This window comes from Alnus glutinosa, chromosome 7 (genome assembly GCF_958979055.1).
Source record: "Alnus glutinosa chromosome 7, dhAlnGlut1.1, whole genome shotgun sequence".
Classification (NCBI taxonomy): domain Eukaryota; kingdom Viridiplantae; phylum Streptophyta; class Magnoliopsida; order Fagales; family Betulaceae; genus Alnus; species Alnus glutinosa.
The window spans coordinates 19263364-19407542 of record NC_084892.1 but is presented as its reverse complement, the minus strand read 5'-3'; the positions used below and the strand labels follow the sequence as shown (position 1 = coordinate 19407542).

The 144179-nt window shown below is 37.8% G+C and overlaps 1 protein-coding gene across 1 annotated transcript; it reads left to right on the top strand.

Moving 5' to 3' along the window:
* The first annotated feature begins 79518 nt into the window (after positions 1 to 79518).
* Positions 79519 to 141540, top strand: LOC133872924 (TATA-binding protein-associated factor BTAF1). Its single transcript, XM_062310586.1, has 29 exons — positions 79519 to 79837; positions 86425 to 86609; positions 86761 to 86855; positions 87963 to 88177; positions 88324 to 88378; positions 89953 to 90034; positions 106165 to 106502; positions 116361 to 116469; positions 116669 to 117275; positions 117532 to 117664; positions 117790 to 117858; positions 120579 to 120790; positions 125277 to 125514; positions 125893 to 126066; positions 130334 to 130759; positions 130858 to 131301; positions 131713 to 131832; positions 131916 to 132398; positions 133879 to 134417; positions 136319 to 136811; positions 136885 to 136953; positions 137834 to 137938; positions 138015 to 138242; positions 138770 to 139033; positions 139122 to 139171; positions 140075 to 140184; positions 140260 to 140342; positions 140578 to 140790; positions 141052 to 141540. Exons 2-29 carry the CDS (start codon positions 86561 to 86563, stop codon positions 141220 to 141222), a joined length of 6174 nt encoding a protein of 2057 aa, XP_062166570.1. The 5' UTR covers positions 79519 to 79837; positions 86425 to 86560; the 3' UTR covers positions 141223 to 141540.
* The last annotated feature ends 2639 nt before the right edge of the window (positions 141541 to 144179 follow it).

Here is a 144179-nt window from a genome sequence, read left to right as displayed (position 1 = left end):
AACCTCATCAAATCATTAATCCACCGTTAAACTAGTATCAAGGTCAAAACAAAGAAAGATGTAAAACTAGCTAGAGATATTGCCTAAACAGTAGGTAAGTGACATAATAACTCTACCAAAAACAAACTAGGCAAAGAAGGTTACCTCCTTAGGGTGAAAAGGGCTCCTTCCTTCTTCAAGAAATCACACACATGCCACACACACACACACACAAGGAATACTCTGAGCAAGAGAGGGTGGAAATAGGCTGAAAGGACGTAGAGGTGGAGTATTTATACGCATGGAGGTATGAAGATAAGGATGAGCTGTTCTTATACAATTCAACCAAATGTCAAACTGATGTGGTCGTTTTGTGTACAAAAATATCAATAATAAAATTATCACTTGCAATAGTACGAATCCTTGTAAGATAGGGCTATAGTTAGGGTGTCTGTTAGTTTTTGATTGGCTGCATTCTATTGACAAAATCACTATTATGTAATGTTGTTGCTTTCACAGGGATGCCGTTTATTTCAAAGTCTTTAGATATTCAAAGTTTATTTCTCTAATATGGAAAGAGCCTCATTATGACAAGTTACAAGTGTCACAAATTTCAAGAAGGCTATTTCAGTGTTCAATGAAGATTATGTGCATATTCCAACTCAGAAAAGTTGGATCCCAAGCATCCATCCGGACGTCCCTGTAAACCGTTTGGACGCTTGTCAGTTAGCAACATCCGTCCCGACAATGAGAACTTTTCTTCTGGACCCCCATCAGTGTTTAGAAGCTTCGAATTGTTCAAGGTTGCATCCATCCGGGCGTAATGGCAAATCGTCCGGCTGCTATTTAGAGTTCTAAAAGATATTAGAGTTCCAGTGCATTCGTCTGGAAGACGTAGTTATTCCGTCCGAGCGCTAGTCAGAGCTCGAGGAGAATTAGGTTTTCCTTCGCAGACACATATATGGGAAGACAACTGCAACCGTCCGGAAGATGTGTGTTCCTGTCCAGATGCTCTCCTTCATAAGGCAAGTCTTGCATTCAATGTTCAACCGTCCAAACTTCAGTCTTCATGGTCTGGACGCTCAAGCTTCATTTCTAGAAATTGCGTGCAGCTAAAGTTCAACCGTTCGGACGCTAGGGCAACACCGTTCGAACGCGGCTCTATTCGGGATAGAATTTCAAGCAAATTTGGAAAGCCGATCGCACAGTTGTCTGCCCGGACGCCCTCAGCTACCGTCTAGACGCCGCCTAGCAAAATCGCATCAGACACGATTTAGGTTTTTGTGGCCTATAAATAGAGACCCCTAGGCATGTATTTTGTATGAATTCGGTAGTGAATTCTTTGTAAGCTTAGAGATGGTGTTTAGGGAGATATTGAAGATCTGCTAGCTCTCTAGCTGTTGCCAGTGTGTGATTTTATCAGCTGTGAAGTCTATCTTAGTGGTTGGCCCTAAGGCAAAGGATTCCATTGAAGACCCCTTCAGGTAGGAGACTTGGTTGGAAGGCGTTCGTGTTGAATTACATGTCAGAGTTCAAGGTACGACCATTGCATCAGGGGTATGTGAGTGCTACTGCTTTGTAACTAGTTTTGTCTTCTGAATAGTAGATATCCTAGGTTTGGCTGCCCTGGAGTGGTTTTTTCTCTTAATTGAGTTTCCACTTCGTCAACAAAATATTTGTCTCCTTTAAATTCTGCATTTAATATTTTGTTGTACACTATTGCTCACACTTGGTAAATTAGAAGTCCAATAATTTTCAATTGGTATCAGAGCAGGTACACTCCGTTTAAAGGATTTAATTCCTGAATGTGATCCATATCTTTTGTGACTTCTATTTTTTTGATTATACCTTTTATCATGAATTCTTCTCAGTTGTCTAATGAGAATTCTGATATTAAGCTCTTTAAGGTTTTTGATAAATTGAAGAATGCTAAAAATTCTAAAGTTTCTCATAAAGAACTTAAAAAGGTGAAGCAAGAAAAATAGTCTTTGATTGTTCAATTATCTGAATCACATGCTTTGATTGACTCTTTGAAATCTGAGAATACCATGCTATTTGACATTATTAATTCACTTGAGAATAAATTGGAAAAATTCTCTAGTGATAACTTGAAAAGAATGCTTTGTATTCATTTAGATATTTCTAACAAGCCTGGTTTAATTGTTAATGATATGAGTACTTCTACTTCACATGCTTTTGATTATGAATTAGATTCTATTGATACTAAGCATGTGATAGTAGATACAGCTTGCTTAGAAAATTCTTGCTTAAATAATCATGTGAAGCCAAAGTCCAAGGAATCAGGAACACGGAGTAAGTTTGTTCATACTATTCATAATTGTGGAAAAATTGGTCATATTAGACCAAATTGTTATTTGTTGAAATCCCACAGGCGTTGGATTAAGCAGGATGCTCTGAGGAAAGGTAAAGTTGAAGATTCTTCCTCATCTAAATATGTCCTTCCTCATAGGAGACATATAAAAGGTAAGGACAATGTTATTTGTAAGAATGCTAACCATATTTTTGTAGAGAAAGTCAAAAAGCATTTCAACAAAAGAAGTCTGCCCACCTGTCATCATTGCAGCATCACCGGTCACATCCGACCCAAATGTCCACATCTCCAGGCTCAAAAGTCGAAGGTTCAGAGGGAGCTGCCAACAAGAGCTACATCAGGCACTCTACTCCTACGGCACTTCAGGCTCCACAGGATCAGCAGCACTTTGTTCCTGCCAATCAGAGTGGCAAATCAAAGAAGAACAGATCAAGGCGCTACAAGAGAAAGCCGCAAAAGCCCACTAGCAACCATGGCTATGAAGGGTTGCTGAGCCTGATGCAAGGTATGCTAAGAAGAATGGCCAACATGGACATGACCTGCACCATCTCTACGGGTCAAGTAGGTATGGGTTAAGAATGATGAGGCCATTCACCCCTTGAGGGGGAGTGGACTCACCTAGTAAATGTGAAGTCTCACCATGCCTAGGATTTTGGTTCCTAAATCTTAGTGCATGTCAGGTATGTTTACATTGCATTGTTTATCATGCCATATCTTATTCATGCCTTGCATTCTATTTGAGGAACCATTTATTCTATCCCCTTATTTTCTCTTGTTATCTTGAGAAACTTTTGCAGATACTTTTTTTTTTTTGGGGATGACGGTTAAAAGCATGTTAGGCAGCTGCTTTTCTGTATTGGTATTTCTAAACCTCTCTCCCTGAGGACATGTTTGATTTTACCTTACAAGTTTGGACTAGACGTTATTTCCTTTTCCATAAGCATGCCCTTGTTGTTTTTCTGTTTTATTGTTTTCAATATAAAAAAAAAAAAAAAATTAGGGAGAAGATGTAGAATTTTATTTTCTTTTGATAGCATTTCAGATATTGTATGTGTTTTTGCCTAATATCTTAGTTCATTGTGCATTAATTGAATATGCTTATATATGATTGAGAGTTTATGACTGATATCTGCTAAGTTTTCCTGTGCATCTAAATGCTAGATAGTTACTTTCCTCATGCGATGAAAATATGCACTATCCAAGGCTCCCCTAAGGTACATCTTTTTCCTCTCTGGCTTATTGCTTCTGGAAATTCTTATGAGAGATATGTTTTTGATAAGAACAACATGCTAGTTGAACCTAGAACCTAAAAATTATGGCATTCTTTCTAGGTTGCAGCACCAAGTGATAAAAATCATTCAAAAATGAATAAATATGGATAAATAAAAAGATCCATTGCTTTCGTGCTATAAATCTGTTCTTGAACTTGTCCCTATAGAAACAGTCAGTAACGAAATCATTGTGAAAATAGATGGTCACTAAAGGACTAAGTAAAAGAAAAGTGCTGCATCTTAAGGGGGGTGTATCATATGAGGGTGGCTAGGCCCTAGTAATAAATAAGGTTTGACTTTTGATTGATCTTTCATTGATTTTCTCTCTTGTTTAGAAAATCTGGTTGCTTTAAGTCATATAAGTGAACTTCATACCTTATTGAGAAAGCTTTCACACACACACACACACACACACACACACACACACACACACACACACACACACACACACACACACACGCATTGCATGAGTTGAGTAATCTATTTAAAATTTCTATTGTAGGGAAATTTGTGCTTATTGAATACTTAACTCTCATTTGTATCTTTGCATATTTTTGCAATGCTATTTGACTGCTTTATCAGTTGATTATATATGTGTGTTTCGAAGCTAACTTTAGGGAAAAATATTTTTTAGCAAATTTTTCTTCAGTTTCAGATTTTCAGTGTGAAGCGTCCGAACGAACCTTTTCTTACGCCCGGATAAGAGCAGTCTTGCCATATGCTGACCTAGCAGTAGCCGTTTGGACGGTTAAGTGACACGTCTGGACGGGATCTCTTCAGGTTTAAGACTTATGTCTCATTTTCTGCCATAAACACACCTCTGTTTTTTTTTTTTTTTATTGATTTATTATGTCATGATGTGTGTTTTTCTCGTGAATTTTTCCTGAGATTTTGACATTCTTTACACATCTCTTCTCATTCCATTATATTTGTTGTATCTTCCTTTGTTCTTTTAAAGTTTTTGTGCTTTTTAGAATATTGGAATATTTGGTGATTGAAATATTTTCTTGAGATATTGTGCATGAAAAACCTATTTTGTCTGTGTGTTGGGTTGATATTGATATATCTGGGTCATTTGGATTGCGATATTTGCTTTTGTGATACTTGAGCATCCTATTGACAGGTGTCATAATACTACATTCTTTTTGGAACTAATATGATCTAATAATTCCTTGTGGTGTTATTTTTGGAAATATTTCTGTTTAAATCTTTTCAAGAATATGTTATCTAGTGGCTCCCAGCACAGTGTTTGATAGATGGATCTTTTGGAAAACAGACTTTTGTTGAAGTCATATGTTCATATTTCCAAAGGTCTCAGGTTTTTAGAAGAGCTCATTCCCCCAGCTCATGCATAGCCTTCTGTAGCATCTCCCTCAGATCTGCATCAGTTAAAGGTTCAGTGGTGAATCATCTCATTTATCTTGCAGACCAGTTGCTTAGAGGATGTCAATTTGTGGATAATTAGTTTTAGGCTATGCAAAATCAAGCGACTAAAGGTTTTTCAGTCCATGGTTCCCGGCTTCTAGAGCTAAAAGCCGAAGTAACACAAATCCAGCTTTTTATACGGATTTCTCTCCGTTACTTGATTTTAGTGGTTTAGCAGGATTTGTTACTTGGAGGATTTTTGTTCCTCTCTTTTGAGCCACTTGCAGACTCTTCTCTATTTTCCTATTGTTTTGGATTTTAGAACGTTTTTGTCTGTGGATTTTGTATACTCTGTTTACCCTTTGTCATTTTGAGACAACAAAGGGGAGTATATGTTAGTTTTTGGATCGGGAATGCATTTTTCACCCGGTTAAGTGGTTTTTGTCCCAGAATGGCCAAATGTGGAGTTTGTTAGTTTTTGATTGGCTGCATTATGTTGACAAAATCACTATTATGTAATGTTGCTGCTTTCACAGGGATGCCGTTTATTTCAGAGTCTTCAGACATTCAGAATTTATTTCTCTGATATGGAAAGAGCCTCATTATGACAAGTTGCAAGTGTCACAAGCTTCAAGAAGGCTATTTCAGTGTTCAAGGAAGATTCTGTGTAGATTCCAACTTAGAGAAGTTGGATCCCAAGCATCCGTCCGAACGTCCCTGTAAACCGTCTAGACTCTCATCAATCAGCAACATCCATTCGGACGACGAGAACTTTCTGTCCGGAACCCCATCAGTGTCTAGAAGCTTCGAATTGTTCAAGGTTGCATTTTTCCGGATGTAATGGCAAATCGTCTGGTTGCTATTTAGAGTTTGAGAAGATATCAGCGTTCCAATGCATTTGTCCGGACGACGTAGTTATTCCGTCCGGATGCTAGTCAGAGCTCGAGGAGAATTAGGTTTTCCTTCGCAGACACAGATATGGGAAGATAGCTGCAACCGTTCGGACGATGTATGTTCCTGTCCGGACGCTTTCCTTCATAAGGCAAGTCGTGCATTCAACGTTCAACCGTCTGGACCCTCAAGCTTCATTTATGATAATTGTGGCTTTATTCGGGAAAGAATTCCGGACGCGGCTTTATTCGGGAAAGAATTTCAAGCAAATTTAAAAAGCCGATCGCACAGTTGTCCGTCCGGACGCCGCCTAGCAAAATCGCACCAGACGCGATTTAGGTTTCTATGGCCTATAAATAGAGACCCCTAGGCATGTATTTTGTATGAATTCGGTAGTGAATTCTTTGTAAGCTTAGAGAGGGTGTTTAGGGAGATATTACAGATCTGCTAGCTCTCTAGCTGTTGCCAATGTGTGATTTGATCAGTTGTGAAGTCTATCTTAGGAGTTGGCCCTAAGGTAAAGGATTCCATTGAAGACCCCTTCAGGTAGGAGACCTGGTTGGAAGGCGTTCGTGTTGGGTTACACATCAGAGTTCAATGTACGACCATTGCATCAGGGGTATGTGAGTGCTACTGCTTTGTAACTAGCTTTGTCTTCTGAATAATGGATATCCTGGGTTTAGCTGCCCCGGAGTGGTTTTTCTCTTAATTAAGTTTTCACTTCGTCAACAAAATATTTGTCTCCTTTAAATTTCGCATTTAATATTTTGCTGCACACTATTGCACACACTTGGTAAATTAGAAGTCCAATAATTTTTAGTGTTGAACCTCAAGGACTGCGTATGTGTTGTTATCAAGCTTTTAGAGATTAAATATAATTTAATTTAAAATATGTTTGATTTTGTGATTAACTAAAGTGCATAAAATAAACGTAAAAGATATAAGATAGAGAGAGAGTCGTGATGAGAGAAAGAATAGGGGCTTGATTTCACCACTCACCGCATAATAATGGTCAATCATAAATTAACAAGGGAAATTCATACTATGCATGATACAGGGCTCGTCTCACTCAAGTAGTCAAGAAATTACCTATAAAGAATAAGTATAATCCATCTTCTGTTGGCACGAACCATCCACCTAACTACTAAGATGCGGTACGACCCGTCTTCCCTTGGTATGGATTAGCTATGTCTTTAATAGGATACACACAATCAATAGAAAAGTATAACCCATCTTCGGTTGGTACGAATTTTTTACCTAAATTACACTAAACTAGGGTTTAGTACAATTCGTCTTCCCTAGGCATGGCCTATCTAACCCTCTTGATCATATATCAATTAAAAATGTTGTATAACAATCATTCACATAATCACAGAAAATATGAAGGACTGAATTCAATCAGTATAAAAGACTTTCTAAGACAAGATAAGAAATTCATAATGATTGAATATAAACATTAAGGTCTCTCACAGTTATACAACCATCATGCATATAGAAAATCTCAAATTAAAATAATATTAAATCATTGTTACTTGGAAAGAGCTACATCAACACCCTATTACCAGTTTAGCTGCTCATCGTGGTTCTGGGATGGCCTCCTGCCATGTTTTCTTCTCTTCAACTTGTCAAGCCTCCATGAAGAATTTTCTGTCTAAAGCTAAGCACACCTTCTCTTGAAGCTTAGGGTTCTATTTATAGAGACTAGGAGAGGCCTAAAAGCCATAGGAATCTAAGAAAAATTGGAACTTATTCTCTTAGTCCAAGTAGGAGATTGAAAATTCAATCCAAGTAGGAAAATGATTCTAAATTCGTCCAGATTTGCGGTCTTTTATTGCGGGGTAATTGTGGCATAGTAAACATCCGAATTAGGAAAAAGCTATTTCTAAGATATTTGTTTCATTTTGTATTCTCTTTCCAACGCTATCAATTTCATTGTAATATGAGATTCTAAAAGAAAGTTATGATCAAACTACTGAGACATGTGCAGAATCCAAATTTGAATCCAATCCGATTTTGACTCTTATTGGAGAAATTCTTATTTCATCCTTCCCTTGATTTGATTAAACTTAACCACATCTTTTAGGTCTTCTCAAAGTGTGCTTTAAGCCCAAAATCAATGGAATTAATTGCATGTTTATTTAAAACCTGAAAATAATAAAACAACACAAAATCAAACAAATAACAATGCTAAGGAATTAACATATTCAAGTTATGGAGCTTGAATGTGCAACATTCAACGCTTATCACAAACATTTGGTCACTTTTGTCAAACGTTCGATGTACTGTTTTATCAAATGGTTTTTGGTTTTGTTGAACATTCGGCTCTCTGTGGTCGAACGTTCAGTGTACCTTCTGACACAAACCCTACTGCCTAAACAATGACATACGTCATAACATTGAATGTTCATGACGTAAGCTTCGAATGAATGTTCAATGTACTATTTTATTGAATGTTCGGTGTCCCTTGTCCAATGTTCGGTCAGGAAAAAAAATTTAAAAAAATATCACTTCCTTAACCAACCATAATACCTTATCAACATTAATTAAGGCTTATTTACCTTAATTAATGGTTGGGGTGTTACAATAATACTTTGATTGATCTAGATTGATATGGTTTTCTTGGCCTTAAAATTTTCTCCAAAACCTTTTAGGTGTTTTGCTAAAAGACTATGACACCTTTGAAAATATTTTTGAAAATTTTGTTTTGCTAACCACGATTTTCCAAAATAAATAAGCCTCGTTTGGTAATGTCTTTGAAAACACTTTATTTTCGAAACCAAAAACACACACCCTTCTCAAAATCATTAAGAAACAACTCAAAATCCCAAATACAAAATACTTTTGAGAAAAAAAATTTACACCTTGTAGAAATAATTTGACAAAACAATTGCTTTTTAAGATTTGGAGACTAACTTATTACTTTAAAAAAAAAGAAAAAAGAAAAAAAGAAAAAACAAAAAAGAGTGATCATTTGGCCACCAACATTGGAGGAAAGGGGTCACCACGCGACCACCTCTGTCCTCTAGGTGGCACATGAGCCTAACTATGTTAACACTAAGGGTGGTACACAACCATGACAGTACTAACACCATGGGCGGTGCACCCAAGTATGGAATCCCAGGTGATAGCCACACCCTCACATCGTTGCCTCATGCTGTCGGGTTTCTACTCAATTTCACTTGGTACCTGTAGTTTTTGTGACTGTGCAACCACGCTTGAGTGGTGGTCACAATAGACATACGTCATTAGTGGTGTGAGCCACTCGAGGTCAAACTTGGTCAGGCTGCTAATGATGGATTGTAGCCTACAATATACAGGGCACTAATATTGTATTACCGGTCTCTCGGAACAGCGCCAACCCTGCCGAGAAGGGGTTAATATCCTGGGTACACCATATGGTGTTGAGCTATGGCATGTTTAAGTTATTACAACATAAATTATATCTATATTGTATCCATGATGACATTGTCAAATGATAAACTATGCTATGTGTGATTTATAAATAACTGAGTTCACATCATGATAACCTGTCACCATGTGTATTATTACTCACTAAGTCGTGGACTAACGCTTGTATCTTTTTCACCTATGAAACATATGTTGTTTTATATTTGAACCACCTTTAGATGTTGGATTCGAGATGGACCTCGAAGCAGATGCGGCCATTTGGCATAAGATATCGATCCAGTTATGCTTGAGGACTGATTGCAGGATTTTCAAGATTACTCATGATAATTAGTACTTTTGGGTGATGTTGTAGGCTTATCTTTTGAGGCTTATTTGTGTTTTAGGGTTTAGTATCGATCTTATATCGATGATTTGAATAGTAATTTCAATTAATGTCATGACTCTTGGTAGATGCTCTGGTTGTAATTAATGTTGATAGAATATTTTATATTTTTCGTTGTGTAGTTTTTTTTTTTTTTAGGAGTAGAGATCACTCAGTCTTTTTCCTTGTGGAATGGGACTAGAAGGCGAACGGTGAAGTTAACTACTAATTAATTAATTTCTTGGGGCGTTACATATAGTAAAAATACTACTAATGCTTTCGTACGAGTTATGAACATGTGGCTTTTTCCTATATTTCCATACTAATAACTTTTCCTAAAACCTTACATAATTTTTTTTTTCGTAAAACCTTTCATTTCTAACAATTCATAAACATCTACTCATAATTCATATCATGCGTAAACTACATAAAACTGGGGTGCATACCACGTTGAAATCATGATACCACTTTCTTTGTTAGAAAAATTTCTACATAACATTTTGTCTATTTTAGTAAGAGGTTTACTTATATTGTTTGCTTAAATTTCTTGTTTACTATTTCCACAAAATTTTCCACTATCTTGTTTGAAAATCTATCGAACTGTTAGTCAGGGTTCGATTTACTAAACCCTAAATTATACTCTACGACTACCATCTCCTAATTCCTATGTAACTCTCCTATCCTTCTTACACTTCCACCTTCCCTTTCTTTCTCTTTCTCTTTATGACAAGTTCGTTGATCAAACTACAGTTGAATGTTTGATCCAATCTCTATGTCCCTCGTTCAATCGATTGAACTCCCACTTCAATCAAACGAACCCCAATTGCATATTTTTTCTTGCAATTGTGACACACTTCATCTTTGCAATTGATTCGATCAATCGAACTATTGATCAAACCATTCTTTGCTAGATTTGATTGAACAAAACCCAATTTCTTTTGATCGAAATACATTGTGAGGTTTTTTTCACGTTTAAGAAACGCTCAAACCCTAACCCTTTTTCTCAACCATCTTACCACTTCTATACTACAACAACCCAAAACATCATTTACATTATCAAAATCCATTCTCTTTCACAACTTCAACATAACCATCACAAAACCAAAATCTCAAAACATCAAGAAAATAAAACTAAAAAGCCTAACACATACTTACAACAATCACAACACCTTCAACATCAATAACCAATATAACTTCAATACAATCTACAAACTATCACACAACTGATATCATTGAAACATAACATTCACATCATTAACATCATCAAAACAACAATTATAACACCAAGCAAAAATTAACAAAAATATTAACACTTAAACCCTCATTATCATACAACCCAACACAACCAACACCAACTTAAAACAAAGTTGTTGCTCTTTTTACGTTATCTTCCTTAATGCCTCTTCATCTTCTTCTTCTCTCACTCTCTTTATGTCTTTCTCTTCTCTCTCTCTCTCTCTCTCTCTCTCTGTGTCTCTCTAGCTTGGTGTGTTCGAATGAAGGGGGAAAAATGAACTCCCCCCTCTTCGCTTTTATGTTTGATGAAGCCTCTAGCACATTAAAATTTGAGTTTGATCAAACAAACCTAATTTCATTTGATCGAGACGTGGCAGCTTGCCTTAAATGTATGTTGAATCTCACCTACTCACATGTGTGAAACCTTGTTCGATCGAACCAACCTGACAAGTCTGCTCTCCACGATTTGGTCACCCACCACACACATGGAACTGCCACATGGATTCCATTTCAATCAAACAAACACCAAGATTGATTGAACAAAACATGGCATATTGCATTAAATTTCCCATCGAATCTCACCTACTCACTTAGATAGGACTACCACGTGGAGATGCCATTTTGATCGAACAAACTTGACAAGTCAGCTTTTCACGATTTGGTCACCTACCACGTGCATGGCATTGCCACATGGAGATTCTATTTCTATCAAACAAACACCAAGATCGATTTAACAAAACATGGCATATTGCATTAAATTGCCCATCAAATCTCACCTACTCACTTGGATGGGACTGTCACGTGGAGATGCCATTTTGATCGAACGAACTCACCCAAATTCGAATTATCTAAAATGAACACCCAACTTTTAACACCATAAAGATCAAATGCCTATGAGCCCAATTGCTTTATATTTGTTTACACCATGAACTCCCCTTATTTAATTATATTTCTATATTTTATTTTTGGTCTTTTTCTCAAGTGGGGTGTTATAGTTTCCCTCTGTTTTCTTGCTTGACGTTGAAATCTTGAAGTGCTAGGCACATTTCGTCTTTGACTTTTCAATTCAAAGGCCAAAAGAACAATTTATTTATTAATTTATTTTTTACTCAAGGATGTGGGTCTTCATGGGTTTCAGCTCCGATTAACCTCTTAGCTTTAAGGGTATATGAACTTTCTTTTGGTTTTTCTATTTTTTCCCTTTGTTCAAAATTGGTTCTTAAAATCTATTTTTTTTTTTAAATAAATACTATGTCCATGGCCGCAAGTTCAATGTAAGGATATACAATTTTTCTTACACGTATGTGTGTGTATGTACGTGTTAAGGGTTTTCCTTATATGGTTGAGGAGTGATTTTGGTGAAATGATTGGGAAAGAGATTGATTTAACAATGAAAGTTTGGTTTTCCATAGCATGACATGTTGTAATTTTGACAAGTCCACAAGTCTATAAAGGTGCATTTTTCTTCAAACTTCAGGATTTTGCCAAGTGTCAACAAGTTTCAGAAGATTTTTTCCACTCCCACGTATTAGTTTTCTTCATTTTAAGAGTTATTCTTATTGAGTTATTATTATTTTTTTCCTTTTATTGATTGATTATATTAATAATTATTAGTTATGAAAGTTGTTACAACAAGACTTTGCAACAAAATGAAAGATGGGTTTCTTAAAAATAATTTAATTTGTATATTGAAATGGAAATTGGTGAGAACTTCAATTTAGATTCTATACTCAATGATTTTATTTTTCTATAAGAGCATAAGCTATAATTTTAGACACTTTTTTATTTTTTATTTATTTATTTATTTTTTATATTTTTGTTTCTTTTTACATTATTACCTACATGTTACTTTACTCCTATATCAATCTTGACCGTAATGCCCCGACTTAAAAGACAAGTTGTAAGTAGAAAATATTATAATTTTTCTTTTTGACATCATAAACTTACTAATAAAACATACCAAAGCTTCTATTTCATAATAGAAAGTCATTACAAAACTTAAACTTTACTGTTTATACATAATCATTAAAATATGCCAAAAGCGAAATTTATACAAATCAAACCAAACTGACTTAGCTCAAGTCAGCATCGAAAAAGCTAGAGATCTCTGAGTGCCTCAATAGTAGACACCTCCGCAAACATACAAATCAACATCACTCTCATTTCCTGCAATATCTATGAAATGGGGGATTACCCCAATTGAATCCACGATTTCACAAGCGGATATATGAGTCCACAGTTTCAGTAAGTATAATGAAAATTGACATTTTTAAAATATGTGAAGTAAACTCATTCTTCTTTTGAAAATCACTCTAACTAGTATTTACTTATGCAGGATTTTCACAAAATGGTTTATCAAATGTCATATTTGTTTGGCAAATCACATAGAACAGAAAGGGTTTATACACACTTTATATCACATTCTGTAAAGCAGTAAAAATAGTTAAATATCATGTCATGTAAAGCATCAATATATACAATTTCATGTCATACTATGAAGCACTAAAACATTTAAACCTCTTGTAATGTAAGTAGCATTTATCAAAACCCAATCACATATCAATGAAAATAGTAGAACGAGAGTTTAACTCCCCTTATTTAATAGATATCAGCATGATAAGTTACCTCATTGGAATATAAGGTTGGTAAGAGTAATCTCAATTACCGAGCAACAACGTGAGAGTTTCCTCAATCACAATAAAATAACACCATTAGAGTTTCCTCATCACATATAAGAATTTAACTCACTCTTTTCAATAAATTAAAGCAATTGATATCTTATAGTAAAACTAAATATCCACTTTCCATTAACTTCTTTTCCAAACACCATTTCTTTCTAAAACCATAAATTCCTTTTTCTTTTACAGATCATTTCCTTTTAAAAACATGTCAAGCACAATTATAAAATGTCAGGATTCATTATCACAAATATACATTTATAAAATATTTGTAGTTCAAGCTCAGTAAGTTTTATACTTACAGTATTTTCTTATACTACTAGGTGAACTCTTCGACTCTAGTTTTTCATATTGCATTTATAGTGTGTCTAAATGTTAGTCTTTATTCCTATTTTAAACCCCCAAAAACTTAAGCCTTATTCATATTTTTAGAACCTTTAACTGATCCAAAGATTATTAATCCTTTGCCGAGTTTTTATCCAAAGAAAACTTGGATAGCAAAATGACATGTTTTGGTGTGTAATCATATCGCATGCATGCCTTTTCCTGCGTGGTTTGCAGGAAATTATACTAGATATTAATTTACCATCCTAGGTATATTAATATAACCTCCTAATAATTTTGGTATTACTAGAGTATATTAAAAGTATTATGCTAGCATTATAAAGCCTATGTAGCTTTTTCACATATTTTTATTCGACCATTTCCTTTCAAAGTATTTTTTCATTACAACGGCGCTATTATAATAATATATAAATATGTTTAAACACTATTCTAATATAATTTAATATTGTTAGTTTTTGATTGACTGCATTCTGTTGACAAAATTACTATAATGTAATGTTGCTGTTTTCACAGGGATGCCGTATATTTCAGAGTCTTCAGATATTCAGAGTTTATTTCTCTGATATGGAAATAGCCTTATTATGACAAGTTACTCTATCACAAGCTTCAAGAAGGCTACCTCAGAAATTCCAGGAAGATTCTGTGCAGACTCCAAATTAGAAAAGTCGGATCCTTTGTTTCCGTCCGGACGACCAAGTAAAGCGTCCGGACGCTCATCAGTTAACAACATCCGTACGGACGACATGACAATTCTGTATGGATTCCAATTTGTGTCTAGAAGCTTCGAACTGCTCTCGGTTGCATCCGTTCGGACGTCTCAGCAACACGTCCGGACACCTTTCAGTGTTTGACAAGTAAAATGATTTCTTTCCAAAACACAAATATGGGAAGACAACTGCAACTGTCCGGACGACGTGGTATTCCGTCTGGACACTATTCTTGATAAGGCAAGTCGTGCAGAAGACGTTCATCCGTCCAGACGTCAGTCTCCACTGTTCGGATGGTCAGACATTGTTATGGAGATTGCATGTAGCAAAAGTACAACCATTCAGACGCTAGGGCAACATCGTCCAGACGCAGCTCTATTTAAGAAAGAATTTCAGCGCTTTTGGAAAGCCGGTTGCACAGTTGTTCGTCCGGACAACCTCAGCTACTGTCCGGACGTGGCCTAGAAGAAATCGTCTTAGACCCGATTTAGGTCTTCTGTAGCCTATAATTAGAGGTCCCTAGGCATGTAAGTTGTAAGAATTCGGTAGTAAATTCCATAGTGCTTAGAGAGAATATTTTAGGAGTCGTTGTGCTAATCCGTTTACTCTCTAGCCATTGCCAAGTGCCGTTGCTGTGTTCGTGTGAAGTGTAACTTAGGGAGGAGCCCTAAGGTAAAGGATTCCATTAAAGACCCCTTCAAGTAGGTGACTTGGTTGGGAGGCTTTCGTGTTGGGTTACACGTCAGAGTTCAAGGTAAGACCACTGCATAAGGGTATGTGAGTGCTACTGCTTTGTAACTAGCTTTGTCTTCTAAATAGTGGATATCCTCGATTTGGTTGCCTCGGAGTAGTTTTTCTCTTAATTGAGTTTCCACTTCATTAACAAAATATCTTTCTCTTTTAATTCCGCATTTTGATATTTTGTTACATGATATACACACGCACGGCTAAATTGGAAGTCATTTATTATTTTCAATTGGTATCAGAGCAGGTACACTCTGTTTAAAGGATTTATTTCCTGAGTGTGATCCTTATCTTCTTGCGACTTCCATTTTTTTGTTAACACCTTTTATAATGAATTTTTCTCAGTTATCTGAAGAGAATTCTGATATTGAGCTCTCTAAGGTTTTTAATAAATTGAGTAAAACTTCTAAAAACTCCAATAAAGAGCTCAAAAAGGTGAAGCAAGAAAAGAGTCTTTGATTGTTCAGTTATTTGAATCACATGTTTTGATTGACTCTTTGAAATCTGAGAATACCATGTTGCTTAATACCATTGATGGACTTGAGAATAAATTGGAAAAATTCTCTAATGATAATTTGAAAAGCATGCTTCGTATTCATTCATATATTGATAACAAGCCTGCTTTAATTGTTGATGATTTGAGTACTTCTACTTCACATGCTTCTGATTCTAAATCAGATTCTATTGTTATTAAGCCTGTGATAGTAGATACAGCTTGTTTAGAAAATTCTTGCTTAAATAATCATGTGATGCCAAAGTCCAAGGAATCAGGAACACAAGGTAAGTTTGTTCCTACTTGTCATAATTGTAGGAAGATTGGTCATGTTAGACCAAATTGTTATTTGTTGAAATCCCACAGGCCTTGGATTAAGCAGGATGCTCCGAGGAAAGCTAAAGTTAAAAATTCTTCCTCATCTAAATATGTCCCTCCGCATAGGAGACATATAAAAGGTGAAAATAATTTATTGACTTCTAATTTAAACCAAGTGTGTGTTTGTGTGCAAACAAATATCTTAAATGCGGAATTTAAATGAGACAAGATATTTGTTACGAAGTGGAAACTCTATGAAGAGAAAAAACCACTCCGGGGCAGCCAAACCCAGGAAATCCACTATCCAAAAACAAAGCTAGTTACAAGACACTCGTACTCACATAACCCTATGCAGTAGTCATACATTTAACTCTGACGTGTAGCCCAACACGAACGCTTCCCAACCAGATCTTCCACCTGAAGGGGTTTTTGATGGATTCCTTTACTTTAGGGTCGACCCCTAAGATAGACTTCACACAAACACTTGAGCACACACTGGCACCGGCTTGAGAGCTAGCGGATCTTCGATTCTCCCTAAACACCCTCTCAAAGCACTATGAAATTCACCACTGAATTCTGTACAAAACACTAGCCTAGAGCCCCCTATTTATAGACTTCAAGAGACCTCAAATACTGCTGAGATTCAGACTCTGGCTGGCGAGCGTCTGGATGGAAGTTAGCCTCGTCCTGACGGTTTTTTACGATATCCTTTCAGAAACAGCGTAATTTTATCTTTATGGGGTTCACGTCCAGACTGCTTGACCGAGCGTCCGGACGGTCTTCGCTAAAATCCCTTTCGCGCTCGAACGGAACTACTGGACATCGTCCGGACATGTTGCCACGTCGTCCGGACGGTTTGCAGAGACTTCCCAAACAGTGTCGATTTCTGAAAACGGACTCCTTGTTGAATACTGATTGACCGAGCGTCCGGACGGTGTTGCTCTGACGTCCAGACGTTTTGCAATGTTTATCTGTAAGACACTGCTGGGCGTCCGGACGCATTCAAAGGCCTGTTCAGACGGTTGCACAGGAATTGATTGTTTTTGTCTTGGATTTTGCAAGGACTCTTCATGGACATCTTTAAGCAGCTTGTGATCAGTTATTGTCTGAATAACATGAAGATTCTGATTTGAAAACCGACTGTCCTATTAACGAAACCATTACATAAAGTGTTTTTGTTTTATTTAGAATGTAGCCAATAAAATACTAACAAACTCCCCCTTCGGCTATTCTGGGACAAAAACACTTGATTGGTTTGGAAATACATTTCCGGTCTAAACACCAAATACAATCAACAAATACTCCCCTTTGTCACACAATGACAAAGGGTAAATAGAGTATAGAAAGACCACAGTATTAAAATACTCCCCCTTGATGTCTCAACAGAACAAGGGTAGACAAAGTATATAAAATCCACAGACAAAAACGTTCTAAAATCCAAAACAATAGGAAACTAGAGAAGAGTCTGCAAATGGCCCAAAAGAGAGGAACAAAAATCCTCCAAGTACCAAATCCTGCTGATCCACTGAAATCAAGTAATGGAGAAAAAACCGTATAAAAAGCTGGATTTGAACTACTTCGACTTCTAGCTCCTGAAGCCGGGAAACCATAGACTGAAAAGTTTCAGTCACTTGAGTCTTCTTGCCCGAAACTGATAATCCGTAGAAAGAAATCCTCTAGACAAGTGGTCTGCAAGATGATAAAGAAGATTCACCCCTAAATCTCTAGCTGGTGCAGATCTAGAGGAAAAGGTTACGGAAGACTCTATATGAGTAGGGGGAATGAGCTCGTCTAAAATTTGAGATCTCTAGAACATATGATTTCAACACTATGCTGGAAGCCACCGAACAACATATTCCTGAAAATATTAACACATAAGTCTATCCAAAAATAACACCACAAGGAAATATTAGATCCTGTTAGTTTCAAAAAGAATGTGGTATTATGATGGCTATCAATTGGATGCATAAAGAAATATAAAAGTAGATATAGCAATCCAAAAGACACAGATTAGTAATATCCATCCAGCATAAAGACAGAAAAAGATATTCATGCACAATCTCTCAAATTATAATCAATTAAAGATTCCAATATTCTAAAAAGACCCAAAGCTTAAGAGAATAAGGAAAGTCAAAGGAAATACCTGGGAATGAGAAAAGATGTGCAGAGAATGCCAAAATCTCAAGATCAGACGGAGAGAAAATACACATAACACAACATGATAGAACAGGCAAAAAGTAGTGTGTGTGTTTGGCAGAGAAAGCAAAAAGCTCACGTCCAAACATGGTACATACTCGTCCTGACGGCATCCTAAATCCTAGTGCATGTCAGGTATGTTTGCATTGCATTGTTTATCATGTCATATCTTATTCATGCCTTGCATTCTATTTAAGGAATCATTTATTCTATCCCCTTATTTTCTCTTGTTATCTTTAGAAACTTCTGCAGATATTTTTTTGGGAATGACAGTTAAAAGCACGTTAGGCGGCTGCCTTTCTGTCTTGGTATTTCTAAACCTTTCTCCTTAAGAACATGTTTGATTTTATCTTACATGTTGGGACTAGATGTTATTTCCTTTTCCATAAGCATGTCCATGTTGTTTTTTTACTTTATTGTTTTCAACATAAAAAAATAAAAAAAATAAAAATTGGGGGAGAAGATGCAGAATTTTATTTTTTCTTTTGATAGCTTTTCAGATATTGTATATGTTTTTGCTTGATATCTCAGTTCATTGTGCATTAATTGAATATGCTTATATATGATTGGGAGTTTATGCCTAATATCTGCTAAGTTTTCCTGTGTATCTTAATGATAGATAGTTGATTTTCTCATGCGATGAAAAATTGTGCACTATCCAAAGCTCCCCTAAGGTACATTTATTTTTACTCTCTGTTTTTTAGCTTTTGAAAATTCTGATAAGAGAGAGATTTTTTGCTAAGATGGTCAAATTGACCAACTCGCTAGTTGAACCTAGAACCTAAAAATTCTTGCATTCTCTCTAGGTTGCAGCACCAAGTGATAAAAAGCATTCAAATGAATAAATATGGCTAAAAATAAAAAGATCCATTGCTTTTGTGCTATAAATGTGTTCTTCCACTTGTCCCTAAAGAAATAGTCAGTGACCAAATCATTGCGGAAATAGACGGTCACTAAAGGACTAAGTAAAAGTAAAGTGCTGCATCTTAGGGGGAGTGTATCAGATGAGGGTGGCTAGGCCCTAGTAAAATAAGGTTTGACTTTTGACTGATCTAACATTGATTTTCTCTCTTTTTTTAAAAATCCAGTTGTTTTAAATCATATCAGCAAACATCATACCTTATTGAGAAAGCTTTCACACAAACACACACACACACACTCATTGCATGAGTTCAGTAATCTATTTAAAAATTTCTATCTGCAGGAATATTTGTGCTTATTGAATACTTAACTCTCAATTATATATTTGTATTTTTTTGAAATGCTATTTGATTGCTTTATCAGTTGATTATACATGCGTGTTCTGAAGTTATTTTTAGGAAAAATATTTTAGATTTTCTGTGTGAAGCGTCCAGACAGACCTAGTCTTGTGTCTAGACTCGTGCAGCTCAGACGTCCAGACGGTTAAGTAACACGTTCGGACAGGCACGGTCCTACCGATTGCTAATCTGGCAGTGGACCGTCCGGACGAGTGTGTACCACGTCCAGACGTGTACTTTTTGGGTATTCTTTTTGCCGCTTGCTTTCTTTGCCATTCACACTGCACTGCCTTGTTCTTATTTTGTAATGTTGTGAGTTTTTCTCACGAATTTCTCTCGAGATTTTGGCATTCTTTGCACAATTCTTCTCATTCCATGATTTTTGTTGTGTCTTCCTTTGTTCTTTTAAAGTTCTTGTGCTTTTTAGAATATTAGAATATTTTGTTGATTGGAATATTTACTTGAGATATTGTGCTGAAAATCCTTTTCTGTCTATGTGTTGGGTGGATATTGATATATTCGTGCTATTTGGATTGCTATATTTGCTTTTGTAATTATTGCGAATCCAATTGACAGTTGTTATAATACCACATTCTTTATGAAACTAACAGGAACTGATATTTCTTTGTGGTGTTATTTTTGGATAGGTTTATGTTAAAACATTTGAGGAATATGTTGTCCAGCAGCTTCCAGCACAATATCTGACAGATGGATCCTTTGGAAAATGATTTTTGAGGTCATATGTTCAAAATTTCCAAAGGTTCAGGATTTTGATGAGTTTGTTCCCTCCAGCTCATGCAGAGCCTTTCGTACCATCCTTCTTTGAATCTACACCAGTTAGAGGATCAGTGGCGAATCTTCTCATTTATCTTGCAGACCAGTTGACTAGAGGATTTTTAATCTGTGGATAATCAGGTTTAGGCTTTAAAAACTCAAGTGACTGAAGTTTTTCAGTCTATGGTTCCCGGCTTCAAGAGCTAGTAGCTAAAGTAGCACAAATCCAGCTTATTGTACGGATCTCTCTCCATCACTTGTTTTTAGTGGATCAGCAGGATTTGGTACTTGGAGGATTCTTGTTCCTTCCTCTATCAGTTATTCTACAAATTTCTAATTATTTATGGCTACTTGCAGACACTTCTCTTTATCCCTGTTATTTTTAATTATTAGAACTTTCTATCTGGGATTTTATATACTCTGTTTACCCTTGTCCTGTTGAGACATCAAGGGGGAGTATTTTATAGCTATGGTTTTCATACTCTATTTTACCTTTTGTCCTTTTGAGACAAAAAGGGGGAGTATGTTAGTTTTTAGACCGGGATTGTATTTTTAAACTGGTCAAGTGATTTTTGTCCCAGAATGGCCAAATGGGGAGTTTATTAGTTTTTGATTGGCTGTATTCTGTTGACAAAATCACTATCATGTTGTTAGTTTGTGATTGGCTGCATTCTGTCGGCAAAATCACTTTTATGTAATGATGCTTTTTAAACAGGAATTCAGTTATTCAGATTTCTTCTAGAAGATTCTGAACAGTTTACAAGTCAGAGAAATCGGATCCCTTGTAGCCGTTCGGACTACATGATATTCCATCCGGATGACGAGAACTTTTCATCCGGACCTTCCTTTGTGTCGAGAAGCTTCGAACTGCTCTAGCTTGCATCCATTCGAACGTCTCAGTAGCACGTCCAGATGCCGTCCAGTGTTCGATCAGCTATGGGATCTCTTTCCAAAACACAGATATGGGAAGACAGCTGCAACCGTCCAAACGATGTTTGTTCTCGTCCGGATGCGCTCATTCATAAGGCAAGTCGTACATTCAAAATCCATACGTCCGGACATTGGTCTTCATGGTCCGAACGCTCAAGCTTTATATATGGAAATAGCGTGCATTAGATCAACCATCCGGACGACAGCTGTTATGGTCTGGACGTGCCAAGCCTTGATATGGAAATTGCGTGTAGCTAAAGTGCGACCGTCTGAACACGGCTTAATTCAGGAAAGAATTTCTGCGAAATTTGGAAAGCCGATCGTACTATTGTCCATCCGGATGCCTTATGTCTACCGTCTGAATGACGCCTAGGTATTTCAAGTCAGATGCTCATTTGAACCTGTAGCCTATAAATAGAGGCCCCTAGGCTTTAGAATTGTAAGTATTCGGTATTGAATTCCGTTGTGCTTAGAAAGTTATATTCTAGAGTTATTGTGTTGAGTTAGTCTCTCTCAAAGCCGTTGCCAAGTGCTATTGTTGTGCTGAACTGATGTCTATCTTAGGGGTTGGCCCTAAGGTAAATGATTCCATTGAAGACCCTTTCAAGTAGGAGACTTGGTTGGGAAGCGTTCGTGTTGGGTTACACATCAAAGTTCAAGGTACGACCACTGCATAAGGGTATGTGAGTGCTACTGCTTTGTAACTAGCTTTGTCTTCTGAATAGTGGATATCTGGGTTTGGCTGCCTCGGAGTGGTTTTTCTCTTAGTTGAGTTTCCACTTCGTCAACAAAATATCTGTCTCTTTATTTTCCGCATTTTGATATTTTGTTGCACACTATTGCACACACTTGTTAAATTAGAAGTCCTTTAATTTTAATTGGTATCAGAGCTTGGTACACTCTAAGAAGATTAAGTTCTTGAGTGTTATTTTGTGTGACTTCTATTGCTTATATCATGTCTGTCAATTTTGATTTGATGGAGAAAGATGAACTCCAAAGGTTGTGTGTTGAATTGTTTAAACAATTTGAGGATTTAAAAATTTCTGTCATTGATCACTTACAAAGACTTAAAAGATTTTGAAATTGAAAAGGATGTGATTATTGAAAAAAAATTAAGTCTTTAGAAGATGATCTATTGAATTCTGGATTACCTTTGGACATATCTTTTAACTCTGATTTGAGTATTGATAAGATTGCTTCTGTTTCTCATGCTATGTCTGTTCACAAAACTATGTTTGTTAAACCTAACATGTCTCAAAATCATAGTTAGGTTACTTGTGGGGATAAAGGAGCTAGTGATAAAAACTGTGATTCTATCCCTACTTGTCATCATTGTGGCATTAGTGGTCATATCCACCCTAATTGCTTCCAGATCCCTTCTCAAAGACCTTGGGATAGATCACATGTACCTAGGGAAGGTGAACAAGGTTTTGAGACAAGAACTTAAGTGATCAAGTTAAGCTTATTAGTGAGAAGTTAGAAAGCCTCACTCCTAATGAAAGAAGATCTGTCTAGGCTAATAATAAGAAGAAAACTTCCAAACAAGTTTGGGTTAAAAAAGAGGATAATCTGTGTCTGGTTGCTCATGCTGCGTTAAAAATTCTTGATACTTGTTTGTGGTATTTGGATAGTGGCTGCTCTAAACACATGACAGGTGATAAGACTCTACTAAAAGAAGTTCAGATGGGCAAAGGAGGAAGAATCACCTATGGAGATGGAAGCCAATCCTAGTTTATTGGAAAATGGATCATCGACATTCCAGGACTTGGAGCATCTCAAGAAGCCTTGTACATGGAAGGGCTCAAGGCAAATCTTCTTAGCATCAGCCAATTCTGTGACAATGATTTGATGGTTCAATTCTCCAAAAAGGAATGTAATATCTTTGACAGCAGTGGCAAGTGGATTATGAGGGGAGACAGAACTGTTGACAATTGTTATGGTCTTCCTGGTCTCACTTCTGATCCTCAGATTATTTCCAATAAGGCAACCATAGATGTTAGTGAACTGTGGCATCAAAGATTGGGGATATGTTGAAGATTGCTAGCAAAGACATTGTCAAAGATCTGCCTAAAATGGAGAAGAATGGAAAATGAGTATGTGGTCCCTGCCAGCTAGGGAAGCAGACTCGAGCAGCCTATAAGAAGACCTCAGGTATTCTTACTTCTAGAAATTTAGAATTGCTGCATATGGATCTCATAGGTCCCACTAGAACTGCTAGTCTAGGTGGGAGAAAGTATATATTAGTGGTAATCGATGATTTTTCTCAATATACATGGGCTATTCCCCTTCGGGAAAAAATCTGACGATTTTAATGCAGCCCAACATTTATTCAAGAAAATTAAAATTGAGCAAAACTGCCAGATTATGATGATCCCCAGTGATCATGGAAGGGAATTTGAGAATGCCAAATTTGAAGAATTCTGCCTTTCGTATGGAATTAAGCAGGAATTTTCTTCTCCTATCACCCCTCAGCAGAATGGCTTGTGTAATGATCCACTCAAAAAATTTGGCTCAACATTTTTGTGGTGAAGTTGTCAATATTGCCTGCCATATTATCAACAGAGTCTACTTGAGGCCTGAAACAAACAAGACTCCCTATGAAATTTGGCGAGGTAAGAAGTCAATAGTTAAGTACTTCAGAACTTTTGGAAGTAGATGTTATATTCTTCATGATAGGGAGAACCTTGAGAAATTTTATCCCAAAAGTGATGAAGGCATATTCTTGGGGTACTCCACAAACAGTCATGCTTATAGAGTTTTCAATAAAAGAACAGAGACTGTATTGGAATCAATCAATATTATAATTGATGATGAAGAAGTTGAGGCACCGAGTGAGAGGGAGGAAAATCAACCCATTTCTGCTGAAATGCCTATTCCTTCAGCTGACGTTATGAAGACTTCTCCAATATGTCTCCAGCTGAATCTCTTCCTATTTCTGAAGCTTCTGATACTACTGCCGGTGCTTCTAAAGATGAGGATAATCCCACAAATCCTCCGAAGTGATCATGGGTGAAGCTCAATCACCCCCCCAGCAGCTCATCGGGTCTATTGAAGATGTGCGTCTGCTAAGAAACAGAGTTATCCAGCCATCAAATGAAGTAGCTAATCAAGTTTCCTACAGCTGCTACCTTACACAGACAGAGCCCAAGAAAATTGATGAAGCCCTGCAGGATGAAAGATGGGTCTCGGCAATGCATGATGAGCTCCATCAGTTTACCTGAAATGATGTATGGACTCTAGTTCCACAACCTGTTGATCATAATATCATTGGCACCAAGCGGATTTTCAAGAATAAATCAGATGAGCACAGTATAGTGGTCAGGAATAAAGCTCGACTTGTTGCCCAGGGGTACACTCAAATTGAGGGAATAGACTTTGATGAAACCTTTGCTCCGGTTGCTAGTTTAGAATCCATCAGAATTCTTCTCTCCATCGCTTGCCATCTTGGATTCAAGCTTTATCAGATGGATGTAAAGAGTGCCTTTTTGAATGGCATCCTACAAGAAGAAGTTTATGTAGAACATCCAAAAGGATTATAAGATCCGTATCATCCCCATCATGTCTACAAGCTAAATAAAGCCCTATATGGGCTTAAGCAGGCCTAGTGCTTGGTATGAACGTCTCACTACATACCTTTTGGCCAAGGGGTTTACAAGGGGACAGGCTGATCGGACCTTATTCATTGGAAATCAAGGTACACACATGCTCATTGCTCAAATCTATGTTGATGACATTATATTTGGAGCTACTCTAGATTCCTTAGCCCATGAATTTTCTGAAGAGATGAAGCAGGAATTTGAGATGAGCATGATTGGCGAGTTGAACTACTTTCTTGGTCTTCAAGTCAAACAAACTTCTGAAGGTATTTTCATCTCTCAATCCAAGTATGCTAAGGATCTGGTTAAACGTTTCGGTCTAGATGGGAAGAGTCATGCCCGGACTCCCATGAGCACCAGTGTCAAGATAAGCAGTGACCTTGCAGGGAAACCAGTGATCCAACTCTATACAGGAGTATGATAGGGAATCTCCTATATCTCACTGCCAGCCAACCAGATATTGCATTCAGTGTGGAAGTCTATGCTCAGTTTCGGGCAAATCCTAAAGAATCTCACCTCACTGCGGTCAAGCATATCATCAGGTATGTAAATGATACTCTTCTCTATGGCATATCGTATTCCAGGGAAATAAATCTTGTTGTTGCAGGATACTTTGATGCAGACTGGGTTGGAAATGCTGATGATAGGAAAAGCACCTCGGGAGGATGCTTCTATGTGGGAAACAATCTTATAGGTTGGATGAGTAGGAAACAAGCCTCGATTTCTCTCTCCACTGCTGAGGCTGAGTATATTGTTGCGGGAAGCTGTTGTACCCAATTGCTGTGGATGAAGAAGCTGCTATGTGACTATGGATTCACTCATGATACCATGATTATCAACTATGATAATACTAGTGCTATAAATATTTCCAAGAATCCTGTTCAGCACTCTCGGACCAAGCACATTGACATCAAACATCACTTCTTGCGCGATCTTGTGGAATCCGAAGTAGTTTCTCTCTCCTTCATTCCCACTGAGAACCAATTGGCTGACATTCTTACCAAACCTCTGGATGGTAGCAGGTTTGAGTCCCTTCGAAAAGCCATTGGTGTGTGTGACATTTTATAGACATTGGAGTAGACTTCTTTTTGGTTCTTAAGTCTTATCCTCTGATAGCATGATGTTTATATATATAAAAAAATCTGGGGGAGCTCTGTAGCATGGACGTTCTTTTTAAAGCTTGCCAGCTATCTCATGTCCCTTATTCTTTCTATTGGTTCATTATGCTTTGATAAATTATGCTTACATGTGGTTGAGAACATCAGTCTAACATATGCAAAGTTTCCTGCTCACGTTTTATGATTGATAGTTGCTTTTCTCATGTGATGATTTCGTGCACTATCCAAGGCTCCTCTAAGCTACATTCTTTCCTCTCTGACTTCTTGATTCTAGAAATTCTAATGAGAGAGATGTCTTTGATAAGATGGTTAAATTAACCAACATGCTAGTTGAACCTAGAGACTAAAAATTCTAGCATTCTCTTTAGGTTGTAGCACCAAGAACCAAGCAGTTATTCTTTTCAATTTTGTGGTATATGCTTATATTCACTGCTTCTGTGCTGAATTAGCTTTATATCTTGTCCTTCATGGTGCAAGTAAAATTTTTACCTTGTCCTTCATGGTACAAGTAAAAACAATTAGGTGCTGCATCTTAGGGGGAGTGTATCAGATGAGGGTTGCTAGGCCCTAATAAATAATAAGGTTTGACTTTTGACTGATCTTTCATTGATTTTCTCTCTTGTCTAGAAAATCTGGTTGCTTTAAGTCATGTCAGTGAATTTCAAAACCTTTTTGAGAAAGCCTTCACACACACACGCATTACATGAGTTAAGCAAGCTATTTTAATTATTACGTTTGCAGGGAAATTTTTGCCTATCCAATGCTTGTATATCGACTCTATGTCTGTGTAATTCTAACTTATAGTTTGGCTGATTTCTCAGAATTGGATGCATGTGTCTGCTGATCTACTTGTGAAGGAACTAACCTTGTAGTTTTTCTCTCCCTTTTTCAACAAGTTGCCTACTTTTTTAACAAGTTATTTGTTTTTTAGAATTGTTGTTGGATATTTTATTACTCTGTTTACCCTTGTCCTTCCGAGACATTTAGGGGGAGTAATCGTTGTGTGGCATTTATTATTACTCTGTTTTACCCTTTGTCCTTTTGTGATAAAAATGGGGGGTAATTTTTTATTTGGACCGGGATTGTATTTTTAACCGGTCAAGTGATTTTTAGAATGGCCAAAGGGGGAGTTTGTTAGTTTGTGATTGGCTGCATTCTATTGGACAAAATCACTTCTATGTAATGATGCTTTTTAAACAGGGATTCAGTTATTCAGAGTTCTTCTAGAAGATTCTGCACAGTTTACAAGTCAGAGAAATCAGATCCCTTGCAGCCCTCCGGACGATAAGAACTTTCCATCCGAACCTTCCCCTGTGTCGAGACGCTTTGAACTGCTCCAGCTTGCATCCGTCCGGACGTCTCAGCATCACGTCCGGACGCCGTCCAGTGTTCGATCAGCTATGGGATTTCTCAGCTGCAATCGTTCGGACGAAGTGTGTTCCCGTTCGAACGCGATCATTCATAAGGTAAGTCGTGCATTCAAAATCTAGACGTCCGGACGTTGGTCTTCATGGTCCGGACGCTCAAGCTTCATATATGAAAATTGCGTGCATCAGATCAACCTTTCGGACGAAAGCTGTTATGGTCTGGATGCCCCAAGCCTTGATATGGAAATTGCGTGCAGCTAAAGTACGACCGTCCGGACGACAGGGCAACACCGTCCAGATGCGGCTCAATTCAAGAAAGAATTTCTGCAAAATTTGGAAAGCCGATCACACAGTTTTCCGTCCGGATGCCTTATGTCTACCGTCTGGACGACGCCTAGGTATTTCAAGTCAGATGCTAATTTGAACTTGTAGCCTATAAATAGAGGCCCCTAGGCTTGAGAATTGTAAGTATTCAGTATTGAATTTCATAGTGCTTAGAGAGTTATATTCTAGAGTTATTGTGCTGAGTTAGTCCCTCTCAAAGCCGTTGCAAAGTGCTGTTGCTGTGCTGAACTAAAGTCTATCTTAGGGGTTGGCCCTAAGGTAAAGGATTCCATTAAAGACCCCATCAAGTAGGAGACTTGGTTGGGAAGCGTTCGTGTTGGGTTACACGTCAAAGTTCAAGGTACGACCACTGCATAAGGGTATGTGAGTGCTACTGCTTTGTAACTAGCTTTGTCTTCTGAATAGTGGATATCCTAGGTTTGGCTACCCCGAAGTGGTTTTTGTCTTAGTTGATCTTAGTTGAGTTTCCACTTCGTCAACAAAATATTTGTCTCTTTATTTTTCGCATTTTGATATTTTGTTACACACTATTGCACACACTTGTTAAATTAGAAGTCCTTTAATTTTCACATGTAATGTTGCTGTTTTCACAGGGATGTCGTATATTTCAGAGTCTTCAAATATTCAGAGTTTATTTCTCTGATATGGAAAGAGCCTTATTATGACAAGTTGCAGTGTCACAAGCTTCAAGAAGGCTACTTCAGAAATTCCAGGAAGATTCTATGCAAACTCCAAATCAGAAAAGTCGGATCCTTTGTTTCCGTCCGGACGGCCAAGTAAAGTGTCCGGACGCTCATTAGTCAGCAACATTCGTTTGGACGACATGGCAATATCGTCCGGACTCCAATCTGTGTCTAGAAGCTTCAAACTGCTCTCGGTTGCTTCCATTCGGATGTCTCAACAACCGTCTGGACACCTTTTAGTGTTCGACAAGTAGAAGGAATTCTTTCCAAAACACAGATATGGGAAGACAGTTGCAACTATTCGGACGACGTGGTATTTCGTTCGGACGTTATCCTTGATAAAGCAAGTCGTGCAGAAGACGTTCATCCTTTCGGACGTTAGTCTCCATTGTTCAGACGCTCAGACCTTGTTATGAAAATTGTGTGCAGCAGAAGTGCAACCGTTTAGACACTAGGGCAACATTTTCTGGACGTGGCTCCATTCAAGAAAGAATTTCAGTGCTTTTGGAAAGCCGGTTGCACAGTTGTCTGTCTGGACGCCCTCAGCTACCGTTCGGATGCCACCTAGAGGAAATCGTCTCAGACCCCATTTAGGTCTTTTATAGCCTATAAATAGAGGTCCCTAGGCATGTAAGTTGTAAGAATTCGGAAGTGAATTCCATAGTGCTTAGAGAGAATATTTTCGGAGTCGATGTGTTAATCCGTTTACTCTCTAGCCGTTGCCAAGTGTCGTTACTGTGTTCGTGTGAAGTCTATCTTAGAGAGGAGTCCTAAGGTAAAGGATTCCATTAAAGACACCTTCAAGTAGGTGACTAGTTTGGGAGACGTTCATGTTGGGTTACACGTCAGAGTTCAAGGTACGACCACTATATAAGGGTATGTGAGTGCTACTGCTTTGTAACTAGCTTTGTCTTTTGAATAGTGGATATCCTGGGTTTGGCTGCCCAAGAGTGGTTTTTCTCTTAATTGAGTTTCCATTTCGTTAACAAAATATCTGTCTCTTTTAATTCCGCATTTTGATATTTTGTTACACACTATTGCACACACGCACGACTAAATTAGAAGTCATTTATTATTTTCAAATATTATGGCCACGTTATGAAAAATTCAACTAATTTATTTAGGGCTATTTGGACATCATAACGACATATTTAAGTTCTAAGACTATTAAATAATTAAAGTTGGAGTTTTAATGATTATATCGAGCAATTTCTAAAAAACGCTCCCGAACTTATAAAAATGTGCTTTCCGGGCTTCCCAACCACTCAATTACCAACAACTTTCTCACCTAAAACTCCTTAGAACTCAAGAACTTGTTGAACTACTAAGTGAAGTGAAGTTAAATATTGGTGAGTATGAAGGTGGGGTGTGGGGTGGCCGACCTTATATAGAGATAGGTGGGCCATGGGATTGAAAACTATTGGCAAGGAAAACTTGGAGCACAAGTTGCTTATGTTAGCAACCGGACGCCTTGTTGCCACGTGGCATGATGACGTCATCATGTCTTGCACTCCAAACAATGGTGATGTCATCCAATGACGTCACCCTATGATGTCACTTACTTGTTGGGCACTCCCAACCACTAGCATGCCTATCTGATGACGTCAACTAGCCCTCATTTGCACACATGCTACTATGTGGCAGCCTCTCATTGGCTATCAGCCTAGTTTGCCTTGTCGTTCCATTTTCTATGCCTAAACAAACTCTGATCGGCCAAAAATTTTAAGGGTAACTAGATGCCTCGTAGACGAACGTTTTCATATATTACTCAAAGCGTTTTGAGATCATTTGCTCATTATTTTGTGTGATCGAAGTTTCCAAGAACATATTAACTTTAGTTTATTTACGACCCTAGCTCGAACGTACCCCAATCGATCTCATATTTCTAGGATATTTATATAACTTATAGGAAAACCTAATAATACTTTTTTTTTTGCAGCATTTTGATAATATTTTTCTATTATTTTATGTGATCGAAATTCTTGGGCGTTACATTGACACATTTATGAAGTTTGATAGATATGATTTTTGTAATACACATATTTGCTATAAAATATTTTATCTATATTTTGAATTGTGTTTATCATATTTTTTCTATATAAAAATTATGTGGTCATTACATTTTATTATTTTAGTTTTGTCCCCCAAAGATAAATTCTTGGCTCCGTCATTGCTCACAAATTGGCTCAATGATCACGTGACTCATGTTCTACCAATCACCCTTGATCACCCATAAAATAATGAGTTCTATATCTTATATACATTTTTCAATTTTAAACTATTATTTATTTCATGCTTAGCTCAAAACTTGAATTTTGTGTTAGATTTTTTTAATATAAATAAAAAAAATTATTTATTCTTGGTATCTCAAACAATTATGAAATCTATTTTATTTCTAAAAGCTTTATGTGCATTTAATTGAAAGATTTACCTCTTTCAAGTCAATCCAAAATTTTGAAGGGAAAAAAAAAAAAATTTGAAGTGTAGGAAGAAAAATTTGTCGCACATTGGCTAGATACAAAAATGTCAACTAGTTTATAAAGAAACCTCCTCACTTGAAAAATAAATTGAAGTGAAGGAGAAGAGAGCTAGCTCCCTGCGTCACGTGCAAGGGTAATGAACTTTGGGCACTATGAAGTGCACTTTGTACGTACGCATAAGAGCGAAGAGCATTTGAGGAGCTCTAATTTATTTTGAAAAAAATAAAATAAAACTTGACTATATACGAGTCTCGGTTGATCGAGGACCAATGCTTAGTCAACCGAGATGTTACATCACGACCCCCGTACAAAAATATGAGAGCCTCGGTAGAAGGCTCGAGAGATTCTCGGTCAACCAGGAGAGCTTAGTTGGCGGAGCTAGCCATTTTAGATGCGTATTCAATGAAAAGTTTGAACGTTTCTAGCTGTTGGGAAGGGTTAATATGCGAATTATGATGTCAATTAAAGTAGATTTGGTGGTTACATTTCGTGGCCATTGGGACAAATGATCTTGAATAGTAAATGTGTTCGAAATCACTATAAATATGACCATTTGGTCATTGACTAAAATAAAATCTCACAAACTCTCTTCTTCCTCTTACAAACTCTCTTTGTGCAATTCTCCAGAATGGTGATTTCTTGTTATTCTAGAAATTGCTATTCTATAGTAAAATTAGGCTTTTATTTTATCTTGGTAAATATTTGTCAAATTCCTTAACACTTAGAAATGGGACAAAATACGTTCTAAAGATATTGTCATTGTGATCAAACCTTGAAGTCCTAATTATTTTATTTCCTCCATATTTCCCTATTTTCATTATATTTTTCATAATAGTTTAGAATGTATGATGAATATGGAGGCATTGTCATCAATCAAAATGATGAACCAAGACTTTGTTCGTCTTGATCGTTTTGATGACAAAACTTCATTCGTTGGCTACAAAAGATGTTCTTCTTCCTCTCCACTTTGAACCTTGCTTACATCCTTGAGGATGACTTGGAGGATATTCTAGAGCCCACTCCAAAAGACAATGACGAATTAAGGGAGAAGTGGAGGAAGAGAAATGAAGATGATTTCATTAGCAAGGGACATGATGAGCATTGAATATTGCATATTCAAGCCCCTTAGCTCACATATATTAGCCTCTTAGTCTTATTGTGATATGATGTTTTGCATTGCTTTTATGTTAACATTACTCTCAAGAGCCAAGGAAAAAACACAAGCAATTCTCCGGACTTAAAGGCTAAAATCCATCACAAGACTCAATCCAGCATTCTGCACAGCCAAACATGCTAAAGCGCACCTTACAGGGCTCAATCGCAAGACCATTCCACTCGAGCGCATATCAACTAGGCTTGAGTGCATCCGAAGCAACAAGGCTTAGGCGCAGAAGGAACTAGGCTCGAGCGCAACACTGAGCTCGAGCACACCAACTACCTGGGCTTGAGCGCACATGCGCGGCAGAACTGCTAGCAAGAAATCAAATTCACTTAGGAGTTGTTTTATGATTCCTATTTTGATTATATGTTCTAATATGCACAAATCCGTCTAGGATTGCTATTGTACTCTATAAATAGACATCTAATTCGTGCTTTAAGGGTATGCCACAATAGAGAATAGAAACCAATAGGATTAGAAGTTAGTTTTAGGGAGAAAACTACTACAAAGTTCTAGTAGCGAATTGGGATGGATTTCTCTTCAACAAAGATAATTTCCATCATCTCCATGAGCGGCTAATTCTTCCATATGGTATTGATGTAGCCCTTTCCAAGTGGTAATGGTGTAATTATGTTTTCTCTTGGTGAAAAATTTACTTCTCATATAAACAAATGTGTGTGTGTGCACAAAGTGTTAACAAAACAATATTAATGCGGAATTTAAAACACACAAGTATTTTGTTAACGAAGTGGAAACTCAATATGAGAAAAACCACTCCGGGGCAGCCAAGCCTAGGATATCCACTATTCAGAAGACGAGACTAGTTACAAAGTAGTAGCACTCACATACCCCTGATGCAGTGGTCGTACCTTGCACTATAACGTGTAACCTAACACGAACGCCTCCCAACCAGGTCTCCTACTTGAAGGGGTCTTCAATGGAATCCTTTACCTTATGGCCAACCCCTAAGATAGACTTCAGATCAGCGTAGCAACATGACACATAGCAACGGCTTCAGAGAGACTTACTCAGCACAATAATCTTACAATATAACTCTCTAAGCACTAAGGAATTCAATACCGAATTCTTTTTGTTCTTAAGCCTAGGGACCTCTATTTATAGGCTGCAGGTTCAAATGAGCGTCTAGCTTGATAAAACCTAGGCGTCGTCCAGACGGTAGTCATAGGGCGTCCGGACGGACAACTGTGCGATCGGCTTTCCAAAATTTTGTTGAAATTCTTTCCTGATTTGAGCCGCGTCCAAACGGTGTTACCCTGTCGTCCAGACGGTCGCACCTTCGCTGCACGCAATTTCCATATTAAGGCTTCGCGCGTCTGGACCAAAGGAATGGTCATCTGGACGGTTGATCTGATGCATGCAATTTCCATATCTGATGATCGCGCGTCCGGACCATGAAGACTGGCATCCGGACATCTGGATTTTGAATGTGATACTTGCCTTATGGATGAGGGCGTCCGGACTGGAATCCACGTCATCCGAACGATTGCAGCGATCTTCTCATATTTGTGTTTTGGAAGGAAATCCCATAGCTGGTCGAACACTGAGTGGCGTCCGAACGTACTGCTGAAACGTCTGGACGAATGCAAGTTGGAGTAGTTCGAAGCTTCTTGACATAGAGGAAGGTTCGAAAGGAAAGTTCTCGTCATCTGGACAGATGATGTTTTGGACAGTTGGGCGTTCAGACGGTATATCACATCGTCCGGACGGCTGCAAGGGATCCGATTTTTCTGACTTGTAAACTGTGCAGAATCTTCTGGAAGCACTCAGAATAGCGGAATCCCTGTTAAACAGCATCATTACAAAGAAGTGATTTTGTCCAACAAAATGTGGCCAATTACAAACTAACAAACTCCCCTTTTGGCCATTCTGGGACAAAAATCACTTGATCGGTTAAAAATACAATCCCAATCCAAATAAAAAATTACTCCCCCTTTTTTGTCACAAAAGGACAAAGGGTATAATAGAGCAAGAAGAAAAACCAAACAAAAATTACTCCCCGTAAGTGTCTCAGAAGGACAAGGGTAAACAGGGTAATAATATCCCCAGACAAAAACATTCTAAAATCTAAAACAATAGGAAAATAGAGAAGAGTTTGCAAGTGGCCCAAAAGAGAGGAACAAAAATCCTCCAAGTACCAAATCCTACTGATCCACTGAAATCAAGTGACAGAGAGAAATCCGTATAAAAAGTTGGATTTGTACAACTTCGACTTCTAGCTCAGGAAGCCGGGAACCATGGACTGAAAACCTTCAATCTCTTGATTTTGTAAAGCTGGAAACTGGTTATCCGCAGATTGACATCCTCTAAGCAACTGGTCTGTAAGATAAATGAGGAGATTCACCACTGAACCTCTAACTGATAAAGATCCGAGGGAATGCTACGGAAGGCTCTGCATGAGCTAGGGGAAAAAGCTCATCTTAATCCTAAGACCTTTGGAATTTGAATATCCGACTTCAACAACGGTCAGTTTTCCAAAGGATCCATCTGTCAGATATTGTGCTGGGAGCTGCTAGACGACATAAATATTTCCAAAAATAACACCACAAAGAAATATTAGATCCTGTTAGTCCCAAAAAGAAAGTGGTATTATGACAGCTGTCAATTGGATGCCCAAGTATTATAAAAGCAAAGATCGCAATCCAAATGACCCAAATATATCAATATCAACCCAACACACAGTCAGAATAGGATTTTCATGCACACTATCTCAAGAAAATATCCTAATCAACAAATATTCCAATATTCTAAAAGCACAAAAACTTAAAAGAATAGCGGAAGATACAATGAAGATCATGGAATGAGAAGAGATGTGCAAAGAATGCCAAAAACTCGGGAAAATCAGCGAGAAAAACACACAACATGACATGATAAAAAATGCAAAGATGTGTGTATGGCAGAGAAAGAGACACAAGTCTTACACCTGTAGAGATCCCGTCCAGACATAAGAATAGTATCTTATAACGCAGTTACGCTACCCAAAATATTTTAAAGTATTTTTAGCATTAATGGCACTAATGCTTTTATTCTACCGAATTTTATAAAAATATAAAATAGAAATTATTTATATTTGTGCCGTTGTACCGTCCGTCTATTTTGAAAAAGCTATGCTCATTATTTATATTAATGAGGTCACCATATCTATTTTATAAATAACTATTATAGCAGTTATGATATCCGCCTTGTTTGATAACAATATATATATATATATAGCTATTGTAATTTTATATTGTATATAAAATATACACATAGCTCTTATGATGTCTATTTACTTAAAGGGTATTTTGGGCATTAATTAATAAATGCCATAATAATGCCCCATAAAAATATGTGGACATAAAATTGACCTATTTTATATGTCGTTATATTATTAAGAAATTCTGTTAAATGGTTTAGAAGTTAGAAATGTAAAAGTGCTAAAATAGGTCTCTTAGCAATTTGTAATAATACATTAATACATGAACAAAAATGTATTACAGTGTGTGGAAACCCTTTTTGGAAGTAAAGAACTGTAAGTATAAAATACTTACTGAGGATGATACTGATTTCTTTAATATCATGCTTATGGGTTTATTTAATTATATGCATTTATTTAATTATATGTGTAAGTATTAACATATTTACTGGGCGTGATACTGTTTTCCATAATATGGTGATTTATGTTTTATTTAATTATATGCATATTTATTGTAAAGTATGCAAGTAAGTATTTCTAAAATACTTATTGAGCGTGATATTGGTTTCTATGATGTTGTGATCTCTGCTTTATTTAAATTATATGCGGTTTGTTTGGGACCTTGCATATTTTACTGTTATGAATCATGAGCCTACTAATAAATTGGCAATGCACATTTTGCTGTTGTGAGTTATGAAATTGTCAATAAGAAAGACCAAAGGTTTAAGTCCCAAGGCACTAATCAATTTGAAGACCGAAGGTTAAAGTCCCATGGCAAAGATTAAAGGTTTAAGTCCCAAGGCACCAATCAATCATGTAGACCGACGGTTAACGTCCCAAGGCAAGGACCAAAGGTTTAAGTCCCAAGGCACCAATCACCAATGATAGGATAAGATCGGAAAAGGTAAGAGGCCCATGACACCAATGAAAGGAAGACTGGTGGTTAAAGTCCACGACACCAATAAAATGACGAGACGGTATTATGAGTTAGCGTCTCATGGCATCTATATATGTTAAGACCGGAGATGATAAGAGACCCACAGCAATGATAAGACCATATTATGAGTTAGAGTCTCACGACATCTATATATGTTAAGACCGAAGATGGTAAGAGACCCACGACAATGATAAGACCATATTATGAGTTAGCATCTCATGGCATTTATCAAATGATAAGACCGTATTATGAGTTAGTGTTTCACGGCATCTAGAAATGATAAGACCGTATTATGAGTTAGTGTCTCACGGTATCTATAAATTAGACAGTGCATATAAATTTGTCATTACATCATACTGTTGCATTGTGTATTGTTAAATAAATCAGTATTTCATTATATTATTGAAGGCAGTTGAGTCACTTGATTACAGTATGAGATTGTGGTGATAACCACAATTACATATATGTTTATGCAGGACAGGAGAAAGGTTAGGACTATTAGGATCTTTATGCTGAACCTGTTATTTATGAATAAGACTTTTAAGTATTTCTTTTATATGTAACATGTTATATATTGGTTAGTACGAGGCTAAAACCATGGTTACATATTATTAGTGCCGCATGTGACACTTATGTTAATGGTTGTGTGTATTTATTATGTGAGAACACCAAATTATATTATTTATATATTGAGGTAATTTTATCAACTCTGACATGTTATATTCCTAAGTTATTAAGAAAAAAATATATTCCGCTGCCAAATCTTAACTCTTATGATGTCGTAATGTCACGTCGAAATCAGAAATTTTCAATTTTCACTTACGCCTTTTTATAAAAAGCATGGCGTCACAATTGCCTTGTATGTGGCAAGCATGTGCATTGCCCCTATCATTGTCTGTATAGGAAAGAAGAAACGAATGCTATGAATGAAGGCCTAAAACCAAAGTCATTGGACAAGGATTTGTGGTGCTTAAGTTCACATTTGGAAAAGAATTTACTATTGTTAATGTACTCCATGTTCTTGACATGGCAAAGAATTTAATTTCCGATAATGTTTTGAATAAGAGAGTTTTCAAACTTGTGTATGAATTTGATAAATTTATTTTATCCAAGAATGGGGTATTTGTGGGAAAGGGTTATTCTTGTAGTAGCATGTTTAAGATGAATGTAATGGAGTAAATTCAATTTATAATGTCTTCTTTAAATTTATGACATGTGAATTATAATTATTGAACTGATACATAGTGATGTGTGTTATATATATTGATGTGTGTGATTTTAATTTATTGAATCATGTGATCTTGATAAGTACCTTCTTAGTTTTATATATTATTGCTCAAGATGCACATATGTTTGTTTACTTAACAGTAAAGATGAAATTTTTATCAAAAATTTTGGTTTACCAAATTGAAATAGAAATAAATTGGATAAAAGATTAAGGTGTTATGATCAGATCATGAAAATGAATATTTGTAAAAATGAGTTCATTAATTTTATAAAACTCATGAGATAAATCCTTATTACACCTCAACAAAATGGCTTGGACATCCTAAATCTTTGAAGATTTTGAAAGTGTGGGGGTGTCTAACTTATGTTAGAAAACCGGTTATGAAAGAACAAGATTTAATTCTAAAATATATAGATGTGTTTCTATTAGTTATTCTCGTAGTAACATGATAAATTGTTTGATATTAGAAAAATTGATGATATCATTTGTTCTCGTATTTTGATAATAAAGTTGGCATTATTATTTGTTTGTATGTTAGTGTTTTGAAGTAACATTAAATGTGAAGAATAAACTAAAAAGTTTATTTCTTCTAATTTTGACATGAATTATATGTGAGAGTTTGATAAGATCCTAGAGATTATGATTTTAAGAATAATCAATGGTTTACCCTTAACAAAATCTCATTATATTGATAAAGTGATCAAGAAGTATGGCTATGAAGATAAAAAAAAAGTCAATCTCAATACCATATGGTTCTAGTTTAAACACAAGAAGATGTAAATCACAACTAGAGTATGCAAATGTGATTGAAAGTCCAATGTATGTTAAAGCATTACATTAGATATGATATAACATTTGGTATTTGAATGCTTACTAGATTTACTAGCAATTCAAATAAAGAATACTGGAATGCATGTAAAGAAGTGGAATGGATTAGAAATTCATTGGTAGACGTACCACTTTATTGTAATGATTCATTATGACAATGAGGCAACCTTTCAAGTAGAAACAAGCAAGACTTATAATAATAAATCAAGGCATATTAGCTAAAGCACAATTATGTGCATGAATTACTCGAAAATGGAGTAATCAAATTTGAATATGTGAAATCAATCCAAAATTTGGCAGATCTGTTAACAAAATGCCTTAAAGGGATATGATTTATAAAGCATCAAATGGAATGGGGTTAAGTTCTATAAAGTGAAATCACCAAAGATGAGAACCCAACCTCAATTTTGAAATATAGGCGAGGTTCAGTGGGTATTAATAAGTCGATATAGTATTATGATTAAAAATACTGGAAAATTTTAAAATGACTTGTATCCTTTTAAAACCTCAATTCCAAGGAGATGTATTCTATTGATATAATGTTCCTGGATATTAAAAGGATAAGAAACTCTTAATAAGTTCATAGAAAAAATTGTCGAAGTGAAACATGATCACTTTAGAAAAACTTACTTATGTGAGAGTGAAAGCAATACCGCATCCTATAGTATTGACTATACCAATAGCTCTCATGAAACTATGATATTGCACAAGGCCATAAAAGTGCAGGCTAAGAGAAACGCCTAGAGAATCAAAAAGTAAATGTGTGTAATATATCCAACTAGTCTAATATGGTCATCAATTCAAGATTCGTTCATTGATCACCTTGATACAGTCTTGATATATTTATATTACATGAAGGTTCAAGTCCAAAAGACATCTTCATTAAAGTGAATTATTTTTGCAAAAATGCACCTTTTTTTTTTAATTCCAAAATTATTTGAAATAGTGGGAGTCCGTTAGATTTATTTAATATAAATAAATAAAATTATTTTTTTTGGGTGTTTCAAATAATTATGAAATCTATTTTATCTCTAAAAGTCTTATCTACATTCAATTGAAAGATTTACCTCTCTGGCTAGATATGAAGATGTCAACTAGTTTAGAAGGAATCCTCCTCACTTGAAGTGAAGGAGAAGAGAGCTAGCTACCCGCATCATGCGATACTTGCAAGGGCAATGGGGTTTGGGTGCTATGAGGCGCAGTTTGTGCTTCATACATGCGCATTAGAGATATGAGCAATTGAAGAGAACTAATTTATTTTGAAAAATAATAATAAAAGTTTACTAGAGACTAACAAGTCTTGGTTGACAGACATGTTGTGTCACGGTTGTAACGACCCCTTTTTTTTTATATATATATACAACATACACAAAATGAGTCATTACAATGGCATGACTATATGTTACAAAGCCAACATATGGTACACATCTCATAATATGTACCTGATATTTAGAGTAATATATCTACGCAGCGGAACACATGTAATCAACGAAAATTACATCAATAAAACATCAACTGTTAATTACAACAAAAAAGCCATTACAACGTCTATCTATTTAAGTCTGTAAACATAACATTAATTACATACTCAAAAGAATGGCTATCAATATATATGTCACAACCAACACAAACCATAAACAAAATCTACAAAAGAATGGACTACCCATGATCCAATAATTACAACCGTCACAACGAGCTTCAGTCGTAATAGCCTAAATACAAGGCAACTGGGTCATCATCTACATCCGCTGTACCTGCAACCAAAGCATTAACATCTATATGGTCGTGGTGTTAGCCACATCCGTATAGGTGAAGGTATGAGTTCACCACCTCAACAGTGTACTACTCACTAAGTTTTCGCATAGAACTGACATTTCATTTTATCATTCGTTTACAATAACAGCTACCCTTTATAGTTATGAAAATCCGTCCCTTGAAAACATATCATAGCTAATAACGTAAACACCGATATTTCATAAACATGTTAACATTATACTACGTAACTGTGAATATAAATACAAGTACGTCTAAGTAGAAAACATATGGCATCAAACATAACTATACAGAGATACAAGCATTTCCAAACCTTGGAAACACAAGTATCTAAGCACAATCAAACTTAGTGCCTTTAAAACACCTTATGCAGTCTAGCCGTAAACATATACATATATGCTGTTCCATTCAACCTCATAGGCATATAGATATGTCTCGCATGAAAACTCATCAATGCATTCAGCTGTAACTGTATACATATGTGTTGTTCCATTCAACCTCATAGGCATACGAATACATCTAGCCATGGAAACAACTTAAAACATCACATAAAACCTCATGCATGCTCATGTACAGAACACAGTGCCAATGGGGGACGCAAGTCCAATTATCTTTCACAACACAGTGCCAAAGGGGAACGCAAGCCCATTGGTCTTTCACAAGACAATGCCAAAAGGGAACGCCAGCCCAGTGGTCTTTTACAATGCAGTGCCAAAGGGGAATGCAAGCCCAATAGTCGTTTACAACACATGCTATCATGTTGAAATCAACATACATTTACTTTCATGATCATGATTTTCACGCATATCTTTCTCATGATACATAAATATTTCAACAGGTCATTTTGACAACATAAATCACATAGATCACATAGATCACATTTCATTCTCATCATACTTTAAAACTCAATCAAAACACACTTCAATCCATACTTTCATACTTGACATTAAAACACATAAAACTTCAACAAAACACAATTCAAATCATACTTTCATATTCATATCTCAAATCACTTAAACATCATCATCATATTTCAACATAATTGAAAGTATTAAAAACACTCAAACACATATAGTTAACATATTGTCGGTTCGAATCAAAACAAGCATATCATTTTGCATTACTATATAGTATATAAAACATAGTATCTTTTTATCAGTGAGTAGATTACTAACTTTGGTTGTGCGGATACTGGGCTCAACTACGAATTCCTAGGCAACGGCTTTCAATGTACTACTAAAATCAACACATTATACAACATTTAACATTTCTAACTTTAAACGTCCCAAAAGCTTTTGAATTGTTCATGGGCTTAACCCGTTGAAAACCCATAGAATTTTTAGGGTTCCATTTAACAACCCATTAACATTTAACAATAACTCATAAGATAATCTTAGGGTTAGACACTTAAAATCACAATTTAGACAATAACCCAAAAATTAGGGTTTTGGAAAACTTATCAAAATTTCACCCAAACACAATCCAGATCTTGGAGATCGTTTAGGAAACTCTAAAACACTCAAAACCTAAAGAATATTAGAAGATCAAGCTTAATCTCTCAAGAATCTACTCAAAATCTAGAGAGATTAGAGATTTCGAAACCTCAAATTAATCGGTGAAAACGTAGATCAGGCTTTGTATATCACATTTCCAAAGTTAAATTTGAGTTAAGAAGCTTGACTCTTCAAGAAATATGGGTTTTGGTGAAAACCCAAGAGAAAATGGAAAGGAGGGGCGAGTGGGGTGCGGAAATGAGCTGAAAAAGAGCTCATTTCGTGTTTTTATCGCGTGCTGTCCGGACGGATTAAGTGGCTGTCCGGACACGCGACTCATCAGCCGCATAATTTAGTTTCTGCCACTTTTGTCCGGACAGGGGTATTGGCATTCCGGACAGCACCCCCAGGGAATGATATTTCTTTCCCTGCAACTTCTGTTCGAACCCGATTCTAGGCCCGTGCAGACCCAACTTCTCGAAACTCGTTTTCTAAGCGTTTTCTTGGTGTTTTCATCATACTTTAGCTAATTAATCATTTAGTTATCCTAATTCCATTTTATATACTCAAATAAAGTCTTGGACATTACAACGACCCCCATACAAAAATCATAGATTCTTGGGAGATTCACAGTCAACCAAGAGAGTTTGGTCAATCGAGACTGTAAAACCTAAGAAATAATTAGGGCACTTAGTAATTTAGTAATTAAATTTAAACACTTACAAAGTTGAAAAAAGCCTTAAAAATTGAGAAAATTGCCTTACACTAGTTTGGTTTGAACAGTGAAAAAAATAATGGGACAGATGTCTCATCATTAGGGGTGTTTGAATGGCGTGCAAATGGGTATGGGACAGAGCGTCCCGTTCGTTGCCAGCGTTCGAATGAGAGAACCTTTGAGTGGGTCTCTGTTCGTATAATGAAAGGCCCGTTTTAATGGTAACTTAGATGATTAAAACGTATGTGGCATCTTATGCGAGAATTAGGCTTTAAAACACTTTTTTTACCCATTTCTCTCACATTTTTCCCCCCACTTCCGATTTTTCTCTCCTCTCTCACTTAGGGTTTGAGCTCAAACCTTGGGTAATGATTCAAGAGAGTTTCTAAAGCCAAATGTAACCCTAGGAACATGATTCTTGGTGTTAGAACATTATTTTCTCCATTCAATTTAAGATAAATCATTAAACCCAGGTTTTTCCAAATGTTGGGTTGATTTTTGGAGGTTAATGTTTAATTTCTTAAATTTCTTTAGGACTTTTACTTATAAAATAGTCCTTAGCTTGGGTCAAGCTTTGGATTGAAGTTTCATGGGTTGAAACTTCAAATTTCTCCACTAGCAAGGTAATGCTCTAACCTTAACTTTTGTAAAGTTGTGTAGATTTGGGGTTTTTGAGTGTCTAACCTTAGAGTTTTCTCTATGTGTAATTTAAAATAGTTAATTGGTACAAAAAGGAAAGCACTAGATTCCTATGGGTGTCATGGAAAATTAATACTTGGGGTATTCAAGTATAATGAGTTGTTTAGGATCAGAGTAAGTTGTGGATTGTGTTTAACCATTACAAGCAATGTGATATTGCAGTGTCAAGCTCAAGTGGGAGTCGTTCCTTAAACGTCAAGCTGATATTTGTAAGTATATTACTTACTGATGACGATATTACGTTTTTAATGCTTTTTAAAGGCTTTAATGTTTTAATGTTTAGTAATTATTTTATTTTCAAAACAAAAGAACCGATTTTTAAAGTATTTTCAAAATTATGATATATGAATTGAAATCGAGCCGATTGTATGTTCTGTTGATAAATGTATGATGATCACTTTCGATACTTTCAAGTATGTTAAAGATATGTTTTGATGAATTATGAGTGATGAACTACTATTCAAAGATACATGAACATGAAAGCAAAATATAATAATTTTATGGCATAAAGCATAATCACGAACATCAATAAATAAATGTTCATAAGAGATTAATGTATTGGGACAAGTATCTGAGGGCAAGCTTTCAATGCTATTAACTTAATGATGTTATAGGGGATAAGTCCTTGAAAGAAGTGAGTAGCAATCTCTCATTGCTTAGGGACAAGTCTCTCATGATGATTGACTATGGATTTTTGAGTATGTGTATATATCAATAATAAAATTATCACTCACAATAGTACGAATCTTTGTAGGATAGGTCTATGTGAGGGTTTCGAACCTCAAGAACTGTAGGTTTTGGTTGTTAAGTTATCAAGATTAATTCTAATGTAATTCAGAAAAAAATGTTTGATTTTGATTTTCTTTTGTATTTAAACTAAATAAAAACGTAAAAGTAAAAGTAAGATAAGATGGAGAAGATATATGGGATTGACTTCACTATTAACCTCATAACCATGGTAAACCGTAGTTAACATGGGAACTTTACTTACATGAATGATATGACTCGTGTGTGTTTATTAAGCACCCAATAATGTCGTCAAGAAAATACTTTTAATAAGAAATAAGAATAACCAATCTTCGGTAGGCACGGATCATCCACCTAACAAATAAGATGTGGTACAATCTGTCTTCTCTTGGTATGAAATATAAAATTGCTTACTTAGCATACACGCAATCAATGGATAAGTATAACTTATCTTTTGGCAAGGCATAAATTGTTTACCTAAACTAAACTAGGATGTAGAACAATTCATCATTATTAGGCACTACATATCAAACCTTGTTGATTTGTGTCCATTAAAACCGTTATAAAACCATCACCCATTTAATCATAGAAAGTACGAATGTTGAGTTCAATAAAGATGAATAACTTCTTAAGACAAGAATAGAGGTTTATCAAAATTGAATATAAACATTAAAACATTATCTCAAGGTTAAACAACCATCATTCATATGCATAAAATTACCAAAGAAAAACATGCTTACTTGAAAAATGTTACATCAATACCCTATGGATGAGTTAGCCGCTCATGGAATTGCTGGAAATCATGTTTGTCGAAGAGAAATCCATCCCAAGAAGCTTCTGAAACTTTTCTGCACTATTCTCTAAAACCTAAGCCCTAATTTGCTATTTAATTCTACTATGAAATGCCGTCCCCTTTATTTGGACAAGTATGTGCTGTATTTATAGAGTACAAGTGAAGTCCTATACGGATTTGTGCCTTTCAGAACATCTAATCCTAGAAGAAGTCGTAAAACTAACTATTTTTCTAGTTTATGCCATACTGTCTGTTCTGCCACCATGAATATGCTCAAGCCCTTTTGAGCTCGAGCCCTTTAGCTTATAGAACACAAAATTTGCTATTGAAGCTTAAAACCAAAGGATTTACTTGTGTTTTTCCTTTGATACCTGAGAATGCTTGAAACATAAAAGCAACACAAAACATTATATTACTATGAAACTAAGGTGCTAACATGTGTGAGTTAAGAGGCTTGAATGTGCGACATTTAACGCTTATCAATGATATGTATGTTATGCAGAAGGATATCCTAAAAGCCATCGGGAACAAGTTCCTAGAGTGATAAGCAAGAAAGAATATAAAAGATTGAATGGAATAAATGAAAGCATGCATTGCATAATATATGATGATGGATATGTTGTGAATTGTTAGGGTTTTCATGCTAGATGTATAAGTATGTATATGTGTCTGAATGTGATAAAGCATATGTATACCGTTATAACTGGTTGCAAATGATGTTTTGATATGTGTTATGTTTAGATATGTTTATATGATTGTGTTACACTACTCAATAGGGTGGGACACATGTATATAGGTGTAACTGAGTTCTGACGCTTTACGATTCTAGGCTTAGATATGCTTATATGCCTGTTGTAACAACCCAAGGTGTTAGTTTTTGAGTTGGCTGCATTCTGTTGGACAAAATCACTATCATGACTGTTATTGATTTCACAGGGATGCCGTATCAGTTTAGAGTCTTCAAATATTCAGAGTTTATATCTCTGATATGGAAAAGGTCTTATTATGACAAGATCAGTGTCACAAGCGTCAAGAAGGAATTTTCAGACTCTAAGAAGACTTTGCAAAGTCTACAGCTCAGCAAAAGTCGGATCCCGAGTTTATCATCCGAACGGCCTAGTGAAATGCCTGGACACTCATCAGTCAGTAACATAAACAATGATGCTTTCAAACATGGGTTCAGTCAGTTTTCAGAAATCTTCTAGAAGATTCTGCACAGTATACAACTCAGTGAAATCGGATCCCTTGCAGCTGCCTGGACGACGTGATATACGTCCGGATGCCCAACTGTTCAAGCATCATCAGCCGTCCGGGCGACGTGATATACCGTCCGGACGCTCAATTATCCAAAGCATCATCTGTCCGGATGATGAAAACTTTTCTTCTGGACCTTCCTCTGTGTCAAGAAGCTTCGATTTGTTCCAACCCATCCGTCTAGACGTTTCAGCAGCACATCTGGACAACACTCAGTGTTCGACCAGCTATGGGATTTCCTTCCAAAACACAGATATGGGAAGATCGCTGCAACCGTCCGGACGATGTGGATTCCCGTTCGGACGCGCTCATCCATAAGGCAAGTTGCGCATTCAAAATTCAAACGTCCGGACGACAGCCTTCATGGTCCGGACGCGCAAGCTACTTCTATGGAAATTGCGTGCATCTGATCAACCGTCCGGACGACCATTCCATTGGGCCAAACGCGCAAAGCCTTGATATGGAAATTGCGTGCAGCTAAAGTACGACCATCCGGACGATAGGGAAACACCGTCCGGACGCAGCTCACATCAGGAAAGAATTTCAGCTAAATTTTGGAAAGTTGATAGCACAGTTGTCAGTCCAGACGCCTTATTTCCACCGTCCGGACGATGCCTAGGTTTTTCAAGCCAGACACTCATTTCAACTTGCAGCCTATAAATAGAGGTCCCTAGGCTTGAGAACTGCAAGAATTTGGTGGCGAATTCCATAGTGCTTCGAGAGTTATATTTTAGAGTTACTGTGCTAATCTACTCACTCTCAAGCCATTGCCAAGTGTTGTTGCTATGCTGAAACTGACGTCTATCTTAGGGGTTGGCCCTAAGGTAAATGATTCCATTGAAAACCCCATCAAGTAGGTGAATTGGTTGGGAGGCGTTCGTGTTGGGTTACACGTTAAAGTTCAAGGTACAACCACTGCATAAGGGTATGTGAGTGCTACTGCTTTGTAACTAGCTTTGTCTTCTGAATAGTGGATATCCTAGGTTTGACTACCCCGGAGTGGTTTTTCTCTTAGTTGAGTTTCCACTTCGTCAACAAAATATCTGTCTCTTTATTTTTCGCATTGTGATATTTTGTTGGACACTATTGCACACACTTGATAAATTAGAAGTCCATTTAATTTTTCAATTGGTATCAAAGCGGGTACACTCCGTTTAAAGGATTTAATTCCTGAGTGTAATCCTTATCTCTTTGTGACTTCTATTTTTTTTATTACACCTTTTATCATGGATTTCTCTCAATTATCTGAAGAAAATTATGATATTAAGCTCTCTAAAGTTTTTGTTAAATTGGATAAAATTGTTTCTCCAAAAGATCTCAAAAAGGTGAAGCAAGAAAAAGAGTCTTTGATTGTTCAGTTATCTAAATCACATGTTTTGATTAACTCTTTGAGATCTGAGAATACCATACTATTTGACATTATTGATACACTTGAGAATAAATTAAAAGAATCTGAAGATCTCTTGAAAAAATTCTCAAGTGATAATTTGAAAAGCATGCTTTGTATTCATTCAGATATTAAGCCTGTGATAGTAGATACAGCTTGCTTAGAAAATTCTTACTTAAATAAACATGTGATGCCAAAGTCCAAGGAATTAGGAACATGAGGTAAGTTTGTTCCAACTTGTCATAATTGTGAAAAAATTGGTCATATTGGGCCAAATTGTTATTTGTTGAAATCCCACAGGCCTTGGATTAAGCAGGATGCTCTGAGGAAAAGTGAAGTTGAAGATTCTTCCTCATCAAAATATGTCCCTCCGCATATGAGACATATAAAAGGTAAGGGCAATGTTATTTGTAAGAATGCTTACTATAATTCTGCAGAGAATGTCAAGAAGCATTCAAACAAAAGAAGCTTGCCCACCTGTCATCATTGCGGCATCACCTGGAACAATGGACAGATGGCCGTTCGGACGGGATGACACTTCGTCCGGACGGCTGACAGGGAACTGAAACCTTCGCAGTTCGCCACTCTGATTGGCAGGAACAAACTTCTGCTGATGCCGTGGAGCCTGAAGAGCCATCGGAGGTAAAGTGCCTGATGTAGCTCTTGTTAGCAACTTCCTCTGAACCTTCAATTTCTGAAGCTGTGGACATTTGGATCGGATGTGACCGGTGATGCCGCAATGATGGTAGGTGGGCAAGCTTCTTTTGTTTGAATGCTTCTTGACATTCTCTGCAGAATTAAGGTTAGCATTCTTACAAACAACATTGCCCTTACCTTTTATATGTCTCCTATGCAGAGGGACATATTTTGCTGAGGAAGAATCTTCAACTTCACTTTTCCTCAAAGCATCTTGCTTAATCCAAGGCCTGTGGGATTTCAACAAATAACAATTTGGCCTAATATGACCAATCTTCTCACAATTATGACAAGTAGGGACAAACTTACCATGAGCTTGTCTACCTGTATCTCTGGATTCGGGCATCACACAATTATTCAAGCAAGAATTATCCAAACAAGCAGTGTTTACTATCACAGGCTTAATAATACTGGAATCTAATTCATAATCAGAAGCATGTGAAGTAGAAGCACTCAAATCATCAATAATTAAACCAGGCTTGTTCGAAATATCTGAATGAATACACAGCATGCTTTTCAAATTATCACTTGAGAATTTTTTCAAGAGATTTTCAGATTCCTTTAATTTATCCTCAAGTGTATCAATAATATCAAATAGCATGGTATTCTCAGATCTCAAAGAGTCAATCAAAGCATGTGATTCAGAAAATTGAACAATCAAAGACTCTTTTTCTTGCTTCACCTTTTTAAGCTCTTTATGAGAAACTTTAGAATGTTGAGCATTCTTCAATTTATTAAAAACCTTAAAGAGCTTAATATCAGAATCCTCATTAGAAAACTGAGAAGAATTCATGATAAAAGGTATAATAAAAAAAAATAGAAGTCACAAGAGATGGAGATCACACTCAGGAAATAAATCCTAAACAGAATGTACCCGCTCTGATACCAATTGAAAAATTATTGGACTTCTAAATTTAATAAGTGTGTGTGAACAGTGTGCAACAAAATATTAAATGCGGAATTAAAAGAGACAAATATTTTGTTGACGAAGTGGAAACTCAAGATGAGAAAAACCACTCCGGGGCAGCCAAACCCAGGATATCCACTATTTATAAGACAAGACTAGATGCAAGATAGTAACACTCACATACCCCTGATGCAGTGATCGTACCTTGCTCTCTAACGTGTAACCCAACACGAACGCCTCCCAACCAGGTCTCCTACTTGAAGGGGTATTCAATGGAATCATTTACCTTAGGGCCAACCCCTAAGATAGACTTCATAGCTGATCAAATCACACACTGGCAAAGCTAGAGAGCTAGCAGATTTTAAATATCTCCCTAAACACCCTCTCTAAGCTGTAGAGAAATTCACCACCGAATTCTGTGTTGAAAGCATGCCTCAAGCCTCTTATTTATAGGCTTTGGAAACCCAAAATTGAGTAAAAAACGGAGTCTGACGCACACGCGTCCGGACGGGAGCCTTGGCCGTCCGAACTGGCAACTTTTTCCTTGGCGGAAAAGCAATTCTGGAATTTTCTGCATGGCCGTACGGATGGGAAAATGTTTCCGTCCGGACGGGGTCTGTCCGGACGCTTTTACTGGTCGTCCGGATGCTCAATTTTCAGCACATTTTCTTAGCTCTCCAACGACGCCGATTTCGTCCCAATCCGATATTTGAGTAAAACGTTATGACCAAAATACTGGAGAGTGTCGGGACGGCTTAACCGAGCGTCCGAACGGTCAAATGCAACCGCCTTTCCAAAATAGCACTGAAAGCTTTCCATAACAAGGCCGTGTTCGGACGGTGTTGCCCTAGCGTCCGGACGGTTGCACTTCGGTTGTACGTAATTGCCATAATAAGGCTTGGAGCGTCCGGACCCTGAAGGCTGATGTCTGGACGGTTGAACTGGTGCACGCAATTTCCATATTTGAACTTGATCGTCCGGACCATGAAGACTGACATCCGGACGATTGAACTTTGTATGCACGTCTTGCCTTATAGAGGACATCGTCCGGACGGGATCACACATCGTCCAGACGGTAGCAGCTGCCTTCCCATAACTGTGTCTTGAGGTAGAAACCCTAATACTTGTCAAACACTGAATGGCATCCGGACGGTATAACCACGTCGTTCGGACGGATGCGCTGGAACATTGGGATCTTCTCGAACTCTGAAGAGCGTTTAGACGATTTGCCATTACGTCCGAACGAATGCAAGCTTGAACTGTTCGAGGCTTCTAGACACTGATGGGCGTCCGGAAGGAAAGTTCTTGTCGTCCGGACGGATGTTGCTGACTGATGAGTGTCCGGAAGGAATACCACGTCGTCCGGACGACTGACAGGGAACTGAAATAAACTTCCTTGAAAACTTAACAAAATCTTCTTGAAGACCATAGCTGAAGAGTAGACTCTGGATAAAGCAGCATCCCTGTGAAAGCAGCAACATTACATAGAAGTGATTTTGTCCAACAGAATGTAGCCAACACAAAAACTAACAGTTTTATAGACTCATAGGAGCCAGGGCATTAGGTTAGACTTAGTGGGTAATGGGAAGTCACATTCCGGCCTAGTAGAGTTACTCCTTTATGTATTATGTGCAGTACAAGGGAAATATTTCCTAGATTGGTTCTAACATGTATAACATCATTTGTAGAGACGGCACTTCAAACCCGCAACCAAGGGAACCACCATGAGAACGAGAATGGTTGAGCTAAGGGAAACCCGGCGTCGAACAAAAACCTCGAGACTTTGACCGCATTGGCTGCCCAAATGGTGGACCTGTTGAAGATGGGCACTAACGCTAATCGAGGTGTGAGACAGAATGGAGAAGATCAATGGGGTTGCACCCTCGAGCAATTCAACAAGCAATACCCCCTATCTTTGAAGGATTGCTAGATGCGGTTGCTACAAAAAATTGGGTTTACAGATGGAGAAGCTAATGGAAGTCATGTGCTGTATGGACAACAAATGGTTCGCTATGCTACTTTCAAGATGACTGCTAAGGCAGAACGTTGGTGGGTATCCAAGAAGGACCACCTGCAATAGCAACTAGGCAAAAGGGTACCCATCACTTAGAAGAATTTCAAGGATGCATTTCTAGAGTGCTTCTTTCCCCAGTCAATTCAACAAGCTAAGGCACAGGAGTTTGTTGACCTGGTGCAGGGACCATTGCCAGTAGAACAATACGTTGTAAAGTTTATAGAACTCTCATGGTTCACTCCATACCTAATACCCAGAGAAGACCTGAAGGCAAGGAAGTTTGAAATGGGTTTGCAACCAAGAATCATGAATCAAGTGGTTGGCTTCGAGATTGGAAACCTGACGGACCTAGTCAGCAAAGTAACAGTGATTGAGTAGACGTTGAAGATCAGTGCGGTGTACATCAACCAAAAGAAAAGAAATGCCCAACAAGGAAGTCGATTTGGGGGACACTCTCACAACCCCAACAAGAAAATATTCAACCCAACCGCTGGAAGAAACACACCTCTTTAACAACCCAATCAGCAGGGAGGGGGCGGTCAATGTCCCACATGTCAAACTTGTGGAAAGATGCATTTTGGGAGATGTCGTGTCGGACAACCTGTTTGTTACCAATGTGGTGGACCAAGGCATTTCGCTAAGGATTGAAGAGCCTCTGTCAACAACCCAACAAGTTAGAATTGCCCAGGGGGACAACGGAATACTGCGCCAACACGTGTGTATGCTTTGACGCTAGGACATACTACAGCATCGAACGAAGTGGTGACAGGTACACTTTTGATTGCATCTTGCGAGGCTACTGTGCTTTTTGACTCAGGGGCAACACATTCGTTTGTGTCATACTCTTTTACTAGAAATTGTGGTTTGATGTCTGAATGGTTGGATATAGACCTAGTAGTAGCTACTCTTGTAGGGAGGACAATAGTATGTACCTCTGTAGTGAGGAATTGCCCTATATTTGTGCAGGGTTATGTCATGCCAGCTAATCTTGTTATTTTTTAGATGAGTGGGTTTGACGTGATCCTGGGTATGGATTGGTTATCCATGTACCATGCTTGTGTTGACTGTTTCTGCAAGGAAATGGTGTTTAGACCACCGGGAGCAGCAAAATTCAAAGTTCAAGGGAATCAGTGTACCAGTCTACCCAAGTTGGTATCAATAATGCAGGTGACTCGGCTATTGAAGCAAGGATGTTTAGGGTTTTTGGCTTGTGTGACGAAAGAAGCAACGAAAGCAAAAATTGAAGAGGTACCTATAGTGCGAGATTTTGTAGATGTATATCCCAAGAAGCTACCTGGATTACCTCCTGACAGAGAGATCGAATTTACCATAGACCTATTACCAAGCACAGGACCTATATCCAAAGCACCCTACTGGATGGCACCATTTGAACTCAGAGAACTGGATGAGCAATTGCAAGAACTCCTAGACAGAGGATTTATCCGATCGAGTGTATCCTATTGGGGTAGTGCCAGTTTTATTTGTGAAGAAAAAGGATGGATCGATGAGGTTATGTATTGACTATAAAGAACTGAATCAGATAACCATCAAGAATAAGTACCCGCTACCAAGAGTCAATGACCTTTTTGATCAACTACATGGCTCTTAAGTATTTTCCAAGATTGATCTACGGTCCGGTTACCACCAACTCAAAATTAAGGAGGAAGATATCCAGAAAACGGCATTTAGGATGCGTTACAAGCACTACTAGTTCTTAGTAATACCATTCGGATTAACCAATGCCCCGGCCACATTCATGGACATGATGAATCGAACCTTTCAAGAATTCATCGATCAGTGTGTGGTGGTATTTAATGATGACATGCTGATCTATTCGAAGAGTCTGGAAGAGCATGAGGAGCATTTGTCTACAATACTGAGTATCTTGAGGGAGCAGAAGCTTTTTGCGAAATTCAAGAAGTGTAAGTTCTGGTTGGAAGAGGTGGCATTTTTGGGACACGTCATATCAAAGGAAGGAATTTTGGTGGATCCCAGTAAGGTAGAGGCTGTGGTAAATTGGGCAAGGCCTATAAGTGTCCAAGAGATAAGAAATTTCTTGGGTCTTGCTAGTTATTACAGAAGATTCGTTGAAGGGTTAGGTTTATCCATTTTCTTACACAAAATCGCAAAGATTCATAAGGTCTGCCAGATAACCTAACTAATATGCTGAATTAAATAAATTTCTAGAAAAATAATTTTTTAAACTTAGAGCTTCAATAAATGCAAAAACAAGTATTTCGAAAAGAGTCATTATGTTCTATACAATAAATGAAAATCCAAAGAAAACTAATTTTATTGTGCAACTGCACTTATTAAGATAATTGAAATGCAACGTCCTAATGTAAGCCTAGATCCCATCCGGGCCGGCTAGGTCTCTCTGCTCACAACCTGAAAACAAAACAAAGTAAGGGTGAGCGAGAAATGCAATGTAAGCCTAGATCCCATCCTGGCCGGCTAGGTCTCTCTGCTCGTAACCTGAAAACAAAACAAAGTATGGGTGAGCGAGAAATGCTCAGCAACATAACCCTCAACCATAAAACGGTTGGGTTAAATTCATTTTTTTCAAAACGATTATTAAACACACTTGAGATCACAAATTTCCATAATACAAAGTATAAGTTCGGCATTTTTTTTTCGTAAAGCATAAAATTACCGGTTGATAAATAAGCTTCTCCTATTAAAGGCCCATGTACACTATTTCGCACTGTGTACTTAGGGTTGCGTGGTCTTTGCTGTGACCATGGTAGGTAACTGTGGTCGCAGACCTGCCCCGTCAGCTAATTAATCAAAGTGCATTTAGCATGACCTAGAGACGGATTTCTGCCTTCTCAATGTTCTTCAGCGGTTGTGCTTCCATCTCAAGCAACAGTATCGAGCTTAATCATCTGTGAATCTCTGTCAATATCTCTGGGGTCCAAATAATAGTCTCCTCCACACACGTGCCTCATTTATAAAAATCTTTCTCTTTCTCATAAATTATTCTTATCCCTTTCACTATGCTTGGTAACTCTTGAGGCAACGTGTGGGAGGGTTTTTACACTCCTCTTTTCATTAATTTCAAAAAAGTAGTAACATCCCATTTCAGGAACCAAATAAGCAATTTAATATAACTGGAAAGTCCTTTATAACTAAAGCTTTTCTTAAAACCATTGATTTCAAGAATATCATTTCTACCAACAACTTTCATCTCAAAAATATTTTAAAAAATCCTCCATGCATCAATATAAATTTGAAATACATAACGAGAACAATTATTCATAAATATGCTAAAATCAATGGATAAAATAATATGACATAAAATAATTTTAGAAGTGGTAGAGGATCCCTTACATCTCTGGACACAGTACGTTGTTGAAATAATTCGACGGCTAGCTAATCACTTGGTACAGGTTAAAATAAATTAATACAATACTCCTGTCATTAGACGACACTCTGATCTCACTATGGTTCATCTTACTAGCCTACTAAGAATGGATTCCCGAGGTATATCTTTAGGACATTAACCGAATAACATTCAAATCATTAAATAAGCAATAACACATTTTCTTGTATTGATATTAGAAATACGACTCAATAAAAGCAATTGTCATAAGAAACATTTTCTTTTATAATCATAGAATTTAGTAAATTCCGATATCACAAACTATACCTCTAATCAAAATAATATATAAAATGATTCGTGATTTTTAAGCACTTTATAGGAGTGTCAAAAACACTTGACTTAAAAACTGTTTTGTTTCTCTATGAAAAAGATTTAAGACAACCAGAAAAAGAAAAGAAAAAAATAAACAATAATGCTAACACACAAATCGGCCACGGTGCCTTGGATTAGGAAAAGAAAAGAAACACAAGGCATCTGCTGTGACCTCCTACAATTTTTGAGCTTAGAGTGAAGAAGGAAAATATATATATATACATATATACATACAAAAGGAGAGGACCTGAAAGGACAAGCCAAAACTAAGAAAGGCTAGAAGTTGATAATGAAAATTAAATATTGACTTCTAATAACCAAGTGTGTGTGTTTGTGTGCAACAAAATATCTTAAAATGCGGAATTAAAAAGACAAGATATTTGTTGACGAAGTGAAAACTCTATGAAGAAAAAAAACCACTCCGAGGCAATCAAACCCAGGAACTCCACTATCCAAAAACAAAGCCAGTTACAAGACACTTGAACTCACATACCCATATGCAGTAGTCATACCTTTAACTCTGACACGAAACCTATCGTGAACGCTTCCCAACCAGATCTCCTATCTGAATGGGTTTTTGATGGATTCCTTTACCTTAGGACCGACACCTAAGATAGAATTCATACGAACGGTTAAGCACACACCAGCAATGGCTTGAGAGCTAGTGAATCTTCGATTCTCCCTAAACACCCTCTCAAAGCACTATGGAATTCACTGTCGAATTTTCTGTACAAAATACAAGCCTAGGGCCCTCTATTTATAGGCTTCTAGGAAACCTAAAACTACTGAGATTCGAGCTCTAGTTGTCGAGCGTCCGGACGGAAGTTAGCCACGTCCGTACAGTTTTCTGCGATATCCTTTTAGAAACAACGTAATTCTATCTTTATCAGGTTCACGTCCGGACAGCTTGACAGAGCGTCCGGACGGTCTTCGCTAAAATCCTTTCCGCGTTCGAACGGTACTCTGGAATATTTTGAAATACTGGACATCGTCCGAACGTGATGCCACGTCATCCAGACGGCTTGCAGAGACTTACCAAACAATGTCGACTTTTGAAATCCAACTCCGTGTTGAACCATGATTGACCTAGCGTCCGGACGGTGTTGCTCTGACGTCCGGACGTCTTCATCATTATCTGTAAGATACTGCAGGGCGTCCGGACGCCTTCAAAGGATCATCCAGACAGTTGCACAGGAACCGGCTGTTTTGTCTTGGATTTTGCATGAACTCTTCATGGACATCTTCTAGAAGCTTGTGATCAGTTGCTTTCTTTGATTTGAGCATTGTTTGAATACATGAACATTTTGGATTGAAAACCGACCATCCTGTTAATTTGAAACCATTACATAAAGTGTTTTTGTCATCCAGAATATAGCCAACATAAAATACTAACAAACTCCCCATTTGACCATTATGGGACAAAAAATGTAACGCCCCGAATTTGAGCCTGCAAATTTGTAAGCAAAAACCTCCGGTTTCCACGTGACATTACTACATCAGAGATAAACTCTTGCAGTGGAAAATATATATTTTTTCTATAGTCTTAGGAATTGATAGCATAACACATTAGAGCTGACTGAAATACCTCGGTAATTTATTAAAAGTTACTTAGGTTTATCTTTACATGCCATATGCACACTAGGTGCATCAAAATTAGTGCCACAGACGGCACATAAGCATATACCATAAAACATGCCAAACATGACATTGTTATAAATATTTACTTGCCATAAGACAAAACACATATAAGCACAACTAGCAATTTCTAAGCTAGTACATAATAGTTCGTTGATGGTTTCAAAAACCATCAAAACTGGCATATGGGTCCATGCCTTCATTCTCCAGATCTGCATCAGTAACTATGCAAATATGACATCATCATAGTTACATAGACAAACAAGTGAGTCATCCATTTTCATAACTAAGTTACCATCAGATTAATAATAGTCCATAAATAATATAAATGCAAGAGTTGTATGAATATGCATCGTAGTAACCATTTAGTTTGTGTTTTATGATCATCTTACTTCAGACCTCTCGTTCTTAGGTATCCAAACCTGTTCATGTCCTTTACCTCACACTTAAAGTCTTACCTGTTTGCACTGGAATCCTACCGGTCCCAGCATTAGTTATATATTAGGACTTTGGACTCACCCTGGGTCACTATGAACCCCCTCGATCCACTGACTAGCCTTCCTTCCACTTACTACTACATCAGCTTGTTGATGGCTATCTCATCAGCCGTTATATTAATTGGACACAACATGCAATGCATGAACAACCACATGCAATAAACACACACCACACAGTCCTAATGAAACATAGAATCATTCCTCAGTAAGTACATCCATACTTACTCTCCTTGGTGTAGTTTCTTAGCTCCTTTTCTGTAACAAATATATACAAAGAAGATGATATATACATCAGTCCTTTTTCCAATATTAAAAATGTATATATTTTTACATCACTTTACTCATCGTTTTTAGTTATCAATTAAAAGGTAATTACTTCAACATGAATCCTACAACAATTCATGAGAAAATATTACAACGTTTCATGTTTAAGCACCGAAACACAGCATAATGCTCTTGGTAACATAACACTTAAACTTGAATCCTAACAGGATAATATTTTTATGTAAAGGGATAGGGAAATTAGCGGCATAGCCACTTTGTAGGAATACAATAAATGATAAAATAAATATGCAAAGGGATAGAGAAATTAGCGGCATAGCCACTTTGTAGGAATACAATAAATGATAAAATAAATATACGAAGGAATAGGGAAATTAGAGGCATAGCCACTTTGTAGGAATACAATAAATTATAAAATAAATACGGGGGATTAAACCAACTCCGTAGTAATGATAAAATAAATAAAGGAAATCAAACCAATTCCGTAGTAATGATAAAATAAATACGGGGGATTAAACCAACTCCGTAGTAATGATACACAAGTAATGAAATCAAATAGTAAGGAAGAGGTGTCAAGATTTACTTACCAATTTGATTTGGAGAGAAAAATAACTTCAAGAAAACCAAAGTAGTTGTGTGGTAGAAGGAGAAAAAAAGGGAGAGAAAACCAAAGCAAAAGCTTTCTTGAAAGTTGTCTATGATTTGTGTGGAAAGACTAAGACCCTTGCATGCCTATTTATAGGAGGAAAGTAGAGGTATTAAGGTGCAAAATGTAATAAAATAATTAGCTTATTGGATAATGTCTTGCAAATTTGGATTTTAGAATTTTCGTCCAACTAGAGGGCAGCCTACTCCGAAAATTATTTCGATGGTCAAACCTACTCCGATTGATGTGAAATTTTGAGGGTAGATAGAGGACTTTAAGACAAACACTTTCTCTTTTGGTTCAACTCATTTCGAGTTCATTTTCACTTAGTTTCGGTCAAGTCAAAGTTTCGGTCTATAAAGCCAAAATATCTTTTATCCACTTTCTATGTTCACACTTGTTTTATTGATTTTTCTTTCTTGTCATGATTACTCTTGAGATATTCTATCATTTTATCATTACTCTTGTTTTTTATACATAAATGTTTCTAGAAGCATGGAGATATTTTTCTTTGACAGTTTTTCGTTTAATATCGACAGTTGGGTTATTTTGGCACCGGTTTTGGATAAAAAGTCAATTGTTACTAAATTGAATTCTGACTTCACAGGATTCAAGTATAAACTATATATATACTATATCAAGTAATTTATAAGCCATAAAAACATTTTTATCAAGCCTAAATTTAAAGGTAAAAGTTTAACCACAAGTGCCACTTGGCACCTAATTAGTCAACCACAATTCCAAAAAGTCAACATGTGAACTTTTCACAAAATTTTACCATGTGATAGATATTTCTATTGTGAGCACCACGGTTTTTGAATTAACTAAATCTGAGTCTGTTTGACCTGTTTTCGGTTCAATTAAAGTTTAAAGCTTAAATGTTACTTTTAGGTTTTTAAGAGTTTTTAGGTTTTGATCTTTTAAGTTTTCAAAACAACTTTAGGTTTGCTTATAAAAACATGTGGATATTTTCTTCTCGACAATATCAATGATTTCTTAAGAGCTTGAAATTACTGGGCGTTACAAAAAACACTTGACCGGTTTGAAAATACAGTCCTGGTCTAAACACCAAAATGAACAAAAAATACTCCCCCTTTTTGTCACACAATGACAAAGGGTAAACAGAGTATTAATTAAAACCATGAGTGGTTTAAGAACTACACAAAATGTCAGCATAAATGTAAAATTGTTCGAAAAACCAGAAACAAGACAGAACATATAGATAAAGAAAAACACTCAATCATCATCATCATTCGGCTTTGGATGATGATATTTCAGGCACTCCCTGATGTCGATCTGGCTCTGCTCGACACGCTCTCCTATAAGATTGACTTCCCGCTGGAGAGCTGACATTAAAGTCATAAGCTGTCCAAAAGCAGCTTCAATGTCAAAGGTGGGAGGCACAACCTGTGATGATGATGCAACTGCTGTGGGGAGATCTGGTGGAGGCTGAGGAACAGCGCCTTGAGCCTCATGCCACAACTGAGCATTAGAGTTCATGAGAGCCCGTATACCAAGGGAATCTGGGATCCGTGAGCGGGGCTCAGAGTTTGAAATATCTATCACGACCTGAAGACAGATTTGTGTGATCAAACACCCAAAAGATAGACTCGTGTTCTTCTCATCGCAAACCTCGAGCATAATGTGCAAGATGTGCTTGCACAGGAAAAAAGGAGTCTGCATCACGATGGCATAGAGAAGGGTGGCCTTCTTGAGAGTAAGCTCACTCCGACGAGCTTGAGGCCAAAGCTTGGTCACAACAACTTTTGCTAAAAATCGGTGCATAGGAGCAAAAGCACAGATGTTGATCTGGGAGTGGGACTTGTCTTCTCCCTGGGGTCTCGTCCCAAAGAAATCATGCAGGAAATCAATTCTGGGAGCCTCATCAGGAAAAGGAACTCCGGAGACTGGTAACACAGGAACTCCAATCACAGCACTAATAAGCTGTGGATCAATCTGAATCGGCTGTCCTCTGACTATGGTCTGCATAATGAGTCCTATGTCCTCCTCCTGGATGATGATCATGTTGCCATAGAACTCCCGTACTAGTCTGGGAAAGGCGGGGCAGGCACAGTCATACAGATACTCCTAGTGGTTTTCCAGAAGCATCTGAGCAATGGAGAGTAAGACGGGATCCCTCAGATTTACGCGGAGAAGATTCCACTCTGATAAGACCTACCGCGATTGCCTGCTGTGCAGCCTATCAGTAACTAACTCTTCAGTTCTTTGCCTAACTTGGGGAGGAGAGTCATCTGAAGACATATTTCCTGGACTAAAAAAAATCACAGAAACAAATCCATGAAAGCATTAAATCCTGTTAGTCCAAAAAAATTGGGCATTATAACGGCTGTAAAATGGACTATTCAAAAATTACAACTACATAAACACAAACCAAACAGGAACAAGATACCAAAATATGTCAAAATCTCAACCCAAACAATAATAAAAAGAGCAATGAATCATATTAATCTCTAAAAAAATGAAAACCAAAAACAAACTATTTTAAGCATGAAAACTTAAAATAAATTAGTAAAAGAGTATAAAAACATACCTGAGATGGAGATAAATTGCAAAGATGACACATGCACGAGGGAAATACGCATAAAAATCACAAGGAAAAAGCACAAGACAACAAACAAAACAAAAAGAGAGGAGAAAGTGACATTCGGCGCCAGGGAGAATGCGATTTAACCCTACAGGGTTCACAGTCCGGACGGAACTTAAGTGACGTCTGAACATAGGGTCACGTAAGAGATCGCACAAACACGCTCGTCCGGACAAGAAGAATGGACGTCCGGACGAATCAACCGAATCGTCCTGACAACCAAAATAACCATCCGGACAACCATGAGAACCTTCCGGACAACCCGTAACATCGTCCAGATGCTTCACATTAAAAAAAAAATCTGAAAAAAGAGAGGAAAAATAGCAGAAAATATTTCCCAAATAATTTTCAGAACACGCATGTATATGAAGCTGATATCCCAGTTCAATTAGCATTTCAAAAATATACCAATATATAATTGAGAGTTAAAATTCAATAAGCATAAAAATTTCCCTGCAGAAAGACATTTTTCAATAGAAAACTTAACTCAAGCAATGTGTGTGTGTGTGTGTGTGTGTGTGTGTGTGTGTGTGTTTGTGTGTGTGAAAGCTTTCTCAATAAGGTATGAAGTTCACTGATATGACTTAAAATTCCTAGATTTTCTAAACAAGAGAGAAAATCAATATTAAATCAGTCAAAAGTCAAACCTTATTTTACTAGGGCCTGGCCACCCTCATCTGATACACTCCCCCTAAGTTGCAGCACATTTTCTTTTACATTGTCCTTTAGTAACCGTCTATTTCCGCAATGATTTGGTTACTGACTGTTTCTATAGGGACAGATTTAGCATATAAGCAGTGGATATTTTTATTTATCCATTTTTATTCGATTGAATCCTTTTTCTCACTTGGTGTTGCAACCTAGAAAGAATGCCTGAATTTATGGGTTCTAGGTTCAACTAGCGAGTTGGTCAATTTGACCATCTGAGCAAAACAAATCTCTCTCATTTAAAAAATTCAAGAAGCTAAAAGTCAAAGGAGAAAAAAAAATACCTTAGGGGAGCCTTTGGAAAGTGCACATTTTTCATCGCATGAGAAAAGCAACTATCTATTATGGATGCCACTGGGAAACTTTGCAGATATCAAGAGAAACTCTCAGTTATATAAAGACAAAAGAATAAATGCATCAAAAACTGAGACATCAGTTAAACATACATAAGATATCTGGAAGCTATATAATAGAACAATAAAGCTCGACATCCTTTAACCCCCATTTTTTTATTTTTTTATTATTATTTTCTTTTCTTTTTAATAAATAAGAAAATAAACAACAAACATGCTTTCATAATAAAGAGGATAGTATTGACCAAGCATGTAAGGTAGAGACAAACCTGAGCTCAGGGAGAGAGGTTTGAAAGTAACAAGATAGAAAAGCAGCCGCTCGACGTGCTTTTACTATCATCCCTATTTAACACCTGCAGAATTTCCTCAAGACAAACAAGAGGGAATATAGGGATAGAAAAGATGGTTCCATAACAACATGCAAAGTTTTTATAAGATGATAAAAAAAAAATATGCAAGTGTACCTTTCAAGCTCTAAGATTTAGGAACCAAAATCCTAGGCATGTGTGACCTTACCTACTAGGTATGTCTACTCCCCCTAGGGGAGTAGGTGTCCTCATCTTTGTCCTGTCCTTCCTTCTTTAGCTGTAGTGTTAGAAATCTAACTAGATCTTGTATGAAAGAACTGGCAGGAGAATTTCCTTCATAACAAATTTTGCTTTCTACAGTTTTCTGTTTTTCCAAATACAGCTTTCTGGAAACCCAAGTCTTTTTTGCTTGAATAGGCTTCTGCAGCTGCTGATGACATGGAGCATGATTTCTGGGCGGAGATCTATGCTGCCTAGGTGGCTTAGGTGGAAGACACTTAGATCTCATATGACTGCTAACTCCACATTGGTGATACATAGGAGTTTTATGAGCCTGCCACTTTTTCTTCCTCTGAACTTGCTGATGTGGGCAGTTAGGTGTGATGTGCTCTGGCTCGCCACAGTGATGGCATATGAGAGGCTTTCTTCTGATAGGAAGCTTGGCCGGAGGCTTTCTTCTGATAGGAAGCTTGGCCGGAGGCTGAGGGATGACAAGTACTTCCCCATCCATAACAGTTTTTCCCTTATCTATGATTGAGGGTGGAGATTTGGGAATAACTGGCTTTATGAAAATAGTCTTGGAGGTAGAAGGAGTATCAAAAATAGAAGGAGGAACATACCCAAGTCCGGTCCTGTCAGTTGGGCACTTCTGAATGGAGAGCATGTGAGTGAGCTTCTCGTCTGAGATTCTCTCTAGTTGCAACTGTGTCTCCAGAAGTCTCTCTTCTAAATCATTGATCTTTATGAGCATAGAGGTCTTCTCAGACCTGAGGCTGTTAAGCTCTAGTACCTGCTGTTTGTATTTCTCCCTCAGCTTTAGGAATTCAACATATTGAAGTTGATAGGCTGACTGCATATCTTCTTCTTCACTATTCTCAGAATAGTAGGACTGAGAATCATCCTTATCTTCATGTGGGGCCACGAAGGCCAGGAATTTTTCTTCTTCAAGAGTTTCTTCTTCCTTCTCAGACTCATCGCTGAGAGTTGCATTAAAGGCTTTCCCTTTTTGTTTCTTCAGATTTGCACATTCAGTCCTGATGTGCCCAAAGCCTAAACATTCGAAGCACTGGGGACCCCTCCGATCTTTCTTCTCTACTTCTTCTGTATCAGCTGTGTAGGGAGCCTTTCTTATTCTGTCAGAAAACTTCTTCTTGAATTTATTACTTTTCATGAATCGCTCGAAGTTCTTGGCTAACATTGCCACTGCATCTTCATCAATATCAGAGTCTTCGTCAGATGAGACTCTGGATTTCTTCTTAGATGCCTTAGATGCCTTGAGGGCAATTGTCTTTGCCTTTCTGACTGGACGTAAGGAATATTCGTATGTCTGAAGAGATCCTACCAGCTCTTCAATCTTCATCTCCTCCAAATCTTTGCTTTCTTCTATAGTTGTCACCTTAATCCTGAAACGCTCAGGAAAAGATCTTAATATCTTTCAGATAAGTTTTACATCCGAGATTTGCTTCCCAAGACTGACCATCGAGTTTCTTAGAACTCTCTGAATGTCTCTTCCTCTAACATCTTAATTTCTTCAAATTTAGAAATCAACATTTGAAGTTTGGCAGATTTTACCAGTTTTGTGCCTTCATATGATGTTTCTAGAATTTGCCATGCATCTTTAGCAATTTCACAATTTGAAATTCTTGCGAATTCAGATGGTGAAAGTGATTGACATATGCATGGAGGGCTTTATCATTGGAAAGTCGTGCTCTTGTTTGAGTAATAGTAATTTCGTCTGCTTCTTCTGGTTTAATCCAACAAGTTTCAACAATTTTTTAGACGTCAATAGATTTTAAAAAGAAGCTCATCGGGCTTTCCAATAGCCATAGTTCGTCCCATCAAAGGGCGGAACTGAATTAAGATTTTGAGATATAATAATCAGAAACAAAAGTCAAAAGGATACACTCAAGAAATAAATCTAAAACAGAGTGTACCAAGCAATGATACCAATTGAAAATTAAATATTGACTTCTAACAACCAAGTGTGTGTATGTTTTTGTGCAACAAAATATCTTAAAATGCGGAATTAAAAAGACAAGATATTTGTTGATGAAGTGAAAACTCTATGAAAAGAAAAAACCACTCCGGGGCAGCCAAACCCAGGAACTCCACTATCCAAAAACAAAGCTAGTTACAAGACACTCGTACTCACATACCCTTATTCAGTAGTCATACCTTTAACTCTGACACGAAGCCTATCGTGAACGCTTCCTAACCAGATCTCTTATCTGAATGGGTTTTTTATGGATTCCTTTACCTTTGGGCCGACCCCTAAGATATACTTCATACGAACGGTTGAGCACACACCGGCAACGGCTTTAGAGCTAGCGGATCTTCTATTCTCTATAAACACCCTCTCAAAGCACTATGGAATTCACTGTCGAATTCTGTACAAAATACAAGCCTAGGGCCCTCTATTTATAGGCTTACAGGAAACCTAAAACTGCTGAGATTCGGGCTCTGGCTGTCAAGCGTTCGGACGGAAGTTAGCCACGTCCGGACGGTTTTCTGCGATATCCATTTAGAAACAACGTAATTCTATCTTTATCAGGTTCACGTCGGGACAGCTTGACCGAGTGTCCGGACGATCTTCGCTAAAATCCTTTCCGCGTTCGAACGGAACACTGGAATATTCTGAAATACTGGACATCGTCCGGACGTGTTGCCACGTCATCCAGACGGCTTGCAGAGACTTCCCAAACAGTGTCGACTTCTGAAATCCAACTCCGTGTTGAACCATGATTGACCTAGCATCCGGACGGTGTTGCTCTGACATCCGGACGTCTTCATCGTTATCTGTAAGACACTGCTGGGCATCCGGAAGCCTTCAAAGGCTCGTTCGGACGGTTGCAGAGGAACCGACTCTTTTGTCTTGGATTTTGCAAGGACTCTTCATGGACATCTTCTAGAAGCTTGTGATCAGTTACTTTCTTTGATTTGAACAGTATCTAAATACATGAAGATTCTGAATTGAAAACCGACCATCCTGTTAATTTGCAACCATTACATAAAGTATTTTTGTCATCCAGAATATAGCCAACATAAAATACTAACGAATAATACTAGGCTATATCTTACGGTGGTCAACATAAAAAGAGAAAAAGAATTTGGGAAAAGGACAAGTGATGTTACGGCACAAGGCTAGAAAAAAGAAGGAAGAAAAATATAAACAACAAGAATCAATCAGGCGTGGAGACCATGCTGTCCGAAAAGAAGGAAATAAAATAAAAATGATAAAAGCTATACTTCCTTCGTTTTAGTATTATACTGCTAGGAAAGAAAAAAAAAGAACTAAGAAATAAAAGAGAGGAATGACAAGAGCCACGTCCATAGGAAAGAAAAGAGGAGAAGAAAATAATAAACAATTAGAAGGAATAAAGACTACCTACTTTTGTGATAATGAACTAAAAGTCAAAGTTCATGATTGTTCTACAAACATGAATGACTATAGAACCAGAAAAAAAAATAAAAAAAAAAAAATTTAAGTAGATATTTGATGGACAACAAGACAAAATAAACTAAATAAATTAGCATGTCAGTATATGAATGCTACGGTTCTACAGAAAGAAAAAACTAAAGAAGAGAAATAAGAGACAAGATGGTACCTTGTCTAAGGGGCTGAAAACTGCGCAAGTAAAAAGGGTGTGCGGCTAGAAAACAGTGAGGGGGAAAAATGAGGCGACTGCTAGTTTATTTATATAAGTAGGGCTTGTTCTTTTTGAAAGGGAGAACAGCTGCTAGGGTTTGACAACTAGGGTTTTTAAATATACATAAAATATTAACTCTAAAAGTGAAATTTAAATTGATATAAAATTCTTAAATTTAAAAACAGATATTTAAAAAAGTGTAGCAACGGGTATTAAATAAAACGTAACATAATAAACGTAACATAATATGTATATATAAAAATCAGGTGTTTTACTATATATATATATATATATATATATATATATATATATATATATATATATATATATATATTTGTCATCCATTCCCATAGGTAGTAAAAGACCATTTTACCCTCGAAAGGGAGTCGGGGTTATTACACCTCTGGTCGAAGGATTGTAAAAGAAGTTTTCAAGAATTGAAGCATCGTTTGTTCACAGCACCTGTCCTCACGCTCCCATCCAGGATTGGTGGATTTGTAATTTACAGCGACGCTTCCTACAAGGGACTAGGCTGTGTTTTGATGCAACACGGGAAAGTGATCGCCTACGCCTCTAGACAACTGAAAGTGAACGCTGCAGTGGTCTTTGCTTTGAAAATCTGGTGACACTATCTTTATAGGGAGCATTGCGAAATTTACACATATCACAAGAGCCTAAAGTACTTCTTAACTCAACATGCACCAGAGACAATGGTTAGAGCTTCTTAATGATTATGACTATTCAATTAATTATCACCTAGGGAAAGAAAATGTGGTGGCCGACGCCCTCAGCCGAAAGGTGGCAACAAGAGGAGTGGCAACGATGTTCACCACTCAGAAAGAATTACTCCTTGGCATGGATTGAGCGGGCATCGAATTGGCAATAGAAGGAGTGTAGTCCTACCTTGGTAAGTTAACTTTGGAACCAACTCTACTAAAGCATATTAGAGTTGCCCAACTAGCAGACGATGAATTAATTAAAATCCAGGAGGAAGTTGATAAAGGTGGACATGAGGAATTTAGTATTTCCAAAGATGGAACGTTGAAGTACTGAATCATTTATGTGTACCTAAGGAGGACAACCTGAAAAGGGTGATCTTGGCATCATCTCACCAATCATTGTATACCATACACCTAGGTAGTACCAAGATGTATCGGGACTTACGGGAGCGCTACTGGTGGAACGGTATAAAGAAAAAGGTAGCCTAGTTTGTGGAACGCTGTCTTACCTGCCAGCAGATCAAAGGAGAACATAAGAAACCAACAGGGATGCTCAAGTCGTTAACTATTCCGGAATGGAAGTGGGAACACATAGCTTTGGATTTTGTCACAGGTTTACCAAAGACAGTGACAGGGCTGGATGCAGTTTGGGTGGTAGTGGATAGTCTAAAGAAGTCGGCACACTTTTTACCCTTTAAAGCAACTTATGATATGAGTCGTTTAGTATAGGAGTACGTGGATGAGATTGTATGGTTACACAGGGTACCAGTGCCGATCATCTTGGATCATGACCCATGCTTTACCTTTCGATTTTGGCAGAGTCTGCAGATCGCAACGGAGACGAAGTTAAACTTTAGTACAACATTCCACCCTCAGACAGACGGACGGACAACTGAAAAGAACAATCCAGACATTAGAAGACATTAGAAGACATGATGAGAGCATGTGTCTTGGATTTTAAGGGTAGCTAGATTCAATATATTCCTTTGATAGAATTTGCCTACAACAATAGTTACCAAGCAAGCATCAAGATGGCACCATACAAAGTCATGTATGCCAGAAAGTGTCGATCACCACTCTATTGGGATGAGGTTGGGAAGCGACAACTGACAGGGCCATTATTAATTCAAGAAACTTTGGAGAAGATCACGCTAATCTGGCAAAGACTCGCTGAGGCTCAGAATAGACAGAAGGGCTACGCAGATCACAAGTGCGGAGACTTGGAGTTTGCAAAGGGAGATAAAGTATTTATGAAAGTTGCACCGATGAAGGGAGTGACCCGTTTTGGGAAAAGAGGTAAATTGAACCCTTGATACATTGGGCCTTACGAAATCTTGGAATGAGACGGTTCATTAGCAAATCACCCGGCACTACCTCCATATCTATTCGGAGTTCACAATGTCTTCCATGTGTCAGCATTACGAAAGTTTGTCGCGGACCCATCACACGTATTGGAAGTTGAATCAATCCCATTGCCTGAGAATTTGTCATACAAGGAGATACCCATAAGAATCATTGACAGGAAGGAGAACAAATTACACTGGAGGTGAATTTCAATGGTTAAAGTAATGTGGACTAATCATCAGTCACCAGAAGAAGCTTCGTGAGAATTAGAAGAGATCATGCGTGACAAATACCCACATTTGTTTGCTTAATAATCGAATAATGAATTTGAGGTAATTAAAAATTTGTCTCGAATACACTAAATTTCGTTGAGTTGTGAATTATATAATTTTTGTGCTTGTTGGAATTAAACATACCTCTTACATGACTATTTTGGTTAACACATGCAATGACGGCTCCAGGATGCATGTAAGACGAACCAACGCTTGCGGCCCTAGTTCTCAGACGTGTCAAGCATGAGAAAGATTTATTAAGAAGTTTAAGGATATAATAAAAAGGAAGCATCGAACTCAAGAGATAGTTCCCTACGCCCCGCTTACTTGTAGGAGTGAAGCCCAAATCTCGCCCTGGAGGAGACAAATAGAAATCTTAGGCAACAAAGAAAGTATGTGCTACTCTAACTATAGCTTGGAAGAAGGCCCAGTATGGGTATCAAAAGAGGAACCCGATCCGGAGGAGGACCTAAACGTCTATTATGACTCGGGGGAATATAGAGTTGTTTACAAACCAGCAGATGTGCTGAGAGTTGTGGACGGGCCTGAGTACGACTCAGACACCTCAGATACCTTCCTTAGTTGCTAGTATAGTTGTTTACTGAATTCCGAGGACAGAATTCTTATAAGGAGGGAAGATTGTAATATCCTGGATCTTCTTTTGAGGATAGAATGGTAAATTGCTAGTAATTAAAAACCTAGGTAAAAGTAGGTTGACCTAGCAATGAGAATGGATTACTGAAAAGAATTATGAAATAAAAAATAAAAAACTCGACTTAATTTTTTTTTTAAAATCGCTTTTGCATTTAATAATGTTATGTTACTAATAAAATAACTTTTTTTTTCATTTAAAAACCCTAATAGTTGTTTTCGTCTATAAACCCTAAGTTTCTCAAAATTTCAGTTGCTAGCTTGTATTACTACTTCCTTTTAATATATGTTAACACATGTACACAAATCGTAAAAGGACTGGTATTGATAAATTAATGAATGTCGACTCAATCTAAATATATATCTCGGAATTCATTCTCAATAGACTAGCAAACCGAACAGTAGTTATGCCAGTATGTTGTCTAGTGACAAGTATGTTGTAATAATTTATGTAAACCTATATTCAGGTGACTAGCTAGCTGCCAAGAAATTTAATTAGCAGCGTTCAGAGAGGTAAGGAGATCCTCTACCCTTTCTAAGATTGTTTCATGTCATATTATTTCATCCATTATCTTTAGCGTATTTGTGAATAATTGTTTTATTTATATATTGCAAATTTACCTTATCTTCATGAAAGATTTCTAAAGAGTTTTCTCTAAAGTTTCCAAAATGGGAAAGTCGCTACTTTAGAAAGTGATGAAAAGAAAACTGTATAAATGTAAAACCTTCCTACACGTTGCCTCAAGATGTACTAAGAGAAGTGAAAAGAATGATAAAAGTTTTATGAGATGAGGGCCTGTGCCTGGAGGAGATTATTTTGGCCCCTAAGATATTTACAGATGTTTAAGCTCGGTACCGTTATTTGAGATGGAAGCGCACCCGCTGAAGAACGTTGAGATGGGGGTAACTCATCTCTAGGTCATGCTAAGTGCACTTTGATTAATTACCTGACGAGGCAGGTTTGCGGCCACAATTCACTATCATGGTCACAAGGACCACGCAACCTTAGTATACAAGGCGTAATAGTGTACATGGGTCATAAAATAAGGAATGTTATTTAGAAGCAAGTATCTATATGATTTAAGAAAACACTAGATCTATATTTTATGCCTTTCTAAGATTTACAGTGTAAGAATGTTTCAAGTACAGTTTTAAAGAAAATGAATTTAACTCAACCGTTTTATGGTTGGGGATTATCTTACTGAGTATTTATTGCTCACCCTTACTTTGTTTTGTTTTCAGGACGTGAGCAGGAAAACTTAGGTGGCCGGAATGGACTTTTAGGCTAGCAATAGGAGTATTGCATGACATTTTCCATGAATAGTGCGCCAGCACGAAACTAATGTTTTGTTGGGATTTTATTTATGCTTTCAAACATAAATTTATTTAGGGATAATCGTTTCCGCAATTATTGAAGTTTTGAATTAAAACTATTTCCTGCTTTTTTTTTTATTTATAATTTAGCATGTTAAATTCTCTGGCAGATTTTATGATTCTTTGCGTCTCTAAATAAGTATATGGACGAACCTAGCCCTAGCGGTCTGGGGGCGTTACAACGAATCTTTATCCATATCCTAGCAAATTCTATTCCAACTAAATTTTGCATTTGTCTTAACTAAAAATTGAATCTAAGTTACGTATGGGACAAAACTCGCTAGAAAATATCATTAAGGAATCAGTCCAACTATTGTTGGATGTGGGTGCTATCATAGCAGTCCAAGAGTCCCTTAGACTGCATGTGACATTTTTGTCCAGCGCTATGGCAGGGTGCCTTGGGTGTGTTTTGGCATCGTGCCTTGGGTGTGTTTTGGCATCTTTACCAAAGTCTAAAAAACATGAAACTTGGAGGGTAAATAGAGGACTCCGATACGAGTATTTTGGCTTTTGAATTGATTAAATCAGAGTTTGTTTGTCTCTACTTTCATCCTTCCTTATTTTAAGTGTTAGTTTGAGATTGGCTAAATTCTGTTTGACAAAATCACTTTTATATAATGTTGCTACATATTCAAGGATGCTATTTATATTCAGAGTCTTCAATTCAGATATGTGCTTCAAGAAGATTTTGTGCAGATTTCAAGACAAAGAAGTTGGATCCCAAGCATCCGTTCGGATGGCCCAGTATAGCGTCCAAACATTCATCAGTCATCAACATCCGTTCGGACGACGTGGCAATGCCGTCTAGATGCTATTCAGTGTTCGACAAGTAAAAGGATTTCCTTCGCAGACACGTATATGGGAAAACAGCTGCAACCGTCCGGACGACAGGACTACACCGTTCGGACGCTATCCTTAATAAGCCAAGACGTTGTGAAGATTTGCAACCATCCGGAGGTTAGGTCTGCACTGTCTGGATTCCAATCCTTAATATGGAAATTACGTGTAGCAAAAGTGCAACCATCCGGACGCTAGGGCAACATCTTCCAGACACGGTCTTATTTAGGAAAGATTTTCAGTGTTTTTTGGAAAGCCAGTTGCACAGTTGTCCGTCTGGACGACCTTAGCTTGTGTTTGGACGCCGCCTAAAGAAAATCGTATCAGACTCGATTTAGGTCTTCTGTAGCCTATAAATAGAAGCCTCTAGGCATGTACAATTTATAGAATTCAGTATTGAATTCTTTAGACCTTAGAGAGTATTTTAGGAGATATTGTGCTGATCCGCTTGCTCTCAAGCCGTTGCCGTTGTGTGTTGTTGCTGTGCTCGTCAATTGAAGTCTGTCTTATAGAGAAGCCCTAAGGTAAAGGAATCCATAGAAGACCCCTTCAACTAGGAGACTAGGTTGGGAGGCGTTCACGTTCGGTTATGTGTCAGAGTGCTAGATACGATCGCTGAATCGGGTATGTGAGTGTTACTGTCTATGTATTAGCTTTATCTTCTGATAGAGGATTTCTTGGGTTTGGCTACCCTAGAGTGGTTTTTCCCTTAATTGAGTTTCCACTTCTGTAATAACCCCGACCCCCTTTCGAGGGTAGAATAGTCTTTACCACCTATGAGAATGGATAACTAGACAGGATTAATAAACACCTGATTTTACATATGAATTTTATTTCTTGATATTAATTCATATTTCTTGATATTAAATAACCACTACTATATTTTATTAAAACACCTACTTTTAAATTTAATAAATTTATATCAATTTAAGTTCCACTTTTATATTTTATATTTATAAAAAAAATATGAGGACCAGATTTTATATTTTTATGCAATTTTATTCTTATTAAAATACCTGTTTTATTATATAAAACCCTAGCAGTCAAAGAATAAAACCCTAACCCTTATATATATACCCATTAGCCGTCATACTTTTCCCCTCACCGCAAAAATTGTCCACAAGCTGCCTCTTCCTTTCACAGTGCGTACGAAGGTCTGCAGGTATATTACCTTGTCTATTTTCTTGTTTTCGTTTTGTATCAGCCGTAGCATCCTCCCCATGTTTCTTTCTTTTTCTTTTTTTGCCAACCATAGCAGGCCTAGAGACTAGAGGCATGACTTCATTGACTTATCCTTTTCCTTGTTGCTTTCTTTTCCTATTTTTTTTTTCTACAGCAGTACGTGATGCCAACCTTTGTTTTTTTTAATTTATTTTTTTTTCCTGCCCTTTTCTTTCTACTACCTGCTACAACAAGACCATTCCCTCTTCATTGTTTTATTTTGATGTTTTTGAATCCTAGCCATAGCATACACTATCACGTGATTTTCTCTTTAAGAAACTATTGGTTATTTTCATAAGCATGACGTCGTTGCCGGGACATAACTCTTTCCCCGGAATTCCCATACCGTTTGATTTGTACATCTCATCTATAAATTCTTTTATATATATATATATATATATATATATATATATATATATATATATATATATATATATATATATATATATATATATATATATATATATATATTTGAAACTCTCTTTTCAGCTAGAAGTCTTGTTTAGGATAATATACATGCGCAGATTATAAGACTATGTTTTACTTGTCATGTATGCCGAGACATATTTATAATAGTGTAGTATATGTGCTACTTTGATCACAAATTTTAATATGTGGTTTCATGATTTCATCCAAGAGTTTTGAAAAATATTAATATTAATAATAATAATTTTAAGTCCAGAAATTATGAATTTATAAGTCTTATTGTACATTTTTATTGTGCTACTTTAAAAACCAATGATATTTTAGTATCTTAATTGTAATACCTCTTCTTGATTTTAACTTGAACAAATAATATTTTTAAGAATATTTTTTTATAGTGAGCTAATATCCTATTTTATGAATATGACCTAAGAGGTTACATGCACACTCAAATGCGATTTAATAATAGCAATAAAACACTTAAAATCGTAATGTCAATAGAGATCAGAAAGCCGGGATGCGTTGGATTCGATTCTAGTTAGGATTTGCATTCTAGCCTAAAGCTGATATAGTTAAGTTTTATCAATTCAGGTATATGTTATTTCAAAGCAGTCTTTTTAGTAGTAGTATCGAGGTAAGAGATCCTCTACCCCTTTTCAAATTGTTTTATGTCATATTACTTTATCCTTTTTTTAAACATATTTGCAATTAATTGTTCTTGTTCTATATTTCAAATTATATTGATGCATGAAGGACTGTTTTAAAAATAGTTTTGAGATGAAAATTGTCGGTATAAATGCTAATCTTGAAATCACTGTTTTAAAAGAAGCTTTGGTTATAAAGGATTTTCTAATTATTCGTAAATAGTGTCGTTGGTTCCCGAGACGAGAAGTTACAGCTTTTTGAAATTAATAAGAAAATGAAAGTAAAAACCCTCATACACGTTGCCTCAAGAGTTATCAAAGGAATAAGAATAATTTGTGAGAATGAGATTTTTATAAATGAGGCACGTGTGTGGAGGAGACTATTATTTTGGCCCCAGATATATTCACAGAGATTTACAGAGTTTAAGCTCGGTACCGTTGCTTGGATGGAAGCGCAACCGCTGAAGGACTTAGAGAATGCGGTAATCCATCCCTATGTCATGCTAAGTGCACTTCAATTAATTAGCTGACGGGGCAGGCCTGTGGCCACAATTTACCTGCCTGAGGTCGCAGTAGACCGCGCAACCCTAGTACACAGGGCGTAATAGTGTACATGGGCCATATATATGAGAAGTCTTAATCGTTAACGGGTATTTTATATGTTAAGTAAAATGCCAAATTTTGAATTGTGTCCTAGAAATTTAGATTTCAAGTGTATTTTAATAATTGTTTTAAAGAAAATGAAGTTAACTCAACCGTTTTATAGTTGAGGGTTGTTTTACTGAGCATTTCTCGCTCACCCCTTATTTTTGTTTTGTTTTCGGGTTATGAACAGAGAGACCTAGGCGGCCGGGATGGGACCTAGGCTAGCAGTAGGATATTATTTTTCTGTTACCTTAATAAGTGCTCGCACAATAAATCCAGTTTTCCTTTGCATTTTCATTTATGGTATCAAACAGTATTACTTTTTTCGACATAAACGTTTCCGCATTTATTAAAGCTCTGAGTTTTAAAATTATTATTATTCTCTTTAATTAAATTATGTAATTCAACATATTAGCTAGGTTGTTGGCAGACCTTACGAATCTTTGCAGTTTGGTGTATAAAAATGGACGAACCTAGCCCTTAGCGGTTTGGGGGCGTTACAACTTCGTTAACAAAATAATTGTGTCATTTAAATCCCGATTTTACATTATTTGTTACACATTGTGCACACACACGGTTAAATTATAAATCATCTATTTCTCATTAAGGTTTATTTACACTTCTCATAAAAGAAATAGGGTTAAATATAAAAGAGCCCCCTGAATACCATCAAACTACCACCGTGTTCCAAAAATGCCACTTTTTCTGATAATACCATTATCATTTTAAAAAAATTAATTAATATATATATATATATATATATATATATATATATATATATATATATATATATATATATATATATATATATATTTAAAAAAAAGAAATTAAAATTTAAAATTTTTTAATTAAAAAAAATAGAAAAATAGAAAAATGGAAAGGGGTGGCAGCGAGCCACCCCCAGCCCATGGGGGTGGCGCGCGGCCACCCCTAAAGGTGGTCGGGGGTGGCTTGCGGCCACCCCTAGTTCAAGCTGGGGTGGCGCGCGACCACCCTTTTCATTTTTTCTATTTTTTTAAATAATAATAATATATTTTTAATTTAATGTATTTGTATTTATTTGTTAAGTGTGACACTTGTTCTCATTTTATTGGTACAGTAAATATTACACATTAATTAGTCCACTGAATAATTCAGTCTGTCTATTTATTAATTCTGTAATATTATTAGAGTCTAATAATATTTTTCTTTATTTATAAAATTACGGTTTATAAATAATAAGACCAAAGAATATTTATTTTCATAAATATTCATGTATTCCTTATTATATATCGAGGATTAAAATATCGTGTTTAAAGCCACGTATTTTATTAACTACTGGATGTGAATATTGTTTCCTACAATATTAAGCCGTTCAAGCGTCGAGTCTTGTGGATTGAACGTCAATTCTAGACTTGTCTATTTTATTCAGTCTTAAATTCTAATTTAAGACATTTTATTTTATTACTTAAAATATGGGGCGCTACACATTCATTGCTACATTGGGTCCTAACTTTGATTATATGATGATTACTTGAATCTTAGTTAAATTATATTTTTTTGTTATCTTGAATTGCACCTCAATTATGCACAATAGTAATATATGCTCTCATAAACTTTCAATTAATCCCCAGACATCAATATAGTAGAGTATATAAAAACATTTAATGAGTACAAGTCACTCATGCATGTTATTGTTCTTGATCTTTGAGTTCTTCGATCTAAGAAATTTAAGCCATTGCAACTACAAGTATTTATTGGTAAATTAATTTTTAGCTTTTCAATATAATTGTGATAACCAGATTTAAATCTCTGGAATATCATGTTATTACTATTATCCTATATTTGGGTGTTAGAATTGGGAAAATGTCTTATTATTATCCTATATTTGGGTGTTATTCTAAAAATAGTGGTTCGAAAGATGAATAAAATGAGCTCTAGAGGGTTTATAATAAATTGTTTGTAAAATTTTCTGAGTTAAGAGAGGTAAACAAACAACATGTTAAAATGCTTAATGAATTTGAAATTGAAAGAAGCAGATTGATTGAAAAAGTTAAGTGTCTAGAAGATGAATTGATTGAATCACATAGACATTTGGAAAAAAAATTTTGTTGATAAGTTTGTTCAAATGCTAAAAGGTGAAAAGTGATCATCTAACAAATTTGGCTTGGGATTTGATAAATTTGCTGTATCTTCTTCACATGTTGCTTCTACATCTAAAACTATTTTTATTAAGCTTGAAATTTCTGAGCCTCGTGTTGCTTGTTTGGATAAAGGTAAGAATGTTATTGTTCATGATCATGTTAAAACTGAATCTGAAATACCTGTTAAAAAGCAATCTAAATCTAAATTCATTCCTACTTGCTTTAACTGTGGTATTATTGGTCATATTCGACTATACTGTTGTCAGATTCACTCTTAGAAGCCTTGGACTAAGAAACATGATCCCAAGAAAGGTAAAGACGATATAAAAAATCTTTCATGCCTAAATATGTTCTCCGGAAGAAATCTCGTGAGCATAAGCATGATAGTTTCTATTCTAAGAAAAGCTGTAAGGGTTTGTTTAACATGATGAGGGATATTTTGACTAAGTTGGATAAATTGGACAAGAATCACAACTTTCTGCACATAGGGTTAAGAAGGCTTGGGTTAGGAAGGTTGATACCATTCAACATTTGAAGGGGAGTGGTAGTGGACTCACCTAGAGTTAAGTGGTCACATAGCATGCCTAAGATTATTGTTCTTGTTTTTATCCTAGAGCATGTCGGCTTCCATGCATTGCATCTTGCTGATTTGTTCTTATTTTACACTTGCGTTGCATATGTCATGAATTTTTTTCTTCAGATCTGGATTTTATTTAAATCTCTTTGCTTCTAATGGCTTGATCATGTTTAAGAGAACAACTAGCAGGTCTAACATTACTTTCAAAGTTATTCTAATGCTGACCAGGCTGGTAATGAGGATGACATAAAAAGCACGCCAGACAGCTTTTTTGTTTTGGTTGTTTTTCAAGTGATATCAAACCTCTCAATGGTGGCAGGTTTGAATTTCTTAGACACACTTTTAATGCTTGTGACATGTCCTAAACATGTATCCTCACATGCTAGGAATAAACTCTATTGTGTTCTTTAGTCTTAAAGCATGTCTTTTTCTTTGCTTTGTTTGCTGTCTTATTTTTTTTTGTTTGTGTGAATTTTTTTTTTAACAAAAAAAAAGGGAGATGCGGGAATTTTTTTTTTTTTGACAGTTTTTTAGATATCTCATGACTTTTTTAACTGATATCTCAGTCTATGTGCTTTGTTGAAATATCTTTACATATACTTGAGATGTTTTAGTTTGATATCTGCTTAGTTTTTCTACTGCATCTGAAGTTTGATAGTTTATTCCGCTCATGCTATTGCTTTGTGCATTATCAAAGCTCACTTAAGAAATTCTTTTCTCTGGTTTTACTCTGAATATCTTTTTTAGAGAATTTTTAGTATGTTAGTCAAATTAATCAACTCGCCAGTTGAACCTAAAACCTATAAATTCTGACATCCTCTCTAGGTTACAGCACCAAGAAAGAAAGCAATAAATTCTCATAAAATATGGAATAAAAAAATCCATTGCTGAATATGCTCTTAAAATTGTTCTTACACTTGACCATATAAAAAGAGTTGGTGACCAAATCATTGCGGAAAGGAAAAGGAAAAAAAATGTTATTTCTTAGGAGGAGTGTATCAGATGAGGTTGACTAGGCTCGAGTAAGATAAGGTTTGACTTTTGACTTGTCATACTTTATATTTTCTTGTTAGGCAGTTCAGTTGCTATTACCAAATTGGTGTCTATTTGCTTTTTGGCTAACTTTCACACATTACACGCATGATATGAGTTGAGTGAATCCTTTGGGTTCCCCTTATTACAGAGAAACTTTGCTTATGGTTACTTACATCTCATATATATGCTTGGTTATTTTGCCTTGCTATTTGACTGTCTTCTCAGTTTTAAATACATACGTGTTTTGATGCTTTAATTGAAAAATTTATTCTGTTTTTGCCTTTGTGTGTGTGTGTGTGTGTGGTGTGCCTGGATGACTGTTGAATGAGTCAATTTTTTGTTTAAACTGTCCCATCCTTTCATTGCTTTGTTTTTATTGTGTCATTTTTGTTGGATATTGGAACATACATTGAGTGAGAGAGAATTTCATTTTTTTTTTTAAAAAAAAAAAAAAAAAATTCAATTCTGCATATCATGTGTTCTACTATTTATGGTGTTGCATTTCATGCATAGATCATTGTTTTAATTTGTTTTTATTGCTGGCTTCTGTGTTTGATCGTTCTTTTAGAACCCTTTGTCATTTCGTGACAAAAAGGGAGAGAATGCTTGAATTACTTTGATAGGGGGAGTAAATTCAATGATCCATCTTTATGTTAATATGAGTTTTACTACTTCAAATCTCTATGCGTTTAATGATTTGTTCATGTTTCAGATAACAGGTTAGACTCAAAATTTCATATAAGTTTATGTTGGGCTTTGGGTTTTAACTATTTTTTACTTGAGTTTTTTGTTGTAATTGAGTTTTGTCACTGAATTGCCAAAGTGGGAGTTCGTTGAGTTTTTAATATTGGCAAATTTGATGTCAAAACTTATTTGTTTTATTCAAGAAATGAAAGAGTCGAGTGAGAATAATATTGCAGAATATTATTCAAGAAAGGAAAAGAGTCGATTGAAAAGAATATTGTAGAATATTAATCAAAAAAGGAAGAGCCAAATAAGAAGAATATTGCATAATATTAATCAAAAAATGAAAGAGCTGAATAAGGATATATTGCAGAATAGTTATCAAGAAAAGGAAAGAGCTGTGATTTGGAAAATATGTCTGGACACCACCACCTAGAAATCCATTCTTGGCTTGTTTTAGGATTTCCAGACCCTATTTAAAGGGGCTTATAGACAGTGTTTCTTTAAGAATTCATGTAGAAAAGTCCATTGTGTTAAGAGAAGGTTTATTAGACATAAACGTTTATATTTATCTCTCTTAGAATTTTTGTTTGTAATTGTTGTAACTGTTTGACCGTTGAAGTCTAACTGGAAATGAGCTCCAGTTAAGGAAGTCAATAAAAGAACTCTTTAGAAGGGTCTGGGAGAGAGGCAGGCAAGTAGGTTCTTGTTAGAATTCAAGAGAGTGATTGTGAGTACGAACTTTTTGTAATAAGCTATTTCTTTTGATAATTAATTTCTTGAGTTTGGCTGTCCCGGAGTAGTTTTTCTCTTTGGTGCAAAGAGTTTTCACTTTGTAATCAAATATCTGTGTTATTTATCTTTACTGTTTTCCATATTTAGTTATTTGTTTGGTTGATGTTGCTTAGAAGTCTATAATTATTTTTCAAATGTGCTCTCCCAAACTTTCAATTAATCCTCTGTCATCAATATAGTACTGTATATAAAAACATTTAATGAGTACATGTCACTTTGCATGTTGAAGTTCTTGGTGTTTGAGTTCTTCTATCTAAGAAATTTAAGCCACTGTCCAACTACAAGTATTTATTGGTAAATTAATTTTAAGCTTTTCAATATAATCATGATAACCAAATTTAAATCTCTGGAATATCATGTGATTCATGTTATTATTATTATCCTATATTTGGGTGTTAGAATTGGGAAAATGTCTCATTTTGCTTGAGAACCACATCTAATTTTAGAGTGGATTGACTTTGAAAATTACAATTAGAGCAAATTGAGGATATGGAGTGTGATGCTCATATTTAGTAATTAAAGGATTATCCATTTTAATATATGGAGTGTCACATTAAACAAGCAAAGAGAAAGATGGAAAAAAAAAAAAAAAATTAGAAAAAGGTATCAACTAAATTAGGATTTGGTTTAGGTGGGTAAAAATGATAGTCCAAATTTAATTTAATTTAATTTTTTTTTATAAATAAAGAGAAAATAAAATAAAATTTAAAACATTACAAAACTAGAACATGTAATTTTTTTTTTACCGAACATAAGCTAAATCTATTAAATTACGTAACACCCTCTAGCCCCATGCCCCCTTTATTAAGAGAGTCGAGGGTGTCTTGGTAATTTAAAGGGTTCTATTCCCACCCCTTTTCTCCATGGTCGTCCCTCCTCCTTAGTCACACTTGGCCGCCACACTCACGCACCCCTTATTTCTCACTTCGTGCCCAACACCACTCACCCACCAGCGGGCAAAATCACCTCAGAGCTAGTCGGATCTCTCTATAAATAGGCTCTAATATCAACGTATTTTCTTAGATTTGAGTCTGCCAAGGCCGAAACTATCCTCCTCTGTAACGGCCAGACCACGCCCATCGCTTTCGCAGCCTCGTCCTCGTCGGATTCCGGCGTGCTACCTCTTTAAATGGCCTTTTTCACCAAAACGGACTGAACCGCTCAGTTTTCTTGCAATTTCTTCCAACTGAATGCTACCCGGTACGCAATCAAGCCTCATTTGTAATTTTGTATGTCATTTTTGCTTAATTTTGATTGGATTGGTTGGGACTTGTGAAATTGTGAAGCTGAGAGTCCTACTCGTCCGTGATTTGGGGGGTTTGCTAATCCGGTTGTTGTTTCGTCAAATTGAGGGTTTAAAACTTTATTTGGGTGAGATTATCACTAGATTGTGGTTAATTTTAGAATTTATGGTAATGAAGTCAGGATTTCAATTATAAGTTGGGGATTTTGTAACCTGTAAGTAAATTGATTGAACTTACAAGTGAAATTAGGGTTTTTGATGAGAACTTCAATTGGGATGAACTACAACTGTTTTATGAATAAGTTAAGAATCTTGTTAGAAATCAGTGATGACTTAGACTAATTTTGAGTTTTCAATTCAGGGCTTGAATCTATGAAATTTGCTGTGTATGTTTATTAGAGTAACTATCGTAGTTATCAATTGATAGTTTTGATTGGGGTGAGGTGAGTGTACCTTGTAATATTAATGGAGAAAATCGTGCTGATTACAAATAGATAGATAATTGGGGTTTTGTGATTCTTTCCGTGGTTACCTATAATTGATTGGTCTGCTATGAAAATGAGGCCTCTATTTGAGAGTCTAAAACAGCAATAGCAAAGAATTAAGGCCGGTTTATAATTAACTAACGTATTACCACAGATTAAAAAGCATTTTTCCTAAATTGGGGATTTGTACACCATTCTTAAATCATCAGAGTTAACCAGGCTCATGTGAACCTGACAGTGTCAATAAACTTTTGGATGGCCAGTTGTGGAAGATTGAATGTACCTTGGGTTTAATTTTGAAAACCATTTGCTGGATAATTGGTTAAATAGTAGATTGGAGTTTTCAATTAAAATATTCGTAATAATATGATATCAGATTTGATTCATGAATTTTACCCTTCAATTAATTAAAGGAAGATGATTGGTGCGTTGATTTGTCTTATTAGCAATAACACTGCTTTTATCCTCAAACAATTTATTTATGGTTGACCAGTTGGTCGGTTTTAAGAAATGGATTTTAGGGTTTCTATTGCTTTTATGCAAGGTTTGTGAGTCTATTATTTGCAGTTTGAACCAGCAAGTGGTGAACTTAATTTGGGATGATGCTGTCTATATGTTTTGTAGTAATTTGGTTGGACCTTTGTGGAATGAAATTTTTATGCATGTGAAGCAATTAGTGACAAAAGATGAAAATTGCATTACATGCTTTGTATTATCATTACTGGTTCAAAGCCTTGAGATGAGAGCATTTTCCCAAAACCTGAGTCCCAACCAGAGTATTTACTGGTCTGAAATCGCAAGGCCAAACGGACTCTAAGCCCACCCCAACCAAAGTCCCAAGCCTCCTTATCCCACTCCATGCAGCATTTGGTTAGCACTGGAAAAGCTACCCTTTTGCTTTTAGAAGCAAAAGAGGAAAATGATATGGTGCAGTCCTCTTATCCCTTATGTGGTGCATTTGGTGAGAAGAAAATTCAAATACATTTGAAGGCATGGAACTCTCAATGATTAAATAGAATATATTATTGTTGAGGTTGTTGTTGGACTAGTTGACGGTTACTGGTGGTATACACTCATTATTGCATTTTGGAGTTTATGGACCTTTGTAACTTAAGATTTCATTTTTTTTTGGCATTCTTTTGTATATTTCATGTACAATGGGTTGAACTTTAGTAGTAAATTTTTTACTTATCAAAAAAGAAAAAGTGGAAAAGCAACAATGTTCTGTTTGCTTGCGTAATTGAAAAGTACTATTATGAAAACATGGGAAGAAAAAAAAAAACAAAAATGTTGCTTTCATGCAGAAGTGTAAAAGTATCTTTTTAAATGTAACACCCTGGTTCCATATGAGGAAGAATAAGGATTAGCCCACTTGGAGAAGAATGGGCTTGGTAGAAAGGGCTTGAGGGTTAGCCCATGCAAGTAAGTAGGTGAGGTGGATCTTTCCTTTGGAGGTCCAAGTCCAATAGCCCCAATGTTTTGGGTCTCTATTTATCTGAAGACCCAAATCCCGTTGGGTTTGTCTCCGGTGAGTGGGTCCCTTCCTGTACGGGTTTTTCAGCCTTAGTCTTTCTGTAGGAGATATTTTGTCTTCTCTCAGAATCAGTTGAGCTCCCTCCTTTATGGGGTTTCTTGTTTTACGTCATGCTATGGTTTTAATGACAGTGATGTTGAGAGTCTAGAAGGTAAGGTTGATGTGGGTCACAATTCCGGTAAGGGAGAATCTTTGATTTATGGTGAGGCTACTGTGTGGCCCTCACCAGAAGCAGGCTCTCCATTTCCAGCATCCACAAGGATGCAGGTGAATTCAGTGGTCATTTCTGATCCGGTGGGATTCTCTTTGGTGAATGGGTCTCCTCCGGAAACGGTTTTTCAGTCTCATTCTCCCTATCAAAGAGCTTTTTTCTCCTCTTAGATTCAGTCGAGTTCTTCACCAAACATGGGTTCTTGTGCTCAGTTGAGTTCTGGTATTAATTTTGAAAACTTGAAAATTTGTGAGGTTTCTACTTTGATCCCATTTAAGGATGGATTCTTGCACAGTGGTGAGGATTCCTCCTCAAACACTCAGTTGAGTAATGGGGTACCTTTAGAATGGGCTACTCGACCAATGAAGAGGCTAGAAGAATTTATGGGGGTATCCCTTGATGGCACCAAGCAGGAGGCTGTGGAATTATTTTCTTCTATTAAGGATTCAGTCGCAAGGAGAATTCTACCTATCGGAGTCCTTTAAAAAAAGCCCCAAGCAGTAGGATTTAAGGGGTTAGGGAACTCTTCAATCTGTCTAGCTCCGTGGATTATGACTCAAGAAGAAGTCCATCGAAATCTCAGTTCCCTTGGAATCATGGTGAGGCTCTTAGCCCACTTTGAATTTAAAAATTCGAAGCTGGAATGTTAGAGGCCTTAACGATGCAAGGAAACGTATTAGCATCAGCAATTTTTTGAAAAACTGAACACTTGATGTTGTGTGTCTTCAAGAAACCAAGATGGAAAAGCTCGAGAGTGGTGTTATTCAAAGTATGTGGGTTGGCCCCATCACGGGTTGGGTGACTCTTCCAGCAGATGGTACATCAGGTGGTATCATTTTAATGTGGGATAAACGTAGAGTGGAGTGTTTAGAAGAAGCTGTTTGTACATTCTCCTTATCCTGCAAATTCTTCTTAGTTTTGGACCAATTTGTCTGGGTGTTTTCAGGGGTCTATGGCCCAAATGCGAATCTAGATAGACAATTTTTTGTGGGAAGAGTTGTCAGATATTTTTCAGTGGTGGGATATTCCGTGGTGCATTGTGGGGGATTTTAATGTTACTTGTTTCTCCAATGAAAGAGGTGGGGATTCCCATGGTACATCTGCTATGAGGGAATTCTCTGAGTTCATCTCAGATCAAGGTTTGATGGATCTACCATTAACTGGGGGTTCTTTCACTTGGTCCAACAACTAAGATAACCCCTCTATGTCCAGGTTTGGTAGATTCTTAGTCTCTCCTCTTTGGTAGGAGCATTTTTCTGACTTGATTCAGCGTCGTCTTCCTCGTCCTTGCTCAGATAATTTTTCTTTGTTGCTCGACTGTGGTGGTATGACCAGGGGAGCAGGCCCATTTAAATTTGAGAACATGTGGTTGAGAGCCGAAGGTTTTCTAGAGTTAGTCAAAGAATGGTGGGAGTGCTACCAGTATTTCGGCACGCCATGTTATGCTCTAGCTAAAAAAATTGAAGCATCTGAAGGGTGATTTGATTCGTTGGAACCGAGAGGTTTTTGGTAATATAGAAGTGAGGAAACAAGCATTATTGGAGGAAATTAAAACTCTTGATGGTTTAGAAGATGAGTGCTAGTTGGCAGGGAAGGAAAAAGATGAGAGAGATCATTTGAAAGTTGATTTGGAAAAAGTGGCCTATATGCAAGAAGTAAGTTGGAGACAGAAATCAAGGGCGAGTTGGTTAAAAGGGGGGACCATACAACCAGATTTTTCCATTGTCTTGCCAATTCTCATAGAAGAAACAACTTTATCTCTAGTCTTTGTATTGAAGGTAGTGTTACTTCGGAGCAAGAGATGATAACAGATTCAATCACTCAATACTATACGAAGCTCTTTTCTGAAATGTTTGGCATTTCTTGGTCTAGACCCCTTAGATGTGGGTTGGCTCAAGAGACCGTTCCAAGAGGTGGAGGTTCTTGTAGCTTTGCTTAGCATGGATGAAGACAAGCTTTGCTTCTCTATTGCTTATTATCATTCCTGTTGGTCTATAGTTAAGGCTGATCTTATGAGTGTCTTTCATAACTTTCATACGCATGAGAGGTTTGAGAAGAGTCTTAATGCTACTTTTATCACTCTCACACCAAAGAAGACTGGACAGCTTGAGGTTAGGGATTTCAGACCTATCAGTCTAGTGGGGAATTTTTATAAGATTTTGGCAAAAGTTCTTTTTGGGAGATTGAACCAAGTGATGGGAGATCTCATTTCCAGCAGCCAGAACGCATTTATTGGGGGGAGACAAATTCTAGATTCAGTTCTAATAGCCAACAAGTGCTTGGATAGCAGGCTGAAATCGGGGGTTCCTAGTGTTATGTGCAAACTGGATCTGGAAAAGGCTTATGATCACGTTAATTGGGACTCTTTTATGTTTTGAGGCGATGTGGTTTTGGTGCTAAATGGAGAAAGTGGATTTTTGCGTGCATTTCCACGGCCCGCTTTTCCATCTTGATTAATGGTAGTCTGTATGATTTCTTTGGGAGTTCTCGGGGCCTTCGCCAAGGATACCCTCTCTCGCCTCTTCTCTTTGTTCTAGTTATGGATGCTCTTTAGAGCGATGGTTGGGGGATTTGTATCAGGTTTTTGGGCTAACAGTGTCAACACTTCTTTGCAAGTTTCTCACCTGTTGTTCGCAAATGATACACTTATTATGTGCGATGCAAATAGTGAACATATCTATAATCTGGATCACATTCTCTTGTGCTTGGCCATTTCGGAATTGAAGATCATCCTTCAAAAATCTGAGTTAGTCGTAGTGGGGGAGGTTCCTAATATAAAGGAGCTAGCCGCTATTCTCAGTTGTAGAATTTCTTCTTTTCCTATGAAATACCTAGGTCTTCCTCTAGGTGCCCCTTGCAGATCGAGAGCTATTTGGGATGGGGTAGTCGAGAGAATGGAAAAAAGTTGGCTAGTTGGAAAAAGATCTACTTGTCAAAAGGGGGGTGTCTTACGCTCCTCAAGAGCACTTTATCCAGTCTTCTTACATGCTTTATTTCCCTCTTCCCATTACTAGCATGTATAGCTAGGCATGGAACTCTCTATGATTAAATTGAATATATTGTTGTTGAGGTTGTTGTTGGACTGGTTGACGGTTACTAGTGGCATACACTCATTACTGCATTTTGGAGTTTATGGACCTTTGTAACCTAAGATTTCAATATTTTTTTTAGGCGTTCTTTTGTAGATTTCATGTACAATGGGTTGAACTTTAGCAGTAAATTTTTTACTTATCAAAAAAGAAAAAGTGGAAAAGCAAGAATGTTCTGTTTGCTTACGTAATTGAAAAGTACTATTCTGAAAACATGGAAAAAATAATAAAAAAACAAAAATGTTGCTTTCATGCAGAAGCGTAAAAGTATCTCTTTAAATGTAACACCCGGGTCCCATATATGGAAGATAAGGAGTAGCCCACATAAAGTGAGTGGTTTATAAAGATAGTAATGAGTGTTAAGTCCTACATTGCCTAGTTACTAAGTGAAACTGGGCTTTATAATAAATTATAGGGAAGCTCCAAATTACTAGTCCTTTTGGGGTGATAATGCAGATGTGGCTAGTGTTTTTTCCTGTGTCGTTACAACTGGTATTAGAACCACCTAGTAACACAAGACCATGTAGTACTGGAGCAGTGCATGACGTGGTTTTGACGATGACGTCAGGAATTTAAAAAGAAGAGTTTGTAACACCTCAGTTCCATATGAGGAAGATAAGAAGTTGCCTACATAGAGTGTGTGGTTTATATAGATGGTCATGACTGCTAAGTCCCACATTGCCTAGTTACTAGGTGAAATTGGACTTTATAAAGAATTCTAAAGAAACTTCAAATTGACCAGTCTTTTTGGGGTGATAGCGCAGATATGGCTAATGCATTTTCCTGAGTTGTTACATTAAAGCCCAAGTTTCTGTCACTAAAAGTAGCTTCTTTTGAAGAGGTTTTTGATCATACTTTTATTGAAGTAGTGGAGGTACTAGTACTTTTAACTTTATAGCAAACAAAGCAAAGGAAGAAAAGCTACTTTCCCAAAATTAATAGGGTTGTACTAGGTGGAGCCTTAATAGTTTGTTTTATTTTTCCAGACAATCCGATTTGAAATCTAAAAACAAAATAGGAAAGCAAGAGCAGGGGGATTTGCCTTGGGAACTTATAATTGGAAATGAGAAGCTATATTTCCTCTTGTTGTCTGATTAGATGTGAAATTTTCTATCAAAGGATGATATTTTTACTACATATCCACACACACACACACACATCTATATCTATATCTATATTATATTTATATGTTTTTTTACTGTTATGTTCCTCTGATGGATTATAGGAATTGAGAAGGATCATTAGTTTTTGTAAACAACCACAACAACTACTACTAAGAGTAAAATAGTAGTAATGGTGGTGTTATATAGAGAGAGATCCCAGAGGTTAAGTTGAGCAACAAACTATTGGAATGATTTAACATGGCCCAGCAGTCATCACGTCTTCAACGCCTGCTCACTCTCTTGGATGGTATCCTTTTATACTTATTCTTCTTCATTTAATGATTGATTGCAGTTATTTTACCCACTACTTATTATGTAATGTACATACTTGTCTTCTCGGTTAAACTCCGTGCAATGTCTATATGAAATGGAATTTTCTTTGACAAAAAACTTAATAGCTGGTTCAACGCAAGCAACAAGATTTACAGCTGCTCGTCAGATAGGGGATATTGCAAAATCACATCCTCAAGACTTGACTTCTCTGCTGAAAAAGGTATTACTTATTGCTGTTTGTTTTTTCGGTTGGCTGAAATGTTTATCATTATTTTCATATGATTATTAGTATTGCTTTTTATGTGTTTGTGTGTATGGATGGATGGGTATGGGTTCACTCTGCGTTTGAGGTTTGAACTTTATCTTTGGATTGAGCCTCCATTTCCCAAGGAATGAAATGATTTGTGGGCGTTTTGAGCACTACTAATCCAATATTTTGCATTTTGATTGCTTTGACAGTGTGAGTAATCAATTAAGCATGTGAGATTTGTATTTAATTGTTACGGATTGGGGAACTCTATTTTTTTCCCATTATCTAGCCTAAAAGAAGTCTGTGTGAATCTGGCTGGATAGGAGCTTTTTTCTTTTATATTTTATTTGTTTATTATTCTTCAATGTTCATTTGTTTTGATAAAAAAAGGCCGAGTTTCCTTCTATTTCTTCTCCTTATTCTTCCCTTTTTTCTTTTTAAATTTTTATTTTTAATGGGCTCCTGCTATATATTTCATATATGCATGAAGTGTGTTGCTTAGCAGAAATGATTAATAATATTGATAAACTTTTTCAAATTCCCACAAAATAATACTTCAGTCAGTATACGGAGAGTCTGATTGATGAGGAGCATATTCGGGAGGATAAGCTTGTGGGTTGAGAGCTTTAGGGGCTTAGGTGTTTGGATTGTTTTGTGGGATGTTGTTTGGGGCAGGTCGGTGTTGAGGTGTTTGTTTCTCGCATACTTTGTGTACTAGGGGCGCTTTATGCTGTTATTTATAAAATTTGCGCTTATCCAAAAAAAAAAAAAAAAAATCGCAAGCGTCACACTGATTCCAATTAAATGGATGTGTGGTAGAATTTATATGTCTCATGGAAATGCATTTACAATCCTAGATTCTGTATATTTGCCAGATCCTATAAGCTATGGGCTGCTTCCTTTAAGTTGAGATTTGCTTTCTGACCATATGCAAAAACATTGATTTAATTATATGTGAGTTGCTGTAATTACCATAGATCTTTGCTTGTTATTTTCTTCTCATGGGATTTGTCAATTCTATTATTCTGTGGATTTTTTGTTGTATCATTTGTCTTAACCCTAGTGACCCAAATTTAGGTTTCTCAGTATCTTCATAGTAAAAACTGGGATACAAGGGTTGCTGCTGCTCATGCGATCGGGGCTATCTCTCAGAATGTTAAGCATACTTCATTGATTGAACTTTTTGCTTGGGTTGAAAACAAGATGTCTGAGGCTGGAATCTCTGCTGTTGTTGAAGACGTTTTGATGTGGCCTTATTTTCATTCTAAACTTGAAGGCTCGTCATTTAAAAGGTGCTCTTGTGTTTCATATTTCTCTTTACTTCAAGGGATAGAGTTTTTGATCTGTTCATGCAATTATGTGAGTCTCTTTGAAAGCATTGTTTGACCATAAATGTATTTGCTGTTTTACTTAATTGTGTTCTTTTTAACTGTAACAGCTTTGATATCAACAAGGTGCTTGAGTTTGGTGCTTTATTGGCATCTGGGGGACAGGTATGCAGTCTATCATAATTCAATGTTAAGAATATTGGAAGGGGATATTTTAGGTGTTATCTTTTTTGTTTTTTTTTTTTTTTCCTTTTTTAAAATCCTGTTAAGGATATTAGATAGCTTTTAACAATTTTTTACGGCTGAGTTAAGAGCTATGGAATTAACAGTATCATGTCAAATCATGAGTTTTTGATTTGAATTTATTATTTTTAATTTTCCATCTTTATGTTGGGGCTGTCTACGGAGAAGGATGACTTGGGCATGCGTAGGCATGGCTGCCTAGTTAGATTATAGAGTGAAAACCATTTTACTAATTAGAGGGAAATAAATAATCGGAGCTTTGAGGATTTGGAGAAGACCTTGGAGGAGATTTTATCTTCCTTTTACTACACTTTGTATCTTTGGACTATGGCTTACGTGTCCCCTCTTTCTTTTAGTTTTAATGATTTTCTAACTCGTTTCTCTAGTTAGGCATCTCCTTTTGTATACTCCCAGTATGCTAAGGAGCGCCTTACGCTTTTTATGAGATTGACGTATTACTTATAAAAATAAAATAAAAATTGTAACATTCAAGTCATTATACAATTTGAGTTACACATTAAAAATTCTAGAACCTTTGATGGCATTGTGCTTTCTTCGCATGAGTTGAAATATTTGTTGTTGAGATCCATTTGTGAAGGGATGTCGATTTCTAGTTGCCCTTCTTTTTAATTATTTGTTGGATATTCTGGATGATTTTAATCTTAGGTCTTCATTTTTGGGTATTTTAGTTCTATATAATCTGTGCTTTGGCAAAGCTCTTTCGTATTGATGCAGAAGCATGTTAGTTTGAATAAGGATTCATAGGGGACTTTAGCTAGTTAATTTTCTGATTTATGTTTGTTAGTTGATTGGTTATATGTATTGGAATCATCAGGTAATCCTCATTTTATGAGAAAAAAGAAGAACAAATACGAAAGAGGGTCAGAGTATTTTTCTGATTAATACCTTAATATTTTCTTGTATTTGAAAAGCTAAGCAACTATAGAGCTTTATCTCGCACATACATGGAAGATCAGATGAATTATAAAGCTTTTGAGACCATGTTGAGACAAATATTCTGGTTGATCACTTTGATCACAGCTTCATCATCCTAAATGGTTGGGGCTTTGTCTACTTCACTTCTACTAGGGCCAAGTTGGGATCCCTGATCTTTGCTATATTATGTGGGATGATTTATCTTTTCCATCTCTTGAGAGCTTCTTTCTAGAGCATGGTCCTTTTCTTGATTGTCAAGGGAAGGATGCTTCCTTATAATTTTTCTCGTCACTGTTATTGTTTTGCTGATCCTATAATTTCTCTTTTGAGTTAACCCCTAATCCCTCCCCCCTTCCTCCCTGCCACAGCTAGGGCCTTTGGCACCAGAAGAGAAAAGGATCCCTGTTCATTTGACATTTAAAATTGCTTAGCTTGATGAATTTTTGTGGTACCATGCGGCGTTGATTTTATTTGAATAATCTTTTTCTTTTTCCCCTTTTTCCTTAGCTTTGTAATTTAATTGATCCATAATAGACATTCTCACATAATTTTTGATTCAGGAGTATGATATTGCAAGTGATAGTATGAAGAGCCCGAGAGAGCGCTTGGCTCGCCAGAAACAAAATCTTCGTCGCCGTTTGGGTTAGTAATGTCAAATTTATGTCATAGCATTTTGCCTATATATATATATGTGTGTGTGTGTGTGTGTGTACATATGCATATAGGTTTATTACTCATTAAAGTTATGTGTTTCTTGCATATATTATTCTAAGTCTTATATTGGCATGTACTACAATCTTGAGTTACAGTTGGGTTGGGCGGGAATGGGCTGGCTTTTTGTTAGGAACTAAGTCTGCTGCCATAATATAATCTGATTTGTCAAGACCACTATTTTTTAGTGATCAATGAGCTGTTTGACCTTGGAAGAGTTTGTTGAAAAAATAAATAATGTAATATCTACTTTAATTTATTATTGTTATTTCCTTTTCTAAATAGGTCAATCCAAGAGGGACTTGTATTGAAATAGCTATTGACCATTTGGATTTTTTCTTGGGGTAATAAATGAATAGAAGGGATGAGGTTTATTTTATTTTTTTATTTTTTATTTGTGTTTTGGTTTGGTTTTGTTTGGTTTTGATTTTTTTTCTTCGAAGGGTAAATTAAATTTGACCTCCCCAAACTTTTATCACAATTGCACTTATACCTAAATTGCAATTCACTACAATTAGAGTTCAAGTTTGCCCCCTCCATTAACTCGAATTGTTATTTTGGATGGAAACCGTCTCATGTGGCTGTCACATGTGCCTGAGTTGTGATATGTTGCCCAAAGTACCCCCATTTTCATGGTAGCAAATTTCGAAATTTCCATTGGGCATGCGATGGGGTGCTACAAAATGGAGAGAAAGGAAATTAGAGGTGTAGCACAATAGAGGGGGGGTGTCATCACCTCCCCACTGTCAGTGGGGGTGGCTCGGCCACTTTCTAACCGATGGGGCGTTCGACCTGCCAAAAAAGAGAGTTAGAGGGGGAGGTGCCACTATCTTGTCTCCTTCAAGGTTGGGGATGGATCGCACTTTCGCTTTGGGCATGACGCGTGGTACAAAGAAGTGGCTCTGGAGTACTCATTCCTAGAAATTTATTCGATAGCCCGTAATAAAGAGGCCTTGGTGTCAGACTACTTGGATCCCTTTGGCTTTTCTCTCCATTGGAATTTGAATTTTATTTGGGAAGTCCAGGATTGGGAGATGGATTCTCTGGACTCCTTTCTCAATCTGTTATATTCCTAAAAAACCCCAGGAGAAGTGGATAGTGTTGTGGACCCCAACTAGCAGTCATGGTTTCGAAGTGAGGAGCTATTATAAAATGTTTATTTTGATGAATAATTACAATTTTATTAAAAAAAGACAAATACCTCATACACGAAGAGTATACAAGAGAGCCAAGGCCATAGCTGCTAGTACAATCTAGAGAACAAATTAGATCTACCAGATTTCTTGAGGGAAAGTTGGGAACATATACAATAACTCAATCCAAAAGAGATCTCAGAAATAAGGATTTAAGGAAAAATGCTTGGTCTCGCTATCCTCAAAGAGTCAACGATTTCTTTCTCTCAAAATGCTCCCTTTTACAAAATCTTACAGATTGGAAAGCATTGTTCGTTTCATTGGAAAAGTATTTGGATGGTTAAGGCCCCATCCCGCATTGCTTTCTTCTTATGGACAACACCTAAGGGTAGAATCCTCACGGTTGATAATTTTAGAAGGCGGGGGTTTCTCTCTTGTAAACTTGTGTTGCCTATGCAAAAAAAAAATGAAGGGATTGTAAATCACCTTCTCATTCATTGCGAGTACACTAGTGATTTTTGGCACTTGGTTCTCAACTTATTTGAGGTTTCGTGGGCTATGTCTCTCAACATCCTATAGTTGCTTCATTGTTGGAAGGTCCAGCGGCGTAACATCCCGAAGAGGCCATTTGGAAAGTTATTCCCTTTTTATTTTTTATTTTTTATAGGCAATTAAAAAAATATCATTAAAAAGCGTAAGGCGCCCTTACATACACATGAAGTATATACAAGGAACACCAGAAAGGACAAACAAAAAGGAAAACCAAGCAAAGGAAAAACAAGTCACCCACAAAATAAACCCTAACCCCACAAAGAAGCCCTAACCCCACAAAATTATTCTCGCTTTCTTAATGTAGAGCATTTGGAGAGAAAGGAATAGTCGACTCTTTAAGGTCTTCAAGTCAAACGTGCTTTTATTAAAATCCTTTTGTTTGAGATCTCTTTTGGATTGGGCCATTATATATTTTCCTAACTTCTCCTCATCAAATTTGGTGGACTGATTAATTTTTCATATTTTAGAAGTCTATAGGGTGATTGGCTCTTTTATATACTTTTCATGTACGAGGGCTTTGCCTTTTTCTTTCAATAAAATTATTATTCACAAAAAAAAAAAGACTTAATTGTAGCAACAGACATTCTAATTAATTTGAGTATATTCTATAATATTTTTCTTTTACTAGTTCTCATGATTTGAAGTTTTTGTACTTAAATGTTATTGTTTACTGGCTTTTTATGGGTTGCTCCTTTTTTTTTGTATCCTATGTACCAAGGTTGTGCCACCTTTGGTGCCTTAAAAGAAAAAAAAAAGGAGAAAAGCTGTTGAGTTTTGAGTATTATTAATACACTAATGCAGCTGCGAAAACCCCCCAAGAAATTAACATTTGCATGCAGGTTTCCACATGTCTTACAACTCTACATTAAGTAGATATGTATTATTGTAGATAGACTTGTTCAATAACCTCTCTCTCTTCAGTGCGGGATAACGCGTGCTGACATTTCTCTTTTGTCGTTTTTTTATTCCGGTAACGACATTAGGCCAGTTTTTCGTTCCCGCCTTTTGTCATGGGTTTTTCGAGTTGGTATTGTGTTGAAGTCAAATCTTTAGAGTTTATAATTGAGGAGGGGGTTTGAGCCCATCGGATTTTTGAAAGAAGCAAGGGTGTCCTTTGATTAGTTTTCATTGGAAAGATCAGCATGTGTTGGCTGTTGGCTATGGTAGAGGGTTTGCCTTAAGCGGATGGGATGAAGGACTTCGTGAAGCCATCTAGGGTTGGTTCTAAAACATTCCTTGCAAAACGATGTTCTAACCGACATGGTGTGTTAGAACACCATGGTTGAATTGTGAAGTCGTCCAGAGTTGGTTCTTGTAGAGTATATTGGTGGTGGTGGTCAGAGAGGTATTGTTTTTTTGATAAGTAATAAACCAATTTCATTGAAAGCGTAAGGTGTCCCTAAGTACAATGGAAATGTACAAAAGGAACCACCTAACTAGAAAGAGCAAAACGATACATGAAGCCACTATAACTAATTGACAAAGGAGACATATACGCCGTCGTCCATGGACAATGTTTTGTAGAACAAGGATAAAATTTCCCCAAGATATGTAATCAAATATAAAAGGGAAGAAAGAATGGAATGTAAGATGAAGGATACATGGAATTGATAAATGGATGTTGTATTTTGACTGAGGAAACTGATTTCAAACAAATCGAATTAAACCTTTTTCTGGCTAATTTGAGGTAGTCAAGGCTTCCCCATTCTAAGGAAATTAACACAAATTCTTCAAGATAAAAATCATCCCTAAATTTACTTATAAAATAAAAATCCCAAAATTTCCCTTTTCTTTTAAAACCTAATTCCCCAATTCAAATTCCTTAAATTAAGCCCAATCCATCTATCCCTCAACTCCCGTGCGGCCTAACTTTCTTGCCCTTTTGAATACAAACCTCAACAACCCAATAATCTCAACCCGCAGAGCTCTCCTTACGTGTTCTTTGACCTCCACGTGTCCTCAGCTTGTCAGCCCACACCCTCATTTCTTGTGGATTCTAGAGCCTTCCGCAATCTTTTGGTCTTCCCTTCCTCAACTGTTCAATCCAACCTTTCAATCTCAGCCGTTCGATCCTTCCAGCTAATCTTGGCTATCGACATCTTATCTTCTTCATTAAGTTTCTAAACCACTCCAGGCACGCGTTAGCCATGCAGTTAACCTTGATTTTTTTCCATTAAACAATAGCCTTAGATCTCTTAAGCTTGATCACCATCATCCCTTTTCTTCTACCCCGCATCAAATATTTTCAACCACCTAGTCACGTGTCCTACATTCAATCCACTTCGAAACATGCAATTAAATCTCAGCTTTCAGATTCACCCAATTCACTCCTAGCCATTGATCCTCTTGGGTGCAAATAATTCTTTGGGGCCAGCCTGTTGGCGCAGCCAGAGTATTACCCGATCCGTGTGGAAGGGGCGCTTTACATGGGTTCGAGGTTTACCTGACAAGGGTGGGTACACGAAGTAGCTCTGCTTTGGAAGGATTTCTCGTCATTAAAAAATAAAAAACTTCTCACACACCCTTTTAGGATTTTAATTCTTCCATTTTCGTCAGAAACCCTAATTCCCTTGTCTAATTGCTATTTCTTCTCTCTCAAAGTGAGGGAGATAATAGCACTGGGTTTAGATTAGACTATATGTTGGGTATTTTAGTTAGGTGAGTTAGTGGGTTGGAATTTTCTATTAGTTGGTTAGTGGAGCTGTTTTAACCGATTGTTTATATAAGCAATCGTGCCCAGCTGCGACGGCGTTGTTTCCGCCGTCAAGGCAGGGGAATCTGTTGGGCAAAGAACACGCGGATAGTGTTAGACCGTTGGGTTTTTCATTTGATGGTCCGCAGGGTAAGGATCGTCTTTGTTTTGTCCCAAATGATGTTGCGTGTCCTCCTGTCTTTGCAGAACATGGGCTGTCTTCACAAGCAGGCGTGAAGGAGATGCTGGCTCATCTTGGGGTGTGGACGAGTCAGGTCTTGGTTTTTGGACGGGCCCTAAGGGAGCTTCTAGAAGCTATTAAGCGTTTTGGGCCTTGGAGGTTTCTCAAGTCTTTGGTCTTTGGGCATTTTAAGAGGAGGCCTTTGTGCAAGCCCAAGAGCAAACCCATTTGGTGCGCCCTCAAGAAGACGGAACCTGGTTGTCATTCAGATTGCTCTTCCTTGGACGTGGATGCGGGTCACGGGGTTCCAAGCTACCCAGTTTTAGCGCCGGAGGCAAAGGCACTTGTTTCTCCGGTGACCACGTCTGAAGATTCTTGTCGCAGTGGGTGTTCTCTCGGGTATGGGCTTGTTCTGGGTGTTGATCCGCGTATGTCGCCGGAGGTGCTGGGTTCTTCTCTGTCTATGGTTGAGGGCGTTGTCACTGGGCCTTCTTCATCCGTTGAGGTTGCATCGGGAATGGGTTCTTCGTCGGAGTTCTCTTTTGATCTTGTGGATTCCTCTTCGGGGACCACTCAGAAGGAAGTTGTGCTTGCCTCTCCGACAGTCACTCCGGTGCTTTCTCCACTACCTCTTTTCTTGTTTGCGACAGAGGCAACGTCGGTGGCTACTCTCTCCTAACCCTGTCTAAGCCTCTGTTTTTCTATTTGCACAAGCTTAAGGTATTGAAAGCTTTAAGCCTTTGTTCTCCGTCATCGCCTCTTCTCCTCCGACGGAGGCTCTTTCTTAGGTGCTTGCGGCTTCTTCGGGTAAGGATAGTCTTTGTGGTGAGTCTGCTACGGAGTTGATGATAGATGCTGCCCATGATTTGTCCTCTGCTTCTACGGTGTCGATGGATTTTTTCAAGTCCTCGTTTGTCCAGGTGAGGTCAGATGTTTCCGATAGGTGCCTCTCGCCAGCTTCTCAGCCTTTAGCCTCTGTTTCGGTGCTGTTAGTAGACAATGCCTCGTCTCTTGTTTCTATGACGTCTGCTTCGAAGGTCATTCATGAAGAAGCTACAACATCTACGAGTCATTTTGATTGGAACTTTGGGACTGACTCGGATGTGGAGGGGGAAGATTACCTGTGGGAGGGTGATGAAGTCTTTCCCCAGGCTCAGAAGCAGGATGACGATGCAGGTGTTGCTATGTTTTTGTCGAGTGCTTGGTCTTTCACCCAGGCTTTGGATGGGATGTCTTGGGTCCCTCCCAAGGAAGGCGGGTTTCGCTTCTAAGCTGAAAGGCCAGAAGGAACTGAATAACTTAAGTGTTTAGTTAATTATGAAGGGTCCAGCCGTGGCAAAGGCACAAGGAAGTAGTGTTGTTGTGGGATTTTGTTTCTTTGGGTTGTTGGGTTCTATGTTTGCTTGGGCTGTTTTGCGGGTATTGGTTTTTATTTTTTTATTTTTTTATTTTCCCCTTTTGTTTGGTGTCCTTTCGTATACTTCTAGTGTTCTTTAGGGGCGCCTTACGCTTTTTATAAAATGCACTTGCTTATCTATCAAACAAAAGAAAAAGAAAAGAAAAGGAAGTCCAACTAGTAAGTAGTGTCATTTGAAGAATTATCTAAATTGTAATCATTTTCCTTTGGAGGCCCTTGCAACTTAAATAGTCTGATTGTATCTTTCATTCTATCAATCCCATTTACGTTTCAATTAACGCTTACCATTATTTCCATTACAAATCCATCAACATTCCCATATTTAGATTCTTATGGTATGTTTTTTTTTTTGGGGGGGGGGGGGGGGGTGGGGTATTTTTGAAATCGGAATTCAATTATTATTTGGTGCGCAGATTTCTAGAAAAGAAAAGATGTTTGGATGTTTAGTAGAATTTAAATTGTATTTGAAATCATGTTTGGGTGAGAGTTGTATGAGATTATTTTTTCACGGAAAATCATGGTAGCAAATGATTGGTGGTATGAAAAGTTGTGTAGAATGATTGGAGTTATGAAAAATTAGTGTGTAATAATAATTGAAATAATTATAAATAATTTGGATTTTTTAATATTTAATATAAATAAATTTGTTTTTTTCATTCAATATAAATACGAATTTGTTATGATTTTTGTACTTTTTTTTTTGGTAGTTCAGCCATTGTTTGGTGGTATATTATATTATATAATATTATAATATGTGTGCAACATGCTACCCAAAATCTACCACCAACCCTCCAATTATTTTTTTTGACTTTTTGGGCATTTTCGTTATTTATTTATTTTTTAGATTTTTGATTAAATTATTTTGTTTTTGGGTTTTGTGTGGGTAACGGTGGAAAAGGTAAAGAAAAAAAGAAATAAAAAAAAAAAACAAAATTACAAACAACCAAAAAAAAAAGAAAAAAAATTTTAAGTAGCAAAACGTTGGTTCTCTCCTTCACGCGTTTGGATTAACGGGACAAAAGCTATAAATGCTGGATTAACCCGTGAAGCCTGGTCTGCGTGGGAAATCATGACTGTTTGATTGACGCCTGACTCGATCGAATAGTGCAAAAAACCAGAGCGTCGAAATTCGGTATTTCGCTTGGAATTCACGGTGAATTAGGAGTGAATTCGGGTCTAATCCGGGTTCTATTAAATATTCCAATTTTCAAAAATACCCGGACACTGTAGCAAGTAGAAAATGTTTTTTGTTTGTTGCCAAACATACCCTTTTTTTGATAGGTAATAAACAGAATATTATTAAAAAGCGTAAAAGGCGCCCCTAAGCATACATGGAGTATACAAAAAGGACACAAAGGAAACATCCGAAAAACCCAAAAAAGAAAATTACATCAAACCCCCATCTTCTAGCCCTTGTCCCGACTAGAACCCATTCCCCTAGCATCGAAATTGATAGAACATTCTAGATTCTTGATCTCTCTTTTCCCCTTTTTTCTTTTTATCTCCTTATCCTTCTTAGGAGGGGATTCAAAGTCAAAGCGCTCATCCTCGATCAAAGCCAAAAAATCTAGAAATCCCTTCTGATCAGATCCCACGAACGAAACCCCCATCGTGTGAAAACACGACTTGCTCTCTTCCACAACCCTGGAGTAAACAACAACACTATCCTTTGGAACAACCCCTTTAGAAGAATCCCCCACCTCAACGATTCCAGACGGCAAACCAGGAACCAGGGGGCACCCAACAACACTTCCTTTTGGATCAACCCCCTTTGAAGATTCCCCCACCTCAACGACCCTAGACGATAAACCAGTTAACTGGGGGTGCCCAACCACAAAGGGGACCGGTCTTGGCCAATGAGGAAACAAAACCCACTGACCACAGAGAAATGAAACCGAAACCCCAGGAAGACCCAAGAGATTAACCCCACCAAAACTCCTTCCCGAGGCAGGGACATCCGCAAGCATCCCTGCCTGCCGACGGAGAGACGATGTTCGATACAAAGAATTACCAGAAGGCGCACTAAGAGCAACGCCGACGAGATCACGCCCAGCACCGACAGACGAGTCACCAATCTCCCCAAACTGAAAAACCTCAACGCCCGACCTCACCCCAGCTGACGGAAGAACCCCTGCCAGCCGAAGGATGAGCCCTGATTCGGAAGAACTTGAAACTAAAGAAGGCCGCACCCCAGAAGGAATAACACTCAGAAACACCGGCGGACGCAACATCAGCGCCAGAAGAGAGGAAGGGACGGCACCCTCATTGACTGACTCGACCACAGGAACTAGCACCCGATCACTGGATCTAGCCCCGGAAAGAGACAGAACCATATCCACCCCAAGATCTGCCGCCGACGTCACGTTCGGCCGAAGGGCGCTCCCATGGAACTCCATCGGACGCTGAAGACACCCCTGACCTGAGCCCCGCCCCGATATTGCACCATCGGCCGACGACAGCTTACGGCCCGAAACATCGTCCGAATTGGCATTGGGCTTAAACTTTGCCTCAGCCCGAAACCCTTTAACAACAGACTTTACCCTTTTAAGCACCCGACCCGCCACAAAACCCACCCTACGTTTAAGCCCAAGAGAAGACTTATAGCCCAGCTTTTTCGGCAAGCCACGGGCCCAAACCAGCGCCTTGGAGAACTGGCCCAGGATTTCAAACACCTTCTCGAACACTCCAACCAGTCCCTCCCCTTGCAGAGAAACGTCACCCTCAACGGCTGAATTCCTGGACACGCCAGCCTGCCTACAGACACAACCTCGATACCTGGACTGGTCTTCTGCACGAAGGTTCAAACCCGAGACGCCGACCGGTTGCTCCTCTAGAACGGAGCAATCACTCACCTGACAGACCGCCCCCATCTCCATTCCCCGCAGCTGCGTCTTCTCCACGTCGCACCCGACCGGCAGAGGCCAATCACCAATCATCTTTGTCTCAACCCTAGTTCTTGAGACGGTAGCTGCTGAACTCACCACCGCCGCAAATGATGGACGTCCTGAACCTATCCCCAATTTACCGCCCGACGGCAAAACACCAGAAGAAGAACGACCGCCAGAAGACGAAGGCCCACACATATTTTCCAGAAAATCCAACATTTTGCTCAGCTCCCCAAAAACACGGCTCCACCCTCTCCCGTCCCGACCTTCAGGAAAAAGGATGCGCCCTCTCCGACCTCTGTCGAAAACTGCCACCTCCAAGAACCGCCCAGACCTGTTTTCACCTCTCCGAGTGATGGTCGCCTTTGATCCCTCCCTAAAGGATTTGACGAAATCCTCGAGCCCAGCATTACCCAAGACTTCTTCCACCCTCGACAGTAACCAAGCAGTGCAACTCAACCCGAGAACAGCATAACCTGAAAACCCTTTTCTCTTTTCCTCCACCCGAAGCTCGGCAGACCCTGCTTCCACCGAGAACCGGAAGGACTTTGCCTCCACATAGAACCGGCACTCCATAAGGCTGAAGCCGGCACCCCTACAGGGAAGACATCCCTTCCAAATAAACGGAAAAAAAACTCACCACCCAGCAACCACCGAGAGAATTAAGAGAGAACGACAGAGAGACCGAAGGCTAAGGTAGAACCCCCGGCGGTACGCGCCTGGACATACGGAGTGCACAATGCCAAAAAACCCAGCCCTAGATTTCCCCCCCCTTAGTCTCGCATCCTTTTTCATCTTCATTCAATCTTTCCATTTTCCCTCTTTTTTTTTAGCCCATGTCCCTTCGTTGTTTTGTGATTTGGCCACCATGGAATGGTTAGAGGTAGTTCATTGTATTTCTTTGGTGTGTTTTTTCACTTTGGTGAACGACACTCATGACGTGATTTTTTAATAGTTCTCATAGCATGAGATAGGGAGACCCTTTGCTGTTTGTCATCATTATGGAGGTTTTGATGAAAATGATCTCTGCTACAATGAACGAGAGTTTTTTATCAGGCTTTTATGTGGGGTCTAAGAATGTAGGTGGGCTTAATATTTGCTATTTTCTATTTGCGATTGACAATAGATGTTTTGTGGGGCAAACCTAGATCACCTTCGATATTTTTGACGCTTCATATGTTTTGAATTTTATTTTTGACGCTTGTTCTTATGTTTTGAATTTTTCTTAGGTTTGAAGATTAATATGGGTAAATCGGAATTGAACCTTGTTGGTAATGTAAATAATGTAGAAGGTCTAGCTCGAATTCTGGGATGCAGAGTTTATTACTTTCCTATGAAGTATCTAGGTCTTCCGTTGTGAGCTTGTTTTAAGGCCAAATCTATTTGAGATGGTATTATTGTGATGTCTCACAACGCATTTTAAAGCCGTGATAATCATGAACCTATTAGAATTCCGCAGTTAAGTGTGCTTATGCGAGAGTAGTATTAGGATAGGTGACCTTCTGGAAGTCTGGTTTTGAGGAGCAAAAAATGGACAATATTGTGTCGTTGGAGGTGGGTTGTTACAAATGGTATCAGAGACATTGCCTAGTCTGAGATGGGGGGAGCGTGCACAAACCCATGGGGTCGCCAAAGGGCACTCGTTGGGACGCCGAGAATGGGGTGATCCCATGGGGGTCGCTAATGGAGACAGTGGATCCGAAAAAGGGGTGATTGTGGCGTCTCACATTGCCTGAGTATGAGAACGTGGATGCACTTATATGTATATTCGCACAATTCTTGAAATAATGCGTTTTAAAGTTGTGATGACCATGAACTTATTGAACTCCACAGTTAAGTGTGTTTATGTGAGAGTAGTATCAAGATGGGTGACCTCCTGGAAAGTTTGGTTCTCGAGAACCGAAAGTGGACAATATTGTGTTGTTGGGGGTGGGTCGTTACAATTATTGAGAAGATAGAGCATTGTTTGGCTGCTTGGAAGTGGTTGTATTTGTCAAAGGGTGCCATGTTCACTTTCATTAATAGCACCTTGTCTAATTTGCCTACCTATTTCTTGTCTCTTTTTCCCTTCCCTAGTAGTGTTACCAACTACATAGAGAAGTTACAGCGGGATTTCTTATGGGGCAGTATTGGTGAAGAGTTCAAATTTCATCTGGTAAGTTGGATCAAGGTCCACTCTCCGATTTCTGAAGGGGGTTAGGGGTCCATAATTTACTTCTTTTTAACCGCCCTCTTGGGGAAATGGTTATGATGCTATGCATATGAGAAAAAGGCTCTGTGGAGAGTGGTTATGGATTCCAAATATGGTAGCTCATGGGGTGGGTGGAGATCTAATGCTGTTATCGGGTCGCATGGGGTTGGTCTTTGGAAAAATATCAGAAGGGGTTGGGGGAGTTTTCTGGATTTACTAATTTTGTGGTGGTTGATGGTTCTAGGATTAGATTTTGGCATGACATTTGGTGTGGAGATTAGACCCTTAAGGTAGCTTTTTCTGAGTCATTCAGTGTTGCTCGCTTTAAGGATGCTTTCGTGGCAGATCATTTACGACTTTCTAATGACTCAACATTGGAATGCTAATAAATTAGAGGGGCTCGTGAATAGCAGGTAGATGTCTTCACCTCGTTTTTCATTTTGTTGTATTCCATCAGTCTAAGATGGGGCATGGAAGACAAATTATGTTGGACTCCTTCCAAGAGAGAGTTGTTTGATGTTAGATCGTTCTGCAAGGTTCTAACTCCCCATGATAGTATTGTTTTCCCTTGGAGGAGTATTTGGCAAAATAATGTTCTCTTGAGAGTGGCTTTCTTTGCCTGGTTGGCTGCTTTAGGGAAGAACCTCACTATGAATAACTTAAAACAGCAAACCTCATAGTGGTAGATTGGTGTTGCGTGTGCAGGAAGAGTGGGAAAATTGTAGATCCTTTTACTTCACTTAAAGATTGGCAGTACCTTATGAAATTTTGTTTTCGGTCTTTTTTTGTGTTAGATTGGCTTATGCCTCGTCAAGTGGTGGATCTCTTTGCATGGACAAATTGGTAGTTTTCAATGTGTGGTAGTGTGGAAGATGATCCCGCCTTAATGTGGTGTGTGGTGTATCTAGAAAGAAAGAAATAATCGAAGTTTTGAAGTATGTGAGAGAAAGGCGGTGGAACTTAAGGCCTTCTTCTTCAAAATCCTTTGCTAATGGACATTTGCCTTTTCATATTTCTAGTTTTCTTGTTTTTCTTGATCTTTTTTTTTGTTAGGTGTTTTTCTTGTATAATTTTTGTGTACTTGGGTTGCACCATTTCGCTTTTTAATAAATTTTGATTACAAATCAAAAAAGTAAACTCTACATTCTTCAGTGTGAAATATTGCAGTCCTATTAAACATCATTATAATGAGATGCAGTCTTTCGATGTGATGGCTGTGGCTCTTTGCTCTTTGGTTATATATGCAGCCAAGAAAATTTTGGTCATGTTGTTAACTTTTGTGCGACCTACTAAATAAGATAATTATGATAAGGGGTTAGAAAGACCGGTGTAACAGCAGTCGGTGGTTATTTTTCTGCTTTTTTTTTTTTGCTAAAGCTAAGCATGGTTTGGTGAGTTTATTTATTTTTTTCTTCTTATCAAAATACAATGGCGGTTGTATCAGTCTATTTTGACTTTATTTGAAAATTGAAAAGTCTAATGTAAAACACCATTGGGAAGAACACCACTTATCAAAGAAGAAAAGAAGCACTTTCATGTTCCTTTGTTTCATGATTTTCTTCCAATAAGTCGGTCTGATGTAGTGAGATGGAGAAGAGATTTACTGTGGAGGCGAAGTCTTTTGCTTTCGTGGTTTTGGATGGGGCGTCGGTGCTGAGGGTGGTGGAGAAAAGAAAAAGCTTTTTGGGTGAAGTTGTCCTGAGTAATCAGTGCTCAAAATGGCTAGCGGCGACGTTGGAGATGCTGTTGGGTATACCGGAAGAACAAGATTTTATCAAGTCATTCCGAGAAGGCTCGAAAGTTCTGATTGCTCGGACGGGTGGGAACAGAGCTGGGCGCTTCTTAGAGGCGACAACCTTTGGGCTGGGCGGTCGGAAAGGGTTCATCTTCATCCCTGAGGGTCGTGGAAGGAGGGGATGGCAGAAATTCTCCGGAGAGTTGAGTAAGGCTGTCGATTTCCTCTCTGCTACGGTGGGTACAAGGCTAGGTTCCTCGTCTTCGTTGACCAAGAAAGATGCGAAGGTTTTAGGGCTGAGTTTGGGTTTGGTTTCAAAGTGGACGGGACCATCCTTTGCGGAGGTGTTGTGCTCGGTTCCGTCCACCACTGTGAAAAAGTTGCCCTTCGTGGGGGATCATCGTTCCGGGTTGAGGGCTTCGTCGGAGGAGCCGGATGCTCTTGTTCCCCTCCCGGCGACGAGTCATGATGAGCGAGTCCTGAGCTCGGCGGTGGGTTGTTTCGCCTTGGAGTCTCGTCCTTCTGACCTGCTGGTTAAAGACCGGTCGTTTGAATCGCTGGGTAAAAAGCCATCTCCAAGTTCAAATTCGAATTTCGAATTTTCGATGTTGCGCACGTGGAGCAAGCTGGTCAACGATTTGAAAGTGGTCTTGGGTCGGGCTATTAAGAATTTTTTGGGCCGTTTTGTCGGGTTTGGCCTAGGTCGAAAACGTTCTGGTTTTCGTTTGGCCCGACTCTTGCCGAAACCTAAATCCCGTTCGTCGAGAATCTTGCCGGAGTCGACGCCAGAGTCTTTTTCTGGGTTGTCTCTCATTCGGCCTCCTCCTAGGGGTTTGGTGGTTCCTTCGTCGGGGGAGGGTCTAGTAGCTCCAGGTGTGTCTCCTTTTTCGGCGCCGTCTCTTGCTCTTTTTCGGCCGGAGCCTTCGTCGCCGTCTGTTCCAGGGGCTTCTCCGGTTCAGACGTCTTCTCCTGGGTTCTCTCTGGATCGTCATCCTCCTGGGGGTTTGGAGGTTCCTTCTCCGGGGGAGGATTTTGTAGCCCCAGGGGTGTCTCCTGCTCTTCCGGTGCTGGTGCCGGCTGTTCCAGGGATTTTTCCGGTGCCGTTTTCCTTATTGGGGGGAGGGTCTAGCTGTTTGAAGGTAGTTCCTAGCCGGGTTACTGCCCCTAAGCTTTTCAGGTTTCCCCCCTCGCCGGCTCAGGTGTCCCTTCCTCCGGTGGTCCAGGTTGTTTCTCTGCCGGCTCAGGTGTCCCCTCCTCTGCGGTGCAATCCTGATGGTGCTTCTCGGACGGTCTCTCAACTCACGACCCCTCCTTCCATTGGAGCCACTGAGTTGGGAGAGAAGTTGCGCTCTTCTTTCCCCGTGGTCTCGAAGCCATTTCAAAGTTATATCAAGAAGGCGAGGATACTTAGGGAAGGGGTTTCGTTGAAGTGGAACGATGTGCTTCTATCAGATTCCCTGAAAGCCTCGAAGTTGGTTGCCGACTTAGCTATTAATAAGGTTGCGGTTGCAGAGCCTCCAACGAAGAAGGTTGCAGAGTCTCCAGTGAAGACGGGCATTCTTAGAAAGGGGTTTCTTGACCCTCGCCCAAAGACGCCAGCTACTCCCGCTTCGCCTCGGAAGGTCTTCGATGTTGGGATGGTTGGGCCTTCCTCCCCTCCTAGAGGTTGTTCCATTTCTTCACCTGTTGAGGGTAATAGTTTCTCCCAATCTCGGAATTGGCCAATCGGTTTTGATCATAACGGGGAGATTGTGGTATGGGAAGAGGACGTTGATCTTTGGGATGTTTCGCCTTTGGATTGGGCGTTAGAGGGCGCTTTTGGGGACGAGGCGTTGGCCATTCGGGATGTCATGGAAGAAGAATATCAGCGTGAAAAGATGATATCGCGCTAAAAGTCCAAAGGCAAGAGGGAGCTTCTAAACTTGCATAGCTCTATCAACTATGGCGATGCTAAATCTTCCGCTAGGCGTAGGAAAGGAAAGTGCCTTATGTTGTAGAGTTGTGTGCCTTTGTGTGCTTGGGTGGGTTTGTGGGCCATTCCTCGGGTTCGGTTTTTGCTTGGATTATTTTGAGGGGTGTTTCTCTTGGGTTTTTCTCGGGTTTTAGGGTTTTTTTTTTCTTCTTTTGGGTTTAGGGGGTCTTGTTGGGGGGTTTTTGGGGTTGGTTTGGGTGCTTTTAGGGTTTTTTTTGTATTCGGGGGTTACTATTGGGGGTTTCTTTTGTTTTGTGAAGGCTTCTATTATGCTTGTTAGGGGTTTTCTTGTGGGTTCCTTGTGGTTTTATTGGGTTTTTTATGTGGGCTAGCTGAGTTGCTTCTGTGTATACATCCTCTGTACTTAGGGGCGCCTTACGCTTTTTTAATGAAATTCTCTTACTTATCAAAAAAAAAAAAAAAAAAAAAAAAAATTATTTGTTTTAAGATGAAAATTTGGTGATTTGGGTTCTCACATCTGGAGGAATGTTTGGAAGAAAATGAATCTTCGGTTCAATTAGAATGGTTTAAGGAAATGGTTGGTCATTAGTAGAGCTTGTATTTCATGCAATTCATGTGGTTGCTTTCTTTAAAGAAGGTAATGCAATATGTTAGATTTACCGGTATTCAGGGAAATGTTCTTCGATCTTTATTTATTTCTTTCACTGTTGACCAGGTCATGTGTTGTATGTGCTGTTGATTATGTGGAACATAGAAAATTTCTGTTGAAAACATTTCTACTTAATGACGTTTCTTTTGAATTTGCTGTTTTTGTGCTTGCTGGGGTGACTAACTGAAGCATAGAACATTTTAGCTTTAGGGTGAAAGTGCTTCTGTTTACGGGATTTATCACTTTTTTCTATTTGTTTTCTTGTGGGAGATGGACTTCAAGAATTTTTTTGTGATCTTCTATTTTTTCAAGGTTTTTGTTAAATTGATTTTCTTTCTTTCCTTTTCTCTTTGATATTTCAGATATTCTTTTGAGATTCTTCCTATTTTAGCACATTAAAACGAGTTACACAAGGCCAATGGTGTAGGGAGTTGGACTTTATACCGTTTAACCAAGTATTAATACACATTCTATTTGCTTGGTTGCTCTTGTTTTTTCATTAGCAAGGCATTCACCATCTGCAATCTCCTTAAATTTTTTCACCTGAGTTGTATTTTTTCACATTCATTGTTTTATTTTTTCCTTTGGTTGTTTAGGCTGTCTATTTAGTGAAATGTGTTAATAAATATTATATTCTGAATTGGAATTTTACTTGCATGTCTTTAAGCTATATGTCATTATTCCTTTATGTAGGTTTGGATGTTTGTGAGCAGTTCATGGATGTTAGTGATATGATAAGAGATGAGGACCTTATTCTGCACAAAGTTAACTCCCTTGGCAATGGGATAGACCAAAGAGTCTACACAACGCCATCTATGCATAATATTCAGCAACTAGTAGCAAATATGGTTCCTAGTGTGATATCTAAAAGGCCAAGCGCAAGGCAATTGAATCTTCTAAAACGAAAAGCAAAAATTAATTCGAAAGACCAAACAAAGTGTTGGTCTGAAGATGGAGATACAGAGATGTTACATGCTCAAAACACGGCGACATTAAAGGGTCAATGTACTGATTCATTAAGTTGTGATAAGGTATTAGGCTGTTTATCCATATGTGATTCAAATAGACTGATACTACCTCATTTAAATTTTTTTGTGCTATATTCTTCTTTTATTTCTTTTATATCCTCCTATTATTAACATGCTCAAATGTTTCATGATTGCTGCATTGCTTTTTGCTAGTTGATATGTGTTACTACGAGTTTTTTTGTCAAATTTATCTGGTAGCTTTTTAAAAATATTTTCAGTTTTAGAATGTAGAGCACTATATGTTACCTTGGATTTGGCACTTTTTACCCTTCCAATTTATGTTTAATTTATTAAATCCTAATTGCATATGCATCTCTTGGTAATCTTTCGTGAAAGTATCAATGTTGACTGTTTGTTTATCGGTAAGTTAAACCTAGTGCACACATGGATGGGTAGCCTTGTGAAAATCAATAATAGAGTGTTGAGTGTATTGTGGAATGATCATCTGCCAAAAGGGCACTAGGTATAGCTATTAGCAAGGGAAAAATGAATACAATCCTAATATCAAGGGCCATCTAATGGTTAGGCAGCACAACACATTGAAGATCACTTCAGGTTCTAAAGAGATTTCCATCAATGTGTCTTTAATTGATGATAGTGCAACTAGAAAATGCATATAGATTTCAATATCCTTCCAAGTCTTGTTTTCTCTCTTCTCTAGTGGAGGCATGAGTTGACGTGTACCGTGAGGGGTCATCGGAGCTTTTTTGGGGTGTTCTTGGTCAACTTTGTTTCAGTTTGTATCGTATTCTCCGAGCCCCCTTGGTGTCTTCACTCGTGGGTTGTCAGGTGGGGTAGGTATGGAACGACGCTTCTTCGTGGAAGCAAAAAATTCTTATTTTTGGCGAGAGAAGATAAGGCAGAACTACGTTTGGAGGAAAGGGGGAAGGGTTTTGTAGGGTATGTTTTTGTGGGTTTCCAATGCTTCGCTTGGCTGGTGACTACGGTTGAAGAGGTGATGAAGTCTTTGGGTAAGGAAGACGTCAAGTCTGATCGAGGCCTACTAGTTTGTGGGGGCACTAATAAGGCTGGCCGGTATCTGGAGGTGGCTGTCTATGCAGAGGGTGGACCGAAAGGTATTATGTGGCTTCCTGGGGGTTGTTAAGGGTGGGGTTGGGGTCGTTTTGTGGGAGAGCTGCATTAGATGTTGGTCCCTCTTGAAGCCAAGTCTGGGTTGCTAGGTTTTGTTGAGCTTTCTTCGGTGGGGAAGCATGTGGGAGTAGGCATGAAGACTTCTTCGTCTGGGTGCTCCTTTGCAGAAGTGGTGCAGGCAACTACTGGTTATGCCGCAAATTTTGGTGGGGTGAAGATGCTGCTTTTGGGTAATCTAGATCTGTTTCTAGTGGCAGAATGCTTTGAGTGGGCGAACGGACGTGAGGAGTTGAGATTGGTGGTGGATTGTTTTGAGATGGAGAAGCAACTGAAGAAGGCAGAGTCTAGTTCAAAGGTGATCTTTGGGGTTAGTGAAGGAAAAAGGCGAAGAAGATGAACGGTATTCTCGTCATTCGCTCTCAGAAGAAGTTACTAGGGCGTGCGTGGAAGAAGCTGTGTTCGGATTAAGTCTGAAGTGGGCCGGGTTGTTGGTTTTGGACTGGGCCAAATACCCCTAGTGGGTTTTTAAGGCTTTTGACTAGGCTGGTTTGTGACCAAGCCCAAACCGTTTTTTGAGAAGACGGGTTTTGGCCTTATTGAGGGCATTGGGGTTACGGGCTCTGGGTTGGGTTTGGGCTTGGGAGTGGGTCTTAGGTCTTCATCGAGTCTTGGGTCCTCATCTTCTTCAGAGAAGCCTGAAGACGCTGAAGGTCCTCATGTGAGGCTTGTTGACTTGTTGTCGACGGTTGACGGTTGACGCTATCCTTGTCTGCAATCGAGGGTCTTGCAGTCCGTCAGATTGGATCTTCTCAGGTGAGGTCTGTTTTCACTGGTGGGTATGTTTCAAATTCAGTGTTTGCAATAGATACCGTCATGGTGTTTGCGTTGGAGGTCGTAGCTCAGCTTTCATAGGTGGTCGAGAACCCTGTTGTATCAAGGTTTGTCTTTCCTTCCTTGCCGACATCCTCTTCTGATTTGACGTTTTCTGTCGCTGTGCTCTTTGTTCTGTCATCAGAGGTGCTGTCTTTGGCGTCACTGGAAGCTTCTCTTAGGTATGAGGGGTCTTCTTTGTCTCTAGTAAGCACTGTTCTTGGGTTTGTTGAGCATCAGATTCAGCCCACCTCCTCTACGTAGGATTCGCTTTTTTTTTGGTGGCTCTTACTTAGGGGTAGCTGAGTTGGGAGAGAGGCTACGTTTGTCTATTCCAATGTCGTTGGTATCTAAGCCGTTGCAAAGTTACTATAGGAAGGCTAGGGAAGGCAAAGCAGTGCTATTGTATGACAGTTTATTTGCAGGGTTTGTGGTGGCGATGAGGATAGATATTGCTAGTGAGTCTAAGCCATTGAAGCGCTCGAAGTTGGAGGATTGTCTTCTTGCCGAGGAAGTTTCGGTGTCTACGGCACCGCCAGTGTTGGATTATGTTGGAGTGGCAATTTTTGTGAAGGGGTTTCCTACGGCGGGGGAGGATGGAGACTCCCCTTACCCTTTGGGTGTTTTTTATCTTGACATGCCCTTGGATTGGGTGTTGGATGGTGATGAGGACGAGGATCCGTCCTCAACGTTTTTGGATGCCATTGAATAGTATTTTCATCGGGAAGCAAACGTTGCGCGTCCAAAGACTAAATGTAAGAGGGAGCTGTTGAATTTGAAAAGCTTCATTATGGTTATGAAAGCATGTCCTCTCGGCGTTGGAAAGGCAAGGCTCACATGATGTAGTGTTGAGTGTTCCATGTAGGTTTCGGGTTTGAGGGTTTTAGGTCCTTGCGGGTTTGTTGGGTTTCTTTTTGTGGGCTGGTTTGGTTGTTCTTGTGTATACTTCCTGTGTACTTAGATGCGCCATAAGCTTTTTTTTTTTAATAAAATTTTAATATTTATTAAAAATAAAGGGCACCAGGTGGGTATATTTTTGGTAAGTAATTGGCTTCCAGGGGAGGAGGAATGTGAGATTTGAACTAGTGACCTCCACTTCATGATGCGTGGTACCCAGCCAATTGAGCTACCCCTTGGGGTTAGTAAGTATCAATGCCGTGATTGCAATATTTCAGTGAATACCACTTACAAAACCCATGTAGGACATCCACCCTTTATCTAATAGCAGTAAAGACATTTTAGTAGAGGCATACAAAACTTCCTAAAGAACAAGACCAAGTCTTATACTTGAACGGGCAGTGATATAATGATAGATTGTTGATTCTTCATTTTCCTTTCGAGTAACAAATTGATTTGTTGTAAATGCCTTCTAGATATAGGGTTGCGGTTAGTCTTTTATTTGATATTGCAAATAATGTAAAGAATGCTGAGTCCAAAACATGCTGGAAAAGATTCTTCGTCATGGCCATCTAAGAAATGCCTGTGTTCCAATTGTTCCAAGATGGCTTTCATGTGAGTTAGTTGGTGAATTTCCATAACTTGTTGTTATGGCACCGATAGGCACTCGGTAAAGATCTCTACTCTTTCTCCTTTACCATGGGTCATAACTGTCAAATAGTATTGATGATTGCTTGCCTTGAAGCTATGTGATGGGACATGTTTATTTGTTTGAGTCCATTATGCACAAGAGTTATCGTGTAGAGAGATCTTCAGAAGATTATGTAAATAGAGGCAAGGTGGTTGTGTTCAACATGTTGATACAGTATAACATATTTGGTGAAAAATAGGAATATCCCTCTAAGCATTGTACAAGACTTAGATCAGCGGGTTAGAAAGATCCATATAAGAAGAGTTACATGCTTTTGATGTCCTTGAAGAAGAAAGGGCCTTAGGTGTTGAGGAGAAAATGAATGAGGCATAAATTATTAGCCAGTTAGAAAGATCTATTCTCATGGAGGAGGTGAGTTGGAGGCAGAAATCTAGGGTGTTGTGGCTAAGAGAGGGCAATAAGTGTACTAAGGTTTATTTATTTTTCACTATTGGTAATTCGAATAGAAGGAAGAATTCCATTGACTCGTTGATTGATGGTCCTTTTTCTACCAACCGAGTGGAGATCAGCAAGCATACTGTCTAGTTTTATGAGAAGTTATACACCGAACATTTTAGTTGGAGGCCTTTGATGGATGGCCTTTCTTTTGCTTCTATTGAGGAGGCCAAGGCTAATTGTTTGGAGAGAGACTTTGAGGAAGAGGAGGTGAGGGGATAGTGAAAGCTTTGAATGGTGGCAAGGCACGGGGCCCTGACGGTTTCTCTATGGCGTTCTTCCAAGATTGCTGGGTTGTTTCAAAAGAGGATATCATGAAGGTTTTTTGTGATTTCAATGCTAGAGGTAAGTTTGTGAAGGGCCGTAATGCTACATTTGTTGCCCTCATTCTGAAGACTCTTAGGGTCTATTGACCTCAAAGATTTTTGCCCGATTAGTCTTGTGTGGGGCATTTACAAAATTATTGCTAAGGTACTAGAAGACATGCTTAAAATGGTATTGGAGAAGATTATCGTTAAGTCACAGAGTGCATTTATAAGAGGTAGGCAAATCGTTGATCCTTTTCTTATTGCCAGTGAATGCCTTGATAGTAGATTAAGGTTTGGTGAGTCGGGTGTTATTTGCAAATGGATCTAGAAAAAGCTTATGATCATGTCAACTGTGACCTTTTATTGTATATGATGGGGAGAGGGTGTGGCTTTGAAGGGAAATGGTGCTTTTGGATAGCTCATTGCATTTCTTCGATGTGTTTCTTAGTTTTCATGAACGTCACTCCTACAGGTTTTTTAGTAGTTCACGAGGCTTGAGACAAGGGGACCCTTTGTCCCCTTTTTTGTTTGTCCTTGTGATGGAGGCTTTGGGTAGAATGAATTCTGCTACTGTGAGTGGGGGGCTGTTGTTTGATTTTTCTGTGGCTAATGTTGGTGGGTTTGTTTGCTCTCACCTTCTTTTTGTTGATGATACTTTGATCTTTTGTGGTGCTAATCCTGATCATCTTCATCTTTTGCGTTGCTTATTCCTTTGGTTTGAAATGTTGTTTCATATAGGAATGCTGATCATGTGGTGGGTATTCTGGGTTGTGGGGTCTCCTCATTGCCTGTGAAGTATCTCGTCCTATCGTTGGGGCCTCCTACAAGGCTAAACATATTTGAGACGGTGTCACTGAAAAGATACAAGCAATGGTTGGCTAGTTGGAAAAGGATGTATTTGTCCAAGGTTGGTAGGGTTTCCCTTATTAAGAGCACACTTTCCAATTTGCCTACGTATTTATGTCCCTCTTTCCTTTCCCTGCGAGTGTTGCTAATCGTATTGAGAAGTTTCAATGTGATTTCTTATGGAGTGTGCTAGGCGAAAAGTTCAAATATCACTTGGTTAGCTGGTCCAAGGTTTGTTTACTACTCTCGGAGGTATGGTTGGGAATTCGGAACTTGCAGTTGTTCAATTGTGCAATCTAAGGTAAATGGCTTTATCACTATGTGCATGAGAGAGAGGCTTAGTGGAGAGTGGTGGTGGACTCTAAATTTGGCAGTTCAAGGGGTGAGTGGTGTTCTATTGAGCCGTCTGTTGCTTTTGGGGTGGGGTTATGGAAGAATATTTGGAGGGGTTGGGGAAATTTTCCAATCTTCCCACGTACTTCTTATCTCTTTTCTCCATTTCTGCCAGTGTGGCTAATCGTATAGAGAAGGTTCATCGAGATTTCTTATGGGGAGGATTAGGTGAAGAGTTCAAATATCACCTGGTTAGTTGGTCCAAGGTTTGCTTCCCTATTTCTGAAGGTGGCTTGGGCATTTAGAATTTGAGGATTTTCAACAAGGCTCTTTTAGGGAAGTGGTTTTGGCGTTATATGCATGAGAGAGTGGCTTGGTGGAAATCTATTATGGATGCAAAGTATGGTACTGCTTGGACTAGGTGGTGTTCCTTAAATCCCCCTGCGTCTCACAAAGTGAGGCTTTGGAAGAACATAAGTAAGGGGTGGAGTTTGTTTTGTAGTCATACCAGACTTATTTTGGGAAATAGGTCCAGGATCAGATTTTGGGATGATGTGTGGTGTGGAGAGATGGCCCTCAAGGAAGCTTTCCCAGTTTTTTATGCCATAGCTTGTGACAAGGATGCACTTGTTGCAGCTCACTTGGTTTCGGAGAGGTTCCTTTTAGTGGGATGTTAGCTTTATTTGAGCGGCCCACGATTGGGAGGTGGACATCTTGGTTTCCTTCTTCACCTTGTTGTATTCCATTAGAGTGGGACGTGAAGGGTAAGACCAGCTTTGGCGGTCTCATTCTCACAAAGGGAACTTTGATGTGTCCTTGTTTGCAAAGAGGTAGTTCATTTTTCCTGGAAAAGTATTTGGCGGACTAAGGTTCCCTTGAAAGTGGCTTTTTTCGCTTGGTCGGCGGTATTAGGGAAGATCCTTACATTAGATAATCTTAGAAAGAGGCGTGTCATTGTGATTGATAGATGTTGTTTGTGCAAAATAAATGGGGAGTATATGGATCACTTTCTTCTCCATTGTGAAGTTGCACGCATTTTATGGAATGCTATCTTTAGTCGCTTCAGTTTGTCTTGGGCTATGCCTCTTCGGGTGGTAGATTTATTCACTTGTTGGTGGACTGGAGGTCGTACTCGGAGTGTTGTTGTGTGGAAGATGGTTCTTTCTTGCCTTTTGTGGTGCTTGTAGAGGGATCGAAATGATAGACATTTCGAGGACAAAGAAATGACAATTGAGGAGCTCAGTACTTTTATCTTCTTTTTTTTGTTCTCTTGGACTGCTGCGTTCTTAGCTTCATTAGTGATTAGCTATAATGATTTCATTTTTCTTTTTTCTTCTTCTTCTTAGCCGCTTCTTTTGTATATCTCCTGTATACTTGACTGCGCTTTGCGTTTTTTAATGATATTACTCTTATAAAAAAAAAAAAAAATATATTTGTGTCACACCAAATTTGAGGTGGGAGATGGCTCCAAGATTAGATTCTGGCATGATTAGTGGTGTGGGGATGTGGCCCTTCTAGAAGCCTTTGCAAATTTATTTGGTATTACCTGCGTAAAGGTTGCCTCTGTTACGACTCACTTGGAGTTTTTTGGTGGTTCCAATCAGTGAAACGTAAGCTTCGCTAGAGCGGCTCATGATTAGGAGGTTGGTGAGGTACTGAAGATAAATTGTGGTGGGTCCTCTCCAAAAGAGGGTTGTTTAATGTGAGATCCTTTTATTGTTCCTTGGTCTGTAGTGAAGGTAATCGCTTCCGTTGGAAGAGGGTTTGGCGGACTTAGGCTCCCTTGAGGGTGGCCTTTTTCGCTTGGTTGGTGGCTTTATGTAAGATCCTTACCATGGATAACCTTAGAAAGCGGCATGTTATTATGGTGGACATATGTTGCATGTGTCAGAGGGATGTGGAGTCTGTTGACCATCTTTTTCTTCACTGTGACATGGCTTATGCCATTTGGATTGCCTTTTTCATTTGTTTTGGTTTCTCCTGGGTTATGCCTCAATGTGTAGTCAACCTATATGCTTGTTGGTGGACCACCAGCAGTACGCGTAGTGCTACTGTGGAAGATGGTGTCTACGTGCCGTTTATGGTGTTTATGGAGGGAAAGGAATGGCAAATGTTTAGAGGACCATAAGAAGACTTTGAAGGATATTAAGTAATTTCTCTTCAAAACTGACGTTGGACAGCTGCCTATGTTTCTCCTTTAACTATTAGTTATAGTGATTTCATTCTTTTTGCTTCTCCTACTTAGGTGCTTCCGCTTGTATACTTCCTGTATACTTAGGGCCGCTTTTAATGATATTTGCCAATTACTAATAAAAAAAAGGCTTAGATTAGTATACCATATTTACAAAATATTTTTGCTATATTAGGGGTCTAAAGATAAAGCGATGAGACTTGCAGGTTATGATGGAGATGAGAATAGACAATAACTTTTTATTTTATATTTTTTGTAAGTAATAAAAGTTTTATAAAAAAAGCGTAAGGCGCTCTTAAGTATACAGGAACAACCAAAACAGCCCTAAAAAAGAAACCCAACAAACCCGCAAGGACCTAAAGCCCTTAAACCCAAAACCTACATGGATCACTTCATGCTACAACATGTGAGCCTTGCCTTTCCTTCACTGAGAGGTCGCACTAGCATCGCTATAATTAATGGAGCTTTTCAGATTCAACAACTCCCTCCTACCTTTGGTCTTTGGACGTGCAACCTTTACTTCCTGATGAAAATCCTCTTCAATGGCATCCAAAATCGTCGAGGACGGATCCTCATCCTCAACACCATTTAACGCCTAATTCAAGGGCATGCCAGGAAGGAAAACACCGAAAGGGACAAGGGAGTCTCCATCCTCCCCATCCCAAACCTCGTTGTCCTGATCCCATGTAACGATCTCCCCAGACGGACCAAAACGTACCGGCCACTTTTGAGATTGGATCAAACCATTGAAAACCTCACACAAAAGGGAGGGGGCCCCTTTCACTCCATCTTCCTTTAGAACCAAAGTCGATGGCGTCGCGACCGACACTTTAGGCGATAGATGAGGAGAAACATGCACTGCCAGACTATTTTTGAAAAACCCCATCGAAGGAAACTCCTCACCGGAGTAGAATGCTTAGCACCAGCCTTCATGGAAACTGCCACTCCATCTGAATCCAGCATTGGAAGCGCCGCAACCACTGATGCTTCCTCGACAAGACGCAAACCCCCATCTTCGAGATTTAGTCTCCATCGGGATCAAGGGATCCAAACCAACCCCTCCCCCACCTGACGCCAGTGTGGGCTAGACCACGGCCCCGACCTAGAGCTAAGAAAGAACGCCCCAAGATTGTGCCTTCAGATAACTAATGATCTCCGCACGCAGAGAAACGTCCAATTGAGCTACACTGCCTTTCTTCGCTTTTCGGCAATATCTTTGCACTTGCTTGGAATTCGACGGGTAGATAGGTGCTCCACACTCCTACATCACTAGACAAGAAGAGTGAAGCTGAGCACCCAAAGCAGTTGCCCCCGAAGAATAGGCATCGAAGGAATCAAGCTAGACAAGATATATGGCTAGAATAATACTTGATATAGGCATTGCTCTGCTGTGCTATATGATCTAGATGCTGGTTCCATCACAACTTCGTTTTTTTTAATTTAAGTGAAACGTCACTTAACCACCTTGAATTGTCACCGTTTTTGCAATTACCTTTCTAATCTTCAAAGACTCTCAATTTAGTGTATCAATTTTTCAATTTCACCGATCCGTTAAGACTTTCTGTTAAATTCTGTCAAAATTCTCAATTTTTATTTATTTTTATTTTTATTTTTTTTTTGTTTTAGAATAAAATATAAAAAAATTTCATAGATCTAAGCATGGGTGTTTTTGCAAATTCAATTAAATCCTGATTAACGCCTAAGTCATTTTTTTTTTCTTTTCTTTTTTCCTAAGAAAAGGGTGTATTTTGGGAATTTTCACACTCATCCGTTAGGATTTAACAGAAAATCCTAACTAAGGGTTGAAATTGAAAAAAATTGAAAAGTGAATATACTAAATTGAGAGTTGAAGGTAATTGCAAATGTGATGTAAGTTCAGGAGGTTAACTGAAGTTTCTTCTTTAATTTATTTATTTTTCTTAAGATTTCACGAATCTTAATGGAACGTCACTGTTTTTTGAACTTCTGCAGTTTGATTTTCCATGTACTATGGATTGCTTCAGCTTATTTGTTATTTTGTTGTTTAGAGCTTCGATATCTTATGATGATTATCTGTAACATGTAATTCGTTCTGTTTTTGGTTGCCAAAGAATTGTTTGTTCGTTGATTACCTTCCTCTGTTTTTGACTTCTGCATAGGCATCAGATGCAACAATTTGTTTTTGGGTTTTCATGCAGGCACTTTTGGATGTTAATCATGGTGAAGATAGCTTGGAGCATGATGGAGATGGGCGGTGGCCTTTCCATAGTTTTTTTGAGCAACTCATCCTTGAAATGTTTGATCCAGGTAAGCTATTTAATTTTCCCTTTTTCTTTTTTTTTCTTTTTTTTTTTTTTTTTTTTTTTTTTTGTGGGGGTGGGGGTGGGGGGGGAGGTATGTGGGTTTTTGAGGTATAGATCTTTTGTTAGGGTCTTTATGTTTCTTATTTTTCGCTGATTTCTGTTCACTTTCAAATGATCATTTGTCTGACCATATATTTTTCCAGTTTGGGAGGTTCGCCATGGTAGTGTCATGGCTTTGAGGGAAATTTTAAGCCATCAAGGAGCTTCTGTTGGAGTTTTTATGCCTGACTTGAGCTTAGATGGTGCATTATTTGTTGAACTAGAAGATAAAGGTATATTAAACACAATGAAGAGAGAGAGAGAGATTGATTTGAATATGCAAGTTCCAGCAGATGGGCATGAGCCAAATCTTAAGAGGCCTAAGTTTGAAGACGTGTCATCCCCAATGATATCTGCAATGGTCTCTTTCAGTGAGGTTGGTAATTTTGATTTCAGCGTGAAGGTTGATCATGGGTGGAATTTGCCTTCTGGACAGCTTAATGGTCAACTGAATGTTACTTCTGTTAAGGTAGAGCCAGAATCTTTCCTTGAGGGTGTATCATATTCATGTAAAGAAGCTGCTGATACTGCAGAGACAAAGGGTTATTCTGAGGATAAAGTTTCCACTGGAAAAGCTGATACGCTAAAGAATATTCCTGAAAATTGTGAGCTGATGAACATGGTTAAACTGGCTAGGCATTCTTGGCTGAAAAATTGTGAATTTCTTCAAGAATGTGCAATTCGTCTGTTGTGTGTGTTGTCTCTTGATCGGTATGGTCTCATATTCTGTATCTTTAGACTATTTTGTTGAGCTTAGTTATTGATTTATTTTCCTATTAATCTTTTAGTAACAAGAGATTAGCTACTTCTTGATGTGCTTCCTGTTACTTTCCACTTCTCATTTGCTGTTTTTGCTTACTATGATGTCACGGATCTCTCTCTCTCTCTCTCTCTCTCTCTCTCTCTCTCTCTCTCTCTGTGTCCATATTTCAGTAATGTCAATTATTTTCTTTTTATTTTATTGCAGATTTGGTGATTATGTATCTGATCAGGTTGTTGCCCCTGTTCGGGAAACCTGTGCGCAAGCATTAGGTGCTGTGTTTAAGTACATGCATCCCACATTAGTTCATGAAACATTAAATATATTGCTGAAAATGCAGGTAAATGTGTTCTAATGAAGTGCCTTCTATCCTACATTTTATTGTTTATAGTGAATTTTTATATTCTTATCCTTGCCTTTTTTTGATTGGCAAATTTTATGCTCTTTTCATACTTCTTTGTTCAGTGTAGACCAGAATGGGAAATTCGTCACGGGAGTCTTTTGGGTATCAAGTATTTGGTTGCTGTGCGGCAGGTAAATCTTTGTTGTACACACCATTTACTATGATAATTCTAGATCTGCTACAATTTAGGTTTATCACATGCAATGACTGATTATGCATTATGGTTCTCCTGGTTGTTTGGTGTGCGGCAGATTCCTTGAATTTGTGCAGATTGATGTACCTAATTGCAATTTGTATGTGTTAAACATTTCTTTTTTACATGTGTGTTGTCGTCCTGAATTTGAACGCAATATTGAGTTTTGAGTTCCTATGATCCTTGGGTATAGTGACAAGCCTCTTGTTTGTGGCCATCTCTTGGAATGTCTTAATGCAAATTAATGTGTAAGAGTTCTGGGCTATGCTGTTCGGGGTAGAGTAATGCCTGAAATGGTGGGACGGATATTGGCAAGTTGGACCCCGGGCAATTAAGAAGGCTTATTTGTGAGATTTGGAAGGCAGAATTGTTCTCTTTCTTTTTATTCATAAGCAGAATTAGATTGACACACACCCAGACATTGACACACAGACACAAATATCATACAGCAGTCCTAAACCATTTTGTGGTACTATCCTATTTGGATTGGATTTTCGCAATTTAAAACTGTATGTATTTCAATGAAAAAAAAGCCAGACATTGACACACTCAGACATTGACACAGACATAAATATCTTACAGCAGTCCTAAACCATTTTGTGGTACTATCCTATTTAGATTGGATCTTCGCAGCCCGAGTCGTATTATGTTTGCTGAGTTTTTACATTTATGTTCTTTTGGTTCCTCTGATTAGAGGCACTTTTGTATACTTCTTGTGTACTAGGGTTGCACTCCTCTGCTCTTTTTAATGAGATTTTGTTACTTATCAAAAAAAAAAAAAAATTGGATCTTCGCAATTTAAAACCATATTTATTCAATGAAATAAAAAAAAGCCAAAAGCCATAAAGGCTAAATACCTTTTTCATTTTTTTATAGGTAATTAAAAATCTTATTACACAGAGTGCTTATCCCCATCTATAGAGGAGTAATCTTATTTTTCATGTTGTATTCTTCTCTTCTGGTTTTATTATTATTTAACTCTTCATCCACTTAAGAAGATACCTGTCCTAGTCGGAAGGGCCAGAACACCTGAATTGAACTATTGACCAAACGTTTTGGGCCCTAGACGGTGAGGAGCTTCTTCAAGCAAAAGTCCGGGGTGCAATGGCTAAACTTAGGGAACGTTTGGTCTTAAACTTAAACAGGGTCTTCTATAATTTCACATGTGAGGGGCTAGTGATCTCATATACAATACCACCCGATGCACCTTGGTACTTCCATTTGCCAATCAGGGCTAGTGGAATGAAGAGGGCCAAAAAAAGTGAGCTCCTAGCGTGAGCCTTGGTGACAAGAAATGGTTCTGATCTAGCCTGTTTTGTTCATAAAGGAAATACATTGGTACTTTAAACCATCTTGTTCAAGAAATCCTTCTTAGGAAGTCTGTTTCATAATAATCATATGAGGAATTTTGTTTTAGGTCCCTGCACCATTTCACTAAGTGGTTTATGTTGTATGAAGCTGATGTTGGGTAACTCTTAGGTCCCTGTACAGATGGGCATCTTAATTGAGAATTGTGCATAGCTGGTCTATCCCAGTGTCTTTCACCTCTGATAGGGGCGTGGAAAATCTAATGAGCTAACTGATCTCAATCGAAAGGTTAATACTTTTCAACATCCAGATTCTTTTTTGTTATCAATACTAATATAAATGGTGTCATCGCTTAACCCAACTCTTCATATGTTGGGTAACTCTTAGGTCCCTGTACAACAGATGGGCATCTTAATTGAGAATTGTGCATAGCTGGTCTATCCCAGTGTCTTTCACCTCTGATAGGGGCATGGAAAATCTAATTAGCTAACTGATCTCAATCGAAAGGTCAATACTTTTCAACATCCTGATTCTTTTTTGTTATCAATACAAATATAAATGGTGTCGTCGCTTAACCCAGCTTTCAATCTTAGAAGGAATTATGTTTTCCATTCTCTAGGAGCCATCTCATAGCATACAAAACTAGGTCTCTCAGCTTGAGGATATTTTTCAATCCAAGTATCTGATGGTCTTGAGACCTTTCTCGTGTTTATACCTGCACAGACAATGCCCTTATACTTGTTCAAACTTGTTAAGTTTGTCTTGTTCTCTCTTAGACTTAACCAACTTGTTCGTGTTTAAAACCATATTTCTCCTTTACAATGGTTCAAGGGATTTTTTTTTTTAATTTGAGCTGGTGATTGCTACGTTAGTAATTTCATGTGGTTTTACATCAGAAACATGTTGGGTTATCATACCTGATAAATCCTTACTGCTTAATCAAAACCTATGGAATTGGTTTTGCTGACAAAGTTGGAAGTTGGAGCTCCGTGTTGGTGTTCATAAAGGAGTCAGGAGAAGAAAATTTATTGTTTCAATGGCAAAGATGTTTGATGCATTATAAATTGGTTAAAATGGGGGAAATGCGCCCTAATGATAATGGTTACTTTAGTTTAGTTAGTGTCACAAGTTTTCAGATTGTATTTTAAGCTGTAATCGTGTGTTCAAGCAGAACAAGCCACTATATGGAAGGTTTTTTTTTGTTTGTTTTTGGTTAAGCTGTAACCATGCATTCAGTGAATACAAGTCATAACTGTGTGGAAGGCTTTTCTTTTTTCTTTTTTATATTTTATTTTGTTCTTTTACTTTGTGATCTGTCCTTTTGTATCTCATGGTTGTTTTGTTAATTAGGAGATGCTTCATGACTTGCTTGGCAGCATTCTCCCTGCATGTAAAACTGGGCTGGAGGACCCCGATGATGATGTTCGGGCAGTTGCTGCAGATGCTTTAATACCTACTGCAGCTGCTATTGTAGCTCTAGAGGATTATGTATTGCATCCTATTGTGATGCTACTTTGGGATATATTACTTGATTTGGATGATTTGAGTCCATCCACTAGCAGGTAAATTTTACTAATTTTGCTGCTGTTTTCATTTTGACATTCGCAATGATAACATCTGTAGCATACATAACCCCCCCCCCCCCCCCCCCCTTCCCTTCCCTCCCCCCTTCTCCCCTCTCTTTCTCGTTCCCTTCTTTACTTCTTATCTTCCCCTTTTTATGCTACATATAGGCTATCTGGCTTAACATTTTTTCCTCTTACTACTATGTTAGCTGCACGTATGCACTCCTTGAAGTTAAATATATAGTTTTATCTAGTTTTGACCATGTAAGTGATGCTTCTTGGTTATTCCTAGATGCATGTCATACACGCTTAATGTGTTAGGATGTGGCCTTCATTCAAGTATGGGATAGAAATACTATTAAAAGAGGAATAGTAAGAGGGTTTATGACCTTCATTTTTTACTCTTTTGGCTTGAATGATGCCTTATTTAATTAAGTTTTCTTGGTCACAACTATAGAAACTACCTATTTAGTAAAATAATTGTTTAATGCATATACACAAACACACAGACACAAATATATGTATATGGATGTGTGCGTCCTCGTCAACTTTTATGTGGAGGATAATGCCCTCCCCATATTTTCCCTGACCAGAGAGGCAATGGTAGTGTTGTATAATGGTCATATATGAGAGTGTATTTTTGTTTGTACAAAATCTGATGTCCTTGTGAAAAAGCAAGGCTAGTGTTTTCTTTTCATGTGTTAACCCATCGGCTCACGTCCCCCAAGATCCTGGCTAATCAATAATCTCCTTCCTGAACAAAGGACCAACAATAGTAATATAACAATTATCGGTAAGCTATTGAAAAACCCATTGGGTCATTAACCATGAATTTACCTTTCATCCCATTCTTATTAAGGGAGTAAAACACTAAAAACTTTATTATCTTGTAAAATCCATGTTATTTTCTTTGTTTCTCTTTTTTTTTTTGGTGATTATACACATACATATGATGTAGGACGAATTAAAGTCCTGCCTACAATAATTTATTTGGTTTGGGATGCTAAAATTATGGTTATGGGTTTTTTTTTTTTTTTTTGATGATTTGAGGACTGGTTTAGGGTTTGAATATAGTTGAAATTTTGTTGGGGTTTGAAGGCAAGAAGTTGAAGATATGTGCAACCCATTAGTCTACTCTTGTATAAGTTTATTCAATGAATATCTTGATTGAGCTGGTGGTCCTTTTATGTAGAAGATTTAATGCTTGTAACTAATCACCACAATGGCAGTTGTGTCTTGGTACCTATAGGAGTATAGAGAGGGGGGGTACGCTGATTACTCAGTTGCATGGAGGAAACACTCTACATGTCTTGTTTGTGATGGCCTCTTGGTTCTTTAAAGGCTACCTTTTTTGAATATGGTGATTGAGAAGATGAAAAGGAAATTAGTAGGTTCAAAGAAACAATGCTTTACCCCCAAATGTTTAGTCAACTATTGAGCCTCAACGCATTTCGGGATCTTTCAAATGGGTCAAGACTCTCCAGTTTATGGTCACTTCCTTATTCTTCTTCTATAATTTGAGTTCGTTGGGGAAAGCTTGAACCCAATTCCAACATATCATCATAGATTATTATTGTGTGCATTCCGTAGTGGACCTCTCGGTAGAATTTGAACCCAGATGAAGTCAATTGACTAGGCATATCATGTCGCATTTTTTTTGTTTGTAACATATCTGGCAATACAAATACTCATTGATTCCTTATTAGCACCATTTTGGATTATCCCGTTCCTACACCTAAGTATAGACGGTGAGAATGCAAGTTCCAAACCTCTTCTCGTGCGTGAGTGATGGCTTTCGAGAGGAGATTGCTTTCAAGACCAAAGGCGCGGATGATAGTTTCAAGAGGACATGGAGGGAGGATCCCGATTCAAAATAAAAATAAAAATACTCAAACTTGCAACCGAAAAGATTTCGGAGCATCCTTAGGTTTAGGTATTATTGCTCTTTCAATGATCGTAGTATGAAGTACTTCTTGGCGAGCTTGAAGTTTGAATTGGTTGAATGAACCAATCTACTATTGAAAAATAAGTACTTTTTTTTCTAAAAGATTTTATGAAGCTACAAAAGATAAAAATTTTAATTATTATTATTACAATTTACATGGTTGTATTCACGGATTTTTGCAATAATAGCTTTTTTCAGAGCAGGAGTATTTATCATAGAAATTATAATATTTATCAGTTACATGTACTTTGATTTAGAACTTGCTTCCAAGTTGAAATGTCATTTTGTGGAATGGGAGAAGCTTTAAAGAGATTTTCTTTGGGGCGGCATGGGTGTTTGGTTGAAATATTGTCCTGTGGAATGGGGCAAGGCTTGTTTGCCTATTCAGTCCATGCATTTGGTTATTAGGAAGCTTCAGATCTTTAATCAGACGCTGTGGTGAAGTGGCTGTGGAGGTTTGCTATGTAGGGATGAAAACAATCTCTAGAGGCAGCTAGTGGAAGTCAAATATGGTGGTAGGTGGGTTCATTGGTGTTTTGCTGAGGTTAGGAATTCTAATGGTTTGGGTGTATGGGAGTATATTAGGAGTGGTTGGGATGAATTTTCAATTTATGACAAACTTTATGTGTTGGATGGTAGTGGAGTTATTGGCTTGTTGGGAAGAATAGTTTGGTGAGCTTCATAACAGTGACATTTGAATACCATCAAGGGAAACGAGATCTCATTACCCAAATTGAAGTTTTTGCTTTTGAGATCACTTGGCGGTTGTGGGCTGCAGTGGTTTCTCTCTCTCTCTCTCTCTCTCTCTCTCCCCTCTTTTGGATTTTCCGGTTGTGGGCTGCAATTCAAACTTTCCATCCAATATAACTTTTTAGGGTTCTCTTGTATATTTCCTCATACTTTGTTGAAATCCCTTTGCTCTCTTTAGTTTTTAGTCTCTAATTTTTACTTGTACTTTAGGCAGTTCTTTGGCAAGTGCTGAACTAAGCTATCGAAACAATGCACTTGCTTTGCTTGTGCTCTGCTGAGCAAGTACCAAATGTTTCTATTTCTTGTAGTTGGGAATTTGTACTTTTGAAGTCTATAAGAAGTTTACCATTTACTACGAAGGGTAAATATACTTAAGCCACTTAGAACTACTAGTCATTTTCTAAGTAGCCCCACGAACTGACAAGTGTGGTACGTATACCCATTAACCTACCACTTTGTGTCAAATATGCTCCTCCGTCAGAGTCAAACGTTATATTGGATGGAAAAAGGGGTCACGTGGCTTGCACATGACCACTTTTTTGTCTTTCTTCTTAAAATATTCCTATTTTCTTAAAAACCAAAATAAAAAGTTAATAAAAAAAAGTAAAAAAGAAAAAAAAAAACCCCAAGGGTGGCCGAACCATCCTCACACCACCAAATCTTTAGTTGGCTGAACCACCCCCTAAAAATGAAGAAGGGTGGTCAATTGTGGGGGTGGTTCGACCACCGCATTTGTTCCCAAATAAATTTTTTTTTTAATCAGTTTAATTTTTTTTTAATAATTATATTAAAGGGGCAATTCAAGTATTTGAATTGTCAAAATAGAGGTATTTTAGGAAGAATTTGGTAAAAAATTGGTCACGTGCAAGCGACGTGACCACTTTTCCATCCAACATATCGGTCAACGCTAATGACGTGGCATTTTTTTACACAATGGTAGTTTGATGGATCCAAATGCTACACGGTCCAAATGCTACACTTGTCAGTTCGTGGGGCTACTTTAAGAGTTTACATTACTACTGGTTCCTTCTTGGTGCCTTTAATGACTTGCTGATGCATCTGTTAAGTTTCAAGATTATGGAATTGGAAATGATTTATTTCCAGGCTTTCCTACTAGATCAAGACTCCGTTGAATTCATATCCCATGGATTAAATTCTGCAATGAAAACGGAATCTTGAAATTAGTCGCAAAGGGTCCGAAACTGAGCATCATTTGATAAAAATAGGAATATTTCGTAAAGGTGCTTTGAAATTATAAGTAGGGTAGTGATCATGTTGATCATGGCTATATTTCCTGTTGGTTAAAGTTCATTTGGGTCATTGGGCTTTCATTTGAAAAGCAAGGTACATGAATGTTTATTAGGGCTTTCCTTGTCTTTTTAGATGCTATGTTTTTTTTTTTTTTTTTTTTTAAAGTACTTATATACAAGACTTATGGATGGGATCTTATGATTTTGAGTTTTATCTACTTAATAAGCTTTGAATATTTATTTCACGTACTCTTGCTTTTCCAAGAGGTGGTTTGTCCTATTCATTTTCTTTTTAAATCAAAATGGTGAAAAATGGTGTCTATTTTTTCTACATCTTTTATACATAAGTTAGTATGAATTAAAACTTTAGCTGTCACCTTCCTTTCAAAATAATTGGTTCTGAAGGAAGCCATTTGAGAAGTTAAATCTTGGTTCAGTCCTGCAATGGGGTACTTTCTGAAATTTATAGGATAGCTTAAGACATAAGACATTTGAGTAAAGTATATATTGAGATTCATTTTCATAAGCTTGTGTGCAGTGTAATGAATCTTTTGGCGGAAATCTATTCCCAGGAAGAGATGATTCCTAAGATGTTTGGAGCGTTGACATTGAAAGAGAGCCAGGAATTTGATCTAAATGAAGCAGGTCGTGGTGATGATGCTGGAGGAATAATATCACGGGAAAATCCTTATATGTTATGCACTTTGGCACCGCGGTTATGGCCATTTATGAGGCATAGTATCACATCGGTTCGTTATTCAGCTATTCGGACGTTGGTAAACAATTTTATGCTCTTCTATACTTGTTCTTTTTAAATACGAATTACTAATTAACCATATAAACCACATTTTTAGAGTAATGCTATAGACCACATTTTTATCCCACAACTATCTTATAATGTTGACGTGGCAGACTCAACTAACCCTTCGATTTTTTATTTATTTTTAGATAAGGACTAATCCAAGGGTTTATTGGGCCTGCCACGTCAGCACTGTGGACTAATTGTAGGATAAAAATGTAGTTTCTAGCGCTACTCCCTATCTTTATAATTTGTCACTATTCTTGTGGAACATTTAACTTTTATGAATACATGCTTTGTATATACTAAAAATGGTTCCGTATAGTTTTGGTTCACATAAGATGCCATTTTGCAGGAGCGGTTGCTTGAAGCAGGCAGCAAAAGGAATATTTGTGAGCCCTCTGATACTTCATTTTGGCCTTCTTTCATTTTGGGGGATACCCTTAGAATTGTCTATCAGAATTTGCTGCTGGAATCGAATGATGAAATCTTGCAGTGCTCAGAGCGGGTTTGGAGGCTCCTTCTTAAGGTTAGTAATATATGACATTGGATGACTTCTATAAGCGCTGCATTTCTCTTTCCATTACTGCTTTTTCTCTTTATCTATTATCTGTTTTTCTCTTTATCTATTATCTGTTTTGATTATTTGAGTAGTTTTTCTGGGTAAATGGAAGCGCTTTTGTCTAGGAGATAAAGAAGTGAGATATGTTGAAGATCTAGGGACAGGAACAAATTTTGGTTTCTCCTTTCATTTAGTCACTTTCTATATAATTTTATTTTAATTCATGTTTAATAGTCTATTCAATTTGTTTATATACTTTGGATAATTGATATGAATATGCTTTAACTTTATTTGCTAATGTTGTTATTTGGTAGAGAAGTTTTTTGTTGTAAATAAGTTTTCCTAATCTTAAAAAGCTTTAAAATTTATATCTTGAAAAGCTATAAAATTTATGATTATATATATATATATATAAGTAATCGAGATATCAGTAAAAGCATAAAGCGTAGCTAGGTACACAGGAAGTATACAAGAATAACACGTAACTAGAAGGAAAAAAAAGAACAAGGAATTTATGAAACCTAAGCACCAAAGGGGATACAGATGCCAATTATCCAAAGATAAAGAGTATTGAAGAAAAAAGACTTAAGTTCCTCCAATGTCCTCTCGCGATCCTCATAACTTTTATCATTTCTTTCACTCCAAAGACACCATATGACAAGAAGGCACATCTTCCACACCACAACACTTGGAGTTCTACCAAAAGACTTAAGCTCCTCCAATGGTGCAAGATAGCCTTCTTAATTCTCCACAACTCTTTTTTCTCACTTGCAAGCAAGAGGTTAACGCTTGGTTAGGCCAGATTGCCATTAACAAGGACAAAAGTTACTCTTCAAAACCCTCGCACAGTAGCCCCACTGAATGGGGAATTTAATTCACTATATGCAAGATCCAATCTGAAGGCATGGACCCTGTATAGTTTGTTTAGCTACTGCCGGATAGGAACTCAGTTGAGTGGGCTCCTCCTTAGAGAACAAGTCCACATCCATGCAAGGTCGGTTAACTATAGAATCACTACTAGCCACACCTCCCCCTTCACACCCAGTCAACTAAGCTGAATTAGAACCTTTTTCCTTCTCTATCCTACCAATGCCTCACTGCAACACATAAGGAGAAGAGAAGAGAACAAAGTTTGGGTAAGGAACCCGCTTGCCCCCTTTAGCAACTATTGCCCACTAATAATTTTCTGGCAAAGGGATCAAACTTGTGGAATGTACCCTCTCGTAACAGAAAGGGACTATCTCAGCCCTCATGTCCACTTTCCTTGAGCAAACAAACTCAGTTCCTGAACCTACAATTGTGAGTCTGCTTCTAGAGTAATATGGAAGCCTACAAAGTAAAGGACCTAACTTAACTTGTTCGTCGACAAAGTTTGCAAGGGGGGGAGGAAGCACCAAAAACAGCTATTGTGTCTGTTTCGATTCGCCGGAGGCTTCCTCACGGGGGTGGGGGGAAAGGATTCTAGCACATACGAAACGTATGAGTTCCCAGATGCATACTGCCCTCCTTGCACATACCAATGTTGCTAGAACCAGGGGCCCCAAGCCCCTGCCCAACCAACGCTGCTGCCTCCTCGATGTCTGAGTCAAAAGCACGGGAATGAGACAGTGTCTAAGAAAGAACAACGGCGAGGTCCTTATTGAAAATGGAATTGCCAGCAAGTTCTGGACTTACCCTGTTACCCTCCCCACACGACATCGAAGGACCTTCAGGTTGTAGGTGATGGACACCCGAGCCTTTCTCCACACCCAAGCCTGGAGAAAATTGCCTAGAGACCCCTTTCACTCTCCACTTAAACAATAATTTGGCTCTGGGCTTGAGATAAAGTTTGGCCCGTGGAATAGGACCGAACATGCCCTTACCTTTCGGAGCTGGGTTAAGTTCGGCCACATGAGGCAAGCCTAAGCTGTAAGCATTTAAAACAGGGTTAAATTGGGCTTTGTTTGGGCTCAGTCGATGTAGCCTTATCTGGATCTTGGCCTAGGACCTAAACCAATAGAGCCCATGCTCAGTCGACCTAGTCAAAACAACTGTTAACTTCAAATTAGAGGTGTTCTAGCATTGCTCTAGACACTGCAAATCAAAACTTTCACGAGGAAGTTCATTGTCCTTCCTCGATTAGACTCCACCCCCAGGTGAGAAGCATGAAGCTACCTTCATAGTCACTTGTGCCTTGAACGAAAATGAAGTGCCATTCTTAGAATTACGCTTCGTTGTTAGGAAAATTGTCGAACGCCCCTTCAGGGCTTCGGCAAAGGACCTATACCCATCCACCTCCTCCGGCGATGTAATTGGCTGCACCAATGCACTTCCACCCAAACCAAACATCTTCCCCATGGACACTAATGGAGTATCGCTCACACCATACGATAGCAGCCTAGTATTGGGCTGTTGTGGAGTTGGAGCTTTGCTCCCTTCACCTAAGGTCTGTCCAGAAAACCCACCACCTTAGCTCGGTAGCACATCTTCTCCACCCCCGTCCTTCGTGTTCCCTCGGGATAACAATGAATCCTTGCTGACCACCACTCCCGTACTTCGTCACAGTCAAATACCGACCAGACTTATTCGAACATCTTTGTGCTGAAAAGCTGAAAAGACCTTGTTCCCATTCCTCGGAGATTTAACAAACTGGATCGCCACTTCACCCTTGACCAACTTCCCCACCTACACTGCTCGAGCTACCCCTTGACTTCTTTCAACCAGACACAAGCTTGAAGCCCCTTTTGCAACCGAAAGCTGAAAAACTTTGGACTCTACAGCAAACCAACTCAATAACCCCATCAAACTAGAAACGTATGTTGTTTGGGGCCAACAATACAATGTTTTTTTTTTTAAGAGTAACTAGGAACACACATCCGAAGAACATAGATCAGCAGAAATTCACTAGTTACAATTACATTTCTCTTAGGTTTGATCCTTGCAAAGTAAGCTGAATGCATCATGTATATGCCCAGCTACCAACCATGTTTACTAGTTTGTGGTTACAATTGCAACATGTAATTACAATCAACTTAAAAGCCTATTTGAAGTTAGATATACCTAGGGGTGTACAATATCCGCTTGCATTTGCTATTTGCAACTATCCACTATTTGCACATGTGGATTTGGTTAGCAAAAACCACTATCCGCATGTACGGATGCAGATAACGCGTTTAACTGCATCCGCATGTTCGGATAAGAGATGCGGATGCGGTTATATTAACCGCATCCGCATGCTATTTATATATACTATATATTTAATATATTTCTTTTGTATATTATATTTATTAAATTTACCAGAATGACGTTTTGGTGTTTAATACCAAAATGAAGTCATTTTGAATTAAGTATAGGTTATATTTACATTAGTTTGGTTTGGAGATGTTGCTTTCTCGTATAATACTTGGGCAAAAAAGCAAAAGTAATGTGAAATCAATATAATTTAAAAAAATTATGGCTTAAAAAAATTAAAACGAGCCCAAAACACTAAAAACAAACTTAAATTATTTTCAAAAACGTTTAAAATAAGCCTAATAGAGACCCAAAAAATGCCTAAAAGACTAAAATAAGCCTATTACCGAATATGCGGATAGCGGATAATAATAGCATTTAATAACCGCAATAACCGCGCGGATGAGGTTAATAAAAACATGGTGCAGATGTGGATATGTAAAAGTAGTATTTGCATTTTATGGATGCGATTGCGGATATTGAAAATAACTGCCTCCACATCTGCATGTATACCCCTATATATACCAGTATGAAGTACTTAGAGTTTGGGGAAGAAGATTCTTTCTTTTGATTTATATGCAAGTAATGTCTAACATCGAGTTTAAAAAGTTGTTGTGCCTAAAAGCAAAATCAAAGTAGGGACTTCAATAACTGCATCCTATTATTTATCATCTTTTGCTCTCTAAACTGTGATGCTCTAGACCTAATTCTAATTGGAATGATGGAAGGATTTCCAGGCAGGTTTACTTCCGACTCAACTCTCTAGAATGGTATTAATGGTGTAACTTATGCTTATTGCAATAATTGCCCTAACGAAACTCTAGAAAGACACTGATAATTTTATTCTTTCAGAATTGGTTAAACGTTAACTGTTGTTTTGTTGAAAAATTGTTTTCTAATGTTATGAACTATATCTGTGTTCTTTGTGCTGCTTCTAGAGTGTATTGTTTACCTTTTTCTGATGTTTATTTGTTATTTTTGTTTTGTTGTTCTTACGTCCTCTATTCCTTTTGGTTGGTGACAGTGCCCAGTGGGGGACTTGGAAACTGCCGCAATGTCATATATGCCTGCTTGGATAGAACTTGCAACAACTCCATATGGTTCAGCATTAGATGCATCAAAAATGTTTTGGCCTGTTGCCCTTCCTCGAAAGAGTCATTTTAGAGCAGCAGCTAAAATGAGAGCTGCGAAACTTGAAAATGAGTCCTATAGAAACATTGGCTTGGAATCTGGAATGGGAACTATTCCACAAGAAAGAATTGGAGACGCCTCTACCAATTCTGTTAAGATAATAGTTGGCGCTGATTCGGAAATGTCAGTAACTCGTACCCGAGTGGTTACGGCAAAAGCATTGGGAATTTTTGCTGCTAAGCTGCAGCAGGGGTCTCTACACTATGTAATTGAACCACTGTGGAATGCTCTTTCCTCTTCATCTGGGGTTCAACGGCAGGTACTAGTTGTGCCTTTTGGATTGATCAGAAATGCAACCTTTCCCCTCCCCTCTACTCTGTCCCCCTCATATTTTGATTATTTGTCTATAATCCACAGGTAGCATCCATGGTTCTTATTTCCTGGTTGAAAGAAACCAAGAGCGTGGATGCCTCTGGAATCCCTGGAAGTCCACCTAATTTTCCCAGTCGTCTCAAAGAATGGTTGTTGGATTTATTGGCATGCCCCAACCCTGCATTCCCTACAAAAGATTCACTTCTTCCTTATGCTGAGCTTTCAAGAACATATTCTAAGATGCGCGGTGAGGCTACCCAGTTGTTACATGCTATTGAGTCATCTGACATGTTTAAGGATTTGCTGGCTACTATCAAAGTTGACTTGGAGAGCTTGAGTGCAGATGATGCGATTAATTTTGCATCAAAAGTTCCAACAGCGTGTAATGATAATGTTGGGAATGAATCTTTGGGAGGGAACTTTGTTGATGATGTGGAGTCATCAAAACAACGAATTTTGACAACTTCAGGCTACTTAAAATGTGTTCAGGTATATTTGAATTGTAACTTTATATTTTCATGTGCCGCTTCATGTCCTTCCATGTGTAGGAGATGAAGATAAAATTTTATTTTTCTTTCTGGTGTCACACTGGATTTGTTACTACTGGGTCAATCTTTCGTGATTTTATCTCTACATAGGCTTTTCCTTTTTGTTTTTTGTTTTTTTTTTTTTTTTTTTGTTTTGTTTTGTTTTTTTTTTTTTTTTTTGTTTTTTGTTTTTTGTTTTGTTTTTTTTTTTTTTTTTTTTTTTTTTTTGTTTTTTGTTTTTTTTTTTTTTTATCTGCATTTAATCATACCTATTAGATTTATGTCTTTTTGTAAGTTTGGTTTATCCAAAGATTCCGATATTTTCCACTCTTTACTTTTTGACATGCCCATTCTTACATGTGACGATTGGCAGAGTAATCTGCATGTTACTGTCTCTGCCTTAGTTGCTGCTGCAGTTGTCTGGATGTCAGAGCTTCCTGCACGACTTAATCCAATTATTTTGCCTTTGATGGCTTCAATAAAAAGAGAGCAGGTAGTATGTTGGGTGTAAATACTATTTTTCTTCATGCACAGATGTCTTTTGGTTGATTCTGATTCCTTATGTGCATTCTGAAGGAGGAATTACTGCAGCAGAAGGCTGCTGAGGCACTAGCGGAGCTTATTTTTCATTGTATTGAACGTAGGCCTAGCCCAAATGATAAGTTAATCAAGAATATTTGCAGTTTAACATGCATGGATCCTTCTGAGACGCCTCAAGCAGTAGTCACCAGTTCCATAGAGGTAATTGATGATCAAGGTCTCCTATCCTTTGGGACAAATGTAGGTAAACAGAAGGCGAAAGTTCACATGCTGACTGGTAGTGAAGATCGGTCACGGGTTGAGGGCTTTATCAGCAGACGTGGCTCTGAAGTTGCATTAAGGCATCTCTGTGAGAAGTTTGGTGCTTCACTATTTGATAACCTTCCTAAACTGTGGGGTTGTCTTACTGAAGTTCTTAAGCCTAGCAGTACTGAGGGTCTAACTCCTGCAGATGAAGAGCAAGTTATGCTAGCTATTGAATCCATTAAGGATCCTCAGATCTTGATAAATAATATCCAGGTTATTATCTTCCTCAAATTTGTTATTTGACCTTCTTTGTAGTTTCTTTTGATTATGATATTTAACAATGCGGAAAGGATATTTTGTTGTTTCTAGGGTAACTTTAATAGGTAAAAATCCTCCATCTGCCGTTGGTGTGAGCATTTGTACACTGGATTTATGTGTCACTAGCGTAATCTGTTGTTCCTGTTTTCTGAGTTTAGATATGCACATGGAACTAGGTTCTTCGTTCTCATTTACATTTGTTTTCTTCATTTCACTTAATGATGCTGTCTAATATCAATCTTTCATTGTCACATTTTAAATGACCATTCACTTCGTGTAAATGTACTGCACACTTGGTTTGAGCAAACTGTTATTTGTTCTGCAAGATTTGCAACATCTCGTTTTGTTTCAGTTCCCTAATAACATTTATCCCTAAAACTCTCTTATAGCCTCAGTGTAAGATTTTCACTTCTCTTAAACATTATTGCAGAACTATCATTTTTGTCAGTGGCCATACCTCAAGTGCTTGTTGCAGAGTTTTTTTTTTTTTTTTTAAAAAAAAAAAACTGTGGACTGAGACGTTGCCTTTAACGACTAACCCGGCATAGGACTACTGAATTCTTTAGTGCATGGAGAAAACGTAAGTCTGTCTGACCTGAGTGCACCATAATGTGTGAGTGGAGCCTAGAGTCTTTAGTTTAATTTCATACAACTAAACTAAAAAACTTAATCCTAACTAATGGGGTTTGGTTCCATGAATCCTTTATCAACTAATTTCTCTTCTCATCCCATTTAGGGGCTCTTTTGTATACTTCCTGTGTATAAAGGTTGTGCCCCTCTGCGCTTTCAATGAATTGAATTGCAATTACTTATCAAAAAAATCATTTATCAACTAATTGATGCAGCCTACATGTATCAAACTAAAATTGAAAAAAATCTTAAAATTTAAACTAATTAATAAATAAGTAGTCCATCATAAAACCTAAACCCGACTGGCTTCTACACGATTTCCTTTCAGCTTGTTCAGTGGGCCCTTAATTTGTCTTCAAATGGATAGCATCTCTCAATCCCAAAGGAGATTTGTAGTCCCGTCCTAATTATTTGAATTAGTTATTCACTAAGCTATAATAGACCCTTAAATTTGTAGACCTGCAATCGTAATGTAATCACTTGCTTGGCTATAGTATTATCAATTTCAGGGGTTTTGCCACTCCCCTTCACAGAACTAATACACGAGCCTTTTGACACTGCTGATATTAAGTGCTTTGATTTCTGTTAACTTTGTATTGTTAATTGTCATGCTTGGATGTCATCGTAAACACTGTGTGCATATTCAGATTCGTAATTATTAATGGATTTGTATCTGCTTTGGCCTAAACTTAATCATTTATCTAGGCCCTAGTTCCCATCAATTGGGTTGGTTGTCACTCATAGTATTAGTCCTATTTTGTGTGTGTGTGTATGTTTTTATTCATTATATTGTTCTGATTTGCAGGTAGTACGTTCTATTGCTCCTATGCTAAATGAGGCATTAAAACCAAAACTGCTCACTCTTCTCCCTTGCATTTTTAAATGTGTTCGACATTCCCACATTGCTGTTAGATTAGCTGCTTCTAGGTGCATCACTTCTATGGCGAAGTCAATGACTAAAGATGTTATGGGAGCTGTAATAAAAGACGCCATACCTATGTTAGGGGATATGACATCTGTTCAAGCTAGACAGGGTGGCAGCATGCTCATTAGTTTGCTTGTTCATGGATTGAGCGTGGAGCTGGTCTCTTACGCTCCTTTGTTAGTTGTTCCTCTTCTAAAGTGTATGAGTGATTGTGATCAGTCTGTCAGACAGAGTGTGACCCATAGTTTTGCTTCCCTTGTGCCTCTTCTTCCATTAGCACGTGGCCTTCCCCCACCTGTTGGAGTGAGTGAAGATTTATCTAGAAATGCAGAAGATGCACGGTTTCTGGAGCAACTACTCGACAACTCCCATATTGATGATTATAAGCTCCATGTTGAACTGAAAATGACATTGAGAAGGTATGTATGACATTCTAGTTTTATCAATTAACATAAAATCATTTCTCCCCTGGTAATTATAGACACAAGCTTAATTATGGTCACCTATTTTGCCATATACACATGCATACATTCATATTCCTTAAAAAAGTTGGATTCAGTGAACACATCAAATATCTTGTAGCTACAATCTTTTAATTTCATATAGACTTCTAGATACATATTTCAGAACACAGCCATACAGCTGCATGATAGGAAGTGAATTGAAATCCCAAAAGGTGTCAGCTTTGGAGAAGCTGACTGGGTTTGAATTTTCCTGTATTTCTAGGTAATATTTCTTTTATATGTGAGGAGGTTCAATGGTGTTTCTGACACTAATTTTTAGAGCCCCTGAAACTGGACCGATGAAAAGGTGATTCCAACTGAAACATGATAGTCTGTCTTGTGTTAGCCAGACCTAATCCACTTAGAGACATTCCTGTACATCCCCGGCAATGCTCTACCAAGAGTTCTAAAATCTCTGCTTGATTTTTTCCACTTGGAGTGACCAAGTGTTGTGTTTTTATAGGTGCTGGGAGAGTTTGAATATTACCTCCAACTCAGATTGTTAGACTTTTATGCACTCATGCCATACCAAATATTTTAGTTTAGCTTTTCCATTCCGAAGTGCTTTATCTTCAAAATCTGATGGATTCAGATTGGATTCACCAGTATTGCTATGAAGTGGAAATCTGCAACTTTAAATTGAGACTTGAACCAGCGCTGAAAAGGCTCCATGCCACTTCCTATGTTAGTATGTCTCCTAGCTCTTACCCTCTGGAATAGATCAATTCTTGTAGATCAGTGTACGTGACGAGTGGTTCTAAAAAAAAAAATTCCTTGTTTCATTTTTTTTTTTTTTGATATGTAATTCGATCTCATAAAATGGCGTAGAGGGGTGCAACCCAAGTACACGGGGAGAATACAAGAGAAACACCAATCATGAAGTAGAAGAGAAACACAAATCATAAAAAGGCATAGAAGGGCACAACCCAAGTATACAAAAGAAACACCAATCATGAGTCATAAGAGAAACACAAATCAAGAACTCTAAGAAATTAGAAAAACGAGAACAATTATATGTAGCTGCCCAAACATAACGAATATTGAACACAATGGCTTTTAACTCTATTACCGCCCTCTCACAATCTTCGAAGTTTCAAGCGTTGTGTTCTCTCCAAATGCACCACTTTAAGTACAGAGGAATCTGCTTCCACAGTGGCTTGGCTTCTAAACTGATCTCTCCAATAAGCCAACAACACCACAGGTCAAGGCATGACCCTTTGTCCAAATCTTTGTTTGGCATAGGGTCATATTTGGACTGTTAACAAAAACTTATCATTGATTGGAAGAGTCCTCGAAGCTTTCTTTGACTTTGTTCTTTTGAGGAAAGAACTCGTATTGACATTCAATTTGAACAAATGTTCTCTTTTTTGGCCTGAATTTGAGCAGACTTCAATCCAGACACATTGACATATATTAGTTACTATTGGGCAGAGTGTAATATTGTTTATATTCTTAAATTGGAGTGCATTGTTAAGTTACTTTAGCTAATTTCAGTAGTTCTGTTACAGAGCTCTTATTTTTCTCTTTTTGCCTCATCTCTTTTATTTGATATTCTCTCTCTCTCTCTCTCTCTCTCTCTCTCTCTCTCTCTCTCTCCAGTTTCTTTTCTAAGGAAATTAGTTTGGATTTTTTTTTTCCTCTCTTTCTAGTTTGGTCTTCTTGGATTTATAACTATTTGTATTTGTAGTTTAATCCTGCTGTCTGATGTTGGTTTGGACCCACGATCTAAATTATCAATTGAACAAAAAAAAAAAACTTAAACAATTATTGAAGTTGCTTTCTACTTCTGAGCTATGATGATTTTTTGGTGTTTCTAGGTACCAACAGGAAGGTATAAATTGGTTGGCCTTTTTAAAACGTTTCAAGCTTCATGGAATCTTATGTGATGATATGGGCCTCGGTAAGACACTTCAAGCATCAGCAATTGTGGCATCTGACATAGTTGAGCATCGCACTTTAACTAACAGTGAAGACCTTCCATCGTCCTTAATAGTTTGCCCATCAACCCTTGTTGGACACTGGGCCTTTGAGATAGAGAAGTATATTGATGCTTCTGTAGTTCTTACTCTCCAATATGTTGGTTCTGCCCAAGAGCGAATTTCTCGTAGAGGGCATTTTAATAAGCATAATGTTGTCATAACATCATATGATGTGGTCCGTAAAGATATTGATTATCTTGGACAGCTTCTATGGAATTACTGTATTTTAGATGAAGGACACATCATCAAGAATGCAAAGTCTAAAATTACACTTGCAGTAAAACAGTTGAAAGCCCGGCACCGCTTGATACTGAGTGGAACACCAATCCAGGTTAGTTAATGAAGTGTAGGAGCTTCTAAAACTTTTAAATGGTTTGTCTAAAAAATGGTTCATCTTGTTGCAGAATAACGTCATGGATTTGTGGTCCCTCTTTGATTTCCTAATGCCAGGGTTTCTTGGAACGGAGAGACAAGTATGTGTTGTGCCTCCTGACTTTTATTATTATTTAACATATTTTGTTTACTTGGTTGTTTGAGTGCTATGGGATTCAGTTGAGGACCTCTATACAGTGATGGTGAACATTATGATATGAGAAAAAAATAATAAAAAAAATAAAAAAAAAAATAAAGGAAAACAAATGCATGATAAACAAGGTTTTGTTCCTACCACATGAGATAAGTGCATTGCAATCAACTAGATTGCTGTATTGGGAATAGGTTCGCAAAGATACTGCTATATTGATTTCAAATTGTTGTATTGGTGTCTTTTAGAATTGAAATGCCCTCCACAGATTCACTTACCAATGGTTGTGTTTCATTTTTTTTCTTTTCCCTCAGCTTTCCATGTTGTGAGTATTAGGGGTCAGTATTGTTTTATTAGCTCTGATTACCTTGATTTTTATCCTGCGCCCACTTTTACCGCCCCCATATGCAGGGTCTTATTATAAACTAGAATTTTCTATTTGGTGTCCGTTTTGACAGTTTAAATTTCTTAGGTTACACTTTTTTAATCTATTTCTTTTCATTAAAGATGGTTTATTAGCTTTTTTTTTTCCTCTCTCTCTCTCTCATCAGAAAAAGATGTTTGATCTTCATATTAATTTTTTTTTTGTTTATTTTTAATTTTTTAATGAATGACTTAATGGTTACAATATCAAATTTATCTATTGGTTTGAGTTTCTGCTGCATCAAACTTCTATGACGCTTTATTTATTGACCAACAGTTTTATTTGGTAGATTACTTGTCTACTTCAGCCTTTTTGATAGTGGTCCCACTTTGCACTTAGTTTCATTTGGTTTATTTCCTTTATTGTTAAATGCCCACAAAATTGTTGGTTTATGCCACTTTTGCAGTTCCAAGCCACTTATGGGAAGCCACTTCTCGCTGCTAGAGATCCTAAATGTTCTGCAAAGGATGCTGAAGCTGGGGCACTTGCTATGGAGGCATTGCACAAGCAGGTGAACTTTATTTTTCTGAAATCACACAAAAATTAACTTACATCCTCTTCTAATTGAGGGATTTTCTATTCAATAGGTCATGCCATTCCTCCTCCGTCGAACAAAAGATGAAGTCCTGTCTGATCTGCCAGAGAAAATTATTCAGGACAGATACTGTGACCTGAGCCCTGTACAATTAAGACTGTATGAACAGTTTTCTGGTTCACATGTAAAGCAAGAAATCTCAAGTATGGTAAAAGTAAATGAGTCAGCAGATAAGGGAGAAGGAAGTAGTTCGCCCAAAGCATCTTCACATATTTTCCAGGTGATGTGACATTAAAATAATTTCTGGATAAATGTGGTCATTTTTTTTTTCTTTATGGCTCAAATCTCTCTTTCCTGCTTTGAAGTTTCCTCAAGGTTTTGATTTCTTTCCTCAACATTAGATTTGAGCAATCACATCAGCCAAACTTAAGGGTTTCAACATATTCCAAATGGCTAACAGCCTTTTAGCTTGGCTTGATGGAACTTTATTGCGTTACTGGCACATGCTTTAAGTGATTAGGGACGTCTTGTGAGAACCATCCAAGATACTGCCGGCAAACCACATTGGATTTTACCACAATTTCACCATCATTTGAGAGTTTTGTGTTTTTTCTTTTTTCTTCTCTTTTTTTTTTGGGGGGGGGGGGGGGGGAGTGGGGGTTAATGAAACAGGAATGTCATTTGGGGGATTAAATAAAAACTTTACTGAAATATGAATTTACTAATGTAGTTAACCCTTTGGTACTTATCTTTTATGTTTGAGCAGTAATCAATTGCGTGATGTATGTATTATTTTCCATGTTTCAGGCACTTAAGTACCTGCTAAAGCTTTGTAGTCATCCATTGCTTGTCATTGGTGAAAAGGTTCCAGAATCATTGGCATTCATTTTGCCAGAACTCTTACCTGCAACTTCTGACATTATTTCAGAACTTCATAAACTGCAACACTCCCCCAAACTAGTTGCTCTTCAGGAGATTCTTGAAGAGTGTGGAATAGGTGTTGATGCTTCAAGTTCTGAAGGTGCCATTAGTGTTGGGCAGCACAGGGTCCTGATATTCGCTCAGCATAAAGTGTGTGTTGTATACTCCTTTTACTAATGTCTGTGAGGTTAAACACTTGTGCTTTTTCTGATATGTCATTCACTGGCATCTCATGCAGGCCTTTCTGGACATAATTGAAAGAGACCTGTTTCACACCCATATGAAGAAGTTAGCCTCCTTATCCTCTATTATTCACTGAATTAAAATATTTTGTTTGTTTATACAATTCTTTTGGTTTGGTTCCACTACAGATGAATATGTTCTTTTCTTTTGGTAAGTTCACACACGTGCGCACAATTGAAGCCAACTGAAGGAAGACTTCGAGTCTTCGACTATTCAGAATCACTAACAGGATATCCATTTTTTACACATTTTGGTTTGTTAAGTTGCATATCTGTGGTCGTATGGTACACATTTTTATTCTAACCAAATAAAAGAACAGGAAAAAAAAAAAAAAAAAAAAATCTATTTCTTGTATAATGCTCCTGTGGGGTGTGTTTGATAACCACTTGATTCTTTACTAATCTGTCAGAAAATGGTGGTTATTCAACCAAGCAAGGACTTCAATGGACAAGTTTGCAAAATAGTGCAGTCCATTGGATTAACTACTTGTCTTGTCGAGCCAAATGTTATAAAAAATATGTGATTAAACTTTGAAAGAATTTAAACAATAATCTAGTAGTTTAGTGAACTGCATTTCCATTTACAGAGATTTTAATCTCTTTACACCTGAGGGCTTTTCCCAAGTGGCTGTTCAGCCTGAATTCATGACTCCTCAAGAAGCATCACTCAGGTTCTAATCCTACTGCCATTTACTCAAGAAGGTATTAGATTTTGAAAGAATTGCCTGGTACATGCAAGATGAAAGAACTACATGTGCTCAAGGATTAGTTGGCTTCTCAAAAGACTCCCCTAGGCTATGACAGCTCAAAAGAATCTGTTTTTGTTTTGTGTTTTTTCTTTTCCCTTTCTCAAATTAATCATGCAAAAACTGCATAAACATGAGTCTTGCAATGTGTATTGATGGATTCACTATTCTAATGGTTTTACCCATGTTACCTTTTAAAACAGTATTACATATCTGCGACTTGATGGATCAGTTCAACCCGAAAAACGTTTTGAAATTGTCAAAGCTTTTAATTCTGACCCTACTATTGACGCCCTCCTGCTTACAACACATGGTAAGTTCTTTTTTTTTTCCCTGTTTACTGAGAGATTCCCCCAGGAAGTTAGTTCATTCTAATCATCTTTTGCAGTTGGTGGGCTTGGTTTGAACCTAACATCTGCAGACACCCTTGTTTTTATGGAGCATGACTGGAATCCAATGCGAGATCATCAGGTAATAATAGTTGTATCTGTTGGTTGCTTCAGTCCCTGCTTTATGGTCACTATACAATTAATTCATCCCCTCCCTCCCTCCCTCCCTCCCTCCCTCCCTCCCTCCCTCTGTTTTCTACTTTCTTCATTTGCTTCTCCAAAGGAATGCAACTATTGATATTTGTGTTCAAGCGGAAAGAGAAGTTTCTTAGTTCGATCATTACAAATTTGCTTGTATAATATTTTTGCACTTGCAGGCAATGGACAGAGCACACAGGTTAGGTCAGAGGAAAGTTGTCAATGTCCATCGTCTCATAATGCGTGGCACCTTGGAAGAGAAAGTTATGAGCCTCCAAAAGTTCAAAGTCTCAGTTGCTGATGCTGTCATTAATGCCGAGAATGCGAGTATGAAAACTATGAATACAGATCAATTGCTTGATCTATTTACATCCGCAGAAACCCATGAGAAGGTATTTCTAACTGCACTCTATTGTGCATATTCATAAACTCATCTTGCAAGGCATTTCCAGTTTAGCAGAGGGTGTTGATATTTTCAATTTCTGTTTTGTCGGGTCTTACTGTTTGTGCGTGTTCGTGCGTGTAGCATTTAATATCTATTCTCTGTATTGTAATCTGGCTGCTCTTTTTCCTTCTTTTTCTTTTTTTTTCTTTTTTTTTTCTCCTCTTCTGAGTTGGGTTGTGACATTTTTCAACATTCATATGATTTTTAGGGAGCTGCTTCTGTATCAAAGCCTTCAGATAGGAATGTTGGAGACACAAAATTGGTGGGCAGCGGAAAAGGATTAAAAGCTATCCTTGGAGGACTGGAGGAGCTCTGGGATCAATCACAGTATACTGAAGAATACAATCTGACCCAGTTCTTGGCAAAGCTTAACGGCTAAAGCCCCAAGTATGCTCCGTGTGTGAATATTGTATACTATTCATCAAGTCAGAACCCAAATTTTGACAACATAACTAACTTAGTTCTTCGTGTCCCTCTTGCCATTTTTTTAGTTTTTGCCTCCGCATTGATTTGTAATTGTGGGAGGTTGGGAAGATGTCGGTTTGAGTAATTTATCATCAGAGTGAGCCTGGTTTTAAGGAATGGTGGAAATTTTTTACCAAGACCGGCTCGGGGAAGGAAAGAGTTGTATATTTCGGATATTGTATATACAATCAACAATATCGTTAAGAAATCAAAAGTTAAATCATTGCATTGAGATGTTTCTTGTTTTTTCGGCTACTTTTTTTATTCGATCTTATTTTTTCTTTTTTTTTGGTGTGGGGGGGAGGATATGCCATGGGAGTGTAACCCAACTAGGGTTGCAAATGAACAAGTTCGTTCAATAACCTGCTTGTATAAACTTGATTCGTTTAAAAAATGAGTTGATCCTCAGTACAGTGACTCTGCAGAGAACGAGAGCAATATGAAGGGAAAGTCTGCCCTCAGGGCTGATCTGGAACATGTTTGATCCCAACTTGAGGGTGCTAGGGTCCAACTTCAGCTAGGCTTGTTTCCATGGACGATAACATTGCCCAAGCCGGTCCTTCTGCCTTTAACCGCTGTTGATACAGGGGCTTAAGATAGCTCAACCTTGTCCTAATCTAATCTTTCATTACTTTGCTAATGCTTTGAGGAAATTTCTTTTGTTGGGATGTAGACATTAACTTTGCTTGTATTTGAGTTTTTGCTATTGAGGAACACTTAATTTTATGTGTTCGGTGAGCAGTATTGGGAATATATCTCAAAGATACAGTGAAAAGACCCAAGAACAAGCATCATAAAAGCATAGCATAAGATCATGCAAAACAAAAATTTGTATAAGCATAAAGGTCATACCTGAAATCAGCTAAGCTTGGTGTAGGGGCTGATTTGATTCCTATTGCTCCTCCTTCAATCTACACACGTAGGCTAGGGTTTTGAGACTTCTAAACCTTCTCCTCAATTTTGATTATGAGACCGAAAGTGTGGGCTCTAATGCCTACACAAGCTCCCTTGAAATGAGCTTATATTTACAAGTCAAGGTAGGACTAGGTTTCCTTATCAAACTAGGACTTGGAAAATCCAGTTGCAACCCAGCACAATGCACGGCAAAGGGGGATCTGCTCTAATGCCTAAACAAGCTCCCTTGAAATGAGCTTATATTTACAAGTCAAGGTAGGACTAGGTTTCCTTATCAAACTAGGACTTGGAAAACCCAGTTGCTACCCAGCATAATGCACGGCAAAGGGGGTTCTCCTTGTGTAATTAGGTCAAACCCAATTAAAGGATAATAATCAAATTGAGAAGAGACTTAAAGAGAAAATAAAACTAGCTCCGGTGGCTACTATTAATTACAATTTATTTTGGATTCCATCTTGAAGAGTAGTCTTCCCACAATATTACATGTGATCATCCAACAAACTAAGATTTTGACCATGAAAGATCACACTCCTAAATGTATCAAACTAACATCTACTTCATATTTAAGTTCATATTCCTCTCAAGATTTAGACTCAATCCTATAAGCAGTCATGAATTCAAGTTATTATGTTGACAATAGTTATAATAGAACAACAACTCATGTGGTCCGTTTAATGCATTGTCACCACACTAACATATCAATCAGAAGTCTGCATTTCCATGATCAAGATAGATCATCATGATTAATATGTTATAGTCTAATGGAATGGCCAATTCGATTATCAACTACAAACTATAGATTATAAGTTACAAAGTTTTTTACTAGATCTTTTGTGTGATAATCTTATCAAGACACCTAAACCTCATTCAATATAACTTTAAAGAATAAAATGCACATATATATATGCCCAATGTTCTTAATAAAATTAAGAGAAATAAACAGCTTTATTTAATAAATCGAAAATGACAAACAATAAAAAATTGGCTTTAGGGCTTAAACCTTAACAAGCAGTCCTTATTTTGGACTTAGCCACTCCAAATCCTTGCAATTTTTACTTTTGATGAGGGGATTTTTTGTCGATTGATACCAAGGATGATTTTTTGCTTTCTAATTTAATGGAACTTCTTCTTAATTTTGCTGATTCGTGGATTCGTGGTATTTCTTAATTTCCATCATTTAGGTTAATCAGTCTTGAGTTTATTTTAATAGGCTCCTGAGCACTGAGAAACGTACTAAGATGCAATTACCTTAATGCTTTCCGTTTAGAGTTCCATAGGCTTCAGCCAAAGTCCTGGTTTTACCAACCCGAGGAGGCCCAGTCGGTTATGACACTACGACCGAGATTTGTGGAGATCCTGGATTCCACAAAGCCTGGATCTACGTAGCATTATCTCCCTGAAGAGATAATGCTCCTAGAAGATCTGGGGCCCGGAAAATAGCACCCTCTCAGATGAAGAGAGAAAAGATAGCTCATTATAAATTAAGACCTGACAAGAAATGTCTAAATGGTGCATTTTTATTTTTAATTAATAATTCATATCATTGGCTCAGTTTCATTTCCAAGTAATTGCTGAAAAATCTTACTTTTTGGTGGGGCTAATTTGTGAAGAGGATTGTCCATTTGCACATATGTTAAAAGTCAAATTCTTAATTAATTTGTTCGGTAAAATTATGCCTAGTTTAAAACAAATTTTCTTACCTTTTCTTTTTTCTTTCTTTTTTCGTTTTTTTTTCGTTTTTTTTTTTTTTTTTTTTTTTTTTTTTTTTTTTTGTAAGTAACAATTTTTCTTCTCAAAATAATGTGCTGAGTAGAAAAACATTTACATAGTGAAAAGATAAATTTTAACGGCATGTGTTTCTCATATGTTTAAAAGACACATGTCAATCTTATATGTGGGTTGTATGAAATTTCTTACAAACCGATTTGTAGAAAATTCTTTTCCTTTATTTTGTGT

Coding starts and splice junctions, on each gene's coding strand:
- LOC133872924 (XM_062310586.1), top strand. CDS start 86,561: ATGGCCCAGCAGTCATCACGTCTTCAACGCCTGCTCACTCTCTTGGAT. Junction 125,515..125,892: donor ATTCAGCTATTCGGACGTTG/GTAAACAATTTT, acceptor GCCATTTTGCAG/GAGCGGTTGCTTGAAGCAGG. Junction 137,939..138,014: donor TGGAGGCATTGCACAAGCAG/GTGAACTTTATT, acceptor TCTATTCAATAG/GTCATGCCATTCCTCCTCCG.